This window comes from Papilio machaon, chromosome 25 (assembly GCF_912999745.1).
Source record: "Papilio machaon chromosome 25, ilPapMach1.1, whole genome shotgun sequence".
In the NCBI taxonomy this organism is placed as follows: domain Eukaryota; kingdom Metazoa; phylum Arthropoda; class Insecta; order Lepidoptera; family Papilionidae; genus Papilio; species Papilio machaon.
Genome location: NC_060010.1, coordinates 5,486,682 through 5,608,813, shown reverse-complemented (window position 1 = coordinate 5,608,813; position 122,132 = coordinate 5,486,682). Strand labels below are relative to the sequence as shown.

The window sequence follows — 122,132 nt, the reverse complement described above, 5'->3', positions numbered from 1 at the left end:
TGAATAGACATCTATATATATAAAAGAAAGTCGTGTTAGTTACACTATTTATAACTCAAGATCGGTCGAACTGATTTAGTTGAAAATTGATGAAAAGATGGCTTAGAACTAGGAGACGGACATAGGAACTTTTTTATTTTGTGTGCATTTTTTTTATTCCGCGCGGACGGAGTCGCGGGTAAAAGCTAGTTTCAAATAGATCTCAATGTTATGTAGGGAACTATTACCTCATGCAGATGGTTGCTTATTATCGAATTTATAAAAGAAACGTATCTGAAAATCTAATTTTTAAATATTTTATTACCTTAAAAAAGCTTTCAAAGTTCAAACCGCCGCCCTAAAAGCTCGCTGTCAAAATATTACCGGTAACATCAAAGTGGGTGACTGAACAAATTTTAAATTACAACCACGCCATCTGGGAGAGGGGGCGGAAAGCTTTTAGCCACTTAATATCTTGAGCTTTTACAACAAAATCGATGTTCCGATGGTCTGATGAAATAGGGAAAATTATAACGAAAAATACAATAGTTTTTTTTAATCCAATATAAAAACAAAAGGAAATAATAAAAAGTTATAATATAACAGTAGACTGAGACCCAAGGCTACTTATGTCGTCGGTACTAATATTGTATGGTTGCGTTACGAGTATCGTGTTACAAGCTTCGTACACACAAGGCATACATAGTACAGGCATAGCGACGACATTTCAACTGTATAGATTTGTTCCGCCATCTTGAAAATTTCAGCGACTTTTGTCACAACGATTACCATAGACAAGTAGCCAGCGACTGATGATGACGACAAAAGAAATAAAATGTTGGCGTCTATACCTATCTATGACTTGTTGCGAAAGATGTCTCTTGTTTTAATTAAACAATAAAGATACCAATAAGTTTATATTTTAGTGTATATTTAAAATAACTATTACCTTAAACGACATATCTACAACAGTCTTATCAAATGATGAACAAGGAAATCTTACCTCAGAACTCCACTGCACTTACCCTTGTATTAATACATATTGTCATCCCTTACATTGTCTTTGAAACAAACAGAGACATCATTATGTGTTGACACAAATGTCACTGCAGTGGAAAACCACAATTAAAGGACATCTGTCGTAAAACAATCAATAAAATTTTTACTTTACGACCAACCTTAATATTTAAGATTTCAAAAATAAGATATTAAATCCAACGATGGACAGTCCAATAAAAAAATAACCTATAAATGTAGTCGCAAGGTCTAAAGCTAAAATATTTTGACACACCTTTGTTCCATAAAAAGATATGGAACAAAAAAAACGTTATCCGTGTCTTAAATCCGCCCACTTAAGCCGAGAGGCGGTGCAGTCGTTCATTGGCTGATGGGATCGGCGCGCGCGCAACAAAAATAAGACCAACAAACAGGTTCGGTTGTAAACATTTTGTTTTCAGTATGCTAATGCGAACTGTGCTTACTCATCGACCGCGAATTTGTAATACAAACCTGATCGGCAATTTGTCAAACTAATCACTGTTTGTTTCTAAAAACTATATTCGACTTATGAATCATTTCAGTCGACATTAAACACAGTTGAATATGACAGATAAGAGTTCTACTTATGGAGCATCGGTGGCTCAGGGGTTAAGCATTTGACTTGTAATCAGCAAGTCCTGGGTTCGAATCCCGCCATATACCAATATGATTTTTTATTTCCAAATTACATATGTACACACAAATCCGACACATTTACCCGACGTTTACATAAGTATAATTCTATAATGCAGTGGGCCAGCCTGGTTGACTATGGCGTTGTCAACCCTACCTCGGAGTAGGCTCGCAGATCAAAGCTAGTATTGCATATGTTTGTATTGTATATAGTAATAATAAACAATAATAATCAGTCATATCTGAATTCACTCCCTTCTATAATCTTTGTACATAAATCAAAGAATAAACATTCAACAAAATAAAGGAAGTAACTTTATTAACAAACCGGAAAGCGTTTAACAAATAATATTTTCCCATAGATATTTATATAAAAAGCTATACTCGAGCGGTAGCTAAAAATACTCGTAAGTTTGTACAGCACTCAGATGCCGCTAAGTGCCGTTCTTATCTCCGTTAGAGGAACTCTGAAAAAACATGGCGCCGGGCGGCGTACTTTGATGTCTGTGAGTAGGCGCCGACTCAGCGACTGCATGGTCTCAAGATCGATATCCCAAGGTGAGAATTGGTACTTTTAGTTTTCCATCTAATTAACGAAATAACGTTAATTGGATAATTGTTTAAAATGGAGCACTTTGAAGTATATTACTCATTTATATTGTTTAATTAATTTTAAGGTTTTCGTTTAAGAGAAAAAAAGACAAACGCATTTAACAATGGTCATAAGACAAACTCAAAGTTCAAAAGAATTTAAAACTAGTTCAGTAGTTACGAGTCCCTTAAGACTTACAGAATTGATTTAACATTCTAATCTTTTATTTATAACTAACAGTTGCCCGCGACTTCGTCTGCGTGGAAAAAAAATGTAGTAATAAAGTTACCCGGGCATAGTGTAGCTTGTCAACAGTGAAAGAAGTTTTCAAATCAGTTCAGTTATTTCATAACCTATTCAATACAAAACAAACGAACAATCAAATCATTCCTCTTTATAATCTACTAATATTATAAATGCGAATGTTAAGATAGATGGATTTTTGTTTGAAGGTATCTCCGGAACGGTTCAACGGTTCTTGATGAAATTTGGCACAGATATAGAACATAGTGTGGAAAAAAAACATAGGCTACTTATTATTTTTTTTTTAATTCCGCGCGGACAGAGTCGCAGGCGACAGCTAGTATTAGTATAGATAAATTTTTGTTTAAAATGTACAGAATTTCATAGCAATTATAAGTATCGTTGTTTTATAATCTCACTGGCTACTAAATAGTTAATTCATAAGACTTTTCCTCAGTTAAAATGTAATTATAAAAGTTATTACTTATTGTACCATATATCCTATATTTTTATAAAGTATCTATCACTCTTCTCACGGCTATTCAAATTTACTTTACCTCTATGAACTGAAAACATTGAACCGATATTGTTTCCGTGATGCAAATGTGAGTCCCCGTAGCGTGGAGTAGCGACTTCCGGCGCTCACCGGATATGAAGCCTGATTTCAATATTATTGCAACTTCAAGTACCACTCCACGTATATTGCCTCCGCGACAACAGACGCCACGGTAAGCCTAGCACACTGCCGCGAAAGCGAAGCGGTAGCGAAGCGAATACAATTTTAATATGAAGCTTTGAGCTAAGCTTACAGTGTGAATGGAGTCTAATTTGGATCAAATTCTGCGTTACATTTTCGTTATATTTTCATGTCTTGTGTCACGTTATTTTCTTTACGGTTCGCTTTCTTGTCAGTGTACTAAAGGCTTCAAATGACTTAGGTAAAAATCAAATTTTGAAGTTGAGTTGTTACAATGTACTGTAGATATTTGAATACTAAAGTTGCTTTTTAAAGTATAAATTATTTTTCTAAATAAAAGATTTCTTATTGCCCTGAGAACTACAACCCTTAAGTAGTATATGAGACTATATATTATTCGTACATAATTACTTATGTGTGTACCACGCCGCATATAGATCTAAACGGTTTGTTTATACCAGAATGTCATAGTCATAGAATTTTTAGTTAGTTTTATTATATTTTAACTAACTACTAGCTAGCTACCGCCTAGTTATCGTAAAAAGCATACAAAAAAACTTAGTTTTCCCAAAAAAAACAATAACAAAGAAATCTCACCAAAACTTTTGTCGCCTTGCCTTCGTAGACGTGACCCCTTCTCTGTCCCACCCCATTTCCATTAAGCAGATTAAAAGTAAGGCATTGAACTTTCCCTTAGTGTTATTTTATTGTTGCGGTGTACAATCTGGGATACTTTGAGAATTTAATAGATGAAAAAAAACCTTCATGTATTGATTTGGAATTTACGACATTTAGCTTGTCTATATATAGATGGCTCCTAAGAATATGGGCGAATGTGCAAATTGACAACTTTTCAGGAAAAGCTCTCAAACTTTCAACCATATAGGAAAATAGGCCGCGTAGGCTTTTTTCCTTCAGCAAAAAAATAACACTTAAACCTTAAAATGTGTATTTTCTTAGTGCATTTTGTTAACAACACTAAGAGGTAGCTTTTAACACCAAAAAGTAAAAATCATTAAATTATTACTTTGGCCCTTATACACAGGACCTATCAATATATCAAAAATATCCCGTGATAGTCATTTTTAGATAATCTAATAAATAAAATTCTCGTGTCGCGGTGTTTGTGGTTAAACTCCTTCGAAACGGCTTGACCAATTCTCATGAAATTTTGTGAGCATATTTAGTAGGACTGAGAATCGGCCAACATCTATTTTTCATACCCCTATTAATTTTTTTTTAACTGCCCGCAGACGGAGTCGCGGGCGACAGCTAGTATTTATATATATTCAAAACTATCTGCGTTACATTCAATAAAAACGATGTCTAATTAACTCGGTAATAAAAAAAAGCATAACATGTTAAATGAGGGATGAGCAACAGTTGCGGCGCGTGCGCACGCGATCCTACCAGAACATATGTATGATTATATCTGACATTACACATGACTTCTGGACAAAATTTTTATAAAAAATGCTATATAGAACCAATCAAAATATTTTATACAGTTTTGCTTTTAAACTTATTTAGGTCGACAACGACAAATAGTCAAACTGATAGAGAGATAGAAATTGAAACCAGAAACGGAATGTCTTTATAATTTGGATTGCCAATTACTTTCATACTTTGTTATACTGTTACTATTATTTTAGATGACTAACCGTGGATTTCTGAGATTATAATTTATAACATATTGTTATGTCTGTTTTGTTAAAGATAATGACAGAGATGACGATATGTTTTATACAGAGATTTTCGTCTTAGAAACCGATGGTAAATACTCGTATATATCAGGAACATCATATAATAAAAGTTTTACTACGAGTATACAGTAGCTATGTACGTCATACCATAATGTCTCAAACATTCATAATTTCTCGAATTCAAATTCCGAAAAAAAAAAAACTTTAAATGTAAAATTGCAATAGAATCCTCAATGTTATCGTCATTTGAAAGTAGGTCGTCTAATTGATATTAAAAACAGGGAGCCCAAATCAATCTTGAAGCCCACGGCAGCTTTCTGCATCACCGAGCCACCGCGACTAAAGCAGGGTCCCACGCATCACTGCCCACCCCCCGCCAGTCTTGCGTGATGGTGTCAATATACGGAATATTGATGAGATAGTCAATGAAAACCTTAATGACAGTGATTAAACTTCAAGAATTCACTGTTGATATTTTACTTTTAGGATGACAATCTGCAGTTCTAATAGTTATGTGAAAGTCCAAGCTCAACGGATCAATTACTATAAAGTGATCCACTTCTTCTTACGGTGAAGGAAAACATCGTGATGCAACCTGCACATATCTGAGAAGAAATTTAAATGATATGTGTGAAGTCAACCAACCCGCACTTGGCCAGCGTGGTTGACTATGGCCTAGTCACCCCTAACTTGGGGTAGGATCCGAGCCCCTCGGTGGGGACGTATAGTGAGCTGATGATGATCCACTTCTTGTTTAAAAAAACTAAGAAAGAAGTATTCTGAGATTTAATTGATAAAATAGGAAATTCATAATAACTTGAATAATAGAATAGTTACAGGAAAGAACAATCATGGATTAAATTAGATTGTCATAAAAACTCGAATTATCACAAAGTTTAGCTTCAAAAATAAAATACCCAGACAAATAATCGTAGAAATTTTAATCGCACAAATTGAGAGATTACTATTTCAAAATATTGCGAGCAATCGCAAAATGAGTGTGTCGTTGTCTATTGTCTGTACAGCAATCAGGGGTTGTCAACTGCTGGGTCGCTGAATACTTCACAATGCGGGCAGCGCCTCGGAAACCAATCGAAATGATTCGCTGCGACAGATTAGAGTGGCCCAGGTAGCTATGGGGCTACCGGTTTTATATTTCTGTTAAATTTAAAAATATGTTCACATATTACATACGCATTGGTGACTTTGTCTAATTGAAAGGTGAATTTTTAATAATAAAATAATCTCATTGATCATTTATTGAAAAAAAATGTTGTGCAATTTTAGAGTTAAAGTAAGTGTACCGCTGGCGATACGCTGTAGAGCTGGACCTGCGGAAGCTACAAGCGATGGACTAGCAGGGGACGATGTAGCGTAGGCGATTTCGGCGATTGTAGCGAAGGACAAGACCCACTTTTGGTCGCTGCGCCAGCGGACTAAGTTAAAATAAAAATTATTACTCTATACTTTCAACTACAATTTAGAACTTGAAGAGACGAATTCTATATAAATCTCTTCTTAGTTCTCGCTTACGTAGTACAGAAATATCTACACAAAATTATAAATCTATAGATCCAGTAGTTTGAATTGTGTGTTGATAAATCAATCTGTCAACTTATTAATAAATAAAATTAACAAGATAGCCTTTTTGCTTAGTTGTGCTTACAAGTTACAATAAAAATAACGAATAAAATATAAAGTTTGCTAATGTAAAGGTTTAAAGATTGAAAATTATAAGTTAAATTTAAAGTTACACGTTAGATATTACTCTTCTAGTATATGTCAGTCTGTTACTTCTTTTAAACACAATACCTATAGTTTTAGATTTGTTACTGTAGAATTCAATTGCAAGGGAATATTTGCCCAGAAGAATCTTAGTATCAGGAAACTGCAGTATAATTTGGCATTCATATATTATAACAAGGGAACTTCCACTACCATTAAGTAGGTTATATCAAACAATGTCACTCATTAATGACATAATGACATGACTGATGACACCACTGACAAATTGTTCCTCCATAAACTAATGGCTCTTGATCCCATTATAAATTATGGTTAAGTTACAATTTTACTAATATTATAAATACGAATGTATTGATGGATGGATGGACGTTTGTTTGAAGATATCTCCAGAACTGCTGCATAGATCTAGATGAAATTTGGTATAAATGTAGAACATAGTCTCGAAAAACACATTGGGTTATAATAAAGTTTTTCTTTAATTTCGGGCAGACAGAATCTCGGGTGACAGCCGGTAAAAATGATAATTACCTAATTCTTACTTTATTATACCTATAAATTAGTTTTTGTTGTTATAAGTTTGTAAATACTCTATATCTCTATATACTAGCTTTATATAATAGTAAATAAACACAACAAAGGTAAGCTCCTTTCGGATTACATGGCAATTAGTTGATTGCTTCAACCCTTCCGACCTCAGTCGCTTTGATGCCTTTATATTAGTTATGTGTTAAATGGAAACGCAAATGTTGATCAACATTTCTATTATATGTTAAACAAAAGACTTTAAGAAATCATTGATATAAGCTTCTGTTTTCTCTTATGTAGTAAATATACTAGATATATAGTGTGATCTGACGTCTGTACCATTAACCTAGACTATTTGGTTTTTTTTTTTATAGGAGAAGGGGGCAAACGAGCAACGGACCGAAAGTTATTTGATCGGACGCCCATGGACATCCGCAACACCAGAGGAATCTCAGATGCATTGCCGGCCTTTAAGGAAGGTATACGCTCTTTTCTTGAAGGTCCCTAAGTCGTAACTGTTTGGAAATACCGCCGAGGACAGAGTATTCCACAACGCGACTGTGCGAGGTAGAAAGTTTCGTGAAAACCTCGTCGTTGTGGAATGCCACCCATCGAGATGGTAACGATGAAATTGGGCGCTCTGTCGACTCGTGCTATGACGGAACTCAGCGGCTAATTAACTTTATAAATAACTAGCTTTTACCCGTGACTCCGTCTGCGCGGAATAAAAAATAGAAAACGGGGTAAAAATTATCCTATGTCCGTTTCCTGGTTCTAAGCTACCTGCCCACCAATTTTCAGTCAAATCGATTCAGCCGTTCTTGAGTTATAAATAGTGTAACTAACACGACTTTCTTTTATATATATAGATATTTCTTGTAGTTAAAAATAAAGTTTATTTCCATCATGAAACTATAATATTCATTTTCTGACAACTGTACTATTTAAAATGATATTGTCCGAGGAGTATATTATGAACTTGAAACATTTAAAATCTGTCCTATAGTTACTTAAATGTTAATGTAGGTGTATGAGTCTGTTACCTCCCACCCCCCACCCCCTCAGTCGCAGGGCGCCGCGTAATGTCTCCTACAAAATCTGCGAGTGCTCGGTGCGTTAAGTGTGTAACGTGCCGACTTGCAATGCCGAATTTATGCATTTTATTATTGTAACTAATCTAAATATACGAAAACCGATTTTGCTACTTTTAGTTTTTATTTATTTTTAATTTACTTAATTATATTTGAATAAGTCAGTCAATTAAAGACGTACAAATTTGTTTTTTAATCATTAAATTTTGCGTACTGTAGTGCATTTAACATTTTCAATTTAGACGTAACGCTTAACTATGTCTAGTTTTACTTTAAGTATAAAATTTGAAAAGAAAATAGCTATTGGATTTCCATATTCTATTTAATAGGTCGTTCGGAAAGTCATTTCGTTTCTTCTCGACTTAGATTTCGTGTATATTCTAAGAAGATGCACTGGAAGGTAGGTTGGAGCTGATAAAAGCATTATTAAACATAGAAATAAACATAGAAAATAGACACAAAAATAGAAACAAACATAGAAAATAGAAATAAAAACGAAACGACTTTCCAAACTACCCAATATATCGCCTACATTACAAACGAAAATATTTCTTCATTATGAAACTGTGTTCGTCACAGCGAGACCGCACCGTCTCAAACGAAGGGGAAGCCATCATCGTCAATCAGAAACTAACATAAATATGCTTTTACCATCCCCTCCTCACCCCTGCACCCCGTTCATCCCTTAAGTGAGGGGTGCAAATGTACCTAAATGTACACGTAGCGCCAAGCTGGGGACATGTGTGCGCATGAAATTTTTAGACTCCGCGGACATTATTGAAATGTCCCGGATTAGTACAGTACTGCAACATGAATAATTTAAACGTAACGAGACTAATTCCTAAGGGAAAAGATCTCTTAATTTGCGAGGAACTGCGTCCTTTTGGAAAATGATCCGATGAACACTACAAAGTTGCAAGTATGTAATTAGTATACCTTTTTAAGACTGATGACATTAAAAAGAAAATCTAAAGAATTTTGGCCAAATTAATTACGCATTAGTTTGAAAAAAGTTGAATTACGCACAGAAACAGTAATTATAAGAAAGAATTCTAAGAAAGTTCTACGAAAATGAAGATTATTTAACATAAATACGATAAATAACACTTTAAATCTAAAGTAATTACTAGGTCATTTTTGTAAGTTAACTGGCAGTTGACCGCGACTTCGTCTGCTCGGAGTTAAAAAAATCTAGTTATAAATATAGTCTACTAGCTGTCGCCCACGAGTTAGTCCGCGCTGAATTAAAAATAAACTTTGTAAATAGCCTATCTCTTCCTTCAGACTATGTTCTATATCTGTGGCAAATTTCATAAAGATCCGTTGAGCCGTTCCAGAGATACCTTCTAACAAACATACATCGCATTTATGATATTAGTAAGATGTCACCCTGGGATAGTGTAGCATTCCAACAATGAAATAATTTCACAAATCGGTTCAGTAGTTTCGTAGCCTATTAAATACAAACAATTAATAAAATCTTTCCTATTTATAACTTAAGTATAGAAGAATCATTTTAAAAGAGACCCCTAATAATTCAATCGTATTAAATAGAGTGTAAAAAATACTGACAAAACATTAAACAAAATTAATGTGTTGTTGCAAATATCTGTTTGACGCAGTTGATGTTACAAATAATTTAAAATTCATATTCCTGTATACACGATATCATCACCTATAACGATTACTCATAACTGACCCCCTGTCTCTCCCCTGTCCGTTCATTCCCCTGGCCACACCTCGGAGTCACGCGTTCAAAAGTTAATCTGAATGTAATTGTGGACGGGGTTGGACAACCAGGTGTCGTCTTCTGTTAACTACGCTGTGACACACAGCCGTAAAGAATAGTAAACAATTTTTTCATTAAAATTTATTACAAAGACATCTGGATATATTAACTTACTCTGTTTACATATAAATAACCACAAATAAGGACAAAATTATTACCCCAACAGTGAAATCACTTTTTGTCGTCCGTTGTACGTACAGACTATATTGAAGTTATTTCTAAATTTACTTTATAATTGTGTTACAAAAGTTAACGATTAATATAAGTATTTTTTATGTTAAACTAGCTTTTACCCGCGACTCCGTCCGCGCGGAATAAAAAAAAAGAAAACGGGGTAAAAATTATCCTATGTCCGTTTTCTGGTTCTAAGCTACCTGCCCACCAATTTTCAGTCAAATCGATTCAGCCGTTCTTGAGTTATAAATAGTGTAACTAACACAACTTTCTTTTATATATATATAGACTAGCTTTTACCCGCGACTCCGTTCGCGTGGAATAAAAAACAGAAAATGGGGTAAAAATTATCCTATGTCCGTTTCCTGGTTCTAAGCTACCTGCCCACCAATTTTCAGTCAAATCGATTCAGCCGTTCTTTAGTTATAAATAGTGTAACTAACACGACTTTCTTTTATATATATAGATATTTTGTTATTTAACATAATGGCTAACCGGTCAATATTACATTAAGTTTATCAAAATTAAAACAGTCAGCTCGTTCTTAGCATCTCTATGTCACACGTATGATCAGCCGGGTCAAACGAAACTACCGGTGTTCCATATTGACAGAGCGACACGCGATACAGCAGCGGTGTCTTGTTACGTGAGCTGAGGATATTTGCCTATACTGTATAGTCCGGTCGCGGAGCAGGAAGAATTTCGTACATTGAACTCGCATTACCTGTCTCTGTCGCTCCCGCGTAAATACAATGAGTCTCGCTCGCACAGAAACAAAGGCCGCCGTCCTCAGGGATTCTAAACCTTTAGTTTGTTTGTTTGCATAATAAAAATTTTATGGGCTCCGTTAGAAGGATTACCGAAAAGGTTAATTATTGGTTAGTTCGAAATGAACAATCGAAACGAATATTTGAAAGACGGAAGTGCAGGCATTCATCTATTTTATTGCCGGCTTTCCGATAATTAATTTTTGGTTTTAAAATATTATGCAAATGAATTCTTCACTTCTCGAAATTGAACAATAGAGCAAAGTAACAGTTACTCCGAAACAGAGGAATCAGATTCTGTTTTTTGATTTTTTATTATTAGATACTTGTCTAGATTTTTATTTTTACTTGTATTATTAAATCTAAATAAATGATTTATATAGTAATAACTATATTTTATAAGTTGGTAAATTTTCTTTCACTTTCAAATAATTCATGTAAACCGCACTTAATACAAAAACGTTTGGAACCTCTGTCAGTAGATAAAGAGGTCATTGTACGAAATTCTTCCTGCTCCGCGACCGGACTATAGCAAAGGGGAACTAGCTAACTAGTTACCGGACAAAATAAAGTACAAATCTGCAAAAATCTTACTGATATAAATGTGAATGTTCGGATGAATGGATATTTGTTACAAGGTATCTCTAGAACTGATAAACGAATCTTACTGAAATATTGCATAGATTTAAACGGAGTCGCAGGCGATTGCTAGTACAAAAATATATTGTTGTAATAAAGATGGGTAGTGTACACGTCCCCTGTATAAAATCGATGCGTACATCTGGTTAATTACTGAGGGGTTTGTGGCCGAGTGGAACACGCGATGTCTAGTTGACTTTTAAATATATTAGATCCGTAATGCATTTGTCATTATTGAGGTTAGTTTGATATTTATTTGTTTCATTTTTATGTTAGGTACAGTGAGTTTTCACTGTTCAAATACTTGTACAAAAACATACAGATTTATCTACTTAAATGCCAAAAAGAAAATGGAATGAGTAATAACAATCTTATATATAAAATTCTCGTGTCACGGGGTTCGAACTTAAACTCCTCCGAAACGGCTTGACCGATTCTCATGAAATTTTGTGAGTATATTCAGTAGGTCTGAGAATCGGCCAACATCTATTTTTCATACCCCTATTAAGTTTATATTTGCCCATGATAGTTGTATATACGACAATTTTTCTAGTAAATAAATACAATCTTACTAATATTCTAAATGATAATGTTTAATGAATGGATGGATGGATGGATGGATGGATGTTTGTTTGAAGGTATCTACTATGGCTCAACAGATCTCGATGAAATTTGGCACAGATGTAGAACATAGCCTGGAAGAACACATAGGCTAATAATTTAGTTTATTTTTTTATTTTTAGCGCTTTCGGAGTGGCGGCCGACAGCTAGTAATCTAATATGTGAGAGATAATAACACTAGTCCAAGTTAGGCTCAGGAAGTCGCAAGCTTTTTCATTAACAAGAACTTTTGCGAAATACAACCTTGATCCCTGTTACCATACAAATATTTCTCAATAACAGCTCTACATATCTGGTCGTATTGACCAGTATAATTTGAACCATGATACCATATAAAAGTGTTAGCGGTCTAGGTCATTTATTTGGTCTATCTAATCTACCCCAGCATCAGGACATATGTGCGATAGGAATCTCTGTTCCACTGTAATTAGATGATACAGTAATAAAATCATTGCCGCGTCATTGTGGGGGCGTTTATCTGACATCTTTAAAATGGAAGACCAATTATGTTTGTTCTAATACGTAAGGGACTGGCTTTTTTGTGTTGGGGTAAGTTTTGACATGAGTTAAGTCGCATATTGTTTGTAATTTTGTGTATTTTTAACTCAATAGTCGCTGAGTCCACAGCATTACGCTGTTCTGCTGCTCGTCTGGTGCAGGACCACGACAAAAGAAAAAGGCGACAGTGCAGTCTTTTCTGACGACGATATATGCCGGAGACCACTATCTAGTCCTCTTCTTGAAGTAACTTTAATGATGAAAAGATTGTGTAGGAAAGAGAACTACACTTTTTTCTGTAAATCCCCTCCTCCATCATAAAGGTAGTCCATCATCTGGAATCCTTCAACTCATACTATATCTACGGATAACCTTGCTTATTGGATATCCACTTGCTTTGTCAACTTCTGGTATAAAAAAGACTTCTAAGTTAGTGATCATTGTGGATTACTGTTTGCTTCGTGATCTCTATTGATATATCGACGCTGGAAAGCATAAACGCTGTAACCCTTGAAATCGCGAATATGTTTTTCACACGTTAATAATTTCAACCATTATCAAACGATAATGATTTTATTATAGGTTAGCACAAACTATACAACATTGCTAAATACCGCATGCTTGTAGACGTATCAGCTCACGAGTTATCATTTTTTTGCTCTCCTGTAAAGTTCATACTTTCGTGGTTACAGCGTTTACGCTTTCCAGCGTCTTTGTTAATCTTACTAATATTATAAATGCCAAATATTTGGATGTATGGATGTTTGTTAGAAGGCATCTGTAGAACCGCTCAAAGAATATCAATGATATTTGGAACAATAGTATAACATAGTCTTGAATAACATATAGGCTACTTATTACTTTTTATTCTGCACGCAAAGAGTCGCGGTCGACAGCTAGTACAGGATACGTATATGATTAAGCTTTGCTCACTGCAGAATAGCTGTGTTTTAGTCGTATGTTGATATATATGTGTATGTATTATGTGCGCGTGCAGGCGGGCAGGCGTGCAGGCGGGCAGGCGGGCAGGCGGCTGCGGCGCCCGGGTACCAAAATAAACTAAAACAAAATGCGCGGCGTTTCACAGGAAAAGCTTTTAAGCTCGCACGCTCCGGATTATGTATGCGAAAGGTCGACAAGAAATATGTCTAAAATTAACCAAGAAATTCCACTGCACAACAGTTAAAATAATTGTAAAATTTTAATGGGAAAAACACTTATATTTAAAAATAGTGCATCTCTTTTTAAAATATAAAATGATGATGATAATATGTTTTTCATATGACTAACAACAAGGTAATCTATTTCGCTCGTATGTAAGTTTGTTTTTATGTATGTTGGTTTGTATGTATGTAAATTTATATGTGAAGTGTCATTCGAATCGTCTTCTCACCGGAGTGTCATAGACACCTATTGGCATCGGTAGAAAACACAACCAGTGAAAACAAATTCTAGATACAAACGCCATACGTATTTTTACATCTAAGTATGATTATTTTTTGGATCTTTTAAGAGTATATAGTAAAATAAGAATGTATGTTGTTTAAAATCTAAGTTATTTAGTTTAAATAAAACATCTTTGTTTTAAAATGCAGCCAATAGATGGCGCTATCTATTAGAATCTTAGTCAGATTATTAATTAAAGTTAATTTATTATACAAGTTTTTTGACAGTGAAAAACTACAGTAAGACAGCTTTAAATTATAAATAGAGTGACAAATATTATATTTGTAGATCACATATAGCATAACGCCATCCGCAACGCACAAGGTCGCGCGTCACTCCAGCCGAGAACATGACATGAAAGCTGTGGAGTAGGTATTCAAATAAAATTTTAAATTGTGATGGAATAATAATAGAAATAGTCTTACAAGTTAAAATATTTTTTTCCGTAATAATATCGCAAATTGGAATAATTTAATTTTTTTCTGCAACTTAAAAATAAACGTTTTATACGTGCATATAACTTAAAACTTTAGATTCACATAATATCAAGTGACTATAGCTATAGATAAATATCTATTAATTTTCTAAAATTCAGGTCTTTTTCTATGAGTTTGACTACTTATTTTAAATTAATTAACATTAAAATATTAATAAAATTACCATAAACATCTACTCCACGGCACTGTTGTTCTCCATTAGGCAGGCGGCGCGATGCTTTTTGTTGTGCGCTATCAGCGGTTAGGGCACTACACGGTTCTGATAAGAGCTCAGACAACCGACCTGCCCAGCGGCAATGCACATGGTAACTTACAAACCCATCTCTAAACACCTCAGTAATATCAAGTAAAATCAAAATGCAGCTTAGGATTTTTTTTCCTTTAAATCATTTTCCACTTAGGAATTAGACACATCCATATAACATGTGCAGCCGCTAGTGCAAAAGGTAAGAAGTCTCGCGACCAGCCTAAGAGACTTCAAAACATACCCTATTTTTCCCTACATAAGAATTCAAAGTAGAAATTGTAACAATCGCTTAGAAAATTTCTTTATTTTAATTCCGCAGTTCTTTTAGTATTGTGGACATTCATAAGCACTGAGATTATTAGTCATAGATTGTTGTTTTAACAAAAATAACACTTCACTCATCTCCCTAACGTGGGAAACACAAGGTTTTATAAATCTTAAAGTTCTGGCTAAAGCTTTTAGATTCACTTCACTAAACATCAAAATAACCAAAAACAACTTCTATTAAATCTCAAATCTGTTAGTAAATACTCGTATTATAATCAAGTAGATAAAAATGTATTCAAAGGCGTTAAAATTACACGAAAAAAAAATCTTCAACGATTACAGAATTACGTATACATCATTAGACAAGAAAGCAACTGTTTGAGCGGATAATCGCACGCGATCGAATGGAAAAGCACTTCCGATGTCCCCCTACAGATAAGAGGGCGTGATGATGCACAAATGTAAAATAAAATATGAATTTCAACTGATCCTTAACTGTTTTACTCTCAATCTAACTTCTTACTAATATTATAAATGCGAATGTTTAGATGGATGGATGGATGGTTGTTTGAAGGTATCTCCAGATTGGCTCTACGGATCTCGATGAAATTTGGCATAGATATAGATCGTAGTCTGGAAGAACACATAGACTACTTGTTATGTTTTTAATCCGCACAGACGGAGTCGCAGACGACAGCTAGTTATTAAATGACGAAAGACAAATAAAAAAATATAAAATATTGCCATATTTGATTTGTTCCAAATATGCTTAATATTATAGATGTTAGACCAATTTTAAACTTTGTATAATATTTATGGGAATGCATAAATAGATACATTAGACTGGGAGTGTGTCAGAAAGTGGCATTGGGTGTCATGAACATTAAGTTCCGACAGTTTATAGAATTAACTTCCGTATTCCGTTGTATACAGGACGATTGTTATTTCAAACTAGCCTAAAATTAAATAACTGATTTTCTTTAAATATTTTTTAACTAGCTTTCGCCCACGATTAAAGAAAAATAAGTATCCTATATGTTCTATGTCAAATTTTATCAAGATCCGTTTAGCCGTTACTGAGATAACTTCAAACAAACATCCAAACATTCGCATTTATAAAATTAGTAAGATTAGCAGTGAAATGTGGAATTACTATTAAAATATAAATATGCACATTAATTTTAACTAATATGGTATATTTAAAATTGCATTGTATTGTTAACCTACTTGTAGTTTTTGAGTACAAATAGTAATCTATTTATTAAAATTGAATAAAATTGTTTTGGTTTTCTAATATAAAAAAGTTAAGTAATAGGTTAAAATAAACACTTACTAAACCACAAAATTGATTACATTCCTATAACCAAAAACACTTTCACACCTCTAATAAAATAGCAACTGTAAATCACGTAATGTAAAACGATATAATAAAATATGAATATCAAATCACTAGAAAAACGTAAGCAAAACATAAATCTATCATCGAGGAACACTTACAAACCATTACAACTTCAACACAAAATATAGTGCGTTTATTTTTACAACACGCTGTATAAATGCACTTAAGAGATGGGACGTAAATTTGTCTGATCAAAGAGTTTCGGTTCGATTCCCGTCGTTACTTCTGAGGACTTAATTGACGCGGTCTAAGTGGGATGAACAGAGATGGGACATTTTTCAATTTTACAACTCGCCTTCTTAATGGTATTTTATTGGACGAGAAGATTTTGAACTGAGCTGTGACGTATTTCAACATTCATTTAGGGCTTTTATTATATTTCCAGTATTGGAATTAGAGCACTTCTAGATCCTTTCAACCTAATCTTTTCACAGAGTATAGTCGGATGCCAAGACCCACTTTGCATAAAATTTAACTAACTAAATAAGCCTTCACTGCATTATGTTTTACCTCAAAAGGCTTAAAATCATAGTGTTTATAGGATGACCCATTTTTAGGCCTAATAAAAAGGGTATATATTTAAAAACTTCGTTCACGCAACAATTATATGTAGACTAGTAATGTCCAACATTTTACATCACTACAAACATACCAAAAATGACTTCTACAATATTTTAAAAAGTTTAGTAGAAATGCCCCTTAATTATATTAAAACATCTTACTAATATTATAAATGCGAATGTTTAGATGGATGGATGGATGTTTGTTTGAAGGTATCTCAAGAACGGCTGAACAGATCTTAATAAAATTTGGCATAGATCTAGATCTTCTAGATAAGTCTGGAACACGTAGGCTACATATTACGTTTTTTTTTAATTCCACGCGGACGGAGACGCCGGCAACAGCTAGTTAGAAATAAATTGCACTATTAAATATTATTTTTATTGCTTACATTTCATTAGTTTAGATCACATTTATTTGAGCATTAAATAAAAAAATATCAAATTGTTATTGAATTTATATCAATTAATTGGTAGTATTTTTGATGAAATATTTTAATAAATTAAATATTTATATTCAAATTTATTTTATTGCCAATTTATTGAAGGAATAGATGAGCATTCAAATTTTTTACATTATAATAAATTACATTTCAATCTATCTATATAGTCAGAAAGTCGTGTTAGTTACACTATTTATAACTCAAGAACGGCTGAATCGATTTGACTGAAAATTGGTGGGCAGGTAGCTTAGAACCAGGAAACGGACATAGGATAATTTTTACCCCGTTTTCTATTTTTTATTCCGCGCGGACGGAGTCGCGGGTAAAAGCTAGTTTAATATAAATATTGTTTATCCGATGGATTGTTTAATGAGCATGTACCTTAACTTCAATTAGGGATCAAAAGAAATTTTCGGATGATATATTTTTATCGCACATCCCACTTTTATCATTCAAATAATGCATGTCGTTTTTTATATTTGAAAAATTGTTTACCGCCGACGCCATTTTGAAATGTTTTCGTTTGAATGAACACAGAAGACAGACGTTAAGTGGAAATTATTCCGCGTTTCGTCTGATAAGTGTGCGTCCGAAAAACCTAGTTTTGTCTCCTTCCCTTCCAACCTTTTTCTTATATGGAACAGATGGGAAAGTAAAGTGAATTTAGAGGAGGAGACGCACAGGAAGGGGAAATATTTTCTTTCTATGCGTCAGTTTGTCAATCAACGCATTTGCAATTGCGGATGACCATGTGCTGCGATGGATTCTCTTTTTTTGCGTATTCAGGTGGCCGCATGCTCGTTTGCCAATTTTTTATTATATAAATATATATACTAGCTGTCGGTCGCGGCTCGCGAATTAAAAAAACGTAATAAATAGCCTATGTGTTCTTCTAGACTATGTTCTACATCTATGCTGAATTTCATCTAGATCCGTTTAGTCGCTCCATAGATACCTTCAAACAAACATCCATTCGTCCATCCATCTAAACAGTCGCATTTATAATATTAGTAAGATATGTTTTATCTTAATCGTTAAGAAAATATATTTTGTTACGAAATTTATTTCAATTGAATGAAAAAATCTATATTTTAATTGATTTTTAACATTTAGCATTTTCATACAATTTCTGTGTGCTTGTTTGTTTGTGTGTGGGTACAAATAAAAACACATTTTAATGTTACACAATTATTTATTTTCTGTTTACACAAAAATACACATTGAAAATTACACGCCAAAGTTAATAAACGCTAAACGAAAGAAATCACAGTTGAAATACTCTCAGCGAAGTCGCCATTTTGCGAATAACTTAATAAAACATTTAAACATAATATGTGGCAGTTAAACTAATAAATAATAATCACAGTTTTAGTAAATAATGGAAATTAGTCAATAAACGAAACGACCGCGTACGTAATTTAAACAGATTCTGTGGACCTAGTACGTACATTTGTGACAATCGCCATCGTATCGTTATCAATAAAAATTGTGTTAAAATTTGTGCAGAGCGTTTGTGTAAAATTTGTGGTGTAAAATACACCGAAAACACTAATTTTGACGAAGGCAATTGTCATAAATTTTCGTACTATTCCCACTGAAAGAAGTGTTCGACAACTTCTTACTTTTATTTATAAAAAAAAAACTTTTTCACTTTTCCAAATGTTCACATTTTCCAAATTTATCACAGCATACCTAATTAGTACTTAGATAACATTAAACCCCTCTTCTGTGTATTTTAAAACGGTGTTCCAAAAGGCACGCCGTCAGACCAACTTTCCAATATATATATTACATTACGACGGTATAACAAAAAAAAAAAAAAAAACTAAAAATCCACAAATTAATTTCACCAATCATTCAAATCGAATCAAAATAAAAACACAGTCGCACATGAAAAAAGCATTTGACATTAAAATATCTCAACTCGCACAACTTATAACAAAATCATGTCTCAATCAATCACAGAGTTTTCAAATTCCATATATATCAGTCGTAATTCCAGTTGTTCAAGTTGAAATATATATTAATATTAGTAATAGTTAAAAGGGTCCACTAATATATGACAAACTACGACCATAGAAAAATATGTATAGCCACATCAAAAAGATTACACGGTACAAGTTTAAACGACTACCTACCAATAAAACATACACGACTACAACAGTGAAGATATCAATAGACACGTGTAAATCAGCTCTGAACCGATTCAAAACTTCAGCTCATATAAACTTGAACCGTTGAGCTGTGACTCAACAACTGGCAGATAAAAGCTCATCGTGATGTACATCCTTTGTACACAAGGCAACCGTAGAAACCAATATCGCGTTGCGTGAGATCCGTACACAAAACGTTGAATCGTCGACGCGAGTTGCCTATACGACTAGTACAGGCATAGTGACTTTATGTCAACTATATCCTGTAGCCATCTTGAAAATTGCTACGACTTTTCTCGCGACGATCTAGATCAGGGATCCCCAAACTATTTTGTACAAGTGACCCCCTTTTCCAAAATGAACCGTTACCACAGACGGGAGGTCTGTGGTAACTGGCAAAACTGGTGGTAATGGCCAAATTACCTATTTTTAAGATCTATTATTGTTATTATTAATATTTTTCATTCTGACTTAGGTCAATAGAAAAAGGCAGAGTAAGAATTAGGAATGATTTAAGTTCAATATCGACCCCAGGGGGTCGATATCGACCCATTTGGGGAACCCTGATCTAGACAAACAGGTCTTTGGTGATGACAGCTAGAAATGTAAGACGCATAGCGACTTAAATCGCCGAATATCGAAGTCTTACGTTGTCTTGTGTACAAAGTGCCTAAGTGTGAGATCTGAGCCGTAAGTTGCCTTGATACGCAAATCAATAACTCTATGCAGGTACAAATTGAACTGAGCTGAGAATCGGTTCACTAATCTGCTTCACACATGTGAACAGTGAGGTGATCTGCAGGTCATATATTTCAGTTGAATTACCCATGTCTATTCAAAGACCAACAATCACCCAACATTTGGACAGATGGAGGATCAGGGCATTCTACACACTAAGAACCTTTCAGTCTCGAAGATTTGGTAAAAAAAATCAATAAGAAATCTAATAGTTTTATTTTAATTATAAATTAAGTTACCAATAGTTATCCAAAAATAAATATCATAAATTCTTTAGTACGAGAGATAAAAATAATTTGCGTTGTTGATATAAAAGTAAGAGATAAAATTAGAAAGATGACAGAGTTTCCTAAAGGCGGGGAACATAGACTTATATCTGATGAAACTAATAACATTTACACAACATTCACTTGAATATATCGTTTTGTTAATAGTCTGGAGAAAGTTATTTTAACTTTAAAAAAAAGAAACTTTTCAAAAATAAGCTTTTATTATGTTTTTGTTTGTGAAACAATTCTTCAAAACGATTCAAAAGAGTTGTGTTATTTCATTGCAAAGTTCCTATCAATTATATCAGAGTATTTAACGTTTTCAATGGCACAGAATTTTACTACGTATAAATCGCTGTAGCATTGAATGTGTTAACTTTATGTTAATACTGGATTATTTAACAGAATTCAAATAGAAATCAAGACTCAAATCTCAAAGCTAAAAAGGTCGATATTCAAAAGAGGACATAAAACTGTGTAAATCCAGCTTATATTCCTCAAAATTTCCTTAACATCGTCAACATTAAATTGCAAAATCCCGAATAGCCCTTTCTTTAAATAAATACAAGACTATTAATAAAACGATAGTACATGTTTAAACTACAATTTATCACTAAACTAACGACGAGACACGACCGCTAATATATAGCCAGGTATAGTGCTATCCAAACTTAATGGCTGCTCGGAGACAATCGAATTTATTTTCTATATCTTGGCAGCCCTAGGTCATGAGCGTTGCGCAGTGCTTTCCCCTCGCACCACTAACACTACCCCACACACCTAACATTGTGTTGCGCAAAGAGTCACGCGAAGTTAGTAACCGTCAAAGGAACTGAAAAAGGACTATACCTTTGTCAAAATATTACGCTAACTATTCAATTAGGTTGAAAATTTCTCACAGCACATGTGTGCTAAATTATATTTTTTACAGTGACAGTTCAGTGCGCGAGATATTAATCCAAAATGAGAAGCGAATTCGTTGTACTACATTTTAGGTATCTGGGGATTGTTAAAGACACAAAGGCGGGACATCACTACGCACTTTCCTACACCTTCATTAGACTGGTACATACCAGTACATGCACTCCAAGCTAACCACGAGCGGTCATAAAGTTTGAATATTGTTATACTTTTGTAAGTATATCGGCAAGCAATACGCACAAAACTAAACACATGTGTTGAGTTTCCACTGTCAAAACACTTACAAAAACATGCCTCTCAATATTGTTGAAGAAATCAAGGTAACATTGTACAAGTGTCATACAAACAGATGGTTTTGAATGAACCATAGAGCAATAAATATAGACACGTCCAATTAAATTGATAATATGTTTTTGCAATTGCGTTGTTTATTTTAACATATGTTTGTTTAATTCCGAATAATTTTACATTATTCAAGCTTTCGTTATTAATGATTTGTATCGTTATTCCTGTTACGTGCGTCTTTTATAATTTGTATTAATTTCAATTTCTGAGCGTCTTCACTCTCCATAAACGTGGTGAGCATCTGTGAAAGCCATTTTATAACTATTGTAAAAAATTTAATTTAATTAATTTTCTATTAACAGTAAGGATTAAGACAGGCAGCAATCGAAAATAGAAAATTAAAAATTGAATACTTTTTAAAACGTACTAACTTTATATCCCTTCCATCTCTTAGAAAAAGTCTAGCAATCTACTCTAATTCTAATTTTTGATACATTCTAGATCAGGGATCCTCAAACTATTTTGGACAAGTGACCCCCTATTCAAAGATGAACTATTACCACAGACCCCCCAATGGCCAAATTACCTACTTTTAAGTGTAATTATTATTATTCATTCAGACTTAGGTGAATAGAAGAAGACAGAGTGAGAATTAATAATGCTTTAAATTCAATATCGACCCCCTGGGGGGACCACTTTGGGAATCCCTGTTTTAGAACAACGAAAATTCAAAAGAAATAACAGAAGACAGAGAACAAAGCAGAAACTGCACTAAATATTAATAAAATTATCACAGTAGTGAGATTGTGCGGTGATCTAGTTATGTATGTATATACTCACATCCAAGCTGAACTCAGCCGCGATCGCGTTTGCTGTGGCCGGTCTCTCGGCCAGCGCCAGCAATGTCGGCAGCAGCGCGTGGCTGTGCAGCCGAGACACCAGCCAGTTGGCGGGCAATGTACACAAAGTGCGGATCACGCTCCAACCCTCGCAGATCGTGTCCTGAGTACCACAAATATATACTGTATTCATAAACATCGCCATAGGGGTAGGCAGGGACAGTTGCCTTCCCCGCCCCCCCCCCCCCCCCGCTAATTCCTAGAGTATTGAAAAATCTTACTAATGTTATAAATGCGAAAATTTATAAATATATATATATATATATATATATATATATAACTAGCTGTCGCCCGCGACTCCGTCCGCGCGCAGTTAAAAAATGGGGGGGGGGTTATGAAAAATAGATGTTGGCCGATTCTCAGACCTACTCAATCATCATCTCCCTGACCTTATCCCACTTACGTAGGGTCGGCACACAAGGTTTTATGAACCTTAAAGTTTTGGCTTAAGTTTTTACGGCCGGCCGCCTGCCTGTCGCCAACCCTACTTGGGAGACCTACTCAATATGCTCACAAAATTTCATGAGAATCGGTCAAGCCGTTTCGGAGGAGTTTAACCACAAACACCGCGATACGAGAATTTTATATATTAGATATAATAGATGGATGTTTGTTTGAAGGTATTTCCGGAACGGATCTTGATGAAATTCGTCACAGATGTAGAACATAGTCTAAAAGAACACATAGGCTACATATTAATTCTGCACGGACGGAGTCGTGGGCGATAACTAGTTGAAAAATAAATAAATTATGTGAAAAGTCAGATAAAATTGAACGTAAAATAACCTACAAAATATAAAGAAACAAATTTATTTTCGTTGTACCGTCTTAAGAGGTTCCCACGTGCGCAGCTGTGCTGTGTCTAAGGAAATGTTTTAGGGCCTACAACTTGTTTGACCATTACTATGAATAATTTATAATGTTTCCACTTCTTAATCAATTACTACAAGGTAACAGATGCGCCCGTAATATAAAACGGTAATAACGCCATGTTTCTGAATTTTTAAAATGTAAAAATTAGTTTTAAAATTGCATTAAGACTTTTTAGAAGAAGAAGAAGACTTTTTAGATTCATCAAGTAAAATTAACAACAATAAAAAACTTATTCAAATAATAAATTTGAAGCTGTAATAAATGTCGTTTGAAAAATTCTTATCGCACTATTATTATAAAATTATAAATAGACGATTTATAGCTTCGATTTAATTCAATTGCAATAACAAAGCAATCTTACCAATATTATAAATGCGGATGTTTGGAAAGATAGATGTTTGTTGCAACGTATCTCCAGAACTACTCAACGGATCTCGCTGAAATTTGGTACAGATGTAGAACATAGTATGTAAGAACACATAGGCTACTCATCATCATCATCTCCCTGGCCTATTCCGACTCAAGTGAGGTCTTCACACAAGGTTTTATAAACCTTTATGGCCCGCTACGAATTATTTTTTAAGTTCCGAGCAAACAGAGTCGCGGGTGACGAATAGTTTCCTCATAATTAAGAAACATTTTCACACGCATGATCACATTTAGTACACTTTACGCTAAGGAATAACAAACAAGACATAAATACATGTAACGCAGGTGTCGCCCGCATGAGAACCGACCCTAACTGCGGATGTCCAACGGAAATTAGACTTTTTTTTAAACAGTTTAGGTGACCGGTGTCCCATGCGAATGTTTCAATAGAAAAAAATGTATCTACATATTGCAGACTAGCAACTGCCCTCGAATTCGTCTACGCGGAATTAGAAAAAAAACCTAGTATAAATATGACAGTCTACTATGACAGTCGGGTATAATGTAGCTTCCCAATAGTGAAAGAATTTTTCGAATTGCGTCAGAGGTTTCAAAATCTATTTAATGCGAACACACCAACAATCACATTTTTTCCTTTATAACATCATTATAGATAAAATATAAAATACAATAAACGTCACTTTCCATTGCTAAAAAAAGAGCCCAAACTTAAAAAAAAGCATAGACAACAATGTTTTTATACAGGAGTATCAGTAATAGAACCGTGAAGTAACAACTTGATCTATTATTTCAGAGACATCGTCTTTTATAACAAGTGAAACATCCAGCATAGAAATATTCAAGTTCAAGTTCAAGTGAATTCAATATAAATAAGTACTGACCTGTAATTGAGGATTATTGACTACCACAAAGCCGACGAGCACGATCAGATCCAGCACCATTGTCTCTGAGAGCGACTGGTCCAAGCGCTGACCTGTACCACGTAACATAAAGTATTTTACACGACGCTAGAAGTTACACTACATTCAGAGTTAAGAATCATTAGAGTTGTCTTTCAGTGTTGTAAAATTTACACAACAGTCCTTTAGTAAATATTAAAGTGTAAATCAATTCGAAATACCGCTAAAGATTGACTTCCAAAGAAGTTTTGCAGAGCTGGATATTACGAGAACACCGCTCAGTGTTATAACAAAATGCTAACTGTCAAGGTGTTATATATAAAAATTGTGACGTGAAGAATATTAGAAACAAAAATTGATTAATTCTTGGTTAGAAAGGGGGTGAGGTTGGGAGCGAAAGGAGGAGGGAGACCTATTGGAGGGGATTGAATACCTCTTCTATTATTCTGCGCTCGCGGCGCCTCCTTGTCGCTGGGCGCGTGCTGAGACAGCAGCCGGGCGACGGCAGCGCGGAACTCTAGCGGCCAACCACCTTCTCCGAATGCTTCCTACATACAAACACAAATATGATTAATATTATAAATGCGAATGTTTGGATGTATGGATGTTCGTTAGAAGGTATTAGTACCCGAGAAGAACTAATTGTTTCTTTACCGATTTCAAACCAAAAAAGAAGATTTTTACTAAAGCAAAGCTACTGAAATCAGAACAACAAGGAAAATCAGAGATAATGTCAGTCACACACGAATGGCAAGAGTCAAAACAATCAGGGCAGTACAGATCGCGTGAGAGCACGCCGTATTGAATACACAACGAGATTTGTGAGCGGACCCTCGCGGTAAACCGACCATCAAGTTACGTGCACCGCTGTACTACCACATTTCACTAATGGCTTCAGATTCAACGACGATGCACACTGGGGTTGATAGACTACTAGATAAAGACTATTAAGAGTACAGGCAAAGGACAAGAATTCATTTGTAAATTATATTTAACTAGCTTTTACCCGCGACTCCGTCCGCGCGGAATAAAAAAATAGAAAACGGGGTAAAAATTTTCCTATGTCCGTTTCCTAGTTCTAAGCTACCTCCCCATCAATTTTCAACTAAATCAGTTCGACCGATCTTGAGTTATAAATAATGTAACTAACACGACTTTCTTTTATATACATGTAGATGAAAGGTGAAAAGTATTTGAATAAATATTTTACAAAAACCAACCATAAACCTACCATATAAAAAATATATAGTGTTTCAGTTCAGTTAGGGTTCAGTTTTAAGCTTAAACATATGACCTCACGCTAATATTAGACATTGAATGAAAAAAAAATATGGAAATATGATCATGGGTAACTTCCGAAATGCTATCTTAATAAATATTAACAAAGTAACCAGGCACAGTTTTGGTGATACAAATTTAAGGGTAAAACACTCTAATATAACCACGTTAACGTCCATAACATCAATCACTGGCAGTCAAAGGGTTAAAAGGTGTTTAACTAAACATAATCTAACAGTATTTTGGAGTATATTTTTGGAGCTACCCACATAAATAATCATAGAGGTAGGCAGAGACTAAGTTTTACACTTTAACACGTAAAGTCGCTTGTTCTCCAAAACAAGCATAAACTCACAAGCTTATTATCAAGCCTTATGCATAAAAACAAAATAGACCGTACATTACACATCAATCATGGTGCAACCGCATAACCCTGGGGTATGGGTAGGCGCATCTGCGGTCTCAGCTAATAAACTTATAATTGTGTTTATTATCTATTACTAGGGCTGCAAACACGGGCCCCATGGGTCCGCCATTATTCATGCCATAAACCCGAATACAGACATCAAAGTATATCCAGGGAGAAACCTCTTGGGGTTTTGTAAAGTTACGCTGTTTTGTGTTCTATTGTTTTGTTTTGTTTGTTATTATAGTTAAGAATATTCTCTTTTAAGTTATTAAGTACTAGCTGACGCCCGCGAAATGTCCACGCGGAATAGAACAAAAAAACATAATTAATAGCCTATGAGTTCTTCCACATCTATGCTTTTCGGATATACCTTCAAACAAACATCCATTCCTCCATCTATACATTCGCATTAATAACATTAGTAAGAATGAAAAATATGATTAAAAAGCTCTGCCGTAATATAGCTTCTAAGCTACAATAAAAACTATAAACAAATATTTTTTCATGAGCGTAAACCACAAATAAACGAAACTTCTTGTGGGTAAGAGATATAAATTTTTAAAGAAGGCAATCACAAACTTCAGTAACAATGAAATTCCACCGGCGTAACACATTTATTGTTACTCTCTGTTTTGTCTAAGATAATTAAAGGGACAATAATATATAGGTACTAATACAAGCCTTTCGACAGTCGAAAGTGAGATTATCAAAGCTACGTTTCTATTGCAGTTGGAATTTACACTGTTATAATAATTGTAAATGATCTCTCAAGCAGAGGGTGGCTCCAAACACGTGTCTCCGCATTTCTCTGGCAGATAACTAGTTATTTGCAGGCGGCTGTCGGCTCTATTTGCACAGTATTACTCTGTGTTTGTCAGTACGTTTGCCAACTCTTGCGCAGTTTACTCTGACGTTCGAGTGTCTGGGGATATCTTGCGTTCGACCCTCTATTTGTACTTTAATGTTTGTGTAGAAATTTTACGCGCATTGCAAGTTTTGCTTTTTAAATTGATTATTGTTTATTTGGGTTTAATTTCACGGTCGCGTGACTTCATTTTGAAGCATCTATATTTCGAACCAACACTGCATATATACAATTTTAGTTCTACAATAAACAGTCATCATAGTGACTAGTTCTTTAATACTTTCAATGCCACTAAGTATTCCATGTTATACTAAACTCGTACGGTTATTCGGTAGCGGGTAACGTGTTAACATATTTAAACAGTCACGAATGAGGTGGTCAGAATATGAATTGATAGTTTTACTACATCCCTAGACACTGGATCTTAAAAGACATACTACCGAACACAGAATCTTCATACCTAGTTACTAAAACCATCTCTCAGTCTTAGTGGAGATTTTTCATACTACACCAAGGGACTTTAACTCCGGATGAATAACACTGAAGTGTAACAATTAAGCATTTTCATAGAGCTTGTATTATTATGTGATATTATTGAGTGTAGCATATTGTTACCAAAATGCTTGCATTAGAACATCCTATCTAACATTATCTAATCAATAACTTGGACGAGTAGTATAAATGTGCAGACCGTATCCAAAACGTACAGAAGCCCGGCGATGTCAGTCCGACAGCCGGGTAAACAGACCTCGTAATATATTTGCGGAGAGAGCAAACACTGTGTGCGGTGGTAGTGGTGGGACATGTTTGCGGTAATCTATCGATACTTTTCGGAGAAATATTCTTTAGTAAACTAACAAAGCTTATCTTAGGTACCTTTTTAAATTAATCTACATATTGTTAGAGACAAAAATCAACACTGTGGCGGTGTATCGGCGCAGCACTAGACATGTCAAATATCTAACAGACTGTTGAGGGTAGTCTCACAAAAGGTTTTATAAGGAAGCGTGCGCTGCTGCTCGAGGCAGTCTCTCTCCATCCGTCATTGCGGAACGTCTGACATTCTTGTTACATTTTTGTTTACTTACGTTCGGTTTGAATTTATACTATTGCGAGGATTATTTAGAAGTAGAGTTAAATTCACTATTTCGCTGTTAGTTTATTTCTTTTAAAATACTTTTTCATCAAATATCTAACATCAGAAGTGGGATAGGATCCGCGTGATTCTATCCACTTTGCTCACTCTGTGTTTGTGTTTGTATTTTTGTGAAAATAAAGGCTAAGAGAAAAATGTCAGAACGTTACCGTGATAATCGTTGTAGTCGCAGTAAGTTGAGTCGACATCAGAATCATACCAGTGTTCGCGAATCAAGGACACATGATCGATAAAAGAAAATCAAAGATTGCCTATGGGGCGTATGATTGGTAATAATAATAAAACTTTTATTTCAGACACATGATCGATAAAAGAAAATCAAAGATTGCCTATGGGGCGTATGTTTAGCCTCCGGGCGTATATGTTGCCTCCGGGCGTATGTTTAGCCTCCGGGCGTATATGTTGCCTCCGGGCGTATGTTTAGCCTCCGGGCGTATATGTTGCCTCCGGGCGTATATGTTGCCTCCGGGCGTATGTTTAGCCTCCGGGCGTATGTTTAGCCTCCGGGCGTATATGTTGCCTCCGGGCGTATGTTTAGCCTCCGGGCGTATATGTTGCCTCCGGGCGTATATGTTGCCTCCGGGCGTATGTTTTGCCTATGGGGCGTATGATTAATAAAACTTTTATTTCAGACACATGATTGATAAAAGAAAATCAAAGATTGCCTCCGGGCGTATGTTTAGCCTCCGGGCGTATATGTTGCCTCCGGGCGTATGTTTAGCCTCCGGGCGTATATGTTGCCTCCGGGCGTATGTTTAGCCTCCGGGCGTATATGTTGCCTCCGGGCGTATGTTTAGCCTCCGGGCGTGTATGTTGCCTCCGGGCGAATGTTTAGCCTCCGGGCGTATGTTTTGCCTACGGGGCGTATGTTTAATAACAATTATTATTAGTTTTATTTCAGATACATGGTTGATACAAAATGTGCTATAAGTTGTGCCTACGGGGCTATATGTTTGCCTACGGGGCTGTGTTTTGCCTACGGGGCTATATGTTTTGCCTACGGGGCTAAGTTGTGCCTACAGGGCTATATGTTTTGCCTACGGGGCTGATTTGCTTTTAGGTCCTTTTTCTTGGAGGTGTTCTGGCTCTTCATGGCGCTTGGGACAGCGTGTAAAACGATGCAGCAAGGATCAATACTCCTTCGAGGACGAAGGAAATGCAGGATGGCCGAACTGTTAGAGACAAAAATCAACACTGTGGCGGTGTATCGGCGCAGCACTAGACATGTCAAATATCTAACAGACTGTTGAGGGTAGTCTCACAAAAGGTTTTATAAGGAAGCGTGCGCTGCTGCTCGAGGCAGTCTCTCTCCATCCGTCATTGCGGAACGTCTGACATTCTTGTTACATTTTTGTTTACTTACGTTCGGTTTGAATTTATACTATTGCGAGGATTATTTAGAAGTAGAGTTAAATTCACTATTTCGCTGTTAGTTTATTTCTTTTAAAATACTTTTTCATCAAATATCTAACAATATAAAAATTATTTTTTATTATCGTTTGTTAATTATTATCACAGAAACGAATAAATGTTTTGTAAACAATATTATCAGGTCCATTAAAAATAAAAAAATGAGATGGCGATATTTGGACACAAAGACAGAAGCAGGAATGTCTCTTTTTTGTATTAAATAACATGAATTCTTTTAGATATTTCAGGACATATTAAGACTAAAAACTATAAACTTGCTTACACAGTAGTAGACTGTGGTAAGCTAAAGCATCAAGTATAAACTCCATTTATCGACAAGAAATTATCGATACTTCCTGAAACGCGTCCATCACTAATTCGGGCTGTAATAAATTGACTATAGTCTACGGTGGCGATTTAAAACTGGAAGTAGCTTTGTCAGTACCGTGTCCTGACCGACGAACTTCAAACGGGCAAATGATCGGACCAAATGTTGGTACAAGATTAAAAAAGTAAAGTGAATATAGAGGGGACAAGTTAATTTTGGTTATTGACTTATTAGCTAGCTATAAAACAGCTGCTGCTATTTCCCATAGCTTCACAAGAGCTTCATAAAAAGGAAAAGCATCGAGGGAATTAAAAAAAAGATAGCATTTAACATTAGAGAGAGATTTTCTTCTTCCACATGACTTACATTCAAGACAAACATGTTGGTGACAACTGTCAAAAGAAATTCTATAGAAAATTGTTGAATTCAAAATGTCCATACAAACTTTATTTGTAGTTACGATTCTCGGCGTCTGTCTGTTTGTCTAGTTTGTAAGCGAATAAATATTGATTTACCTCAGACATCGGACACTGGCGCCCTTTGTGCACCTATGTAAGAGAAACCTGGAGAGCCTGGTACAGGGTAATGTACAATCAGACATATCAACTCCAAAAAAAGAGTATAAAAAACGAGCCAGTCAGTTTAGTAAAGTAAAAATGCAATTGCTGATTAGCACCTCCTGTCAATGTCAAAAAAGAATGACAAGGACCGACTATTTTCTGACAGATCTACACTGAATAGCAGCGTATCCAGGCGAAACATGTTGCTAGTTTAAAAAAATTCAATTCATTTAAAAACTGTTGATTTCCATCCAAACATTCCCATATTGATAGTAGTTTAAAATATTTCTCGACAAGTACCAGTGGCCAGACAAAGCGCCCTCACTATACACAATGCTAACATCATTACGAGGCCAGTAGCGACAGACAAACATCTCTGGAGACGACATTATATGATACATCACTAATGAAGAAATGTATGTGGTAATTTTTTAAATTTCTATCAGTGGGCCTAGTCTAGAGTATTTGTGACAAACGCCTTTGTATCGTCATAGTGATCAATTATGTCCAAAATTACTATGAGATTTATGGTATAATTTAGGATGCACAAATTTTAATATTTGATTTGTGACAAATATTCGTACTAGGCCCTCTGATCTGCATGGATTCATGTTATTTTCTACTACTACCGCACTCAAAGTAAACTCTCAAAAAACTTAATAATAAATTAATGACTATGATTGTGTGAATTTGTTATTAGTTGATTTTTGATTTGTTTAAATTATGAAGGTGCATTTAACTTCACTTATACCATCGGCCATTATTAACAAATATGAATGATAAAATGTTCGATTAATTACAATCAAAATTCTTTTACATCCATCTTTAAAAAAATATCACAACACCAAAATTAATGTATCAAGTCCATTCCTGTTACGGATGCTGTCATTCGTCTCCATGTTTACCCCGCACAAACAGGGCGCAATGATACTCCAGTTAATTAAGAGGGCGGAGCAAACAGAGAGATGCGCCTCGAATATACTATGAAATGGTACCAGGGAAAATTGTACACATACGCGAATGAAGAAGAAGATAGCATAAAGAAGTATACGTACTTGCATGATGAATGAACCAAAGAGGTAGAGATTTTAAAGGACATAGTTCTGTTACTAGTTTTTTGTTATTAAAACCAATTAAAAAGCATGTAAGCCTCAAAAATTTCATTACCAAATATAGTATAACAAGACATATCTATTTCTAGCAGTTATTTGAAGTGTTAGTTATAGTAGTATCTGATGTAATCAACTCAACTGGATCTATATTTGTAGCGTAGTTCTAATAGTTACGTCTCCGACACTCACCTGTACAATAGTATAATCCAGCTCGGCGATGGCTCTCAGCAGGTGTGCAGTCCTCGCAGCACGCACAAAAATACTACAATGCCCTAGATCTGCACCCTCCGCGAACAGCATGCAGAATTCTGCGCGGGAGCCGCACAAGCCCGTACCTAACGCCTGACGGAGGGATTGCTTCGCCATCGCGCGCTCGCATCCCTAAAGACAAAGATATTGTGAACCCTAACAACCTCTTCAGCTGATTCAAATAGTAGCCAACTAACTCTTGGTATTGCTTGTAGTGGTTATAATTTTTAATTTGCCACTAAAGGACAGTCATTTGAAGAACCTGAGTAGGATTAAATAGTTTTTGGTATAATAGCCTCTATCTTTTTCACCCTTACGTAAGGTAGGTTCACATTTACTCGCAAAGACTTTAATAACTCAAGTGAAATCATTACTTAATACTTACAATGTCGGTGACAGAAGGTTGGCAGAGATCAGCACAGATGGTAAGTAATGTCTGCACGCTCTGTCGCGCCTCGCCGGCCACCTCGGCGCGGGCGAAACACCCGCTCATGCATAAGTAACTGTAACAACACATATCATAAGCTGTTGCTTTAAACTTCGCCAGCGTGTAATTAAAAATAACCTAAGTTACTCCTGAATACAAAAGCTACTTTCCATAAAAAGTCTCGTCAAAATCGGTCCACGCATTTAGAAGTTTATCCGTAACAAATAAAAACTTGCGAACTGACAGACGAAAATTAAAAATGGTTTTGCGTTAGTAACAACGCAAATATTTTACGTTAATACTATCCTTTTCTTTTTAGATTGCTATAAAGTGTATCGTTGTAAAGTTAACGAGTTAAAATTTAAAACTGGCCGGCGGTGGTCGACAAATCCGAATGGAAAACAAACAACAACAAAAGCTTGTTATTTCTATATTACCGCGACTGGGGATGAGAGGGGACTTGGCATCAACAATATTTTTATATCTAAGTGGACATTAAAGTTTTAAAATTGTAACCGTAAGATGACACTATGGGTAAATATACTTGTGTTCTTTAAAGACATTCACCGTAATGAACAACATCGCGGACACCACGACCTGAACAGTAATCCATTGATTTATTATAATTAGCTCAAGTTGAAGTACATTACCTACATTTTATTAGGTACTAAATCCGCATAGATTTCCACGTCAGCATCTTTGCAGATGCTCCCATCCCCCTCGCAACCTCTGCCGCCCTCTCTACAGCAGATCCAATTACGACTAGTATAAATATTTGATAGTATACTTCGGCGTACACAGAGCAATGAAACTATAGAGACTACACGATAAGGTAATTGAATTTATTGTACTATTTCTTTCTTCAATGTGTGTGAATTAAGAGTAAAATGCAAACTGGATTATTATCGTCAGTCGAAAATAAGTTCTCTGGCGTCCAAAAAAAATCACGTTATTTTCCGGAAAAATACCAGCTTTTTCGCGTTACCCATTTTTTTAAGCAATTTATTCTTTATATTTCTGCATTCCACCATTATCAGAACAAGTCCAAACATGTCTTAAATATTAAAATATATTCAACATAAAACAACCTAACCTGTGGAAAATACTCTATGTTTATTTATAAAGCGGAATTATTACAAAAATCCAGCCATAGCTAACGTTTTCCTTCAAAGTCTGTTCTTGGGTAAAGATTTAAAATTTAATTAAAACAAAATTCGAACATCAATAATCTGCATCCTTATTAATATACTAAATACTAACTGACACCCGCGACACTGTCTGTGCGGAATTAAAATAAAACGTAGTAGTCTATGTGTTCTTCCAGACTATGTTCTACATCTGTGCCAAATCTATATATATAAAAGAAAGTCGTGTTAGTTACACTATTTATAACTCAAGAACGGCTGAATCGATTTGACTGAAAATTGGTGGGCAGGTAGCTTAGAACCAGGAAACGGACATAGGATAATTTTTACCCCGTTTTCTATTTTTTATTCCGCGCGGACGGAGTCGCGGGTAAAAGCTAGTTTTATATAATGATAGTAAGATTACTAATCTGTACTCCTGTAATAATGCAGCTATCGCTGGATAACTATATAACATCAACATAGGTGGGCACAGTTAATCAAAAAGTTAACTTCGTTAATCGTTAATTCGTTAAATAAAAATTTAACTTCGTTAATCGTTAAAGCGTTTAATTTAAGAAAATTTAACGCAAGTTAAAGTTAACAGTTAAAGTTAATTTTGGTTTATATTACGAATATAGGGCGCAAGCGGGAAATGGCCATACGAATAATCTCCGAATCATATGGACTGATTTTGTCAAGACTTTCTATAGAACTTAGGCTATTTTTTTACTGCGCTTACGAAATCTCGGGCGAGCGCTAATCCTATCTATAGTTTAGTTATATAATATACTCAAATAAAATTTTGACGATTGGGGTGATGTACTACTGCCTGTACGATATTAATGACATAGCATGCACTAGTTACACACACTTATATACTTCACTGACAATGATGGACACTTGACCTTTTCAGTCATTTTTTTATCGACCATCCAACTTCACGGAATTAGAGAGCTAACTAAATTTAGACAACACAAGTTTTCTATTAAACAGTGAGACATACTCGTATTATGGTAATATTCAAAAGAATATCAATCTCAAATCTCAAACAAAATGCAGTAAGAAGGGACATAAACGTAAGTATGTTTAATACATCTCAAATATAAAATGTCACCTATTTACTTCGGCCGACACCGACTGCGAAATAACAATAATTATACAATATAGACATGTTACAAGAAAGAAGAGAACTTTCTTTAGAGTTTAGAGGGTTTTCATGACATTATTTTGTTACTTTTCAGTGCTTTTTGTTTGAGATTGTTTTTTATGTTATTGTAAAGGTCACTTGTGCCGACGACATTTCATATATTAATTTTAGTATAACACAATTTAACATTATTTCACTAACATAATTATTTTATCTTTTTCCTCATTCTTTCTCGTTTTATCGTATACTTTTTTTTTGTAAACAAACAAATTATCTTCGCTATTGTCTTTGCGCAGCGCACGTGCATCCCCGACCATTAGAAGGGTTGGGGCCATAAATCCATCGAGTTCGTTATCGCATTCTGTGTGCGGGCTGTCCACTTAATCCTTTGTTCATATTTAAAATGCAAAATTATTTTTCGTTGACTATGAAGAAGCCCCAAAAAAAACAAACGACGGTAATAAACACCTAAATCCCTTTTGTTTTTGAGGAACGTTTATTGCGTGCACATTTCGTCTTTCGTGTTTTTAAATTTATTTTTCATTGTTTGTTTCTTATCTACGCAATGACAAAAAAATCCTATTTGTACGCTTTTTCAAATGAACCATAAACGATTTTTTTTTATATTTTTTGCTGTCTTTAAACTTCAATATTAAAATAAACATATTCGTCGCCAACAAAGTTTAGTTGTAATTTAGTTACGACGTTGAAGAGTTATGCACACTTGATTATTTTGATTGCAATTCAACGCAGTGTTTATCTATATATATAAGTGCACAATTATTGTATTTAGAATAAAGTACTTTCGTACCTTATGTTGGTTTTATAACAAAATCATGTTCTAAAAAAAAGTGATGTTAAATAAATGAAAACCAGTTTTAATGTGAATAAAATGTAATATAGACTTTTCGAGATATTTGTGTAAATGTGAAATAATTAAAAAACTTTGAAGGTGTCTAGCGCCTAAACTTCGCAATATTTGATAGAGGTAAGTTTGGTTAAATCGTAACTATTTTCTAACAAGGATTCTGCGGTACTCTTTTGATCACGTCTTTCCCGGCCGCTTGGTGTATTGTATAACATGCATCACACTCGCTCGTTCTCGTTCTCTCTCGTTCTCGGTCACCATTCGACTCGCCGACGGTCCCCGAACATAGCCGAACTTACGAATGTAGCTTGATGCATAATTTAAATAAAATGACAACACGTCAATAAGTGTCTATTGTTACAATTAACGGACTAAATTAACGGAAGTGAAATTTAACGGAAGTTAACAAGAGCGTTAACACTTTTTGAATTTAACTTAAAAGTTAATCCGTTAAGGAAAATGTTAACTTCGTTAATTAACGATTAACGGATTAACGAGTTAATGCCCAGCTCTGAACATCAAGACGTAATAAATAATTGTGTAATCTATTATAGACCGGCAAAGTTTTCTGACCCGGTGGGCAAAACTCAAACTAAACTATGACAGCTCACTATCGTCATCCTGTTAATTATACAAAAAGCAGTCATGTTTTTTTTTCTTTTATGAAATTGTCTACAAACCGCGATAGCAGCGCCTCCCATCGGGTCAGATATCCTTGTTTGAATATAAACGCTATCAAAAGTAATGCTAGTACGTCATGTTTAAAATAAGTTGAGAATCCAAATCCGTGACATTTGCTATGACCAAATGAGTCATACCTAAATTCCTTCGTACATCCTACGGGAACTCTAAAACCCCTACCAGACATATAACCTTTTCGCTGCTATATCGCAAAGCGATTAGAGAAGAATCCAGGCCTCGCAGGCAACAAATATTTAAGATAACCTTATCATAACCCGTCCAGCGCAAGGAGGTCTCTTTATCACACGTTTTATATTCTCACCAAATTATAAATGTAACTTCAAGTTCTTTATTTCAATGGAGTAAAGTTCAAAATGCTATGTTTTGATTGTAGAGTACCGACATTTTGTGGTTCAATGCTTGAGTGACCATTCGGACGTCGCATATTCTGAATTCTCTTGTATGGCGCCTTGCTTTTTTTGTTTATTTTTACTAAAATTTATATGATCATAATAATAAACAGTCTACTCTTAATGCCATAGCATAAAATTAATATACCTATAGACATTATCCATAGATATAAGAGTAGATTAAGAAATGCCAATAAATTTTAACGTCATAAAATTAAATCACACCAAACTATACAGAACTTCAAGTATGGAATAATTCCGCTCATAAAAACCCTTCAAAGATGGTATATATTGCGAAACATACGAATAAAGGTACATCTCTGTTCGTAACTCTGATGTAACTCTTTTCACCCGGTACATATTTGTCGGCAATATACCGCGGTGCAACCAATATCGGTAGTGGTGTGAAATCACGCTGTGTCGGCTCCAATGATTTATGTCGTACACAGACAGACTCCGACGCACACGAAACGTCTACGTTAATGGAAGCTTACGTGTGGCGCCTACGCATCTTGATGGGGGTTACCAGTCGGGAAATTTTCCTTACAATTTTGGGAAAATTGTAGTTATTATTTTTAATTTACTATAACATTCTTAAAATGTAATGCGCAATTTTTAATGTCATATTTAATCTGTACAATATTTTTTTTAAATGTAAAATTAAATAACATTTCTGTTATTGATACAAGACTGTTTTAGAGTTATCAATTTATGAGTCCAGGTCTAGATCTAGGTAAGTCTAGTCCAGGATTATTCAATTTTATTGCAGCTTAATTCATATTTAGGAAAATTAAAATAATAGTCAAGCGTGCAACACTGATTCTCGCTAGCCGATAGAAATTTATAGCGCGTTTAAAATGTTTTCGTTCTTAATTTCTGTAAGATAAACGATCCACAATTTCGGCGCCTTTAACTAGTTGAAATATGCATACCCATTACTGGGCCGATGTCGCTCACTGCATTTCAAGGCTAAAACGTCCAGATTACCTTGAACTCTAAGCTTTTCATATAGCTACGCGTTCTGTTTTAATGGGGAGGATCGGCTTAAATTGGTCATGCATTAAAATTGTTGTGGCATTTAAAGTGTGTGAGGTATGTTAATTTTAGATTTTATTTTAATACATTTGGAAAGCGGACATGTCCTTTACTTAGACCAAATATTACTATCATTTATTTTACATAAAAGTAGTGTAAATTAATATTTTTTATTATAAAATCTATCTAAGCTATAAAAAACTGAATGGTAATTAAGTTATCTTTACAAACTACAGATCTAAGTATTAAATACGTAATCAAATATTCAAGGAACTTAAAAATTCAATAATACAAATACACCCCAGTGGCATGTGTTAGGGGGCGCGTTGAATTTGTTTTGACTACATTTGCATTAGGATTTGCGTGCATTAAAGCGAAATAAATTTGATGTCTTCATGCGTACGACATTCATGAATATTAGTAGTTTAATTTTAGAGCGATTTTATTGCCGTTTATGCGTGCAAAATTATTAGTACAGATGTCTATATTTGCGAGTGAACTAAATGTTTAATGACTGTTAATATTAACAGGGTTATTTTTAACATAAAAATCCTTCTAAATTACGATTTACGTTTTCACTAGTTAGATTAACTAAATAAACAGTAGGTATGTCTAGAAAATAAAATAATATTTCCATAGGATAAAATCTAGTTTTATGACTTTAACATGATCTTATATTTTGCTTTTGAAACTTAACTAAATATAGATGTCTTATAAAATGTATTTAACTATCAATTAACATTTTGGAGTCTATTATAGTTTGTGTTATATATTATATGCTTAATATGTTATCTATATATATAAAAGAAAGTCGTGTTAGTTACACTATTTATAACTCAAGAACGGCTGAATCGATTTGACTGAAAATTGGTGGGCAGGTAGCTTAGAACCAGGAAACGGATATTTTTTACCCCGTTTTCTATTTTTTATTCCGCGCGGACGGAGTCGCGGGTAAAAGCTAGTTTAATTTAAGAAGTATTCAAAAACTTATGTAAACGAAAGTATAAAATTACAAATGCACGGTTGATTTAAATATAAAAATGCTACAAGGGGAGGTCGGGGAAAGCCGAGTAATCCTGGTAAGTAATTCTCTTGCAGTAAGTAATGCGCTGATAAATGAAATTAAATCGGACAAACAAGTGCTGCCATTCGCCCCGCGGCTCCCCTTTTATGTCGCCTCTTGTACGAAACTGTAGTGATGTACGAAATTTATGTCGATATTTTTTTCATATCTTATTCGATATTTACACCTCATGTAAATTTTATTATAAACAATAATAAAATTTACATGAGCAGAGCAATTTGTGTTAATATAAAATTTATTTTAAGTAAATAACATACAAAAATAAGCAAACACAAATCGAAGGATTTTCTCTTTATATATAACTACATCCTAATAAAATTAATCTATATTTAAATTTTCATTGGTAATGGTTACTTTACGTTTTTCCTTCAACAAAATCTGTTTTTAAATTTTTATTTTCTTAAATGTCATTGTGTAATTACATTTTAGTATTGTGTGGATAATTTATCGATACTTTTGACATTTCAGTTCCGTACATCACTAGTATAAAGTTAGCAAAAAGCGCATCGCATCTCGACATGTGCGCGCCAATCTGTCGTTGCTGCCGTACTCGAGTACTGTTTATATCCTGCTCTAACAGATTCCAACTTGTATATAGTTGTTTCTATCGCACGCCCCTTGTCGACACTACTTAACGACGGGCCGATTATCGCCCGATACGATGTATTGGATTGTTTTCCGTTGTCCGATTCGATTATTCCGCTAAAAAAACAGTATCGCAATATTAAATTACGTAACAGTGAAAATTCATCTGCAAGATTCAAGTGAAATGGTTTATTTTTATTCAGACACTGGCAACGTCCGCGCGAAATTAAAAAAAAATTAATTAGTAGCCTATGTTTTTTTCCAGACTATGTTCTACATATGAACCAAATTTAATCAAGATGCGTTGAGCAGTTCCGGAGATACATTCAAATAAACATCCATACATCTAAATATTCGCATTTATAATATTAAGTAAGATGTCTATGGTAAAGATTGTATTACTATTAAACTTTGTTACCAATAGATGAAGAGTTTTATATGGATGAGGATATTAGAAAAAGGAGAAGAGAACTAGAATTTGTCTCCAACACACGCTCTTTAAACCAAAGGCGGAATTACTTCGCACAGCCTACCTGTTACCACATCTTTGTGGTCTTGGTATTACACTGAGCATGCAAAAGCTAACGCTGAGAAGACTACAGTATCAAAAATTCTTATACATCTCCGCTGCCAATTCCCTTTCCTACCCTACATTGAATCTTTAAGTTGAAGCACGTTATTTATATAAGCATACGTCAATCAGACTTGGACGTGGTAAGTGTCGTGGGAGACGTCAGGTGATAGTCGCGCCTCCGTGCGACCCGACCCACTTGCCCGACAAATCGGGGGTTAAATATCACCCGTGGGGATGATTGCTCTCTACATAGCCTAAGGGTACTTCTGTGTTGTTCATATAAATGTTACCATATTAGTGAAGTAAAAATTAATAGCTAAATCAAGTGCTATATTGATCTTTTTATCCATTTTTATTAAATCTTTTTTATAACATAATCTACATATAAACAACTCTAGATTCATTTAAACCTGAAATCATATTTTTTTGTTTAGTTTTTCTAATTTTCCCACATATAATTTGTATGAAGCCACAATAGAGCGATTTGATAAATCAAAGTATCAAGCCCGATTATATTCATTTAAGAAATTCCGTGTATGTGTTGTATGTATAGTAGATAATGCATACAAGATCTGAAATAAAATTAATTAACGACTCTATTAGGTTCATACACTTAACAATTAATCATAAAGACACGCCCTTCAAATCACAAATTATCCTCAAACAAACCAACAAAATCGAATCTGACGCGTCTCTAAAAAAAAAACAAATAAATATTCAATCATGATTACTACCCTAGTCACCCCCTTGAGATACACCGCCGTGATAATACGCCACTCGGTGGCACAACATCTCTGCGGGACGCCAATTCAAATGTAAGGGCGGGATTCTGACATCTATATATGGCATAATAAATGCAAAGAAAGGAATAAAAATATATCAACAGAAAACAGAATTTACAATAAAAAACATTATTTTTTTTATATCAACGATAACTTTAGTTTCCACTAGCTGTCGCCCGCGGCTCCGTCCATGAGGATTCAAAAAAACTTAAGCTATGTTCTACATCTATGCCACATTTCAGCGAGATCCATGAAGCCGTTCTGAAGATACGTTCCAACAACATCCATCAATCCATCCATTTAAACATTCGTATTTATAATATCAGTAAGTTGTAGGATTGCCGAAATACTTATCCATTTAATTCACTAAGAAAAAACTCGGAGCAATAACAACCATTTCTTCATTTAAAAAAAATCCGACTGATTGTACATAACACTCGGGGGAGTACGAATCAAGATGAAGTTATCTTTACTTGCCCTGATCGACTTAAATCACTCGATTGCTAATATTTAGCCAGACTAGCGAAGCCCCGCGGCGCCGCCCGCTGCGCTCGCCACGACCACTGTTATAAAGCGTCAAGCCGGACAATAATTACGATTTATTTTGCATTCAACACAACGGGGAATCATTTACTCCCACATTTTATTATGCACGATTATAATTTTTACGTTATGATTTGATTAAATGCTATAAAAATTATTATCAAAAGAGTTTATAATAGGAAATAATTTGACTCAGTCATGAAAGCAGGCCTTTAATATAGATTTCTAATATTATAAATGCGAATGTTTAGATGGATGGATGTTTGAAGGTATCTGAATCTTGATGAAATTTGGCAGAGATGTAGAAAATAGTCTGGAAGAACACAAAGGCTACTAATAAAGTTTTTTTTTTTATTCCGTGCAGACTAAGTCGCGGTCATAAGCTAGTCTGTCATAAACACCAACCCTAAAATTACTGCACGGCCACAATACATATCTATGTCTACAAACTGACAGACGTGACATGAATGCAACGGGTAATCGAACCCGCTCTCTAGAGAATACAACGAAAGCGCATTTGTGTCACATGGTATAACTTTTAAAGTATTATTAAATAACACTTACAGATGTCATAATTAAAGTTTATAATATTAATTATTAAATAGAAGTTTCTAAGTTTTTTTAAGTTTCAATCACTAAAAAATATTTACAAAAAAATTTGTGCGCCCAACGTGGGGCTCGAACCCACGACCCTGAGATTAAGAGTCTCATGCTCTACCGACTGAGCTAGCCGGGCTGTAGGAAACACTACGAAAATGTTATCTTTATTTAAAAGACGATTTAAAAATCAACATAGAATTCAACCAACAAAATAATTGTTGAGAGTTACCTATTTTTAAACCCAATACAGATCTAGTTCGAATGAAAACATTTTTATTGATAAAAAAAAATAGACCAGATCTTAATAAAATTAGACTAACATAAATAATTACAGTAATTATTGGCCACGCGCCAAGACCATTGCGAGAATTACGATTCAATCTACTCACACATTTATAACAATGAAAACTCAACCTTATTTCTTAAAAAATAAAAACCATAATCACAAAATTGAACAAAAAATAATCCGCAGAGAAATAAATAACAATAAACAATTTTCAACTCTATCGCAATACTATAAAGTTCATAATACTATATCTATTATAAATGTGACAGCTATTAAAGGGCACGTGCGTATCATAGAACGGACTATAGATGTGTCCGGGGAATCGAACCGAGTACTCTGGGGTATAGATGGTAACCGCGGCACGCGACTGTACTGTCATCTGTCACGGTTATGTCACTATTCGACTGATAACTGATGGAAATAACTCTCACAGTTATAAAAAATAAAGGGCAGGTAACAGACTAATACTAATACCAGCATGCATCAGCTACCTTCCCGTTTAGGGTTGCCAGGTCGCCAAACCTACTAGCCGGACAGACCAGCCAGTTTGGCCGGACATTTGGGTAGAAAGTTCGGACTCCCTATATTATTTAGGATTTTGTCTCAGTATAAATAGGTACACTCTCGTTTGGGAAATGTAAAAAGCCTAACACAAACCGGAAAACAGTTTATTTTGGCCGGACACGCAATCAAAAAGCCTACCTATGTCCGGCTTTATCCGGACAATCCGGCAGTCCCGTCAAAATTGGTCCAGCCGTGCCGGATATAACTCGGTACAAATGTGGCTGTACGGACAGACATACAGAAAAAAAAGTCATAAATTTATTTTTTGTGTGACATTTTTTAAAATATTACATAAAGACACTCCAATTTTATTAATATGTATACGTTGCGGATGTCCATGGATGTCGGATCAAATAATTTTAAGCGGTCCGTTGCTTGTTTGCCCCCTACTACTATAAAAAAAAAATTTAGAGATTAAATGCAATATTTCATGTAAAGCGCTTCTTAAATTCTGAAAAATTAATATCGCTGTAAAACATTATTTTAAGACGATAAGGAGTTGTATAATATCCAAAAATCTTGACGGCCCTTAACTTCGCGAGAATCGCTGCACAGAAAACAACTTTACGTATAACGGGACGTAGCGGGATACGAGTGAAAGTCACTACACAGCGTACCGATCACCTTGAGCCGACAACATATTTGAAACGATTTATAACTAACGCTATCGTAACTAAAACCTTTTTCAAAAACTGCATCAGCAGTGATATTTCAGGGTTAAAAATGAAAAAATATTTGTCTCCTTAAAGGCAACAACGAGTACTCTTGGTCCAAAATACCCTTCTGTTCTACCAATTTTAATACGAACGAACAAACAAAATAACCTACAACACATTTACCAAAACCTGCCATATGCAAGTGCGTCTGCCGTGAAAATGTAATCAAAACATGGACAATGCGACAAAAAGACGGGACTTAAATATACACGGTACATTGCACAACACCCCTAACTTGACAATAAATGTATGTCCAATCAATAAAAAAAAAACTCTTCTAATTTAACAATATTTTTGGAAGCATACAAACGAGTTATTTTTAATTTAATGGCGAGGAGTTTAACTAACTTTACTAAAGTTAAAAATTTACCAAAAAAATATAACACCTTCAGAGTCACCGGCTCGCAATGCGACATCATTACAATAAACGTGTTAGTATAATTAATTAAAACAATATTAAAAAAAAAAACTTTTATAAAGACAAACATAGAAAAAAGATGAAATTCAACGAACAATGTTTATTTGCGTTACTTAAAGTTAAAATTCAATTTTTGTCTGTCCGTCTGTCCGCAAATCAATGTTTGTTCCGGGTAATCTCTGAAACGACTGGATCGAATTTGACGTGGTTTTTACTATAAGGTAGCTTAAGTATGATGAAATAACAGGCTTTTTTCTGCGTTGATGAAGTCACGGGCAACAGCTAGTTAACTGTAGTTTTAAAATCCATGTAATTCTCGTGCAATATTCATATACATGTTTCAAGTATTAACAAAAAAAAAACAACAAGTGTCCATCTTATTCAATCATAAAACAATATTTATTCAATGGGGGGCGAGAGTTTAGAGGGGTATAACGCGCTATAGAGGGATCGTGTTCAATTTGTGTTGTGTCAATGATGCGCGCTCGATTTAATGGCAGGTGACGTTTATGGCTGCTGCTCACCCCCGCGCAATGTGACAAGGATTGAATGTATTAGATTAGTCGCTTTGTTTATGTACCAATTCAATGGCTTCGTAATTAAATGATTGTACAATCACTGAATCTGACTAGTGAAATAATTGAAATTGAATATGATATGTCCCCTACTTTTCTAGTATTACATTATTCTTCGACACTATCGTTTTTATTGTGTCTAAACTCTGTTTCTTCTTCGTACGATTTTCGGAATTTTTTCAAAAAAAATCATTATATTATATAAAAAACTAGCTGTCGCCCGCGACTCCGTCCGCGCGCAGTTAAAAAAAACAAAATGGGGGGGGGGTTATGAAAAAAAGATGTTGGCCGATTCTCAGACCTACTGAATATGCTCACAAAATTTCATGAGAATCGGTCAAGCCGTTTCGGAATACGGTGACGAAAACTGTGACACGAGAATTTTATATATAAGATACATATGCGAATGACCAATAGGAGTTCTATAGTCATCTATTTCGATTGTCACTTGATTATTTAAATAAAGTCTGCCATACGCAGACAGTGTATCAGTTAAAAGAAAAAACACTACAAAACTGTATAAAGGCTAAAATAAACAGAACATCCCTCGCGGACGCGACGCTAATAAAAATAAATATTGGTCCATCAAATAATCATTGAGCCCGGGGCGCTTTTAATAAATTAAAAATATCGTCGGCAAATTAACGACGCGTAAAGTTGTGGCCCGAGTTAACGCGATTCATAGTCTAGTCGTTTCCAATATTTTGGCAGTGTTTAAAAAAATTCTGTCACTCTTTCTTTGAATAGAACAGAGATAACATTATATACAGTAAAGGTAGCGATAAAAGCAAAATAACAAATGGTTTAGGTATGTAAAGTTAGCCTGTTAGTGATGATTTTAGCAAGGCACACAAGGCCACTCATCATTATTTTACTGGCCTTATCCCACTCACGTAAGGTTGTCGCACAAGGTTTTATAACCTTAGAATTTTGACTTAAAATTGACTGTGCAAGACACTAAAAAGTGAAATGTTAAGTAAAATTACATTTCACATGATAGAATTAATTTTTTTAAATATATAATTTAATTAGTTCATTAATTCCTTACAGTATGAGATTTAACAATCCTCACAAAGTAAGTTATCTTCAAAAAACACACTCACATATTAAAAAAAATGTATTGCAAATCGCTCAGCTCAAGAATCCGCTCATACTATTACCTCACCCCACTTGGTGACACACGGCGCGCGTTTTTATTCAAACGATGGGCGTGGTAGGCGACATGCTGACTAATTACAAGGTACTGCCTACCCCCAATCTGCGAGCACAATACTACTCCGGAAATTACTACGATGATCTGCGATACACTATGAAAATATATGTACATTAGGCTTTATTAAAAATAAATAAATATGTGACGTCAACAAACAAGTCACCACAAAATTACTAGCAAAAACAATAGCCTTATATACTATGTAAACAATTTGGATGAAATTGATTTACTAATCGTTAACTTTATTATAAAGATGACAAAAAACAACAGGAATTATAAAAATAAATGAAGTTTAATAATATTTATTAGAATTTTTAAATTAAAATCGTCCAAATTTTGATATTTAGCACTAATCAGAAAGCGTTACGTCACGCCGTAGTTTGGAATTCAGTAACACAACAACATACAAAGATACAATTCTACTCTACAACACGGCGTGACGTCACAGATGACGCCATGACAGGTTGTGTTTGAAGGAATCTCTGGAACGGCTCAACGGATCTTGATGATTTTTGGCACAGTCTTTTTTGACATAGTCTGGAAGAACACATAGTTACTTAATAAGTTTTTTTTATTCCGAGTCGCAGGCGGCAGCTAGTGAGTAATAAACAGGGACAGACCAACAAAAGCTATTCTATTAAAAAACACTGCTAGAAAGAGACCTCACGATGTCTCAGAATATTAAACAAGTAGATCTGCTTAAATGCAGTGATACAGTTGTGGAAGAGTCTAGAAAATCTTGCCAGAAGCGTACAAATTAGTACTTTTACCTCCACTAGGTTAATAGCAATTTATCATTGCAAATTATATCTTGTCAGATATTTCAGAGAGCACTTAAACAAGAATAAATATAAAGAAACAAATCAACAAAATGTCGACATCGTGACTGAATGTTAGTGATTTCGAAATATATCCTAAATGGACCGCAATGTAGTCAATAAATCACTTTTAAAAGCGCAGTCGTGTGTGTCAATAAAAAAATAATAACATCTCAGCAGCCATTGGTTTGTGAAAAAAAAAAAAGATTAATTCCAACCGTATTCAAATAACCAGAAATATCACTTGCTAGCACTAGATACCTTTCACCACATTACCTAGATTTTGTATTGTAGATTCAAAGAGTTTTCAAAGAATTGTTACAATGTGCAGAAAATTAACTGTTAGTTTACTAATTAGATATTGTATTTGTATGTAGTAGTACATTCAACAAAATAACACTCTTAATAGTGCACCAAACCCACAATTTAATATACTCATAATAAGCATGAGTAACGTTGCCAGGCGTCCGGATAAAGCCGGACATATGCAGGCCTTTTGATTGCGTGTCCGGCCAAAATAAACGGTTTTCCGGGTTTTGTTAGGCTTTTTACATTTCCCAACCGAGAGTGTACCTATTAATACTGAGACAAAATCCTAAATAATATAGGGTGTCCGACCTTTCTACCCAAATGTCCGGCCAAACTGGCTGGTCTGTCAGGCTAGTAGGTTTGGCGACCTGGCAACCCTAAGCATGAGTGTTACCGAGGAGATGTGGAGAACTGCTTCGTCCTCAAGAATCAAAAGAAATGAAATAGATGAAAAATTATTTAAAATAATAGTGTGCTGAAATTTCTTAAAAAAAGAATTTTTACTTCTAGCCCTCCTCCCCTTGATCATGAACTAGCAATGTATTTAGTTGTAGGTGTAGGCACCTACAACTAAATACATGAATACAAAAATCGTCCAACGCAATTTTCCAATCAAACTGGAAGAAAGAATACCGATGAAGCACGTAATAGCATTATTGAAACCCAAGTGGCAATCGTATTGAGTGTATAACTAGATCCGCGGGTTCGAATCCTTTGTTAATTCAGTTTCGAGTAGTTCCCGATACTTTTAAAACATAAAATAATCGATGTTAAAGTGTTATAACCTCATACATAAAGTGGCAAAGCACTTTATGAAAAAAAAAACTGTTTTTCGTAACCGTATAATAAAACTAGCTGTAGCCCACGTCTCTGTCCGCGCAGTTAAAAAAAAAGTAATAAGTAACCTATGTTTTCTTCCAAACTATGATCTACATCTGTGACAAATTTCATCAAGATCCGTTGAGCCGTTCTGGACATATCTTCAAACAAACATGCATCTAAACATTCGCATTTATAATATAAGATTTTTATAATGAAAAATCTGACAGAACTATTTATGAATGTCGCTCTCCTGCTCCATTTTTAAGAACTCTAGTCTACATAGTAATCAATATTACGAAAATTTATTGCAAGTAAACGTAAATAATTGAAAATTGCGGAGACCCTACAAGTAATACGACATCCATACTCAGAGACATTGTATAATAATGAAAAATCTTCGTTATATTAAAATACAACTGTTTGGTTGTATGGATAGATGTATTGCTACATGGATTGCGCTGAAGGCATAGATGCAGAACATAGTTTGAAAGAAAAAAGTCTACTAATTATTTTTTAATTCCGCGCGAACGGAGTCACGTGCTACAGCTAGTATTTAATAACTTGATTTTTAAATATAGGCAATAGAATAGAACACTTGCAATTCTAACATATGTATACGTTATCATAGGGCAATAAAACAAACACAGTGTTAAGCTACCGTAGCGTATCGTTTAGTGTCAGCTTTGCAATCTACTGATTATTTCCTATTAAATCGATAATCACTTGTAATGCTATTCTGTAATGTCGATTATCAACCCCCTTGTTAGTATTGCCACAGAGTATGGAAACAGTAGAACCACTCTAGTAAAACTACATTAACAGTAAACTGACAATTTTGTCTGTAATCGTCTATCTAAATGTAACATCAAATGGGATCGTAATTAAGAGCAAGTTTTTTTAAAAAAAGTATTAAAATATTATTTTCTACCCTTGCAATGAATAACATTTAAAATAAGAGATATTACCCAATAACCTACGAGTTCGGTTTCAAATTTCGAAAAAAATGTCTAAATATAAAAGTACAAATAGAATTACTAAATATACCAAAAGTTCTAGTATCACGCAACAAAATGTCTAATTGTCCTACTGCATTACACTGTGGCAATAGGGTTGTCAAGTTTGGCGGCGGGTCGTGTACTCCATATGGCAACAATAGGACTCAATGACGCCGAATTGGCACATGGCACTCTGTTCACAACACATTGGGAACCAGTGAACTGGACATATAGTATATTCATAAAATTACTCATGTTAAAGTGACCGTCCGTGACTCCGTCCGCGCGGAGTAAAAAACTTAGATTAGCCTATGTGTTCTTTCAGACTATGTTCTACGTCTGTGACGAATAAACAACCCTTATCACTTCGGCGTATGAAAAATAGATTGTTGCCGATTCTCAGACCTACTGAGTATGCATATAAAATGTCATAAAAATCGATCGAGTCGTTTCGGAGGAGTATGGTAACTAACATTGTGACACGAAAATCTATATAAAATAAAGTCGTGTTAGTTACACTATTTATAACTCAAGATCGGTCGAACTGATTTAGCTGAAAATTGATGGGGAGGTAGCTTAGAACTAGGAGACGGACATAGGAACTTTTTGTGTGCTGAACTTTTTCATGTTGTGTGGATTTTTTTTATTCCGCTCGGACGGAGTCGCGGGTAAAAGCTAGTTTTATATAAGATGTTAGACTCAATAGCATTGAATTTGTTTTATATTCGCTTTTCTACTGTTTTCTTTAAAAACAATAAGATTAAAATATTTTTTATTCATATCTGTTTCGAATATAGAAAACTAAGGGAAGCATTAAAAATGTGAAGGCAATTTGAACACTTTGTACGAGTCAAATAGTGCATCTAAGAAGTAACATAAAAAACAATCTCAAACAAAATGCACTAAAAAGTAACAAAATAATGTCATGAAAACTCTCTAAACTCTAAAGAAAGTTCTCTTCTTTCTTGTAACATGTCTATATTGTATAATTATTGTTATTTCGCAGTCAATATCAGCCGAAGTAAATAGGTGACATTTTATATTTGAGATGTATTAACCTTTATAAATAAGAGACTGTATTCAAAATTTCGACATATAAAAAAATATAAAGTGATTATAATTAAACGTGACGCCATATTATAAATTCGAATGTTTATTAGAAGGTATCTCCAGAACTGTATGGATCTTGCTGAAATTTGGCATAGATGTAGAACATAGTCTGGAAAAACTAGTTTTCTTTTTTAATTTCCTGAGAACGGAATTCGCGACTTACATACGAAAATGTTCAACTATAAAATGGAATTCTAATAGCCCTCTAACTACACCATACGCCATGTTTATTTAGTGACAACAAAACAGGTCTAATCAAATTTCACTTGGCACTAAAATGCAATGTCATGAAACACAATGCGTTTACACTGCGAACATTTGCGACAGGGGGAAAGACTATTGTTAAATAGCTGTTTTAATTAAAATAAAGCACTTCACTGATTGTGAAATACGTATTGACGTTTGTTTTGTTTTGCTGTGACATAACATTTGGCTATTCATGAAATCGAAGGACCAAAAATATTACTAATATTAATAAATGCGAATGTTTAAATGGATGGATGATTGTTTGAAGGTATCTCCAGAAATTTGGCAATGATTTAGAACATAGTCTGGAAGAACAAACGGGCTATAAAATAAAGTTTTTTTTTTTAATTCGCGAGGACGGAGTCGCGGGCGACAGCTAGTCAAGCAATAAATAACTAATTTGGAAGTAAATTATCGGTAAATATGACTCAAATCAAATTAATTGCCGTCATTTATTAAATAACAGAGTGTATGAACATAATTTGAAAAATATTTTTGTGGCTAGATTCCAGTAGCCACCATTGTTGATACCAACATATCTATATGAATATCAAATTGCTTTTGTTCCTACCAATTAATCAATTATACCAAATTGTACACTTCAATAGACCCTTGCAATTTTTTGCCACCATGACAGTATCAAAAGCAATCTTCAATTTAATTAACCAAATTAAATTCACGGCATCAAAGGGTTAGTCATAACTTGAATACTCCTAGACATTACAAACCGGTACAATCTTGATCCATAAGGATATTACAAAAGCAACCTTAATGCAACAGAATAAGATATAAATCACTTTGAAAGTTAACCCTTGCATTACCCCTGGTATTATAGAGGGGCGTCGTGTGAGTGCATTAGACAAATTAGATCATAATGCCTAAAGGTTGGTCACACCTTCTAAGACGTGACAAAGTAAAATATACTTTATCATCTTTAAATTTAAATAAAAAATCCCGAAATTATTATAGTAATGTTTTAAATAATTTAAATGACACGTGTAACCATAGAATATGTATGATAATTGTATAACGAATACTGAAGATATCAAACCTCCTTGTTAGTACAGCAGAGGTTGTACACTGTCAAGGAGGTGATACTGGCAGATAAAGCGAAGCCGTGTAAATTGTACAAAAAACATATATATTTTTTCGTTTAATATTTTTATATTTTTATGTGTGACTAGTTGTCGCCCGTGAATCCGTCCGCGTGGAATTAAAAAACACTTTATAAGTAGTCTATGTGTTCTTCCGGACTGTGTGATCTATGCCAAATTTCATCAAGATGTGTGAGCTTTTCTTGAGATACATTCAAACAAACATCCATCCATCCATACATACATTCGCATTTATAATATTAGTAAGATTTTCAATGATATAATCCTCTGTGAGAAATATCCAAAGGGTGTTTATAAGTTTGTTCGTTCGTTAAAAAGTTTTTAATTGTTACTTTCAGACTTAGTTAAATATACTACTGCATTAACCGTGGGTTTCCGAGACCAAAATCTCTCTAAAACATGTTATCTCTGTTTTGTCAAAGATAACAAGGATGACGATATGTTTCATACAGAGATTATTGTCTCAGAAACCAACGGTAAGTCCCGGAATTCAATTATCATTATAATCTTGACATAGTAACACTTCTTACTATCTTACTAATATTAGTAATATATGAAAGTTCAAATGGATGGATGTTTGTTTGAAGGTATCTTCAAAACGGCTCATCGTATCTTGATGAAATATGTCACAGATGTAGAACATAGTCTGAAAGAAGAAGAAGAACTTACTAAGTTTATTTCAATTCCGCATGAAAAAACGTAGGCGAGAGCTAATTAAAAACTAAATTAAAAAGCTAGTTTAACATCACAACATTAATACAAACAGCTAGTTACATCACTAACCTGATGATCAAATGCGCTCTATTCCTCAGCGCACCGATCACTTTGGCATCTTCATTGCTGGTGCCGTCTTCATACAGCCGAGTGGCACAAAGCACAGAGTCCAGAGCTACACTCACGCAGTCACTCAAGTAACGTGCCAGTTCTGTCTCTTTGTTATCATCTTGAAGATTCTTTTCCTGTACCAAAAATTACACCATTAACAGTGGGTTTCTGACAGCAAAAGCAACATCTGTTGTATGAATTAGTGTAATACCACAACCACACAGAAGACAGGCGTCAAGTGGAAGCAATTCCGCGTACAATCTGATGAATGTGGTGCCGGAGGACTAATTTTAGTCCTCTTCCCCTTCCCACCATTTTCTTATATATATATTTTTTTTTTATTTAATAATTTAAGAGGCTTTGTCGCAATGCGACCATATCGCCCCATAAGCCTTCCAACAAATACACCTTACATCTAATTATTTACATTGTTTCTTAAACACATGTCGGTCAACTTAAACATCATCCTGGCCTCGTCAGAAGACGGGTCAGCCAGGATAGTGTTTATCTGACCGACATTATACCCGAACACCTTAAAATAATTACGTCTAAGCCGTTCGTTCCGAGCACACTCCAAAACAACATGGTGGATGTCTTCCATTTTCTTATAAATGGAAGGATAAGAAGGGGATGGGATTATCTATCTATCTAAGTTCTAAAATACTTCTTTAGTGTCTAATGAAAAATAAATGTCGCGGAAATCAATTTCAAAGTAAAAAAAATAACGATAATTTTTTTACGAACTTATTTATAGTTTTGTACGTATTGTAAGGTTGAAAATAGCGTACAAATATAGAAAACACTTACAGGCGAAAAGTGGCGTGCGTTATATCAAGACTAGACGAAACGTGCGGGGGAGCGTTTAAGTCGATAACCCGTACTTGTACAAGTACTAAATAGAACGAAATATTTACTTTATATAATAGTAGTTACATGCTTTATACAAACATTGAAGGATATATAGAAGAAAAACGGGATTTTAAGTTAAGGATTGATCTAATCTGAACATATGACAGAGACGAAAAAAACTGTGCGTTAAAAAAGTCATAATTACTGTCTACCCCACTGTGCCACGAGTGTAAATTCTTTTCCCTAATTCGATATTTCAAAAGGTATCGATATAACCACATTCTGGCAACTTTCATTATCAAAAAGTACGAATTTACCAACAGCGCAATAAAAAAATGTAATACAATTTGTTGGGCAATATTAACCGAAATAAAAATTCCTAAAGATCCGTTATTTTCACATCGATAATTATAAAGACGCTGTTTGTTTACATTTAATTATCAAATAATAAGAATTTAAAGAACATTAAGACCGAAGACCTAATTATTATGTGCATACTTGAGAGTTTTATTAAAAAAATAAAAAAAAATTGTTTTTTTTTGCGTATCTATCTGCAAGAAATGCGCAATACTACAGAAAAATACATGAACAATTAATAAAGGACGTTATTTTGCGAGTGTTTTTTTTAATTGTAACACGTTCGTAATTAAAAAGGTTCCAAGATGTCGAGATAAAGATAATAATCGATTTTTATCGGCGTCGAAATCTTGTTTTTATTTTTTATTTTTCTTACGTCCAACATAAATCTATTTGTTTACGAGACAAAAGCGCGATATGTGATTAAGTCAGTTATAGTCTCGTTCACCTTAAAAAATAACGGTATTTTTAATTCATTGGTTTCAGACAAGGGATATTTCGGGAACAATTATTTGTAAGAAATCATAAAAAAAACTGAATGTTTTGTACATTTTTTTTTATTTAATATCAAATTAATTTTCAGTTTTTAAGGAATAGTGGTGCTAGTTTTGACCCATGTTTCATTTAACACTTCAACATAAATACTTTGAAATAAAAGTGTTAAACATGTCTGTCTACCTCACTAATTTAAGAATGTTAAACGATATTTTTTATATCATTATTAAATTTTTTAAATAATCCGCAAAGCTATAGAATATATCAGGTAGCAATTTAACAGCCGGGTCAATAACACAATAATAAAAAAATCCAGTTATTCCGCGTATTACCATATTTACGATAAGACCTAATTTTTTAAGTCCAAAATAAACAAATAAAAACAATTTTGAATACAGTTTAACAAATCCATTCATAATAATACATTTTTTAAATTTAACCATTTACGCTATAATAAATACTGTTCTGATTCAGTTCAAGTGAAACTTATTTAGAACTAGAGCAAGTAGAGTGGAAGAATTAAATGCTCCTCAATGCATTAGGCGACGCTTTTAAAGACGCCCTTCTGTTGACGACAACGATGCCAGGGTTGGCACTTTTATATTTTATTATTTGTACTAAGTTATTAATATATTGTACGAGAATGCCTTTAAAATAAACTATCTAAACAGTTTTCACTGATATTTTTTTATACTTATTGTCACAGAAACTTTATTTTAAAATCTTATTTTTGAGTAAATATTTTGAGTTATATTTTCCGTCTTACCCAAAATTTAAAACATTTTAAAAAATCTAAAAATATATATTTTTTTAAATCGCAAAAAGACATTTTTAATCCAGACAAATACTTTGATTATTTGAATTTAAAATCGATTTTAATAAATTAAAATCTATTTATCTAAAAGTATCAACCCTATTGCAAGCTGTACACACCCTCAACAAGATATACGCGAGGCTATACATCTGAAGTACATTGGATGGAAGTACACAGTGGTCATAAATGTAAGATATTAAATTGGAGACACTCAAATATTTCTAGATGCAATATAATAATTTCTAGATTATTCTAGATTAGGTGCCGGAGTCCTAATTTCAGTTTACTTTAAGTTCCCATCCTTATAAAGGATGGGTAGGGGAAATGGTAATGCATAGGAAAGGGAAATATACTCTTTCTATGTGTCTGTCCTTCGACAGCGGTCTCTTATGATTTGTTACTATTATTTCTATGTATTGAAGTGAACTCAGGGAACTGAATTCTTGAAAATATTTTACTTTAAATAATAGGATTGTTTTATAAGTCTAAAGGATTGTATTAATCGAAATACATGAAAAATTGTTAGAAACAATAAAGAAATAAAGAAAGTTATCTTATGAAATGTGATTGAAGGAAAGTCGTGAAAATTTAGCGATCGGAAAATTACAAAGAACCCTTTTTCTACGAAACAAAAACAAGTTTTAACAAATATTGTAAAAGTCGTAAAACTTTATGATGCATTCTCATACATATTACATTACTTCCTTGAATAATATTTTTATCTAAGCTAGTTTAGAACTTTTTCTATAATGGAAAATATGCGAATAATATAATCTTACTAATATTATAAATGCGAAAGTTTGGACGAATGGATATCAAGGTTAGAAATAAAAACGTATTTCCAGAACGGTTTAACGGATCTTGATGAAATTTGTCAAAGAGCACATAGACTACTTATTATTTAAGGTCATGCGGATGGAGTCGCGGGTGATAGCTAGTCGTAAGTATTTTAACCGTCAAGATGCTGTAAAAGGAAACTGATCTATTAACTAACTAATATTGTTTATTCTATTATTTAATGAATATTAATCCATTGATTTCAAATCTAACCTATTTAGAAACCGCAATCAATTAATTTTTATTTTTTTTAATAGCAAAGCGACCTCTGTTCATAGACATCCGCAATTACAGATGCTTTACCTACTTTTAATCAAAGGAAAAGGGGACGCACAGAAAGAGAATACAAGAAAAGGGTAGGAAGAGAAATGGTAAGAAGAAGAAGGGTAGGAAGAGAAAGGGCAGTACAAGTCCTTTGACACACAGTTATCAGACTATAGGCGGGATTGTTCCCACTTGTATGTGCTGTGTGTGTGATGTATGAGATGTGTGATGTATGAGATGTGTTGTACGAGTGCAAACAGACCAGTGTGACGTGCAGCAGCGTGGCGAGATGTACTGCGACTGAGGAACGCAACAAGTGCGCCGCCAGCGAGCCGCACGCGCCCGCACACCGCGACACCAGCGCTACGCTCGTACACAACGACCTACACACGGTCGTACACACGTGTCACACGGGTACACAACAGTACACGCGTGTAAAGGTTCATCTTACTAATATTCTAAATGCGAATGTTTGGACTGATGGATTTAGAAGACTGGTCTTCTAAATCCATCCGTCCAAATATAAATAAATAAAAACATAATAAATAGTTCTGAAACTACCAGAGAGATTTTGATGAAATTTGGCACAGATGTAAAAAATAATCTGAAAGAACACATAGGCTACTTATTAAGTTTTTTTCTTTAATTCACTCAATCGAGACATAATCAATTGAATTTTAAATGAAAACCTTTAAGAAATTCTCAAAACTGCTAACCTTGAATAATTCTAAAATAAAGATTTCATGTTTTAATTCATACCATTTTTAATTATTGACCAATTTATCCACATTTAGATGAATTTAAATCAATTAGGACCATCAACGATTTAGAGTTAAGCACTTGACTTGTAATCTGCAGGTCCTGAGTTCGAATCCCGCTATGTACCAATGTGCTTTTCAAAGTTAGATTTATATATGTACATTTATCCGACGTTCTTACTGTGAAGGAAAACATCGTGACGCTGCACATATCTGAGAAGAAATCCAAAGATATGTGTGAAGTGAACCCATACTGGATCAGGGCTCTTAGGGTACTCTCAAAGCCCCTCATTGTTGACGTACAGTGAGCTGATGATGATGAAAAGGTGAATGTTCTGTACGGGATGCTGTAAGACACTCACTTGGGTGTGAACTGTGCGGCCAAGTCCTCCCTCTGCGAGGCGAGTGCCAACATCTGACCTATAGCTCTCAGCCCGTACATCTTCTGAGCACTGACGCTGGGAGACACACTCAGCTCGGGATACAACTGGTATAACAACATGTTGCTACAGAGTTCACATTCCACTTAAATGTCTCTGAGAGGTCTTTAACTATCAATTACTTATTACTTCAAAGTCTTACTAATATTATAAATGCGAATGTTTAAATGGATGTTTGTTAAGATGCATCTTTAGAACAATTTAATGAATTTTGATAAAATTTGCCAAAAAAATTAAGTTTTTTTTAATTCCGCGCAGACAAATTCGCGTTAAAAACGCAAAAAAAGGCTAGATATATGTTGGTAATTAAAGCTATATTTAATTTTTTTTTTTTTAATTCCGCGCAGACAAAATCGCGAGCAAAAGCTAGATAAAAAACTAAAGTAAACCAAAAAGTATGGAAAAGAAAATCTTACCTTATCAATTTTTTCTATCATCCTGTATAATTCATTAAGATTCCTCTCAAGAAGGACCTGATCAAATGTGACGCAGACTTTCGTCTCCTTCTTACTACTTCTAGAAGTATCACTTTGAGAACTGCACACTGAAGGAGCGTTGTTCTTCGCATTCTCTTTCCCGCTGTCTACTTCTTTATTCTTCTTCTTCTTCTTTTTCGTCTCTACTTTCTCTTCGATTATTTTCATATCTGTATTATTATTATTTTCTATACCGTTCTGTTTGTCTGTTTGTTTATCATGTATATCTCCGTTTAATAATTTGTTTTTTTTACATTTATCTTCGGTGTCGCCATTTTGTTTTATCGTATCTTGTTCATTAGATAAAGGTGTGATAATATTACATATTTGTTGTATGACTTTAAACATTTTGTTACCAAATGGTACACCAATGTGATCGTATGTTGGTATCTGATCATCGTTGTGACTCCTAGAAATTATCATATTATAAGATATTTGATGCAAAAGTATTTTAAAAGAAATAAACTAACAGCGAAATAATGAATTTAACTCTACTTCTAAATAATCCTGGCAATAGTATAAACTCAAACCGAACGTAAATAAACAAAAATGTCAGACATTCCGCAATGACAGATGGAAAGAGACTGCCTCGAGCAGCAGCGCATACTTCCTTATAAAACCTTTTGTGTGGCTACCCTCAACAGTCCTAACAATATATATATAAAATACTAGTTGTCGCACGCGACTCTGTCGCTCACGTCTCTCACTCACGTGGCATTGAAAAAAAACTTAAAGTAGTCTATGTGTTCTCATCATCTGTGACAAATTTCATCAAGATCTATTGAGCCGTTTTGGAGATAACTTCTTACATACATCTAAATATTCGCATTTAATATAAGTAAGATTAATTAAATTTAAGTATCACATCTTACTATTATTATAAATGTGAATGTTTGGATGTATGGATGTTTGTTGGAAGATATCTCCAGAAAGGGTGCATTGATCAGTATAAAATTTGGCATAGATGGCATAACTAAGTTTTTTTAAATCCGCGCAGACAGAGTCGCATGCGACAGCTAGTACTATATAATCAAAATAGTATATTTTAAATGTCTCATATATACATGAGTCAAAATAAGAAATTATTTACTTAAAGTGGCTAATAACTAGTCAAAAACCTAACAAAGAAAGACAATATTCAAGAAAAATGAACAATTCTACATTTATAAGGTTATATACATAGACCAGTGTTTCCCAAAGTGGGCGATAACGCCCCCTTGGGGGCGCTTGAGACCTAGAAGGGCGCGTTAAGGGGCCTAAAAAATGGGGGGCGTTAAAACTAATTAAAGTAATGAAATTGTGGTTTTTAAATTTTAGGGCTGAATAAAAAAATGAAATGAATGAATAAAAATTAGGGGGCTCTGAAATATATTTGATTTTCAAAGGGGACGGTGAAATAAATAAGTTTGATAATCACTGACGTAGACTTTTAAAAAAAAGATATTTTATCATCAAATTATAAACTTTCCAAAATAAAAAACTATAGATATTAATAAAATTTAAATGTCATACTGTTTCAATATATTCTTGTCTCTGTTTTATCAAAGAGAAGGAAAGAGACAGCAAGATGTTACAAAAGTTAAATTCTAATGTTACAAAGAAAGTTCAACTTACATATTAAGCAACCTAAGTCTCAACTTTCTCGCTTTCTTCTTGATATTCTTCTGTCTCTCCCTCTCTCTTCTCTCCTGCTCGTAGCGCTTTGCCTCCTCTTCTTCGTTCTGTTCGTGACTTTCTGACGTCGTCTGGGAAACAATAATTTGTATTAGGGATATCTAAAAAAATTAATAATAAAAAAAGTATTTCAACTGATTATCAAAACGATTGCCATAATGATATAAAATTCCAAACAAATTTAAATTCATATACGAAAAAATCATTACCCTGTCAGTGGCATAAAAAAAGCCTAATTTTAGTACCTCTTTCCCTTCCCACCCTTTTCTTATAAGGAAAAGATGGGAAGGGGAAGTGAATTTGATGATTGAGGAGATGCATAAGGAGGTTAAATATATCTTTTTTTGTGCGTCTCCTTCTTCGTCGATTGAGGGTAAGCAACACATCTGCATTTGTGAATGTCTATGGGCAGCGGTCGCTTCGCCATTTCGGCGAATTCATGTGGCCACTTTCTCGTTTGCCACCTTGTTATATAAAAAAAATAGAATTTTCAACTTTAAAGCTGAAATTATTTATCTATTCAAAAAACATATTCAAACATAAGGACATCCAGAAAATAGTAAATTTCAACCCTAAATATAGAAAAACAAGCATTTAATTTAATTAAGACATTGTTGTATTTATAAAAAGATATTATATGTTAAGATATGAACACATACAAACATTATTTGAAAAAATCTTATATACATAGTCAGGAAGTCGTGTTAGTTACACCATTTATAACTCAAGAACGGCTGAATCGATTTGACTGAAAATTTATGGGCAGGTAACTTAGAACCAGGAAACGGACATAGGATAAGTTTTACCCCGTTTTCTATTTTTTATTCCGAGCGGACGGAGTCGCGGGTAAAAGGTAGTAGTATATATAAGATAAGCAGAACTCACATATAACTTACCGATATTTTCACGACTGTCACCTTTACCCTCACACCCTGTTAATGTTCCAACATACATACTATATACACTATCACTATATATAATCATACTAATATACTAATATTATAAATGAGGAAGTTTGGATGGATGGATGTTTATTGGAATATATCTCCAGAAAAGATCAACATATTTGATGTAATTTGTCACAGATATAGAACAGAGATCCCAAAACTATTTTGTACAAGTGACCCCCTGTTCCAAAATGAACTATTACCTCAGAAAAATGGGTAAATTATCTATTTTTAAGATCAATTATTATTATTAATTCTGATTTAGGTCAATAGAAGACAAAGTGAGAATTAGTAACGCTTTAAGAAACCCAGATATAGAAGAATACTACTTATTAAGCTTTTTCCTAATTCTATGCGGACGGAGTCACTGGCAAAAGCTAGTATAATAAAAATTACAAAAATACATATATAATTTATTATAATATAGTAATGCAATATTAAATATAATTAACAATAAAAGAAATACTATATTTTTTTTATATCTAAATTCAATTACAAAAGAAAAAATCAGGAAGATATTTTAGGGTAAAATATATATACGTAACATATATATGTAGAGTTTGTATGTCTGTCTGCGTGTCACTCACCGGTTGTCTAGGTCCAGTGGCCTTCTCTCTGACAGCCTGCAGGTGCTGTTCCAGTCTCTGCTGACTGGCATCTTGCTTGTCTCGTATGCGAGAGCGCAGCGCGTCTGCTTCTTGTTCCGCCGCCGCCGCTAGCGCTGATAGACGGGATTTTACACCTTCCGCCTACGAGTTAAGGTGGAAAATGCAATATCTCATGATGATTTCAGATGATATTATATACATTGTTGATATAATACAGTTTAGTATCACTTATAGTAGACATAAAAAGCTAGCTTTCATATATAAGATCAACCACATCTCGACTGGGCTCTATTCAATGTCCTATGGCAACCCTACACATGGTACCAATCCTCCCACAGCTACCCTACACACAGTATTATATGTTCTTTATCTACCCAACATATGCTACCTTATCTCTCGTAGTTACTCTACACACGGTATCAACTCTCCCATGTCTACTCTTACACATACTACTACCATATATCCCGCATCTACCCAACACACGGTACCATATCTCCCGTATCTACCCAACACACGGTACCTTATCTCCCGCATCTACCCAACACACGGTACCTTATCTCCCGCATCTACCCAACACACGGTACCATATCTCCCGCATCTACCCAACACACGGTATCATATCTCCCGTATCTACCCAACACACGGTACCTTATCTCCCGCATCTACCCAACACACGGTACCATATCTCCCGCATCTACCCAACACACGGTACCATATCTCCCGCATCTACCCAACACACGGTACCATATCTCCCGTATCTACCCAACACACGGTACCATATATCCCGTATCTACCCAACACACGGTACCATATATCCCGTATCTACTCAACACACGGTACCATATATCCCGTATCTACCCAACACACGGTACCATATATCCCGTATCTACTCAACACACGGTACCATATATCCCGTATCTACTCAACACACGGTACCATATATCCCGTATCTACTCAACACACGGTACCATATATCCCGTATCTACCCAACACACGGTACCATATATCCCGTATCTACTCAACACACGGTACCATATATCCCGTATCTACTCAACACACGGTACCATATATCCCGTATCTACTCAACACACGGTACCATATATCCCGTATCTACTCAACACACGGTACCATATATCCCGTATCTACTCAACACACGGTACCATATATCCCGTATCTACTCAACACACGGTACCATATATCCCGTATCTACTCAACACACGGTACCATATATCCCGTATCTACCCAACACACGGTACCATATATCCCGTATCTACTCAACACACGGTACCATATATCCCGTATCTACTCAACACACGGTACCATATATCCCGTATCTACTCAACACACGGTACCATATATCCCGTATCTACCCAACACACGGTACCATATATCCCGTATCTACTCAACACACGGTACCATATATCCCGTATCTACCCAACACACGGTACCATATATCCCGTATCTACTCAACACACGGTACCATATATCCCGTATCTACTCAACACACGGTACCATATATCCCGTATCTACTCAACACACGGTACCATATATCCCGTATCTACTCAACACACGGTACCATATCTCCCGCATCTACCCAACACACGGTGCCATATATCCCGTATCTACCCTGCATCAGCAGTGTCTGACCTTCTCCCTGGCGGCGTCGTCTCTCTCCTGCTTGCGCAGGTCGCGCATCCCCTGCGCGCGCTCGTGCAGCAGCCGGCGACGCTCCACGATGCTCTCTACGCGGTTGAGTCGCGCAGCCTCCAGCGCACGTCGCCTGTCCCACACCGCCGCCTCGCGCGCTGACTTCTCCTCCTGCACCACACACACACACTCACCTCTATAAATGGACTGGCTATAACACGTAGTATTTTGTGCCTATTTGTGGCTGTGATGTGGATTCGAACTTATATACTTATATAAATGTCACGTAACATTAACAGGGGAGTTTAAATCGGACCGAAGCATGAGGTGTCATTTCAAAGCAATTACATGTTAATTTATAGAGATCAGTGTTTACACCTTTACTACACCTCCGCCGCGAAATACAAGTAGCAGTAGATAAAGTAATAAAAAAATTCCAATGTATTGAATAAACACTGAAATTACTGAACCGAATTGAAAAAATTCTTTCATCGCTGAGAAACTACACTTTTTATATTAAATTATATTTATTACTACATTTTTTGTAATTAGAAACGGACAATGTCGCGGGCAAGTGCTACTCAATATTAAATTGATTAATTACTAAAAAAAATGATTACTTATTTATTTAATCAAAAAATAATTAATTATTTAATTAATCAAAGGATTAATTAATTAATCAAAACATTAATTAATTGTTTAATTAATCACTTAATTAATATATAAATTTGTATATACAGACCAGTTTCTCCAGGCGCTCCCTGCGCATGGTGCGCAGCCGCGAGGTGTGTGCGCGGCACTGCGCGAGGAACTCCAGCCGCCGGTTCTCCGCCTCCAGCTGCTTTATGAACGCGATCTCACGCAGCTTCTCCTCCTCGTCGTGAGCCTTCCTCACTATACCCTGGAAAGTTAGCACATTTATTTAACACAAGGAGTACAAACAATGTTTATTTTTATATAATAAGATGGTAAACAAGCGGCCACCTGATTCGCCGAAATAGAGAAGAGACCGTTGCAAATTTACAATTACAGATGCGTTACCTAAATGTAATCTACGGAATTGGGGATGCACAGAAAGAAAATATTTTCCCTTCCCATCCCTTCCGTGTAGGAAACGAGATGTAATCATGGCTGACATGCCGCCGCAACACAAGATAAACTGCTGATTCGAGCCTTTGAAGAAGAAGTACCTTCGCTTCTTGAAGTATCCTAAGTTGTTACGTTTTAAAAATATAACCAGACGACAGACCATTTTTTACAAATATAAATCCAAAATTATCCTAATTCCGTAAAATTACCTTTAAATGTTGATCCCGATTTTCAGCAGCTTTCGCCAGGCGACGGTTGATCCTCAATTTCTTGTCATCAATCAGTTGATCCTTGGCCACCTGCAATTATACTATTTACCAGACAAAGATATCCATCAATCAGACTGGGAAATTAAAGTAAAATGGAGAAAGTATTTGGAAGGAATTATCCTTCCACTTATATTTTAATCTGAACTGAAATGATTAGCGTTTCATATTTGTCTTATTTTATAGCAAAATGCTATACCAAAATATTACCTTTACTTCTTCGACTCTTGCCAACAACTGCTGTAACTTCTTAGATCTCTCCATCTGCAACTCTCTTCTCTTTTGTTCAGCTCTTGCTTGTTTGGCTTGAATACTAGAAACATAACATTTGTATTAACGAAAATTCAGTCACATCGCTGAGATTAAAAAATATTATTATATTAAGCATACCTTCGCAGGGCGTCTTGAAGACTTCCACGCCGCTTGATACCTTGAGAAAGTTTTGCATGCAGCTGTTGGGCTCGTCCTAGAAAATATTAATTAATCAATTAATCAACCAATTAATTAATCAATTAATTAATCCATTAATTAATTAAACAAATAATAAATTATTCATAAAATTAATTAATTAATCTGTACCTGGATCTCTAGCCACGAGCGCTTCCAGCACACCTAATGTATCAACCCTCTCTGCCCAGCTCATCCCCGCGAGCGCGGTCTCGTACTGGTCCTCCAGACTGGCCGCCAACGAGCCCAGACTTTCTGATGGTGCTATAGTGTTACCTACATCTTCGCACACTATCTCCGCGTCGGTCTGGAAAATAATACAAGTAATCATCATCATCAGCTCACTATACGTCCCCATTGAGGGGCGACTAGGCCATAGTCAACCACACTGACCCAGTGCGGGTTGACTTCACACATATCTTTGAATTTCTTCTCAGATATGTGCAGGTTGAATCACTATGTTTTCCTTTCATCGTAAGAACGTTCCGTCGTTCTTAAATATACATATGTTAATCGAAAATCGAAAAATGACGGGATTCGAACCCAGAACCTGCAAATTGCAAGTCAAGTGACTTTAAAACCAACTGTCTTTACCTATATGACATTGACATTCAAAGAAAGAATGTGATTCTAATGACAACTCATTCTTTAAAAATTTGTGAAGATGTTTAGCGAACATTACGACTGGCACACCCACGAAAATCATTACTCCTAAGAATGAGGAAAAACAATATTTCGAGCTGTGGTTTATTTTCGACAGTTTTTAAAACTTACCTCTGTGTCGTCTGTCTCCGTATCTACATCAATGTCTGAAACTTGCTGCAATTCCAATATCTGCCTGTTCAGAAGATCTTCTTCTTCGCAGAGCTTCTTCTGATCTGCCTCTGATTGGAGATCCAAAGCCCAGTCCATTTTCTTTTCGTTCTCTTCTATCTGTGACGTCATTTCCGCGATCTCCGACATTTCAGATGGATCAGCCGTCTTTAATATTTCAGTATCGTTCGAAGTTTGATCGTCTTCGTCTAAATATTTAAATGTTGATTTAAATTCAGCTTTCCACTTATCGAAATCGAATGTCTCTTCGGTACTCTCTTGTGATCTAGCTAGACCAGTTGTAAGACTTTCTAAAGATGAATGTAGTCTATTCTTAGTCAATTCAGATTGTTCTTCGTCGTTAGTCGCGTCTTTAATTTTCCCGGCCCTTCTAGTCAGTCTGGTCCTAGACGGTTTTGTTTTAAGGCCGGTTACATCTGACTTCTGACGTATCATCGCTGGGTCTTTTGCTTTATTTTCTGCTTTTGGTGTAGTAAGTACTTTAACGACTTTCTCAACTTTCCGCTCCACTTTAGCAGTCTCCGGTTGTTCTGATTTTGCACGATCTATTTTAGTGGTTTTAGCTGATTCTATTATAGCGATGTTTTCTTCTTTAGGTGATTCCAACATGTTTAACGTCGGCAAACTAGTTGTGGCTGAAGGTTGGTTGAATCGGTTCGCCCAGTGAGATTTTAGCTGCTTCTTGGATTCCCGACTCAAGCGCTTAGATTTCACAGTTAACCATCCTTCATTGTCATTTTTTTCGTCGACGTTTAGCACTTCTATTGAATTTGCTATATCATGCAATTGTGTGTCATCCGGTACTAATGTCTTCAAGCTCTCGCTTGATTCAATTCTGGACATGTCTATTTGAGTTACAATTGTATCACAACTACTGTATTCAACGGAATCTTTTATCTTATTTAATGTAGAGTTCGCGCTTTCTTTCTTGTCTCCCTTTCCATTGATTTTCAAAGAGGTCGGTCTCGGAGGCCTCTTATTAATGTTTCCTCTATTAGAAATCGCTTTAGTGTCACCAGAAGCTAAATGATTGATTTTATTTATTGGACGTTTAGGTAATGTTACCTTATTCACAGTATTAGTAGCTGGTGGGGTTTGAAACAGACTAGTTCGGCTAGTTGTCAAGTTGAAAGGATAGCTGCATTTATTCATTTGATTCCTTTTTTGGAATGGTCGTTGGGTTCTCGGCGCAGTGGTGGGTCGCATTTCTACAACAGTCGAACTTCTGATCAATGCAGTCCTAGTAGGTGTCTTAATTTCAGTTTTGGCAACATTTGCTGATTTAGGTTTTGCTGCTGCTTGAGAATAAGCAGGTTTTATATTTGTTTTTGAATCTACGATAGGTTTACATTCTGATTTTTTTGAATCGTGCTCCTTTTTCGATTCTTCTTTGGTTTCTGTGTTAGTTTTCTTTATATTTTCAGACTGTTTATCCGGACATTTAGATTCATTAATAGTTTTCGTTTTATTTGTGCTACAAACAGAAGTAGTTTTATTAGTGACTTCTGACTGCTCTTTATTTAATTTGCCTTTGTGATCTAAATTTTCCTCATGAATAACACCATTTTCAATAATTTCTTTTTTGTTTTTGTCCATATTATTCATATCATTAACCACCGTTTCATTATGATCTTGATTCTCATTTATAGATATTTTGGTTAATTCCGAACTTCTCGGACCATTTTTTTCGGCCTCATCTGTATTATTTATCTCAGATGTAACAGATATAATTGACTCTGTCACGTGACAGATATCATCGTGTACTCCGTTTTCATTTTTATATATCATATTTGTTTTGTTTGTGACAAGAGAATTTGCGTCTTTCATAATGTCACTCTCAATATTTTGTCCATTTCTTTCAGAAATGGCAACAATATTAGTTTCATCGTTTTTGATGATTTGATTCGATATTTTTTCTTCTTTGCCCATAAAAGTTTTTGGCGAACTTTCATTGGATATGTCAGCAAAATTTTCTTCGGATTTTGTTGGTGATACATTAGATTCTAAACGTGTTGTATCTATTTCGTCTGACTGTATAACACTTTTGCCATCAATAGAAGTCATTTCATTGACTGAATTTTCTGGAATCATTTCTTCTCTTTGAATTTCCTTTTGTTCATTTAAGAAATTATCATTTTTTACTTTGACCTGCATTAACTGCGTTGTCAAGAGCTCATTCTCCATTGCTTCTAACACAGAAATGGTCGCTTTAGCTTGATTGGATAATTCAACATCAGACTTTTTAATTTTTTCAGAATTGGGTTTAGATTTTGAAGACTTTATAACGACTTGTTTTGGAGCCATTGTCGGTAGTTCTTTGGCTTTGCCAATTTCAACTGTGATTGTTGACTTTACATCTTTATGAATATCCTTTTCCGTCTTGGTGTTATCAAGCGGTCGTAGGTCGTTTTTTAATTTTTTCTCTTTAGGGTTTTCCATTTTCTCGTCTGTTTCTTTAACATCTCTTTCCTTAATATCTGAAAGTCTTGTCGTTTCCTTGGCGGACTTAGGTTCGGGTTTTGCAGTGATTTTCGATACAACTTTGTTGGTAAAGAATTCTATATTCGCTTTTGGACTAGTACTGGAATGGCATGTCGAAATTCTAGGGCTGATTTTGCCGCTACCAGGGCTTGCCTTTCCCGTTAAATTCGGACTATTTTTACCGCTGGGTGTATTATGTCCGGAGAGACAAGGACTGTTTTTACCTGACACTGACGGCGAACTTTTTACGGAATGTGTACGTCGAGACTCTGGTCTCACGAAGTCAGTCTTTCTTATCTCCCATGCTAAGCTCTGCGGCCGCTGAGGCGGAGGAGTATTATCGTATTCCCATTTCAGTCGGAACCACTCACCCAAAGCTTTAAAGTCTCGAGTGTAATTTTCTAGGACTAATATTACTTCTTGGCACTCGTTTAAGTTCTCATGAGCTTCTACTGTATTGTAAATTTCACCGACCTGGAAAATTATGTATTAATCATTATGTGAATTGATATTCATATTATATTAAATAATATTAAGCTAGAAATGTTTGACGGCGTATATGTTTATGCATAGCATACCGTAGTATGTTTGATTTCGTTTAAAATTTAAACCATCTACCAGAATCTATCATAGAGCGAAGTTGATGAATAATTTAACGACCTTGCACCTTCTATACGGCTCAGGGACGACTGATCGATAGCGTCACGGTAACTACTATAATGTACTAGATGCTTCCTTCAATTATACGTACCACTATCTCGTTTATACTGACTTTATGTTCGAATACAGGGATAATCAAATGATCTTGTGTAAATCTGTTTTTCTGACGCATGGCTTTGCGACTAACTTTTCATTAACTATCTAGTAATATTAGATCCAAGAACAACATTTATTGCCTATGACCACGACGACCTGACAGAAGACTGGGAGTGAAGTATATGGATGGATGGATGTATGTTTGTTTAAAGATATCTCCGGAACGGCTGAACGGATATTGATATAAATTGGCACAGATATAGAATCTAGTCTGAAAGAACATATAGTCTACTTAATAAGTTTTATTTTAATTCCGCACAGACGAAGTCGCGGGCTAAAGCTTGAATAATGTTAATCCTTAATATCTAAGAATACTGCGAACTTTTTAAAGATTCTAATTTGGAGAAATCTATTTATATTTCTAATCGATAACAATCCACGTTAAATGTTAAATGTTTTTACAAGTTATCGGCAGTCGTAACTCTTGATAATAACATATTTAAAGTGACAAAGATAAAATTAGCGACCAAATTTCAAAAACAACTAAATTAAAAACAAAACAGATCAATCTAATATGAATTTCTCTTTGTCATTAAGCATAGTTCTAAGTATATAACTTGGCACATGGTTAACAAGCGTACTCTTATATGCGACGTGCCAATTGAATCCTAGAGTATTCTATAGTGCTTTAAGTGCAACTTGCATTTCGGTAAGCAACAGTTGGCACGAGTGCGCAGGACGCGATATATCGACTCAGTGCCTCCCCCCATATCTACCTTCCCCCTCATCACCCCCTACCAACCCTCTAACTAAGTAATTGCAATGTGCAATATCATTTGATGTACCTTCAGATATTAAACTACGCATATCTACTTATTTAAGTTTGAATCTGTTAATCTTTATAGCTGACCTAGAATTATAATAGGTTACGTAACTATAAATCTTTTCACCTATAATTGCTATTTTAAATCATACTAATATTATAAACTAGCTTTTACCCGCGACTCCGTCCGAATAAAAAAAATGCACACAAGATAAAAAAAGTTCCTATGTCCGTCTCCTAGTTCTAAGCTACCTCAATCAATTTTTAGCTAAATCAGTTCGACCGATCTTGAGTTATAAATAGTGTAACTAATACGACTTTCTTTTATATATATAGATGCAAATATTTGGATGTATGGATGAATGTTTGTTTGAAGGTATCTCCAGAACCGCCCAACGAATCTCTATGAAATTTGCAATAGATGTAGATCATAGTCTGGAAGAACACATAGGCTACTTATTATGGGGTTTTTTAATTGCGAGCGGACAGAGTCGCGGGCGACAGCTAGTCTCAAATATAGGAGCAAAGTTTATAATTCGCTATTAGATTTTCGCAATGCAAAAAGTGATTCATCAAATTTGTAGTCCAGGAATCGAATCGCGGTCTCACAATGTTACAACCCAGTGTTGAAGCATCTGTACTTAGGTTTTTCACTGTAATGTCATCTTTGCTTTTTACAAGACGAGAGGCATGACTTAAAATAAAAGTCAAGTAGTTATTTTTTCTATTCTTCAATTCAATTCACTTGATGTACAATAACTGAAATCGCAATACGACAATGTTTAGTCAGCAAACTCAAAGTATACTCACAGCTCGCTGGAGATCACCAAAAAGCAACGCCCAGTACCTCGCCCTGAGCTCGGAGCGTTTGTCTCGTCCCGCGGAGGCCGAGCGCAAGCGAGCGGCGCGAGGCGGAGCCCTGCGCGGAGGCGGCGCGGCGCGGGGCGGCTTGCGGGACACACGGCCTGACAATAGCACACAACTTGAAAATAATCCAATTATGTATTTAACATTTTGTAAGGAAGTTGACAAAAAATATTAAGAGACTGGAATTTATCAAAGGAAGTACTCCTTCCTAAAATATAAGTATTTAAACTGAAAATAAGATGATCATGGGGAAAAAATTCTTAGCTTCCTAAATTTGGGAAGGAAAATAGGTTTCAAAACGATGGAAAAAATAAACCTAACTCCACAAAGCTTATTCTTACCAATCTTACTAATATTATAAATGCGAATGTTTAGATGGATGGATGGATGTTTGTTCGAAAGTATCTCCGGAATGGCTCAACGGATCTTGATTAAATTTAGCACAAATGTAGAACATAGTCTGGAAGAACACATAGGCACAGACGGATTTGCGGGCGACAACTAGTCTTTAATACAACGCAACAATAAATGAAATAAAAAATTAATAAACCAAAAAGTATAACTTAAGAACTTTCAAGTTTGAAATGAATATCAAAGATATCGCCCAGACTACATAGACTAAGAAAAGAAAGGCTATACTGGCGAATAAATCGATACGTTTTAATAAATAAACTACAACACGCTATTTACGACACATACGAATTAAATGTTAAAGTTCAAACGACTATAAACTAAACAAGACGGAACCTATAATGTATGGGCCAACAATCAATATTCAATACAAAAATGATGACAAATACTTTATATTAAATAGAGAAGGTCACCTCGCCACTGTGGCGAATCCAAGTGGCCGTTTGCTCGTTTGCCAACTTATGATATAAAAAAAAAAAAAAAAAAATATTCTCGCTTTCTAAACAATATATTACGTTTTTCAATTACTATTGCGAAATTAATCCATCTAGGATTAATTTTGAACTGAATGGATTAAAAAAACTGCAGATAAATAAAAATAAGGCCGGAAACATATCTGCGTTTTCTCTAGTATTACAGATGTCCATGGGCAACAATGACCACCTTGGTGTTCCCACTGCTCGTATGCCCCCTTCTCTTTTTTTAAAAAATGGATCGGAGAATGAATATTAATTTCGGTTATTAAATAATAATGACATAGGCGGAGATAGTTTGTATACCGTAACCTGGTAACATCACATTATTTATTCAGCAGGGGACATCCCTGAATATCAGTGGGAAGCTAACATCTGGATTCAAGAATGCAGTCTAAACTGGGTTACTTCAAACAAATAGTTATCAAGGTCAATTAAATAAAATGCCTCGATATTTATTTTGTGACACTATCAAATCAAACCTTGACTACTTAAATTCAAGAAGTCATGTTAACTGCCTATTTCCACTAAGGGAATTAAAGTGCGCGGCCAGTGGCACAGTACTGAGTGACAGCTACATTAATAATAATCAGTAAAAAAAAAGTTTCTTTCTATTATATTAAATTCTATTTCTAGAATTAAGGAAAAGCTGCTTAAGGCTATATATTAAACAATATTGACTTCTGTATTGTAATATGCAGCTTTTTCCATTACTTTGTCGATGTAAAATTAAAAAAAAAAAGGTTGAAAGTGTCTCATATATTATTGGACTAACTGGGGTGACGCAGTGACCCGAAGTGGGCCTTGGCCTCCGACAACAAAAATCTCCACTATCTCTGATCCCGCGCCGTCCCAACCCAGTCTCGGATCTGCAGGTTCCGAAGATCCCTATCCACCTCATCCATCCAGCGATACCTGGGACGGTAAACTGGGCGCCGACCACTTGGTCGTCCTATGTATGCGCGTTTGACACCACAAACATCATCCATACTTTCTAAGTGGCCAAGCCAGCAGAGTCGTTGCGCTTTTATCTCGCTAATGATGTTGGGCTCGGCCACCAGTTTCTCAATCACAGTATTTTTCCTTATGCGACACGTTCCATCCTCTTTTTGCACTGACCCTAAAAATTATCTTACAATTTTTCGTTCGACTAGGTTCTATAAGTGTCAAACGTCAATAAGCTGTATTGAACCATTATGTAATTATCTATTTGAATGAAAAGTACTGGAACATACACATTTACATCTACAGGTATCCGTTTGTGTTCTTCCAGAATGTGTTCTACATCTATACCAAATATCATCCAGGAGATTTGTTCCAACAAAAATCCAAACATTTTCATTAATAATTTTTGCCTGTATTATAAATATTAAGATTTCTAATAACAAAATGACTAATAATGAGTCACTGTTCTATTATTAACTAGCTTTAACCCGTGACTCCGTTCGCGCGGAATACAAAAAATGCACAAAAGATAAAATAAAAGCTCCTCCGTCTCCTAGTTCTAAGCTACCTCCCCATCAATTTTCAGTGAAATCAGTTTGACTGATCTTGAGTTATAAATAGTGTAACTAACACGACTTTATTTTATATATATAGATTAACAACTGTAATATTAAGAAACAATAGTTTGGGATTTTCTGTCTTAAAAGTATTGATTTATAATTATTAATAGATCTAACAAGCTGTCATATAGTAACTGTTATGATCATCATCAATTACACCTCTATTTATCAGCTTATATATTTGAATCAACTTTATTATCATCTTCCTGGCCTTATCCTACTATCATGGTGTCGGTGCACAAGGTTTTATAAACCTCAATGTTTTGATTTTTTACAGCGAGCCTTTCAGTTGCCAATCCTACTTGATGGGATTAAATTTAAAATTATATAAATCTGAATTAACTACCATCTTAGCATTTTAATTTGTACTAGGGGCGAGAGGGTCACCTTAATAGGTAAGTAATAGGTAAGTAATAGGTAGGTTGCCTAATGTCAAGATTTTAGAATAATTCATCATTAAATAGTATTTTTAATATAAATAGCTTTATACATTTCTTTTACACATTAACTCTAACTGAATTTAATTTCAAATTCATTCATTTAAACAATTTTTCAGCTTCAATTATTAATTTAATAATTATGAAAATTATCCTCATAACTATTAAGTTAAAATACAACATTTTATGCACAGGACCGATCATCCTGGCAATCTTTGGGAGAGGCCAATGCCCAACAGATGGTATAACGAGGCTGAATGAATGGATGGATGGACAACATTTTATTTGAAGAAAAACCTTACACTTGACTACAAACCAATGGAATATTCAGTTGTTCAAGGTACTGATTTTTCTGCATTTTAATTTTCAAATCTTACTAATATTATAAATGTGAAAGTTAAGATAGATGGATGAATATTAGATAGATATCTCCAAAACAGCTCAATGGATCTTAATGAAGTTTAACACAGATGTAGAACATAGTCTGGAAGGACACATAGACTACTTATAAAGTCTTTTTTTTATTCTGGTTGGAAGGAGTTAGGCACAGTTAGTTAATATGTAAAAGAACTATCATAAAAAGCAAGAATAAGTAACAGTCCATGTTTCTTCATTCTTCATTTTTAGATGATTACTGATTCAAACAAAACATGAATCATCACATTCTCGTAACAGATAAATAAGGGAGATACCAGGACAATTTATTTTTTTAATCATTATAAAATTTAATGCATCAAAAAATCATTAGTAAATAACAAATGTGGCCAAACTACATATATAAATTGAATTTAAAAGTGTACTTTCTGCAAAGAACTGACCAGTCAAATTATATTGATTCTAAAATTCGCTGCGCAATACTTATTTGTTCAATAATCTAACAAGATTCAATCACCATATGTTGAACTGTAACAAATTTATGTGACAGTGAAAATGCTAAATACGTAAAAGAGATATCCTTCAAGATCCTAATTGCGATGCTATACCGTTAAATACGGAATTATCTCACAAAAATTCTTTCACGCCCACGAGTAAAAACCGTTTTCCTAATAGATCATTACAAAATAAAAATCCAATTTACTTGGTGTATCGACCGCCACATGAAATGCAACCAGGTTCCTCGCCTCCCTGCCTTCTTCCTGTACCAGCTGCCTCACTTCTTCCATTCCGAATCAAACAAAATTACTCGAAATTGAATAAAAATAAAAATAAATAGTAAGTAGTCATCACTTTAGTATATTATAAGCAATACACTAAACCATTATTTTTTACAAACAAATTACAGCTTAAGTTGTAAAAAGTTTAGAAAACGGAGTAACACTAGAAAAATTTAGTGGAAAAGAGGAAAATATGAATTTGTTATATATTTTCATAACAATTCGCGTTTTGACAATGTTGAATGTTTACTTTTTTTCTCGCACATCTTGTTTCATGTTCGGATCCTTCAACTGATAAAATAAGTATAAAACTAGAATTATAAAAAAATTTTAAAACTTCTTTTAAATTAGTTCGATGTTCACGAATAGTTTATAGAAGTAATTTAAAATGCTTTAGTGATAAAAATCAATAGTATATTTTTAAGTTACTGGGAAATATAATAATTTTGTAAAAGTCGTAAGTCCAATATTTTCAAAATACAATTTAAAAAGAGCAAAGGTCGCGTTTATAATAGAAAATACGCTTGTGTTATTATTGTTCAATAGTAGTTTTTAAATGCAATATATCAATAAATATTCGATATGAATTATGCCATTTGAATTATTTACAGTCTGTTGGTCTTTGAGTTATCTATGCGCACCCGACCGCCGTTGTGTTTTATCTTTGACATTTCTTTTCCTTGTCAAGCAAAATGGCGGATCAGGTACGTGCCGATATTCTTCATAAAATTATGAATTTCGGCGTTAAGAAATCTTATAATTTATATTTCTTTCATTACATTTTTTTGTGGAATGCGTAAAATTATTATATCAAGTGAAAAAGAAGACTATTGTAGTGAAAATGTGTTTGTTGTCGCTTTCCACGTGGGGAGCAAAATATTCCAATTATCTGCGTTTTTTCGTAAAATAATTAACATACAGTAACAATAGCAGGTTCATTTAATTTTACTCAAAAAGTGCGATTCTCGTAATGTGGTAATGATACAAATTTATTCTTTCATTCACAGTCAAAGTCATAACCTATGAAAACTATTTTGTGATTTTTTTCAATTCTGTTAACACCGTTTGTTTGCAGATATTATCATTATAAAAAAAAATCATCTTCAAGTCAGCCTCATAATATTATAGATCTTTATGTAGTTTCATATAGCTGTAAAGTTTATAATATGAATTTGAGCAAATTCGAATAGAGCTTCGTAATCTTTTTAATACTCAAAAGAAGAAGCCTGTCTCCATACAGTACACCTAATTAATTCACTAATCAAAAATAACTTGAAATCTAATCTGTACACCCTTTTTCTAAAATAAGGAATTGTTAAACAGTCACAGACCAAATACATCAGTTGAAATGGACCAAATTATTTTTAGATTATATATAGTAGTTAATTTGGTATTCAAAACTTGGTAGTTTTGGATACAATAATTAAAAATAATTTTGCTAAATTACTTTTAGACAATTATGAATAGTAGCATGTTAAGGTTTGTTAAATTTGTCTTTTTCAAATTTGTCAAAAACTTAGAAATCTCAGTCAGAATTCTTAAAAACTCCCATTTCTTGGTGTCTAAATGTCCAAAATATGTTATTTTGTTTTTAACTTAGTCAACCTTCTATTGGACAATTCCCTCGGTTAGTTCAAAATGTCCAACCATAATTATTTTTAATTGTTTATGTTCTAATCTTTAACAACAATTGCAGACTGAGCGTTCATTCCAAAAGCAACCGACGGTGTTTTTGAACCGTAAGAAAGGCATTGGTGTGAAACGTAGCCGCAAACCGCTAAGATACCACAAAGACGTGGGGCTCGGTTTCAAAACGCCGCGTGAGGTAACGCATGATGTGTGGTTCTAATGTGTGTTTTTATTTTTTTTTTGTAGACAGAGAAAGCGTTTCAGAAACAGGCAACGGTGTTCCTCAACCGTAAAGGAGGGTTGAAGAGGAAGGATATGAGACATCATAAGAATGTCGGTCTAGGTTTCAAGACGCCGCGTGAGGTCTGAATACCAGTATTTGGGTTCGGTGCTGGGCTTCAGCTACGTTGATATTGGTCTTGTCAAATGCAAGAATGAATATCTGTGCATACAATATAAAAATCCGTGTAATCACGATTTTTAAGTATTAAAGTGATTAGTTTTGTAGCAGGCTTGCCAGGCGAGTTGGTAGCATTGAATGTGTTAAAAAAAACCTTACTAGCAATTGGTACCAATCAGTTGACATTTTTGAGAAACACAAAAAAATTATTCAGTATTTCAAGATGTTTGTGTTGTGATCCATTTTAATGGAACAGACAAACTAACACTTGTAGTCTCTTGAGTTACCATTGGTTTCTGAGACCAAAACCTTTGTATAAAACATATCCCTGTCATTATCTTTAACAAAACAGAGATAGAAATTTGTTTTACAACGGGGATTTAAGTTTTAGAAACCTACTTACTTAATAAGTCAATTTAACATGTCCAATGCTGCTATGAGTTAAACTTGTCAGGCGAGTGGCACTAAACGGATGACTATAAAAGATAGATATTCATTCTTTCTATGTTGGTGGTGGTCCTTCGTAATGGATTCAAATGCTTAATTAAGTGCTTAAGGTTGCATGATATTGTGCATGTTATATATAAAAAATAGTAGGACTTTGTCCTTATAAGATATAACAGGAAAGGGTGTCTATTAATATTGCATACTTCAGATTAACAAAGCATTGGTGAAATGTAAATAAAATTAATTACAGTAAGACAGAGAATTGTTATCTTTTAATCTATATATATAAAAATGAATTGCTGTTCGTTAGTCTCACTAAAACTCGAGAACGGCTGAACGGATTTATCTTATCTTAGTCTTGAAATGGTCGTGGAGGTCTAGGGAAGGTTTAAAAGGCGAAAAAAAATTCTTACCGCTATTAAGTTTTTTTTAACTGCGCGCGGACGGAGTCGCGGGCGACAGCTAATTTAAAATATAAAATTATTCACAGTTCATTTTTGGAAGTAAATAAAACTTCTTTTCGGATTCTAATTTTTAAATACTGCTGCATTCAGAGTTTAATAATTATGTTAAGTAGTCATTTAGTGTTGATTTAAAATTTAAATCTACAATAAGGGGCTTCCTTAACTGAGTGCTGTTGAATATTCGGAGTACAATTTAAAGTTTTTTTTTTATTCAAACAATTCTCTGTGTTGCATTAAATCAGGCATAAAAATTCATCTGGAAGCTTTAAATGTGGAAGGGGGTTGTTTATGTACATGATGATAATCACACGACGGTCTTCTGAATACTATATGAAGAAGATTGTGTTACAAACCCAAAATCTGACTTTATTATATGTTGAAAATGTTGTGTAGAAAATTTTACTGTAACATTTTAAATTAATCTGCTCTAGTGTAAATTTGCTTGACTATTGCTACAAATAAAAGCTAAATGCTTTAATAATTCCATCTACTGTATAGGTAAATAGATAGAACTATATGCTACAAGAAATAAGCTAAAATGAATATAAAGCTTGTACAATCAATACAAATTAATGTTTTAAGCTTGCTTTCTTTTAGAACGATATTAGTTGATATATAGAAATATTTAAGAGAAAAAAAAAACAATTTTAAACACAACATTTTCAACAATAAACATTAAATATAATATACATTTTTGGTATCGCAATTATGTTTATAAAATAACAAAGCATTATCTACAGGCAATTGAAGGCACATACATTGACAAGAAGTGCCCCTTCACTGGCAATGTATCCATCCGAGGCCGTATCCTCACCGGAGTCGTGCAGAAGATGAAGATGCAGCGCACCATCGTCATCCGCCGCGACTACCTTCACTATGTCAAGAAGTACAACAGATTTGAGAAGAGACACAAAAACATGTCTGTGCATCTCTCACCTTGCTTCAGGTATGTATATCGTGTTAGACAATGCAAACTTATTTCATCCTTTTAGGCCTTGCATTTACTTGATTTAAATCAATGATTCCTTAAGAAATAAGTAAACCTCATGGGATCCACAGAAGAAAGTACAGTTGAGAGTTCACAACTTAACGAAATATAATAGAGAGCGGTTTAACGGAAACCAGTAAATCTTTTTTGTAAAAGTTATCTTAAATTGTCAACCTGCAGATGAGTGAACCGGATCTCAGCTCAGACATCAGAGCCATGAAGCTGAAAAAGTAGTTGTGGTTCAACATAACATTAACTTTAGAGCCGGTTCAAAGTTGATTAACATACCTCTAGTAGGGAATATATAATTTGAGTTTTCTAAATGATGATACCCACACGACGGTCTTCTGACCACTACATGACGACAAAAGTGTTTTAACCCAAATTCTGATCAATTTGTAACTTATTCTAGAGACAATAATTACATAAAATTATCTCTATTAAATGTATAATTTTAACTTTCCAGGGACGTTGAACTCGGAGACATTGTGACCATCGGTGAATGCAGACCCCTCTCCAAAACTGTCAGATTCAATGTCCTAAAGGTGTCCAAAGGCAAGGGCTCCAAGAAGTCATTCAAAAAATTCTAATGTAATAAAGTTACTTTATAAGTAAAATTGCTTTTATTCAATACCCTGTGTAAATTGTAAAATTTCATAAGTTGGCACTATGTCAGCTAAATTGGCTAAGGTCTAGTTACACCTAACTCAGGGCTTAGGGTAGAATCGAGACCCTCAATCAGGACTTAGACATGTAGGTTGTATATGTGTGTGAAGACATGAGCTGATGAAGTAGGTACCTAATTATTAAAAGTATAAGCTAAAATCTCTAAATTGGTTATGTAAAGTTTATTATTGCCCCAGCCAATTGGGTCACATATTTGGCTTTTATACGGTGCTAATGCAAGCTAAGCAAGTGGTTTATATGCCTGATGTTTTAAATGATATTTTTAAAAGAAATTCAAAATGATTTTTAAAAAAATTAATTATTAAAACACTGAATTTCATTTAAAGATTCTGTTTGTTGGCGTGCTGGCAGTGATGATTTGACCTAATCTGTGGTATTGGTTGTTATTTTCTGTAACTTTAATTATCTACACTACACTTTGCAAAGGTCATAGTGATGCATATTCCGATGCTGATATCGATATCAGCCTTGAAATATTCGTCTTTTTGATCGAATAAATCAAAAAGAGCAGATTCTTAGTATCAAACTGAAAATCAAAAGAAAACTCTAAAGGAATATATAAATTTTTTTGATTTAAAATCACGATTTAATCATTCACAATCTCTTGATGTGCCAGCGGAACGAAGTAAAAATGAGACCATAGCATACGACAAATTGAAATTTTAATTGAAGGTCCATATTGAGATTAATTTTAATCATTAAAAAAAAGATGAATCATTAAAAAAAGTTGGTGGAATCGAAACAAACTTGAAAAATCGATATGAAATTGACAAGTAACATCTCTAAAACAATAAATGAACAAACATGTCCTCTGGCTTTGTGAACTGAACAGAGTTACAAAACAATCTCATAGTTATTATTAAACGATATGTTATCATTCTTCTCTAAATTGTCATTAAACAACGCTCAGAATTCTCCCGTGGAGTTAGCCAAGCCTGCTTATATGGACAAAAGTGCAACTTTGCAAGAGCTCGGCTACAAAGACGACGATGAGCTGAGAGAGACGATTTATGGTCAGTTTATTATTTTGTGTGGTTTTTAATACATTTACTGTGATTTCTAACGAGTGTTGTGGTGTTTTAGACTTTTTGAGGACAATACGAGACCCGGAGAAACCTAGTACATTGGAGGACTTGAAAGTTGTTTACGAGGAAGGTATCTTCGTCAAGGAGCCTACAGCAGATAAAGTACCTGTTCTTCGTGTGGAATATAATCCTACCGTGCCCCACTGTTCGCTGGCAACGCTGATCGGACTTTGCATAAGGATCAAAATACTCCGTTCTTTACATCACCCAGTTAAACTTGATGTTTTCATCAAAAAAGGAGCTCATACTACTGAAGATGAGAGTAAGTAAAACTTCATTTTCTTTCCAGTTCGCTCCATCTACTTATAAAGTACCATCAAGTAGTTTTTAAAAGACCTTGGTAACAAGAGAAACATACAATTACTTTAATAACAAAGGTCACTTTTATTTTATCAGATTAGGAATCATTCTATATTTATATAAACTTTTCAAAATGTAGACATTTCAGATATAATAATGCATAATTTAAATTACAATTTGAGTACTAAAGCTGTTATAGAATATATTTAGAAAAATTTTCTATTTCGTCCAAGATTTCTACCTAAACAGTAAATACCAAAAATTATCAGAAAATATCCGAATTATAGATATATATGTAGGATAAGTAAGAGGAATGTGTTAGGATCAAGCCAAATGAAGGTATGTGGTCTCTGCCTACACCTCTAGGTAACGGTTTTGACTTATAATGATGTTACTAGGTTTGGTATACAAGTTAAATTATTTTGAAAGTAAAAAACTTTCTTATTATAACACCATATTATGAATAGTGTTTATAAATTCATTATAGTTGTAGACATAGTGAATTTTACGTAAAAACAGAGAAACACATTTCATTTTATCTATGCTGTGTTTATTGTTACATATATTTGTAAATATTGAGGTCATAATTGCTTAGATCATATATCTACAATAGCAAGTCTTGGAACTAACAATAACATTGTTGCATAACATCGTATCGAGGAGTGAAAGGCTACTTGTTTTAAGCAACATTTTTTGTGATATTATTGACTTATATGTATATATATTCAGAATTAGAAAATTTTTCTTTTTCTATACTCAATTTTTTTTTTTAATTCGCAGTGGACACTTGTTATTAATACCTTAGTCCCTAAAATATTTTTTGTGACCCAAGTTTAAAACTTTAAATTATTATTTTTTAGTACTTTATGTAATTTAACTAGATTTTACCCTCAACTTTATCTGCATAGGATTAAAGAAGTTTAGTAAGTTGCCTATGAATTCTTCTAGACTAAATGCAGCTGGTTTTGAAATATGTACAAACATTCATCCATCCATCTAAACATTTGTATTTATAATATTAGTAGGATTGCATAATAACATACTTATAAGCGAGTTGAATAAAATTATAATGTTTATATTATTAAAGTAATAATTTATTACAATATAGCTTCTGTAAACAAACTTACAATTCAATTAGACGAACGTAATATGCAAATTTGTTCATATCTTAATTGTTAATTAAATTACATATAAATAAAAAGGATATTCACATGTTGATAATATTAATAGGAAACATAATATGTGTTTATTTTATTGCTGGACTTTTTACCTCAAGACATATAACGTAATTTTTTATTTGTTTTTGACATTATAATTTAAGCGTTTGTATGTAATGATGATGTTACAAAGCTATTATAAAAATCAATTATAACAAAAGCTTTTAGAATTTTTGTCTGTCTATCCATCTGCAAAACTTCTTTTGTATCAGTTAATCTGAAACAGCTGAATCAATTTAAATGAAACTTTTACTGTAACTTGGTAATTTTTATTTAATACCACACTGATAAAGTCGCGAGGTGACTGCTAGTTGATGTTATCTATATATATAAAAGAAAGTCGTGTTAGTTACACTATTTATAACTCAAGATCGGTCGAACTGATTTAGCTGAAAATTGATGGGGAGGTAGCTTAGAACTAGGAGACGGACTTTTTTTTATCTTGTGTGCATTTTTTTTTATTCCGCGCGGACGGAGTCGCGGGTAAAAGCTAGTAATTTATAAAACTATGTAAATTTTAAACACAAATTTCCACTGGCTGAACAACTGTTCCAGAAATGTCGCTATATCTTCTTTTTTAAGTAATTGAGAGTGATAACAATATGTTTTTACATGTGTTTTGGTGGAAACATGCCAATATCAGTCGTATCTGTTATACTGAACTTTACTATCTACTTTAGATAAATAAGTAATATTATGAAATCACATGACTACAAGAGAGCAATTTCGAATGATATGTCATCAAAAATAAATATGCCCCAAATACAAAGATGATGAGCTAAAAAGCTAAAATTAAATGCTTGTTAGTCTATAATTTTTATTACATTTTAATATCATTACTCAACAAAAAAGTTATTGAACAACTATTCAGATGTTGTTTTTTTTTGTTAAATGCATAGAAATTGCTTCAGTTCTCTAACTTTTTTTATATAAGTGGCCACTTAAATTCGCAGAAATAGCGTAGCGACCGCTGCCCATAGACATTCACAATTGCAGACGTGTTGCCTACCTTTAATTAATTGAAGGTGGGACATTCAGAAAGGTTGCTGCCTATGCATCCACTCCTCTGTCAAATTCACTTTCCCTTCTCATTCTTTCCTTATAAGAAAAGGGTGGGAAGAGAAAGGGTATTAAAATAAGGCTTCTTTCCTGTAACATAATGTTTCTGGCACAATATTTAATTACCCCATAACTTCTTATGTGTCTTAAGTATGAAATAATCTGATTGAATGGTCTCTTCTTGTTTCAGTCAACAAGCAAATCAATGACAAAGAGAGGATTGCTGCCGCTATGGAGAATCCCAATCTAAGAAACCTCGTAGAAAACTGTATCGCTGAAGAGGAATAGAATTGCGTAGACAGTACAACGTAGATAGAAATAACATTAGTATAGCCATGGCGCCTGACGCGGCCTTTTCAAATATAAGCGATAAGAATGAATTCACAAAGTTTGCCAAGTTCCTTGCATACAAAGGTGTACAAGTTATAGTGGAATCAAGAAAAGGTGTCAAAATAGAAGCCAACAGTAAACCGAGAACAACAGACTCCGATTGGTTCAATTTACAAATACCGGATTCACCTGAAGTGAATCAGGCTACAAAGAATGCGTTGCCATCAGATAAGATATTAGAAACTATAAGGTCACAACTCCATGTTGAAATATCAGTACAAACGGAAGATGGCGATGAAATGGTTTTAGAGTTGTGGACATTGGAGTTAGATGAAGCTCAATTTGACACATCCTTAAAGGCAATGAATACGGTTTATTTTAGAATGGGTATTCTACTAAAGTCGGTTATAACGATTAGTAGAATAACACCAGCGTACCACTTATCAAGGAAACAACGTACCGAATCTTTTACAATATTCTACAGAGTTTACAACGGTGAACCAAAACTCAAAGCATTGGGGGACTCTGTCAAGAAAATACAAGCGGGAATGCTAAAGACACCTTTAGGCGGATTATGCTTTACTGTATCTTATCGTACGAATTTCTCCATATCACCTAATACATCTGAAAAGAGTAAAACATTACTTTTAAAGAGTGACCATTTTGAATTGAGTCCAAAACATGTTATATTTGAATCTAAAAAGACTAAAATAATAAAGGAGAAAGAAGTAAAACCAACTAGACCGGTGGATTTGAACAAACCATTACGTTTAGCTGCATTTGCCGACGAAATAATTATACAGAAAGCGATCAATGAGTTTTTTGAAAAAATTCCAATACCAAAGTTCAAAAAATATCCAAGACCTAAAACACCGATCAAAGACAAAGCGATGGAATCCAAGAGTACTCAAGATTTGGATCTCACGATTATGTCAAAGAGTCCAACATCATTGGAGTTACCACCGAAGAAGTTTTCTGGATTTCGTGGTGAAAATGAACCTCCATTGAAATTACTTCACTTTCCTTTTGCTGATAACCATCCGATACGTGAATTGGCAGAATTTTACAAAGATTTTTTCAATGCACCACATTTGAAATTAACCGAGGAGCAACATCAAGTCAGCAAAGATATAGATTTAAAGGAACTTGAAATGGGGAGTGAGGATTTATCTAAGGACTTGGAGTTATACGAGAGTTCAGTTCTTGAGTTTGATGAACTTCTAGCTGATATGTGCAGGTCAGCCGAGTGGAGTGGCAATTAGTGGGAACATTTGGTAATGGGCGAAGACTGAAATGTATAGGTTTTTGAATAAATGTATTTCTTTGTTAAATGAAATGTGGTAGGTCTTTGACTGAACATTGCGGGGTGTGATTTTTGAATTTGTCTATAGTCCAGTCGCGGAGCACGAAGAATTTCGTACATTCAACTATCATTACCTGTCTCTGTTACTCCCGCGTAAAAACAATGAGTCTCGCTCGCACAGATACAATGGCCGTCGTTCTCAGGAATTGTAAACCTTTTACTGGAGACTAAAGTTTGTTCTTGTTTGCATAATGTGGTTTTGGTTGGCCTTGAGGCACGACAAAAAGTCCTTGGTTTGCTTGACTCTACTTGTAATATAAAATCTAAATAAATAATTTATATAATAACTATATTTCATAAGTTGGTGAATTTTCTTTCTCCTTCAAATAATTCATGTAAGGCGCACTAAATACAAAAATGTTAGTGACCACTGTCAGCAAGTAAAGAGGTCATTGTACGAAATTCTTCGTGCTCCGCGACTGGACCATAGTTGAGTTTGTAGTTTGTACACTAGTGATTAATGTTTCTTTTAAATAGTTATTTAGATATATATATATATATACCCTTATGTCAAAAATAACATCCCTAATTTGAATTCCTAAACATTCCTTATGACATGAATTATCGTTTAAATGTTCTATATTGGTTCCTATATAATCTTGCAAACATTAATTTTAAATTTGTACAAATTACAATATAAGGAATAAAAACATATCCATTATTTTTTTGCATAGACAATAATGTATTTTGTTTTCTTTTGTTTTTTAAACATTAAAAAAATCCTGCAAACAATTTTCGTTAGAATATCGTATTATTTTAATTTAAATGTAAATTTTACATATCTTTTATGAAGTACTATTTACTTTTTTTTATTTATTCCTATTTCTGAGGTGGAAATAAGGAACGGTTTTATTACACATTTATATATAATAGTGATTCTTGTGACCTGTCAATATTATAGTCATTCCCTTTAAACCATCCCCTATTTGAAAAAAAACCAAGGATATGAATAGTTTTAACGTATTTCCTAGGAGAGTTGAGATACACGGTAAATGATTTAAAAATTCAAGTTCGTAGTAATATATGAAATGTTTGCTGTTCTCTCAAATTCGTAGATATTTATGGTCTACAATACTTACTGTAGGTTTCTGAAACCATAATTCCCGTTTAAAACATATGTGATGATGGTATGTTTTATTCAGAGGTTTTGGTCTCAGAAACCAACGGTTAGTGTAATTTTAATGAAAGTAATATTTAATTTAATAATTTTATCAACTTAAAAAAAAGTTATTTGAAATGTTTGCAATGTATCTTAAAATAAATCACTTTGATTTCAAGAGTTTTATTAAAATGTTGTAAATGTTGAATCATAGTAAATTTCATTTTTTATTTACAAAATAAAGTATTTTTAACTGCGATGTTTTGCATTATTTTTTGATCTAACCTTATGGTCTTTCATTCAAGATTAACCTACTTTATATAATGACGAAGTGTAGGTCGAACAGAACATCCTGGCTTAAGAACCTAAGCCAGTGGTTTGGAAAGAGTACCAGTTCGCTTTTCAGAGCCGCGGTGCCAAGGGTACCGGTTACAATGATCGCCGACCTTCGAAAGAAGATGGCACTATAATATATATTTTATGTTTGTATTAGCTTTTGCCCACGACTACGTTCGTGCAGAATAAAAAACTTTGTTTTCCCAGATAATGTTCTACATCTGTGCCAAATATCACCGAGATTCGTTAAGTCGTTCTAGAGATTCCTTCTACAAACTCATGCATCTAAACATTTGCATTTATAATGTTAGTAAGATTATACATAGTAATAATAAATAAGTAATAAATCTGTGAATATGTTATGAATAAAACGTACGTATTGGAAAGAGCGTCGGTGGCTCAGGGGCTAAGCACTTGACTTGCAATCTGCGGATTCGATTTTCGATTTACATATGTACCTATATGTAACCAACTTTCGTACGGTGAAGGAAAATATCATGATGCAACCGCACATATGTGCGAATTCTCGGGAAAAAGACGGCGATGCGTCTCGTCACGTTCCGTCTCCCGAAATGGCGAAAAGTGGATTGCGGAGGTTTATTTGGCCATACCAAATGGTAGGTCCGTGATCTCTGCCTACCCCTTTGAGTTACAGGCATGAGTTGTGTGTGAGAGTCGGTGGATTAATAAGTACATGAAGTTGTAAAAAAGTTTATTGGTCGATGTGAAAACCAGTGGATGCAACGGATACTGTAAGAAGTTTATGGATCAATTTATGAGAATGAATTAGTTCTAAATGTTGGTATTAAATATATTACAACTTATGTTATTATGATTTTGAAGCTATCTCAACGTTAGTTGCAGAAATTCGCTCGTTAGAATTTTTATTTCATCTCATATATTCTTTTTTATATTCGACCTTTTTTCATTTCATTTTGTACACGGCCGGGTAAAAATTAAATTGGCAACACTGCCACGCACCATTTGTCACTTTTTAAATGTCATATATTTTTGTATTGCCAAACAGAAGTTGTAAAAAGAATTTAAAAGTTTAATAATTTTTTTCCAAAATTTCTATGAAACATACAACAAAAGCCTTACTGTAACAAATGAGTTGCGTTGCTATGTTATTTCTTTCTAGAGAAGTTAATATTTTGTTCGTATAAAGCAACTTGGTGGTTTAACCTAAAAAAGCTTGTTGTTGTTTTGGTACGTAAAAATGTTTTCGATTTGTCGGCAAACTCATCCTGCTACGGGTATTGAACATGCAATTAGCTGCTGCTTCTTCAACAACGAAGAAAGCTGTTTGGTTACCGCCGGTGCTAATATTATCAAAGTCTTTCGGCTGATGCCCGAAGGACATACGAAAGAAGTTAATGCGGGTAAGTACCTGTCCCAATAAGTTCTAGAATATAGTAGTTCTTATCTTCATCCATCAAAAAACATTATTTGATTTATTTTTAGCTGGTCAGCCGATACCACCAAAGATGAAATTGGAATGTCTTGCAACATACACATTGTGGGGAAACGTAATGTCCATTGCTTCAGTAAAATGTGCAAGTGCAGGCCGGGATCTACTACTATTATCATTCAAGGAGGCCAAGCTATCAATAGTGCAGTATGATCCACAGATAAATAATTTAGTTACACTCAGTATGCATTACTTTGAAGAGGATGATATGAAGGTAATTTCTGTTCTATTTCTATCTTATATATCAAATTCTCGTGTCACGGGGTTCGAACTTGAACTCCTCCGAAACGGCTTGACCGATTCTCATGAAATTTTGTGAGCATATTCAGTAGGTCTGAGAATCGGCAAACATCTATTTTTCATAAACCCCCCCCCCCATTTAGTTTTTTTTAAATGCGCGCGGAAGGAGTCGCGGGCGACAGCTAGTAATGATCTAAAGCCGCGTTCACATTTGTCTGACGTGTTGTGTCGTGATGCTTTCTGTCGTGATGGCTACTGTTCACATCTATGTGACGCGTTATGACGCATTTTTAATCAGTTCCGTTATAGCTCTCACAGACTTTACACATTCGCAATGTTTTTTCATGAATCATACAATTCAGATTCAGATTATGAAGAAGATATGCAGTTATTGGCACTGGCAACACTTCTAATAAAACAAAGAAAGAGAAGAAGATATTGGATACATCCAGTAAATACAAAAAGAGAGACTAAAGGCGAGTTTCATTGTCTCGTTAAAGAGCTTGAGAGTGATGCTGAAAAATTTCATCAGTATTTTAGAATGTCTAACTTCTGGCGCGTCACAACACAACACGTGCGCGTGCACACTAGTCCGACCCGCTGTGTCGTGTCGCTGCGCCGTCCCCCGCACCTCACCCAACTGACGCGGACCGGGATCGCTTCTGACGCGACACAACACAAGCCATCACAACACACTGCGTCAGAGAAGTGTGCACGCAACCATATTAATTGTATGAGACCGATACCTTTCTGACGCATCACGACACAACACGTCAGACAAATGTGAATGCGGCTTAAGACTGTTGGGTTGTATGACTGAGAGGAGTTTAGTTATTTAAGTTCAGAGAGATTGAGTTTAGGCTTATTCTGCAAAAGCTGTTATTGTGAGCTCTATAATTGTTAAATTATTTAATTATTGCATTAGTGGATGACAGAAAACTATTTTAATATGAATGTTTATAAAAAAACACATTTAACATGTATATTATGTTTCAATATAATCTCAATTAAATTTCAGGGTGGATGGACAACTCATCCACATATTCCATGGATACGAGTAGACCCTGAATTCCGATGTGCTGTGATGCTATTGTATGGCAAGAAGTTAGCTGTGTTGCCATTTAGAAAAGATATAACATCAGAAGAGGGTGATCCACTGGAAGCCAAACCTTTGGTTGATAGTAAGAAGAATGTAAGTAGTTACTGTTTGGTAGACATAGATTTACAACCTTTTTTGTACTATAATTTTTTTAAAAATATAAATAACTATCTGTTATTAGCGACTCTATCCGCATGGAATAAAAAAAGTAGCCTAGGTTTTCTCAAAGACTATGTTGCTCGTAGACATCTGCAAATGCAGATGCATTGCCTACCTGTAATGAATGGAGAAGACAGAAGAGGATATTTGCCCTTTCTATGCGTCCCCTCTTCCACCAAATCCACTTCCCCTTTCCATCCTTTCCTAATAAGATAAGGTTGGGAAGGGAAAGAGGAATAACATTAGGTCTCTGACACCACACTCATCAGACTGTACATGGAATTGCTTCCACTTCTCGCCTGTCTTCCCTTGCCCTATTTATGCACCCAACAAATATTGTTGTTGTGGGATTTACTATTGTTAAAATCTAATACAGTCAAAATCTGTTATAACGACATCGAAGGGACTACTCATATTGAGTCGTAAAAACCGATAGTTGTAACAACCGGTGACAGGTATTAATAGGAAAGATATGTATATAACATTCAGCCAGGACCTTTGATTTTGGTCAATTTAACCGGTATGTTGTTCTAAACGATGTCGCCATAAACGGTTTTGACTGTATATAAAATTCTCGTGTTGCGGTGTTTGTGGTTAAACTCCTCCGAAACGGCTTGACCGATTCTCATGAAATTTTGTGAGCATATTCAGTAGGTCTGAGAATCGGCCAACATCTATTTTTCATACCCCCTATTAATTTTTTTTTAACTACGCGCGGACGGAGTCGCGGGTGACAGCTAGTATTTTATAAAATATTTTAATCAGATGTTTGAATTTAATTATTTGTTATTAATAAGTTTTACATACTATTGTTTTGTTCCAGCAACCAAATCAACAAATAACAAAGTCACCGACACTAGCTTCATACGTTATAGTGCTTAAAGATCTAGATGAAAAGATAGACAATATTCTAGATATTCAGTTTTTGTATGGATATTATGAACCTACATTATTGTTATTGTATGAGCCGGTGAGGACATTTCCAGGGTGAGTTGAATTGGATTTCTTAATGCCTCCAACATATTTAACTTAATATTTACTAAGAGTCAAACAAACTGACCTCTATTGAATGGAAAGGCTATAAGCTGTGATATTTTGTGCCTATTTGATTGTATTTATACTTATCTGAGCTTATATTTCTTATCAAAACCAATATAAAATGTGATAAGTTGATTGAAAAGTACATAAAGATATTTTTAATAGGAAAAAAAACTTTAATTATGAATTATTGGTTGAATTTTGACTAATAGACAATCTATAGTATTATGAATGTTGGCACATATTTGTAGTCGTACAGCAGTGCGCAGTGACACATGCTGCATGGCCGGTGTCAGTCTGAACATGTCTGCTCGTGTTCATCCTGTCATCTGGGCAACTGCTGGACTGCCCTTTGATTGTATACAAGCTATTCCAGTACAGAAACCACTCGGTAAGAGCAATTTTTTTTTTATATTTTATTACTAGCTGATGCTTGCGACTCTGTCTGTGTGGCATTAAAAAAATGTAATAAGTGTCTATGTGTTCACGTGTTATATTTCATCAAGATCCGTTGAGCTGTTCCGGAGATACCTTCAAATAAATATCCATCCATCCATCTAAACATTCTCATCTTATATATATAAAAGAAAGTCGTGTTAGTTACACTACTCAAGATCGGTCGAACTGATTTATCTGAAAATTGATGGGGAGGTAGCTTAGAACTAGGAGACGGACATAGGAACTTTTTTATCTTGTGTGCATTTTTTTTTATTCCGCGCGGACGGAGTCGCGGCTAAAAGCTAGTTTATAATACTAGTAAGATTAAAGATGTAGTTTTGAAGACTGTAAAATTTTAGATGAAGATTTTGAACATAAATTGAAGTTGATGAAAACTAATAATTAAAGCTTCCTTTACTAAAATATAATAACTTCGCCATTTCTCTCGGAATAGAAAAATATGTTTTTTACAGGTGGTTGTTTGATATTGGCTGTGAATTCATTGATATATTTGAATCAATCGGTGCCACCTTACGGTGTATCTCTGAACAGTATTGCAACTCATACAACTAACTTTCCTCTAAGTAAGTATTCATGTGATTAAGTTATGAGACTTGTATGAGAATATAAAATAAGTATAAAAAGTTAAGTGGATTGAATTTAAAAAATCTGACTCGAAGGACCAGAAGTTTTTATATCAAAAGGTGGCAAATAAGCAAACGGCCACCTGAATTCGCCGAAATAGTGAGCCGACCGTTGCCCATAGACATCCGCAAATTCAGATGCGTTGCTTACCTTTAATCAACGGAGAATGGGACGCACAGAAAGAGGATATTTGCTCTTCCTATGCGTACCCTCTTCCGCCAAATCCACTTCCTCTTCCCATCCTTTCCTAATAAGAAAAGGGTGGGAAGGGAACGTGGAGTAAAATTAAGCCTCCAGTACCACACTCATCAGACTGTACGCGGAATTGCTTCCACTTGACGCCTGTCTTCTGTGAGGTCGTGGTATTTCACCGGTCAAGGTCCATTCCTGCACCCAACAAATGTTGTTGCGGGATCTACCACTGTTAAAGAAATGATAAGTCCAATGTGGCTTATCATTTCTATAAGTCCAATATGACTAATCATTTCTATAAGTCCAATATGACTTATCATTTCTATAAGTCCAATATGACATCATTTCTATAAGTCCAATATGACTTATCATTTCTATAAGTCCAATATGACTTATCATTTCTATAAGTCCAATATGACATCATTTCTATTTAAGCTATTTCTATTCACACACAAAGATGTAATTTAGAATGAACTTGACGTAGGAATACAAGAAGGCGTGTGTATAACACTGGACGGTGCGAGGGTGGCTGCGCTGGGGGAGTCGCGGCTGGCGCTGGCGCTGCGCGGAGGTCAGCTGTACGTACTGACGCTGCTCTCGGACTCAGTGCGCAGCGTCAGGAGCTTCCATCTCGACAGGGCTGCAGCATCCGTGCTCACCTCATGTGTAACTACCTCCTTGTGCTGGTCGCACTCATAATAATAAGCCTTTATTTAGCATGATGTTACAACAGTAATTGTTACAAAACTATTTTTTATGTGAATAAAAAACTGGTCATGTCTCTTACTGGGTATAGTCCTCCTCCATGTTTCTCCACTTGTCTCTGTCTACAGCTGTTCTCATCTAAGCTTTTCCTGCTATTTTTACTATAAACATACCTCTTGCCTCTTTTTGGACCAGTTCATAACATCACTCGGTCGCACTCATAGATACTTAGTATGCCACAGTTTATTCTACATTCTGGTATTCATTTTTGTATAATGATTTTTGAATAACTTTTTTTTAATTTCACAGATGTGCGTTATAGAGGAAGACTTTCTCTTTCTCGGTTCTCGATTGGGTAACTCTTTGCTGTTGCGTGTGACAGAGAGGGAGAATAGAATGCTGTTCTCTGTCGACAAACCTTTGGAGGCCACTGTTGATCTCACTATGACTGAAAATGGTATACTCTACATTTATCTGATATCTTTTTCAGTGATGAAAATTACTATTAAAAATTAATACTAGAGCTTTTTATCATTATCCTGCTTGAAGGACCATATTATTTACAGATAAAGAAACTCCAACAACAATAACAAATACAACAACAACAAATAAAGAACCAAATCAAAAAGAAGTCCAAGATCCAGCGGCTAAAAAGCGACGTTTAGATACAATTAGTGACTGCCTACCCACTAATGTTATAGAGATTAGTGATAAAGATGAATTAGAAGTGTACGGCTCAGATATACGAACGTCAACACAACTCACCAGTTATGTGTTTGAGGTGATGTTATATTTGTTAAAGCAATTTTATAGATATTTAATGTGATGTAAAAACTATTTTTTTTTTCAATTTAGACTCCATATTTGTCTGTACTTAGATACACTTTAGAAATATACTGTGATAAATGCGAATGTTTAGATGTATGTTTGTTTGAAGTTATCTCAGGAACAACTTAACAGCTCGTAATGAAATTTTGTCACAGATATAGAACATAGTCTAGAAGAACACATAGGCTACTTAATACGTTTTTTTCATTCTGCACAGACGGAGACGCGGGCGATAGCTAGTAATGAATAATTACATTTAGACTTTATAAGAAAAAAAAAGGATCGGAATAATAGTAAATTTAATTTTTTATACCTAGAGATACTTGCTGTTGGCCGCGACTTTGTCCGCGAGGAATTAAAAAAACATTTGTCTGTCTTTTCAGATAGTATTCATCGATACAAAAATTTCATCCAGATCCATGCAGTCGTTATAAAGATATCTTCTTGCAAACATTTATTCAAAGTTTTGCATTTATAAGATTTGATAAACACCACTATCTGTTGGTTTCTGAGACTAAAATCCCTTATTTAAAACATTGTTATGTCTGTTTTGTCAAAGATAATGACAGGGATGATGATATGTTTTATACAGAGATGTAGGTAGTGGCTTGTATTAAAACTAGTGATGCAACGGAAGTGTCTTACCGGAACCAGAAACGGAAACAGATGTCAAAAATAAATTTTAACAGAAACAGAAACGGAAACGGATGCGGAAACAGAAGTGTAAATAATAAAAAAAAAACATATTTACAAAAAATTTTTTTTTTGGAAAATCAGTTTGTATTCGTTTTTAATTTATTAAGATATCGGTGTCCTTTAGCCTTCAATGTATGTATTTTTTACTGTGCTTCAATAAGTTAAAATAAGTGTTTTTTTTAATTTATTTCCAGGAAACAAAATTACACTATTTAAAAATTAATGTTCGCCAAACCACTCGTGTTGACAAACAACAAATATATTTTTTTATTAATACATTCACTGCTGACCACTGTTAAATACCTCCTGAAACCCATTTTGCTCTCCCTTCATTGCCGCCTTCAGAGCTACGTTAGGGATGCGATCCATACCCGGCGCCTTCTTATTCTTTATTGCGTTGTATGCGCCTACGAATTTTGCCAGTTGTCAAATTTTATATGGACAACAACTAGACAGTCAACTCCAGCAAGAGAAGATAATTGTCTCAAACAGCAGCAGAAAATATTACGCGCTTAAATTCAAGAAAAAGTACGTAAACAAACAAATGCGACAAGTGCCGAAAGGCCGCGCGCGGACTGCGCGTCTCGCGCCGCGCATTTGGATCTCTCAGGTGTCGTAAAGTTCCGTTTTATCTCCGTTATAAAAGTTGCGGAAACAGAAACAGAAACGGATGTTGAAAAGGGTGCGGAACTTCCGCACTTGCGGAAACGGAAACAGACATCCGTTGCATCACTAATTAAAACGTTCGTTTTATCATCGTTAATTTTCATTATTTATACTTGTTTCCTACCACATTATATCGTCGTTCGTCTTCAATTCATCCCGTACTCTGTCAAACTATATCTTTTCTAATCTTATTTATTAATAACGGCAAAACAATAAATAAAGAAAAATAAATATAAAATAGTTATCCTACAGAGGTTTTCATCTCAGAAATCCACGGTATCGAAGTCCCCAGTACTCAGGTGTTGTTTCTGATGTGTTGATTCATATTGACTTATCTTACAGGTATGCGACTCTCTGTTGAACATCTGTCCTATCGGTGACATATCAATGGGCGAGCCCCAGCTGGTGGGGGAGGAGGAGAGACGCGAGGGTGCGGAGCTGGAGCTGGTGGCGTGCAGCGGCCGCGGTAAGAACGGCGCGCTCTCCGTACTGCAGCGCTCCGTCAGGCCGCAGCTGGTCACCGCCTTCCATCTGCCTGGTCAGTTGTACACGGTACAAGATACGATAAGTCACTATAAACAATATACATGTCACTATGTAAGGCTCTGTATAAGGCTCTGTATAAACCACTATAAGCCATCATACTATGTTAGCTTATTATCCAGTAGTGTAAGCCACCGTAAACTCGCTATAAGTCACCAAGCCAACATACAAAAGAACATAACCAACCATATAAATCTGTATAATCCACCCATTTAAGTCCATGTCTATAAGTCATCATATAAGTCCATATCAACTTACAAGTCACCATATAAGTCCTTGTCAACTTATAAATTTCTATATAAGTCCATATCAACTTACAAGTCACCACACAAGTACATGTCATGATTAAATGGCACAATATAAATATACATAAGTCACTGACTTGCCAGGCGAGTTCACTGTCATAAAAAAAAACTATATGTTGTATGTGTCTTCTCTCAGGATGTATAGATATGTGGACAGTGATAGGTGAGAGTGAAGGTCGTGAGTCAAGAGATGCTGAAGGTTCACATGCTTATTTGATTCTCACACAAGAAGACTCTAGTATGGTGAGTACGAATTGTGAAGTTTTTTTTTAGATTTTTTTATTTTATTTTATAACCAAATGTCATTTATAGCTAGCGTCTGTTCGTTGTAATTGGGTCTTATGTATGAAGGTTAAAATAATAAATTGATGTTTTTTTTATACTTTTTTATGTTAAAAGCTACGTCTTAGTTTAGTTAACAACATGAACTAAACATAAATAGATATTAAAAGGTTTAAATGTTATTTTTTGTGCTGAAGTAAAATGGCCTATGTGAACTATTTTCCTATGGTTGAAACTTTGAGAGCCTCTCTTGAAAATTTTGTCAATTTACACATTGTCCCTTATTGGGTATTAAGACATTAGGGTCCATACAGACAGACCGATACGGAGAGTAGAGCAGATTTTTTTTATATCAAAATTGAGCTTAATACCATTGAAAGAAGGTTTAATTTTACTTTACGCATCTTATTTATCAAGAAAAAGTGTAAAAATACGTGCAAATTAAAATTAAACCTTGTTTCAATGGTATAAAATTGAATTTTATTTGCGGCTAGTTCTCGTCCGCGACTTCTTTACAGCAGAATTTAAAAAATAGCCTATAATATATCCACGTGCATCAGAGCTACCTTCCCGTCAAAGTCAAAATAGCTCCAGACGTTTCGGACATACAGACAGACAAATATTTTAAAAATCATCTAAGCAAATGCATCATAAGTACGAAATGTTAACTGGTTTTACTCAGTATTATATACAAACATACAATCCCATTTTATTTGCTCTCAACTCCGATCTGTGTGACCGGACCCTTAGTTTTTCTTTGTCTACAATAAACTCCATACAATAGATTCTGCAAACTGGTCAAGAGATCAACGAGGTGGACAACTCTGGGTTCATGACGGGCTCGCCCACTGTGTTCGCTGGAAACCTCGGCAACAACAAGTACATGGTGCAAGTCACCACCACCGCTATACGACTTATTAGAAGTAAACACTTTATATATAATAATTTGAATTAAATTATTACATTTATTTAAAAAAAAACCTTCTGAACCTTTCTGACACTCAGGGGAAAATAAAGACTTAAATGACACCTTACTCTGAAATAGGTACAGTTGTTTAAGTTACAGCTGATCACAATGGACCCAACTTAAATGTTAGGGGTAAAGATAAGCCTCCTATATTAATTTAAAGGTTAAGAAATTAGTTTTTTTATATTATAAGGTGGTAAACGAACAAGCGGCTACCTGTCCTTTTTCTTGTCAAATCTACTTCCCCTTCCCGTCTTTTCCTTATAAGAAAAAGGGTGGGAAGGGAAAGACTTCTCAAAGCTTTTGATTTGTAAGAATCATCTTGTGTGTTACATTGCTTTAATGACCAAGTCCCTACCACAAAACAATATTGTATTAGCTGTTGCCCGCGACTTCCTCCGCCCGGTTAAAAAAAAAAACTTAATAAGTTGTCTATGTGCTTTTCTAGACTATGTTCTACATCTGTGCCAAATTTCATCAAGATCCGTTGAGCCTTTCTAGAGATACCTTCAAACAAACAAACATCCATCTAAACATTCGCATTTATATTAGTAAGATAGTCTATCGACCAGTATAACATGACCTGTGTACACTAGACGGTGTGCAGCTGCAGTCGATCCAGTTAGAGTGGGCGGCTGTGAGCGCGGCCGCCGCTGACCCCTACGTATGTGTTCAGTCAGCCTGCGGCCGAGCCACAGTACTCGCGCTCAGGGAGCTTCGCCCCAGAGACCCAATGGTACTACGATCTGGTACATTCTACTTGAAAACTAAAAGAAAATTGTATTAAACTAGCTTTTACCCGTGACTCCGTCCGCGCGGAATAAAAAATAGAAAACTGGGTAAAAATTATGCTATGTCCGTTTCCTGGTTCTAAGCTACCTGCCCACCAATTTTCAGTCAAATCGATTCAGCCGTTCTTGAGTTATAAATAGTGTAACTAACACGACTTTCTTTTATATAGATAGATTATGACAGATGAAAAAAAAGGTTATATACAATGAAACCAACAGAAATTGCAATAATTTATATATGTATTCCAGTCAGCACGCCTCGCCCCGACCCGGCAAGGAGTGCCGGTCCGCCCGGCGCTGGTCCGCGCTGTGCCCTACAGAGACCTCAGCGGTCTCTTCACCTCCACTGATACCTTAGATAATGTACAAGTAAGTCAAATTATACACAAAAAAACTTAACGAATTAATACAGCATTTAGTGAACTAAATATTACTTTGTTCTAGGTAAAAGGTGAATTCTCAGGTAAAGTGAAAACAGGTAAGAATGTCAAAGCGGAAGGATTCAAACCTGGTGCAGTTTACGAACTCAATGATGATGACGAGCTGCTCTATGGTGGAGATCAGACGCCCGCGTCTATGGCCAGCGTGAGTATAAGTTACTTAATATGTCAATATATAAGTTAGACATTAAACAACTGTATAATCTACCTTATAAGCCAAATAATAGTTCATAACCAGGGATTCTCAAAGTGGTCGATATCCCAAGGGGTTAAAGCCGTACTAATTCTCACTCTGTCTTCTTCTATTGACCTAAGGCAGAATGAAAAATAATAATAATAATTGATCTTAAAAGTAAGTAATTTATCCATATGGGGCCTGAGGTAATAGTTCATTTTGAAAAAAGGAGGTAACTTATACAAAATAGTTTGGGAATCCCTGCCATAAATCATCTAGTGTATAAACTATTTAAAAACTCACTTATTAAGTCACTTCATAAGCCAGACAAACTAAGCTAAGCCAACGTAATAAATGAATTTGCAAACTATCACATAAGTCACTTATAAGTAAATCAATAAGTCAGATAAGCCTAGAATGACAGCCTACTATTAGCCTAATACTAGCCTGACAACAAACTAACGTACAATTTTCTTTATAAGTCACCATATAAGTAAGCTAAAGTCAAATACTTGATACAATGAAATGATTGATTGAGACGCCATTTTGTCAGTTTATTTATTTTACAATTTATTTATTTAGGATTGTCAACAAAATATGTTACATAAAGTTATACATCATCTAAAATTTAAGTTTCATCTGAGCGTAATCTTAAATATATTTCAATGACAGACAAACACAATATATATTAAATCAAAGAAAGTACTACACAAAACTATAAATAACATTGTATATAAATACATATGTGTATATATGTATATAAATAATTTAACTGTGGTAGATCCAGCCACAACAATATTTGTTGGGTGCACGAATTGTCCTCGCTCAGTGCAATACCACGACCACACAGAAGACAGGCGTCAAGTGGAAGTCATTCCAAGTACAGTCTGATGAGTGTGTGACGGAGGACTCATTTTAGTCCTCTTTCTTAATAAGAAAAGGATGGGAAGGGGAAGTGGATTTGGCGGAAGAGGAGTCGCATAGGAAGGAGAAATATCTTCTTTCTGTGCGTCCCCTTTTTTATTGATTAAAGGTAGGCAACGCATCTGCATTTGCTGATGTCTATAGACAACGGTCGCCGCGCTATTGCGGCGAATCCAGGTGGCCGTTTGCTCGTTTGCCATCTCATGATATATTAAAAAAATGTATACTTATATACATTACACACGTGTATACATTTACATAATATAACAATAGGAAATGTTTTGATAGATAATGTTAGCTGAACAAAGTAAGAACCCCGGTGTGCCACGTCGTATCTCGCGCTGGTGGAAACGTCACCTGGCTGAGGTGAAACCCACCTTCTGGCTCTTTGTGGTCAGAGACAACGGCAACTTGGAGATTTACTCACTGCCGGAGATGAGACTTAGCTTTCTCGTCAGAGATGTCTGCGCTGGACACAGGGTGAGGGAACACTTCACATTTTAACACTACCTTTTACCCATAACTTTCTTTTTTGCAGAATTTTAAAAGATATGAAAAGTATCTCTTGTGTTATTTGAGATTTTGGTCTATATCTGTGTCTAATTTCAATAAAATATGTTCAGCCCTTGCTGAGTTATCGAGTAAATATATAAATCAAATTTATCTCAAAGGAACCGGACATTTCCGGGATCATAAGTAGCATATGTGTTCTTTCAGACTATGTTCTACATCTGTACCAAATTTAATCAAGATCCATTGAGCCAATCTGGAGATAACTTCTAACATACTTTTAACCATCCATACATCCAAACATTCGCATCTTACTAATATTATAAACTGGCTATCAACAGCTATTACGTCTTCCTTGAATTTAAAAAAATAAATTAAAAGTAGCCTATGTGGTATTCCAAGCTTATTATTTGTGGAGATACTTTGTAACATCCATCCATTAGTAAGATGTGAATGTTTAGATGGATGGATGTTTGTTAGAAGTTCCAGAACTACTCAACAGATCTTAATGAAATTTGTCACATATGTAGTTCAGTCTGGAAGAACACATATGCTATTTATTCAGTTTCTTTTAAAAGCCTCGCCGATGAAGTCGCGGGCGATATCTAGTTTTAGTTTCACCCTTTTTTATAAGGAAAGTATGGGAAGAGGAAGTGGATTTGACAGAGGAGGAAACTCACAGAAAGAGGATATATCCTCTTCCTATGCGTCCCCTCCTCTGTCGTATCTGTTATTACGAATGTCTATGGGCAACGGTAGCTTCGCTGTTTAGGCGGATTCAGATGACCGCTTGCTCGTTTGCCACCTTATGATATTAAAAAAAAGTTATTTATAAATATTACAAATATTAACATTGTAATCGTTCTAGAAAAATCTATCTGTTTAGCCGACTTCAAAAAGAAGGAGGTTATCAATTCGACTGTATTTTTTTAATGTGTGTTACCGCGAAGCTCCGCCTCTGGTGATCCGATTTTGATAAAAAATATTTTAATCGAAAGGAAGTGCTTGCAGATGGGTCCCATTTTTTGTTTTTTTTTAATTTCCAGATTTTAGCTGATAGTTTAGAATCAGTTCCAATTGCGACTAGTTCTGTTGACGAGGATGAGTTCTCAACAGGCAATAAGAACGCTGAAGTTGACAAGTTGAAGGAGATGTTGATTGTTGGTCTGGGACACAAGGCAACCAGGGTACTGTTGTTACTGCGCATGGAAGGGGAACCTCTCATGATATACCAGGTAATGACATTTGCACAGGATTTCGTCTGCGCGGAATAAAAAAAAAACTTAAAAAGACTATATTCTACATCTGTGATAAATTTCATCAAGATCTGTTGAATCTTTCCTGAGATAACTTCATACAAACATTCATCCATTTAAATTTTAGCATTTATAATAATAATACTAGCTGTCGCCCGCGACTTCGTCCGCGCGCAGGAAAAAAACACTTAATAGCGGTATGAATTTTTCTTGCCTTTTAAACCTTCCCTAGACCTCCACGAACATTTCAAGACTAAGATCCGAAAATCCGTTCAGCCGTTCTCGAGTTTTAGTGAGACTAACGGACAGCAATTCATTTTTATATATATAGAAGATAACTTTAAATTGTACTATAATTTCCCTTTTTTAAGTCAGATAAAGTGTAATACTTCTGTCTTCATCAAAAAAGGTAAAAAAGAAAAAAAACACTATTAAATTTAACAAGGATTTTGTGACAAATTCGTTTGCTCTATCAAAAAAAAAAAAAGATAAAAAAAAAAATCTATGCAAACTTTAAATTTTACTATCTATTTTAAAGTCATCACGGTGTCATAACATAAATAATGTATTCCAGGCATATAAATATCCACGTGGCAATTTGAAGATGCGTTTCTCTCGTATGAGTGTGTCATTCCCGTTTGGTTACGAGAGTGGTGTCGTGTCATGTCCTGATGATGGCTATGAGGCGGCCATGTTGCGGGACAATGTACGTCAGCTGCGGTACTTTGGTGAGTTATTACAATAGGAACAACTTCAGGTTTTAGGGTTCCGTATTTCAAAAGAAGAAACCTTTATAGGATTATTTTAGAGTCTATCTGTCTGTCTATCAAGATACATTTTCTTAGGAACACTAGAATTTATATCAAATACTGAAGTCTACTGTCTTTTGGAGTTATAAAATCAAATTACAAAAACCAACACCGGTCGTTGGTGGTTCAAGGGTTCATTTGACTTGCAATCTGCAGGTCCTGGGTTCGAATCCCGACTGTACCAATGTGTTTTTCGATTTATATAATGTACATTTATCTGACGTTCTTACTGTGAAGGAATAAATCAGTGATGTTGTACATATCTGAGAATTCAATGATATGTGTGAAGTCAACCCGCACTTGGCTATGGTTTGACTATGATCTAGTCACCCCTAAATTAGGGTAGGTTCTGGAGACATATAGTGAGCTGATGATAAACATCTTATAACACAGATAAAGGAATAATTTCGAAATCCGTAATTTTTTTACCTATAGTTTTGTACGGAACACTAGATACACGAATTTGACTCGCACTTGACTAGTTTTTTTTAACTTTTTCCTAAGTAGGCGATTTTTGTGTGTAGGTAATGTGGGAGGATACAATGGTGTATTCCTTTGTGGTCGTACTCCATACTTCTTACTACTGACTGGTCGCGGAGAGCTGCGCCTACATCCACTCGCAGCCTCTGAAGGCTCAGTGCCTACATTTGCGCCATTCAATAACACTAATTGTCCACATGGATTCTTGTATTTCAATTCTAAGGTATATGTTAAAGATTACTGATAGAAGGACCAACTTTTGTTTAGATGGATGGATGGATGTATCTCCAGAACAGCTCACTCAATAGATCTTGTTGAAATTTGACAGATGTAGAACATAATCTGGAAGAACATAGGTTACTAAGTTATTTTTTTATTCTACGTGAACAAAGATGAGGGTGACTTCTTGTGTGTTGTATTTCAAATGTCCATAATATACTATTTATCTCGTATTTCTTTATTTTAATGAAAGAACGCCTCCTATAGCAAATACTTTATTAAATTAAAAGCTGTCGCCAGCGAGGAATTAAAAAAAACTTAATTTGTAGCTGATGTGTTCTTTTAGACTAAGTTTTACATCTGTGACAAAGTTCTAATAAACATCCATCCATTTGTCTAAACCAAGGATTCCCAAATTAATCGATATTGAACTTAAAGCATTGCTAATTCTCACTCTATCTCAGTGTTTCCCAAAGTGGGCGGCGCCCCCTTGAGGGCGTTTGAAACCTAGGAGGGGGTGATAAGGGGCCCAAAAAATGGGGGGCATTGAAATTATTAAAGTAATAAAATTGTGGTTTTTAAGTTTTAGGGCTGAATAAAAATTAGGGGGCTCTGAAATATAATTGATTTTAAAAGGGGGCGGTGAAAGAAAATAAGTTTGACAATCACTGCTCTATCTTCTATTGACTTAAGTCAGAATGAAAAAAAAGTTGATCTTAAAAATAGGTAATTTAGCCATAGGGGGTCTGAGGTAACAGTTCATTTTGGAATAGGGGGTCACTTGTACAAAATAGTTTAGGGATCCTTGTTCTAAACTTTCTTATTTATAATATTAAAGTCCAATTGCGGAGGAGGAAGAATTTCGTACATTGAACTGTCATTACCTGTCTCTGTTACTCCCGCGTAAATACAATGAGTCTCGCTCGCACAGATACAATGGCCGTCGTCCTCAGGGATTGTAAACCTTTTATTGGAGACTATAAAGTTTGTTCTTGTTTGCATAATGTAGTTTTGGTTGGCCTTGAGGCACGACAAAGTCCTTGGTTTGCTTGACCTTGACTTTACTTGTAATACAAAATCTAAATAAATAATTTATACAATAATAATAACTATATTTCATAAGTTGGTAAATTTTCTTTTTCCTTCAAATAATTCATGTAAACCGCACTAAATACAAAAATGTTTGTGACCACTGTCAGTAGGTAAAAAGGTTATAGTACGAAATTCTTCGTGCTCCGCGACTGGACTTTTTTTAGTAATTTTTTTAATAAAATTCTTATTTAAATATGAATGATGAGGATGTATGGATGGATTGCAGGGTTCATTACGCATTTGTCTATTGCCAACACATCTGTCGTACGACGCTCCGTGGGCAGTACGCAAAGTGCCGCTGAGAGCCACACCCCACGCTGTCACCTTCCACGCGGAGTCCCGCACATACTGCCTCGTCTGCTCCACCTCCTCACCGCAGACATCATACTACAGGTTCAATGGAGAAGATAAGGAGAAGGCAAATGAGAATAAAGGAGATAGGTACGGTTTTTTAACCAAAAAGGTAGTAAACGAACAACTGAATTCGCCGAAATAGCGAAATAATCGTTGTACAGACATCCGCAAATGCATATACGTTGTCGTTTAATGAATGGAGAAGGGGACGCACAGAAAGAGGACATTTCTCCTTCCTATGCGTCCCCTCTTCCGCTAAATCCACTTCCCCTTCCAATCCTTGCCTAATAGAAAAAGGGTAAAAAAGGTTTTAATGACTAAAATTAGTATTTTTTAATTTTCCTCCCCACTCTCTTGTACAATGTCAGGGGGCGTGGTAACTTTAAGCCACGCCCCAATTCACGTGGATCTTACAGGAAATGTTTTTTTTTCGTTACTCTAGATTAAAATCTATTTCCGTGTTCTAGATAAATGTGTCAAATTTCTTTTTTTTAGTTACTTTTTTTTATTTCTAATATTCCAGGTTCCCTTATCCAATGCAGGAACGTTTCTCTGTGATGCTGTTCTCTCCTGTATCTTGGGAGGTGATACCTAACACAAAGATAGAGCTGGAAGACTGGGAACATGTCACATGTCTGAAGAATGTCGCACTGTCATATGAGGGTACCAGGTAAAGAGATTGTTTGTCTATTTATAAGGCTAGGTTTTGTCTATGCCAAAAGGGATTAAAGTTTTTTAGTTCTTTGAGCGAGATTTCTTTGACGCTAGATTTTTTTTTTACCCTACTTTCAGGGGTTATTTGTTACTGTGTCTCGTAGACCTGTATAGATATACATTTTTTTTTTAAATAAAAAAAAAATATTGCTTTGACACTAATTTTTAAGTTATATTTTCCAGGTCCGGTCTAAGAGGTTATATAGCTATAGGTACTAATTACAATTACGGTGAAGATATCACATCCAGAGGCAGGGTAAGTAAGAAGGGAAAGAGAAGTCAATTTCTTGTATATGTAGTTTTGTATGTTTGTATGGAATAATATCAAAAATTACTGAAATGATTTTGACTCAAAAACTACTGAAGTCACACCTAATTTCCACAAATAACAAATTCTCATAAGAAATTTCCAAAGATAATTAAAAAAAACTTGAGAGGTGTGTTGGGACACCCGGATGGAACGAAGTTCCTTTCTATTAATTAGTGAAGGAACCAATGTTTATTCTATGAATAAAAAACTTAAGTCTTCACAAGAAGTACATTTTATTTCTATGAATTTTCGTTATATATTGTCACGTCGTTGCCATGGTGAAGTAGCGCTCATTCGTCGTTAACATACTTACTATAGCAAAAAGTGTCGTGACAACTTTTCGTAAGAATTTTTTCCGTCTAGCCCCCTTTCACAACGCGCGATAAGGAACTTCGTTCCAAAAAGTCACAACTAATTTCCACAGATAACAAATTCTAACAAGAAATTTCCATAGATAATAATAAAAAGTCTCAACTAATTTCCATAGACAATCATAACAACTTTTTTCGCAGATAATAATCTACGATATAATAGACGTAGTCCCGGAGCCAGGTCAGCCGCTGACCAAGAACAGGTTCAAGGAGATATATGCCAAGGAGCAGAAAGGTCCTGTGACTGCGCTCGCGCAAGTTTTAGGATATCTGATATCTGCTGTAGGACAGAAGGTAAGGCTAGACAGATTTAGACCCTGTTTCCACTAGACATGTGACTGCTATTTGTATGCTAGAAGTCGTAAATATAAGGTTTTAGTGCGAAATTTATTTAATGAGGTAGTTTTCTAGCATTTACATTAGATCTGAAAATGAATTAAAACATTTATTTGTTAACTAAATAAACATAAGTAATAACTTGTGAGCCGTCATGAGACGCCTGGCAGATGTGAAACATCGTGTGTGTACAAGTAATGTGCATAAAATATTAAATATTATAATTAAATAAATAATAATGATTATGATGATGATGATGATTAGTAAAATAATAAAAAAATATAAAATAATGATAAAATAATGATAATAATGATAATAATAATGATGTATACCTCAGTATAGCGTGGCGACCCGTCGCCACACCGTACACTCTACTACACATAAAATATATATATGTATACCTCAGTATAGCTTGGCGACCCGTCGCCACACCGTACACTATACTACACATAAAATATATATATGTATACCTCAGTATAGCTTGGCGACCCGTCGCCATGGCAAGCGTCGCCACGCAAACGATTCGGTTACAAGTGATCCTATAGATGTTTCACATCAAAAGTGTCATAAGATCCGTTTTGCACTGTAGATATCATCATCATCATCATCAGCTCACTATACGTCCCCCACCGAGGGGCTCGGAGCCTACCCCAAGTTAGGGGTGACTAGGCCATAGTCAACCACGCTGGCCCAGTACGGGTTGACTTCACACATATCATTGAATTTCTTCTCAGATATGTGCAGCATCACGATGTTTTCCTTCATCGTAAGAACGTCGGATAAATGTACATATGTAAATCGGAAATCGAAAAACACATTGGTACATGGCGGGATTCGAACCCAGGACCTGCAGATTGCAAGTCAAGTGCTTAACCCCTGAGCCACCGACGTTCTTACTACTGTAGATATCGCGTCATGTTTTTTTTATTATGCTATTTTCTATGTCTATGTAGGTTTTCAATATTTTCTTACAGAACTAAATTAGATATCCTTTTTTAGGTAGTGGCAACACATGATTAAATAACTTATTTCCCACAGATCTACATCTGGCAATTGAAAGACAACGACTTAGTGGGTGTGGCGTTCATAGACACTCAGATCTATGTGCACCGCCTGCTCGCAGTCAAGAATCTCATCCTGGTGGCAGACGTGTACAAGTCGGTGTCGCTACTGCGCTACCAGGATAAGCACCGCACGCTCTCACTCGTCTCCAGAGATCTGAGGAGCGCCCAGGTACTGCCAGTAGTCCCTGTAGTAAACTGTGAAGTGGACCGTGAAGTAGACTACAAAGTAAAATCTGTATTAGCATGTAAAAAGGACCGGGAAAGTGATTTCAAATTATTCTGTGTAGTAGACTGTAAGCTACACATTGTGGTACATTGTAAAGTAGACTGTGAAGAGGACTGTGCAGTAGAATGAATTCTTATTCATTCTACTGTGCAGTATACTATGAAGCAGAGCTTGAAGTAGAGTATAAAGTAGACTATATAGTATTATAGCATCAATTTAGAAAAATAAAAAATAAGTAATAAATGTAGTCGACTGACTGTGGCCCGCGTCCTTGTTTAATTGCGGAATTAAAAAAAAACTTGTTGCCTATTGATCTTCTTGTGCAGTATACCGTAAAGTAAAATCTAAATTATACCGTGAAGTTTAATGTTAAGTATGCCGTGAAGTAAAGTCTAAAGTATATCGTGTAGTATTATGCAAAGTATATCGTGTAATTGATTGTTAAGTATACCGTGAAGTATACTCTAAAGCAGGAATTACCAAAGGGGTCGATAGTGAACTTAAAGCATTGCTAATTCTCACTCTGTGTTCTATTGACCTAAGTCAGAATTAATAATAATAATAATTGATCTTAAAAGTAGGTAATTTGGTCATGGGGGGGTCTGTGGTAACGGTTTATGTTGGAAAAGGGGGTCACTTGTCTAAAAAAGTTTGGGGATCCCTGCTCTAAAATATATCGTGTAGTATATTGTAAAGTTAATCGTGTAGTAGAGTGTAAAGTTAACCGTGTAGTAGAGTGTAAAGTTAACCGTGTAGTAGAGTGTAGAGTGTAGAGGGTAGTGTGAAGTGTAGTGTATATGGTATGCAGATCTACGAGATGCAGTTCATGGTGGACAACACGACGCTGGCGTTCCTCGTGAGTGAGGCGGACGGCAACCTCGCCCTCTTCATGTACCAGCCTCAGGCCAGGGAGAGCTACGGCGGTCAGTACATACACATTTAGACTGCTGTTCCACCAGTGCGACTAATCGCATTGTGATAATCGACATCGTAGCGCCATTTAACTCTACAATACCACGACCACAAGAAGACAAGCGTCAAGTGGAAGTAAGACTTGCAGCTGACCCCCTTTTAGTATATAGAAACTTCAAGTAAGATACCACAACCTTCCACTTTTCTGATCATCAGCTGTGTTTGTATGTTTGTATGTATGTATGTATGTACGTAGGTCAACGTCTGATCCGCAAAGGGGACTACCATTTGGGTCAGCAGGTGCACGCCATGTTCCGTATAGCAGCTCGTGTACTGCCTGAGACCACACACAGGAGACATGTCACAATGTTTAGTGAGTTATATGTTTGTTATATGTTTACATTGTATGAAAACATTTGTCTTTGGAATCTCTAGGTTAAAGGAGCTACCGATAGATGTCAGCACTGTCTATGGGATTTATAATGAAAATTAATTACAGCGCCATCTATTGCAATTTACTGTAATCTATGTGTTATGTCAATCAATAGGGAAAAACACTTATCGTTGATTTTTGAAACCAAAATCCCTTTACCTAAACATATCGCGTACCCCACATGAATGGATGGATGGACCATAGGCTGGAAGAACACATAGGCTACTTTTTTTTTACTCTGTTTGAACGGAGTCACGGGCAAAAGTTAATCTATATATATAAAAGAAAGTCGTGTTAGTTACACTATTTATAACTCAAGAACGGCTGAATCGATTTGACTGAAAATTGGTGGGCAGGTAGCTTAGAACCAGGAAAGGGACATAGGATAATTTTTACCCCGTTTTCTATTTCTTATTCCGCGCGGACGGAGTCGCGGGTAAAAGTTAATTTATAATAAAACAGAGAAAACAATTATTTTATATAGTGATTTGTTTCAGAAATCAACGATTAATTACAGCGCCATCTATCGTAATACTAAAGTAGTTTGTTATGTATTTGCAGCGACGCTAGATGGCGGTTTAGGTTACGTGTTGCCAGTGTCGGAGAAGGCGTACCGACGTTTGTTGATGTTGCAAAACGTCATGAATAATTACTGCTGTCACATCGCCGGTCTCAATCCTAGAGCCTTTAGGTATGTTACCTGTTTTTTAGACTAGTTTTTGTAGGGGGAGGGATCTACAAAAGGTACTCTGCTTTCTGGGAAAATACAGAACCTGTCTCCTTCTGAGGTTAATGAAACCTCCCACAGTGTACTTGAGTGCATATTAAAAAGTTCTCAGCATCTTCTAAAGAACTTACTTGGGATTAGGCTAAGTGTTTGATTCTAAATGAGGAAAATATGAAAAAAATTTAAGCTACTAGCGCCATCTATAGAAAAACAAAGTTATTATATTTTTTTCTAATATTAACCTTGTATAGTACATAAATACTTTATTTATTGTATATAGAACAAAAACTTGTTTGTTGTTTCGACATTACACTCTTTGTGGCGCCATTGCACGCACATATCTTAAGTAAAGAGAAAAAACTATAAACAAAATGTTGCCACTGCCACTTTTTAGACTTTTTATAAATAATAAAAAAAAGCCAGCAAACAACATCTGTTGTATGAATTGTCCTCGCTCAGTAAAATACCACAACCTTACAGAAGACGGACTTCAAGTGGAAGTAATTCCAAGTACAGTCTGATGAGTGTGGTGCTGGAGGACTGAGTCTAGTCTTCTTCCCCTTCCCACCCTTTTCTTATAAGGAAAGGGGAAGTGAATTTGATGATGGAGGAGATGCTAAATAAGGTTAAATATTCTCTTTTTGTGCGTCTCCTTCGTCGATTCGCAGGCAACGCATCTGCAATTGTGAATGTTTATAGGCAGCGATCGCTTCGCCATTTTGGCGAATTCATGTGCTCGCTTGTTCGTTTGCCACCTTGTTATATAAAAATGTTTCTGTTCATGAATAAAGGTGTACCTATTCAGGTATATAGTACTAGAGTCTTTATAGATATATAGACCTAGAGATATATAGATCTATAAAGGTTAATATTTTCATATATTAATTATTTAGGACGTATAAGAGTTCACGTCGTGCTGTTGGTGGAGGTCCAGCTCGTGGTATATTAGATGGAGACCTCATCACCTTGTTCACATCAATGCCAAGCGCGGAGAGACATGATGTAAGTAAATAACATAATCTTAAGAAAATAGGACCAAAAAATTGATTTACTGTGGCTTTATTGGATAGCGCCATCTATCGGTTACATTTTGAAACCCAAAATTTTGTAATAGTTAATATGAAATAAACTAGTGTTATACCTTTTTTAGCAACGTAAAAAAAGTAATGTGAAAATTCTCCTTTGAACAGATAATAGATGATAAATGGCAAAAATGTAAGACTAAGGGAACAATTCTAAGGCCTAAGGCTTTTGTTGTTGAGGTTTGGGGACAGTTTTTAAATATTTTTGAAAATATTTGTTGCAGATTGCAAAGAAGATCGGTACAAAAGTGGATGAAGTTATGTCTGATCTGTACGAGATAGACAGACTGACTGCGCATTTCTAGATTATAAGACTTCATTTGTACATACATTATTATTTTAATAAATACTTAAGGAGCTTTTGTGGGCATTTTATTTTAAATATCTGGTTAATATTACACATATTGATCATACTTTCCATTTCTTAAATTTATTAAAAAATGCTACAATATAGGGAAGTTTTGTTAGTTTTTGTGATGCTCGCCATCTAGCGACAAACTAAGAAACACTTTCGTTTAAAACGATAACCGATGCATCTATTTGCCGCTAGATGACGTTAAAGTGCAGAAAAAAATAGACACCGGTGACCCTATTTGCCGCTAGATGGCACTCAAATGCAAAAAATAACAATGTCAAAGGGAACCGAACATTTAAGCAATTTTCATATCCTATTAAAATAACATCAAACTTTGTGGAGTTACTTGTATTGAGGCAGTGTTGCGATGTAATTCTAAGATTACAATCAATAATAAGTAGTGTCGAAATCAAAACACTGTGTTTCGTAACCATGTCCTTTTACCAAACCGTAATTTAGAAGTCGTAATTTAGCTTTCAAATAATTTATGTTGTAAATATTTAAAATAGCATTTGATGAATTTCAGTGTGCATTAAAAAACCTACCCAATTGCAACAATCCCCCATGAGACTTCGCTCGAACATGCGATGAAATATTGTAAAAAAAAGAGCATAACATACCTACCTATATGGAGATATATTTCTACATTATTAAACATTAATAATACAATAAACGAATGTTAAAAAATATCCTAAATACCACGATTTAGCAAAAGAAAACAGGGTAACTTAAAGTCTCTATTTGTCGTGTTTTATCCTGCAGATTTAGATCTTTAGTACGCGTTTTAAATAAGAATGTACTGGATAATGACCTAAATATATCAAATGGCTACAAAAGTACAGACGTGTACAAAATACTATTTTAAAAATATCCCTTTTCAATGTCCCTTAATTTTTCATTTGAGTGTTATGACGTCACAACAGTCCTATTTGAAACATTTGGTATGACGTCACGAATATTCCGCAAACATTTGCAAAAAGTTGATTGCAATATAATCGCAGACGAAATCACTTTTACCGGAAAATACAAAGCAACTTGTCTAGGTTTTAATGATAGAGCATTGTCCATACAATATTGTTCTGATTACTGTATGAGGAATTGTTATGGAAAATTGTTTATTTCCGTCTTATTTCGCCCGCTTTTGTTTTGTACATTATTTGACTTATATCATTAAGGTTATATATTACATTTTATAATGATACTAGCTGTCGCCCGCGACTCCGTCCGCGCGCAGTTAAAAAAAAATGAAAAATAGATGTTAGCCGATTCTCAGACCTACTGAATATGCTCACAAAATTTCATGAGAATCGGTCAAGCCGTTTCGGAGGAGTACGGGAACGAAAACTGTGACACGAGAATTTTATATATTAGATAATATGTTCGGTCATCCACTTATTTATAGTTATTTATTTTAACGAATTACTAACCTAAAGTCTGTATTTTTAAATTTGCAATTGTACCAACTGTGAAAACTCAGGTTTGTGCCTGCCGGAGGCTTAACTTTAGTCCATTTTTCCTTCCCAATCTTTTCTTATAAGGGTAGAATAGGAGCTGGAAGCCACATGTAAGTGGATTTGACATAGGAAACAAAGGAAGGAGAAATATACTTCTGTGCGTACGTCAATTAAAGGTAGGCACAGTATCTACAATTGTGGATGTCTATGGGCAGCGGTCGCTTCGTTATTCGCTGCGAATTCAGGTGGCTGCATGTTCGCTTTATGGAATGAAGAAATCAATAGAGTTTAAAGTTTAAAATAAAACATGGTTATAAGATTTTTAGACGAGACGACGAACCCAAATTTGAATATGCCTGAGGCGCAATACACATTGAGCCCGTCGGGCCGCCGACATATGTCGGCAACTTTTTGTCGGCGGTCTAATTGGCGGCTTCACTTATTACAAGTCGGAAAATTCGGTCGGCGGTTTGAGATGAAAAATGTAAATGTCGTAAAAATACTACAGGTCGAGCATCGCCGGGCAACTAAGCGCAGGCGTACCCAAGCCGCCAACATGTCGGCGGGTAACACGCACGGGCGAATGTTGCCGACATGATTCTTTTCATACAGGCCGCCGGGTTGTGTCGCCGGGCTTTGTCGGCGGCCCGGCGGGCTCAATGTGTATTGCGCTTAATAATTACAACTCGCGACGCGAAAGCGGATCTTGTTAATTATCAAAATGGCGCAGCAAATGTAAAAAGTTAAATTGCCTTCACTAAGGAATTAGATAATGGTGTACGCTTCATTATATTATGTTGTAATTTCTGAAGATCGTATCAATACAATTACTAAAGCTATTGATACACTAAGACCTAGAGCAAAGTCTAAGCTTACATCGATTGCATGCAGTCCTGCCTAGTCACACCTAACTTTGGGTAGGCTCCGGCTCATTGGTGACGTATGAGCTAATGATGATAAATCTCCTTGCCGTTTTCATTACCCAAGTTCATTCAAATATGTTCTGCTTTTCCATAATAGTAACTTAACATATAAGTAATCTTTTAAAAGATATTTAAGTTAGTTATAAGTTTGTCATATAAATGTAGTACACATTAAATTAGAAGAAGGTATTCTTCGTTTACTTTATATACTAACTAGCTGTCGCCAGCGACTCCGACCGTGTGGTGTTAAAAAAAACTTTAAAATGCCTTTGCTCTTCCACGCTACGTTCTACATCTGTGCCAAATTTCATCAAGATCCGTTGAGTCGTTTCGGAGATACCTTCAAACAAACATCCATTTAAACATTCGCATTTATAATATTAGTAAAATCAATTACTTAATAAGGTTTAAACAACAAAAAGTAAGTCTGTTTCCTTATGTATCCTTTAAATTCTAAAATCGTTACTTAGTATAAATTTATAATACTAGTGTGTCGATAGCCTTATGTTCGAATTATATAACAAAGTTATGTAATAATAGACCTAGGTAACATGGTCGATAATTATTGTTTCAGAAATTATATTGTGGATTTTTTTCAGTATAAAGAGGCAAACGAGCAAGCGGTTACTTAAATTCGCCAAATTAGCGAAGCGAACATTGTCTATCTTTAATTGATAGATGAGGCACGGAAAGAGAATGTTTGCTCTTCCTATGTGTACCCCTTTCAGCCCAAATCCCTTCCCTTCCTTACATTGAATTGAACTCATGGGAAAATTGCAACGGCAAGTTAGTATACATATTAAATTGTATACATTTTACACTTAGTTGTTCGAATAAACTTACTTTTATGTTAGATTATAAACTTAAACTAAACAATTGTAGAAAAATAAACCAACAATAAATAAAAACAAATAAAAATCAAAAAACATTTGACGCACAAAAATATTAAATATTGACTTTATTGGTGGAAATAAACTTGCGAGCGTTCACTCTCTTAGTGAAAAAGGGGTCTAACAGGAACTAATAATCGGATATCGGATGTGTTTTTTGTTCGCACTACATTACTCTTCCAATACATAACAACAAAAAGAAAACAAAATAAAACACGTAATGTATGCGTCTAATGATACTGAGGGAATGTGTTGCATTAAAAACGGTAATGACATAACAACCAATAATAAAGACCTAACAACACCTTATTAGTACAACCAAATGAAAGTTCACAATATACTGGACATTACAACGACCAAACAAATGAAATCCAATTGACAAGATCTATCTTCAGTAACTCATGTAAGGAACAGATAGGTCTTGGTAACTGGTTCTTGGAGTAAGGAAAAGAAAAGAGCGCGAATATTCGTATAGTAACTGTCACTTTTGTATAAAATGGCGGAGTTTGCTGTTGTGACATCATAAGTATCTCGAAATTCATTCGTCCAACATTGAAAATGTACACAACAAGGATATACGTGAGTTTTGTGACATTATTAAACATATTTATTTATTTAATTAGTGAATAATGTGAAAAGTGAGGTTATGTTAGTGAGGTTATGATTTGCAAATTTTTTTAAATTATCCAGATAAATTAATACATTGATATTTTTAATTATCTATATATATAAAAGAAAGTTGTGTTAGTTACACTATTTATAACTCAAGAACGGCTGAATCGATTTGACTGAAAATTGGTGGGCAGGTAGTTTAGAACCAGGAATAGGACATGGGATAATTTTTACCCCGTTTTCTATTTTTTATTCCGCGCGGACGGAGTCGCGGGTAAAAGCTAGTTTTTAATAAAACATTTCCAAATAATTTAGGAATAAAATAATTTTTTTATGAACATATGTTTATCCAAATGCGTTAAATGTGGTAACATAAATTCACAATCATTGAAAGAAGAAAAAAATCTTTTGCCAATAATCACTAGTAAATATTTTATAAAAGTTATATTATTGTTTCGCATTTACCTTTCACTAAAAAAAGGTAACAAAGATTCAATAGTCTAACATTCGGTTGCGGTTTGCATTACTTACATTATTTCGAAACGACTGAACGCTTTCTAACATTTTTAAACTTGACTTTTTGTTAAACCAAACTCTTTTTTGCTGTAAAATTTTAAACAAATAGTAAAATTGATAGTCAATATATCCAAAAATGTTTTCCAACAGCTGATTTCAGTTAAAAAAATTAATAAATAATTACGTTTTTGGTCAAAATAAAACTATTTATTATCTTTTTCTTAATATATATAAATCTCGTGTCACAGTGTTTGTCCTCAATGGACTCCTAAACCACTTAACCGATTATAATAAAATTCGCACACCATGTGCAGTTCGATCCAACTTGAGAGATAGGATAGTTTAAATCTCAAATTATAGTCGCAATTTTAATTTATTGCTAATTATTTGTCTGTTATTATTTGACAGTCACAATTATCTGTTAACTCCAAATGATTCTAACAGATGTCGATACCTTTCGACTGGGTTGAGTAAGTAATCAATAGATGGCGCTGCTATGGTAAATCTACGAACGTGTCATATAAGCTTATTAACTACGCGCGGACGGAGTCGCGGGCGACAGCTAGTGTAACTATAAATATTTTAAAACGATAACATTCAAAACATAGAGCTTTTAAGTTTTGTCCCGAATGTAATAAATAATATTGTCTATGCCTTGACTTATGTTAGCTAAAAAATGACACAGTTGAAAAGGTAACACAAAGTCCTTTTATCAAAAGCTTTTAGACAAAGCGCCATAAATTCTATGTCTTTCTAAGCTTGGAACACGAAATAGGAGCGAAAAAATATCTTCCAGTAACCGCGAAAGATATAGCTAAGATATACGAGCGCAAAATTGGCCGAGTAAAGCGCTGGAGCGCTTAATAACGCAATAAATAAGGGTGAGTTTACACAGCGCGATGTATCAACAATATACAACGACGTTAGTCGACTGTAAAAAGCTTAAGAGATAGGGAGGAGAACATACGGCACGAAACTTTTACAAGCAAACGTATAGGATATTTTTGTCTCATCATGTGTTTACTGAGCGCCAAACCATAGTAATAGTTACATAGTAAATTCGCTAAGGGATACTTAACTAAGAGTCACTGAGACTCTGAGTACAAGAGCTAGTTTACTTATGTTTGTTTTGTAGTCCATAAGTGACTCGCTAAATCTTAGTTAATTTGTCATTACATCTTCTAGACAAGAGATATGGCGATGAAATGGAACTTGGATAGGCGCAAGTTAAGTACATATAATATTAATAAGTTGCAAGCATGCTCGACGCGTTATTAATTCGTATGTTCTTTGCATGCAGTCCAGCGAGAAGTTAAGCTTGTACCACACTTCTTCCCGCTTTGTATGCGTTGTGCGTTCTGCACTTTACGCTTATTTACACTTTACACTTTGATGAATTGTCCCTTTGTTTTGTCTTGAATACGACTAAATGATCTAGCTTGTACATGTGGAAAAAATTAAAGTACACGGTTTCAAACATTTTGAAGACCTCATAACTTGCTACGCTTTCTTTTTAAGGATTTGGTATTAATTAGATTGAGTTTTCTTTCTATTAAGACTACAAATTTTATTATTTTATTTTGTATTTAACTTTTCACTGTCACTAAAAACATTTTAACTATTAACCTTTTGAAAATACATTGATTTTTTTACAAATTCGTGTATTGACAAATTTAATTTGAACTTTTTCAGCAACATTTTTTCGAATCATATTCGGATTTTTTCCATCTTATTTCGGTCGTTATATTTTAAAATATCAATCTTAATGATTAAAACTTAATAATTAAAATTAATTTGAAATTTAAAATTACTTAAAATCTAGAATCGTGGCCATCCACCTGAATTACTAGCGTGAATTTACTTGTTTACAGTTGCTAGCCATAGTGGCGCTAGCGTCGGCTGACCAGATGCAGTGGGTACCGTACGGGAACCTTCAAGCATACAACTTACAAGAGGATCAGCAGGTAAGATGTTTTAAATAGTCTTTCCAATGAAGTTAACTTCGTTGTGACATGGTTAAAAAGGGTTGTCAAAATTCCATTTTTTTCATAGGTGACAAATATGTTTTTTTATATGTCATAAGGTGGCAAACGAGCAAGCGGCTACCTAGATTTGCCGAAATAACGAAGCAACCGCTGCCCATAAATATCCGTAAATGCAGACCTTTAATAGACAGAGGAAGACGCACAGAAAATATTCCCCCTTTTTCTGCGTCTTTCGTCAAATATAACTCCTTCCATACTTTTATTGTAAGAGAAGAGTTGGAAGGGAACGAGGACTAAAATTAGTCCTCCGACATGCATACAAATCAGAATGTACGTGTATGTAGTAGAATTCTACTCGACGCCTGTCTTTTGTGGTCGTAGTTTTGCACCGGGCGAGCAGGAAAATATGTGCAACAGCTGTTTTTGCTGACGTCTGCCACTGTTCTGATGTTTATGGAAATCCACTCTCGAAATCTATAGATCCCGCAACAACAATATTTGTTGGGTGCACAAATTGGCCGGTTCGACCGGTGCAATACCGCGACCACACAGAAAACAGGCGTGAAGTGGAAGCAATTCCGCGTTTCGTCTGATGAGTGTGGTACCGGAGGCCTTAATTTTGTCCTCTTTCCCTTCCCATCCTATTCTTTATAGGAAAGGATGGGAAGGGGAAGTGTATTTGGCGGAAGAGGGGACGCATAGGAAGGAGAAATATCCTCTTTCTGTGCGTCCCCTTCTCCGTTAATTAAAGGTAGGCAACGCATCTGCATTTGCGGATGTCTATGGGCAACGGCCGCCTCCGTATTGCGGCGAATCCAGGTAGCCGTTTGCTAGTGTCACCTAATATTTTTTTTAAATTTAATTCCAGATTATAAATTTCTTGTAGTTTTGCTTCATAAAGACATTTGATCTAGTAATTCATAAATCACAATAACCTTCTCCTTTTGGTAGTCGATTAATAAACTGCGTAAAACGTAAGAAGGTAGAATTTTTTATTTTTTTTCTCTTGAAATTATATTTTAATGTTTCCCTTTCAACGAAATATATAAGATGTTCAGTATTAGTTTGTTTTCAGTAAAGAAAATTGTTTGGAACATGTAAAATATATTTCTGAACGTTTGATGTTCGCTCGTAAAAGTAAGATTTATATCCGAGCCTGTTAAAAATTCAAGAGTTTTGGGTTACCTCGGCGCGTGTGGAACACATTTCTGTCATAAAAGTACAGCAATTCCGTACAACGATAATAGTTTTTTTTTCGTTATAATTTGATAACGTAAATTTGTAGTTATAATAGGAAATCGTAAAATAGTTAAACACTGCTTCTACTTCAGTATAGTTCAATAAGGAGGCAGGCGGAAAATATGTGAACTAATCATCTTAACAGCGGCATATTTGGACCAATGAGGTAGCGGCATCTGCACGGTTTAGTGTTGCCATTTTTATAATTCCAAAATTCCATAAAAAAAGCACGATGATAAGAGATGTAGGTTAATTTGCTAATGTGCTTGAAATTACTGTGAGAACTCAGGTCAGAAATTGCAAATCAACTACTTAGAGTTTAAGTTAAGAAATTTTTGCTCCTGTAAAACTTGTAGGCGCCCTGTCAATGTCAAAAAACTGTAATAAGATCCTTGTGGGACTACAGCACAGTTTTAGCAGATTTTTCATTATTACCTAAGGATCTCTAATCTTAAGAAATCGTAATGTTTTTTTCGCTAACAGAAAATAATAAAAGAGCGTAAAGTTAAGGTTACGGCGCCGCACATATTTTTATTTTTTATTATTAAGCATCCAGGTGGGTTTCGAGCCTTAATCTTTACCCCGGCATTACCCTGCCATGGAAATATTGCTGACAGCAGCTATAAAATATATTTGATATTAAGCAAACGTAGGTAAATAATTTCATTACTTGAAATGTTTAGGTTGAAAATATAAAATACTAATAACTATAAGTAAATTGTGTTTTTCCGTAGCTATTTTTGAAAGTGAACGTGAAATTTTTTTTAAGAGCACAATTTCATTATAAATAGACAAAACTACAAACAGTGGTATTGCTGGAATTTCCCTCTTTACCAAACTCCTTGAAAAAAGCTTTAAATAACTATGAAAACATTGTTTACCTAAATAATCTGATGTTATTTTTTTTTCTTGTATGTGGATTTGTACGTAAATTATTTTGTGACGGTCTAGACTCTAGACTAGAGCCTAAATGTCTGGATCGATTTTGACTAGTGAACTGCAATTTGGTCCATCTTCTTCCTTTGACTGTCATGGGTATATTATATGGGCACAAAACTTATATAGTGTATGTAAGAAATAATATTCTAAACTGTCGCCCACGATTCCGTAAGCGCTTCATTAAAAAAATTAATAAATAGCCTATGTGTTCTTCCAGACTATGTTCTACACTATGCCAAATTTCATCAAGATCCATGCAGCCGTTCCGGAGATACCTTTTAACAAACTTCCATACATCCATCCATCTAAACATTCGCATTTATAATATTAGTAAGAAGTAAGATTTTTTTAGTTTAAATTTAAAAAATGCAACCGATAGATGGCGCTATTTCATCCATTAGAGTATTAGTCGGGTTTTGTTTAAGTAGCTTCAATTGTCTATTCTATGTTGGTTTTGCGCGCAGGGTAAGTAATCACTGTTGAAACTTTGTCATTTAATTGTTATAATTACGATTCGATACGTAGAAAAAAAAAATACAACAAATAACTTTAACATCGGAATGTTATTATTTAAGTTTGCCAGTTCGTGAGAACATTCACCGTAAAACAGTTACTGTTATGCAAGCCATTGAATAACAGTTAAAAAATAAACGGTCCAGTAAAAGAGAGTAAAAGCTAACTGCAGTTCGGTTAACTGCTCGTCGGTGCGATGGTTTTTTTTTTTTACTTTTTAACTGTGTCGTACAAACGGATCTTGGGTACTAAGCAAAGAGCGATAGCGGTATTTAGAAAACTCTATAGAAATGATAGAGCATTAAAAAAAAAATAGTAACATTGATATACTAGTGTAAAATAATATTTTTTTATAAATTCTGTTTAATTAACGCATCTTACTAATATTATAAATGTGAATGTTTAGATGGATGGATGAATGGATGGATTGTTCTCTATCTCCGGAACGGTTCAACGGATCTTGATGAAATTTTACACAAATGTAGGACATAGTCTGGAAGAAAATACACGTTACTTATTAAGTTTTTTTACCTTATTTAGCGGGCGAAGTCGCGGGCGACAGCTATATAATAAATGTGCTTTTGTTTAATTAATTAGAAAAGAGGTTCTCAGTTCGTTTGCATTTTAATGTATTATCCACTTATCATTGGTTTCTGAGACCAAAATGTCTATATAAAACAAGTATAACAATATGTTTTGGTCTCAGAATCCCATTGTTATTCATTCAAAAAGACATTTGGTAATTATTTTCTCAATGAATATAGTTTTGCCTTATTTATTTCTGTGGAGATGAAATTTTATTGGAATTATAATCAATAATAATTTTTTATTTCTTATATTTATTTTAAAGTAGTATCCGCTATCTCTTATGCCTTACTCCCGTATCCTAATTCGGGAGGCGAAAACGTTAAAAGCATCGAATTGTACAAATTGAAATTTTACAGCGCTAATAATTTTAGAGTTTGCACCGAAGAACATTAGTTTGGTTAAATTTAAATATCAAAGTGAACTTTTAAAAAATATTTGTGTTGGATTTTTTTATGATTTTCCAGCAGCATTTTTATTTTATAGTCAGTCAGTGCCTTAGTCACTTAGTGTTTGGTACAAACAGTCACAATCATCAAACACGTGCCAAACACCAAACATAAACAGACATCCACACGTTTGTCGAACATCCTTTGATTTGTGTAGAAAAACCACAGAGATTTCGATCACTGGCACAAACAGCGAACACCAAACAAAAACAGGCAAACACCCATCCTCACGTTCATGTTTGGTGTTTGCTGTTCGCCGTTGTTTGCCAAGCGTGCGTAACAGGCTTTAAATATTTAATAAACGCCATCAGAACCATTTAATGGTTGCTTAATGTTGATTTATCAAAATAAATAAAATATATTAAACTGAATCTATACTAAGGGACTTCCTTAGTTGTGACTTAACGACTCAGTGTGCATCAGGAAGACAGGAAAATATAAAGGATATTACGTAATCTTCTGTAAAAATGATTTTTTAAGTTAAAACTAGCTTTCGCCCGCAACTCCGTCCACGCGGAATAAAAAAAATAGCAGCCTACGTGTGCTATATATCTAGCCTATATATCTTCCAGGCAATGCCACATTTTAGCGACATCCATGGAGACGTTCTGGCTATACCTTGTTACAAACATCTATCCATCCATCCATCTAAAGATTCGCATTTATATTATTTAGATTGTCAAGCTTTGCCAAAGGCACACAAGACTTATGTAACGATCGGGTCAGTAGATGATTAGGTTATAATGAGTCGTAAAACATCAATTTTTCTTTTCCAGGTTCAACCAAGTGAATTCTCAGGGGGCTATAACTTCGGTGATGAAGGCAGTTCCTTAGGTGATCACGGTAGTTCAGGCCACGATTTCGGGGGTCAAAGTTTTGGCGGTCATGATTTTGGCGGTCATGATCTCAAAGCACATTCGTATCCAGTACATCAACACGTTGAAGAAGAGAATCCTGAACCGGTAAAGCATTACAAAGAGATAGTTGTACCGGTTCATAAGAATGTGGAGTTTAAAATTAACCAGCCTGTCTTGATCCCTGTACCTCATCCGGTTCCCATACAAGTGCCGGTTCCTAAAGCAGTGGTTATACCGATTATCAAAGAAGTTTCTATTCCTGTTGAAAAGTCGGTTCCTTACCCAGTTGAGAAGACGGTGCATGTTCCAAAGTTCAAGGATGTTCCGTTTGAGGTTGTGAAACATATCCTTGTTCCGGTCGAAAAACCAATACCTTTCAAAGTACCTGTGTATGAAACAATCATACATACAAAGAAGGGATCACATAAGTTTTAATTTTTAACATTATTGTGTGTGTGATTGTTGCATGTTGTTATTGTTATTAGTGTGACTGTTTGTGTTGTGATTGTTGTTATTTAAATTGTTGTTAATAAATTTGTTGTTACGAAATGAAGTGTTTTATGTCCCAATTTTATTATAGTTTACAATATTCCGTTTATTTAAGGAAGTAAACTTTGAATGTCTTCGCAGAAAAACAACAACCAAACGAACCTTGCATAAAATTCTTATAAAAAGAAATGTAACCATGGATTTTACTAACATATTTTTGTTTATCGTTACAGTTACGTATTACACAAGTAATAAGTTTTTTATTTGTTTTTTTTTTTAAAGTAAAAAAAAAAACATTGTAAAGAGGGTCATGATTTACTAACGCTTACTATCTACTCTATTGCATATTCAATAGTTCTGAGTACCACATTAAGGCATATGTCGATGAGTCCTATGTATAAGGGCCAAAGTAACAAATTGATTACTTACTTTTTTATGTTAAAAACTACGTCTTAGTCTAGTTAACTAACTAGTCACTAAACACAAATACACATTTACAGGTATAAACGTGTTGCTAAAGTAAAAGGACCTATATCTTCATATATGGTTGAAACTTTGAGAGCCTCACCTGTAAAGTTTACAATTTCCACATTGGTCATTATTTGTAGGAGCTATCGATGTACAGATACAAAGCAATGCTGTGTTTGCAATTCTTTAAGGTCTACGGCAAAGTTTCTCAGACTATTAGCTCCACGAAGCCCTGTTAGAGTTTCCAGAAGACAGCGGAACCCTAATCGATTAATTACATTACACCAATAAGAATATAATAAAATTGCTGCGCCTGCTAATCAGCTAGCTGCAATTATGCAAATCTTGTCTCGAACCACCTACCGTCGAATGGCGAACCTTTAGAGGTCTGGGTACCTTAATTTGAGATACCCTGGTCTAAGGTCTGATGTATAGGATTGTCATTTCCATATTTGGATAGGAACACCGGTTCAAGAACACATTTAAATTATTCAAACTTTCGTGAGACATTATCACTAACTTATATAGAAACGGCTAAAACACTCACGTCTATATATCCGGTGTCGTCACCGACTAGTTTCGAGCCCTTCGGGGGCCCTTCATCAGGGTGAGTGGGACTGGTATTATTTCGCGGACGCGGCCCGTCGCTCACTGAAGCCCGAAGCCCGAAGGGCTCGAAACTAGTCGGTGATGACACCGGATATATAGACGTGAGTGTTTTAGCCGTTTCTATATACATAAGTTAAAGAACACATTTGTATGATAATTTAGTTTATTCCAATGATTTCCTAAAAGTGCTGGGTAAAAAGTTGAAAAAACCATTAACTTTAAAAAACAACATTATTGTCTTAGGTATCATTAATATATACTAATACTAACTGTCGTCCGCGACTACGTCTGCGCAGAATTAAAAAAAAGTAATA

General features: G+C 34.9%; 6 protein-coding genes and 1 non-coding gene across 9 annotated transcripts; 5 read left to right on the top strand and 2 right to left on the bottom strand.

Annotated features, from left to right (window-relative positions):
• Positions 1-20,790: 20,790 nt before the first annotated feature.
• LOC106721717 (S phase cyclin A-associated protein in the endoplasmic reticulum) lies at positions 20,791-74,200 on the bottom strand. Its single transcript, XM_045684145.1, has 22 exons — positions 73,957-74,200; positions 69,936-70,090; positions 65,006-68,020; positions 64,364-64,538; positions 64,175-64,250; positions 63,995-64,097; positions 63,728-63,817; positions 63,172-63,330; positions 62,430-62,600; positions 60,762-60,923; positions 59,168-59,298; positions 57,748-57,962; positions 57,494-57,705; positions 57,000-57,124; positions 56,142-56,262; positions 52,222-52,397; positions 32,774-32,891; positions 32,329-32,520; positions 25,455-25,569; positions 25,004-25,095; positions 22,801-22,962; positions 20,791-22,261 (listed from the first exon to the last, which is right to left on the bottom strand). The coding sequence occupies exons 1-22, from the start codon at positions 74,039-74,041 to the stop codon at positions 22,163-22,165; spliced, it is 5,949 nt and encodes a 1,982-aa protein (XP_045540101.1). The 5' UTR covers positions 74,042-74,200; the 3' UTR covers positions 20,791-22,162.
• Positions 42,315-42,387, bottom strand: Trnak-cuu. Its single transcript has one exon. It is a non-coding gene; the product is annotated as a tRNA-Lys (tRNA).
• Positions 74,201-74,656: 456 nt separating the features above from the next.
• Positions 74,657-78,577, top strand: LOC106721722 (40S ribosomal protein S11). 2 transcript variants are annotated; one of them, XM_045684166.1, is made up of 4 exons: positions 74,657-74,736; positions 75,908-76,024; positions 77,713-77,918; positions 78,427-78,577. In XM_045684166.1, exons 1-4 carry the CDS (start codon positions 74,725-74,727, stop codon positions 78,548-78,550), a joined length of 459 nt encoding a protein of 152 aa, XP_045540122.1. In that variant the 5' UTR covers positions 74,657-74,724; the 3' UTR covers positions 78,551-78,577. The 2 variants fall into 2 exon arrangements, with proteins under 2 accessions (XP_045540122.1, XP_045540120.1); XM_045684164.1 differs by lacking the exon at positions 75,908-76,024 and adding an exon at positions 75,729-75,857.
• An 866-nt stretch (positions 78,578-79,443) lies between these two features.
• LOC106721721 (MIP18 family protein galla-1) lies at positions 79,444-82,596 on the top strand. The gene is made up of 3 exons (XM_014516759.2): positions 79,444-79,660; positions 79,731-79,994; positions 82,499-82,596. Exons 1-3 carry the CDS (start codon positions 79,516-79,518, stop codon positions 82,594-82,596), a joined length of 507 nt encoding a protein of 168 aa, XP_014372245.1. The 5' UTR covers positions 79,444-79,515.
• Positions 82,597-82,643: 47 nt separating this feature from the next.
• LOC106721720 (autophagy-related protein 13 homolog) lies at positions 82,644-84,150 on the top strand. The gene has a single exon (XM_014516758.2). The coding sequence runs from the start codon at positions 82,644-82,646 to the stop codon at positions 83,898-83,900; it is 1,257 nt and encodes a 418-aa protein (XP_014372244.1). The 3' UTR covers positions 83,901-84,150.
• Positions 84,151-86,471: 2,321 nt separating this feature from the next.
• On the top strand, positions 86,472-109,288 carry LOC106721714 (cleavage and polyadenylation specificity factor subunit 1). Of its 2 annotated transcripts, XM_045684323.1 has the most exons (29): positions 86,472-86,818; positions 86,901-87,121; positions 88,166-88,339; positions 89,229-89,392; positions 89,695-89,834; positions 90,355-90,465; positions 91,203-91,384; positions 91,733-91,880; positions 91,990-92,204; positions 93,956-94,151; positions 94,598-94,704; positions 95,528-95,666; positions 96,307-96,446; positions 96,751-96,870; positions 96,946-97,086; positions 98,329-98,520; positions 99,597-99,785; positions 100,381-100,534; positions 101,140-101,318; positions 102,633-102,847; positions 103,284-103,430; positions 103,658-103,730; positions 104,297-104,449; positions 105,530-105,724; positions 106,590-106,704; positions 106,950-107,066; positions 107,688-107,817; positions 108,747-108,855; positions 109,160-109,288. In XM_045684323.1, exons 1-29 carry the CDS (start codon positions 86,656-86,658, stop codon positions 109,238-109,240), a joined length of 4,410 nt encoding a protein of 1,469 aa, XP_045540279.1. In that variant the 5' UTR covers positions 86,472-86,655; the 3' UTR covers positions 109,241-109,288. The 2 variants fall into 2 exon arrangements, with proteins under 2 accessions (XP_045540279.1, XP_045540280.1); XM_045684324.1 differs by lacking the exon at positions 108,747-108,855.
• Positions 109,289-113,067: 3,779 nt separating this feature from the next.
• Positions 113,068-120,707, top strand: LOC106721731. Its single transcript, XM_045684297.1, has 3 exons — positions 113,068-113,136; positions 115,557-115,649; positions 120,172-120,707. Exons 1-3 carry the CDS (start codon positions 113,116-113,118, stop codon positions 120,685-120,687), a joined length of 630 nt encoding a protein of 209 aa, XP_045540253.1. The 5' UTR covers positions 113,068-113,115; the 3' UTR covers positions 120,688-120,707.
• Positions 120,708-122,132: the final 1,425 nt, after the last annotated feature.

Excerpts from the sequence above, each read along its gene's own strand:
- LOC106721721 (XM_014516759.2), top strand. The coding sequence starts at position 79,516 with ATGTTATCATTCTTCTCTAAATTGTCATTAAACAACGCTCAGAATTCT. Across the intron at positions 79,661-79,730 it reads GCTGAGAGAGACGATTTATG|ACTTTTTGAGGACAATACGA; the intron begins GTCAGTTTATTA and ends GTGGTGTTTTAG. Across the intron at positions 79,995-82,498 it reads TCATACTACTGAAGATGAGA|TCAACAAGCAAATCAATGAC; the intron begins GTAAGTAAAACT and ends TTCTTGTTTCAG.
- LOC106721722 (XM_045684164.1), top strand. Across the intron at positions 75,858-77,712 it reads GTTTCAAAACGCCGCGTGAG|GCAATTGAAGGCACATACAT; the intron begins GTAACGCATGAT and ends CATTATCTACAG. Across the intron at positions 77,919-78,426 it reads CATCTCTCACCTTGCTTCAG|GGACGTTGAACTCGGAGACA; the intron begins GTATGTATATCG and ends TTAACTTTCCAG.
- LOC106721717 (XM_045684145.1), bottom strand. The coding sequence starts at position 74,041 with ATGGAAGAAGTGAGGCAGCTGGTACAGGAAGAAGGCAGGGAGGCGAGG. Across the intron at positions 70,091-73,956 it reads TGTGGCGGTCGATACACCAA|GCCGTGTGTCCCGCAAGCCG; the intron begins GTAAATTGGATT and ends TGCTATTGTCAG. Across the intron at positions 64,098-64,174 it reads CTTCAAGACGCCCTGCGAAG|TATTCAAGCCAAACAAGCAA; the intron begins GTATGCTTAATA and ends TTATGTTTCTAG.
- LOC106721720 (XM_014516758.2), top strand. The coding sequence starts at position 82,644 with ATGGCGCCTGACGCGGCCTTTTCAAATATAAGCGATAAGAATGAATTC.
- LOC106721731 (XM_045684297.1), top strand. The coding sequence starts at position 113,116 with ATGTACACAACAAGGATATAC. Across the intron at positions 113,137-115,556 it reads TGTACACAACAAGGATATAC|TTGCTAGCCATAGTGGCGCT; the intron begins GTGAGTTTTGTG and ends ACTTGTTTACAG. Across the intron at positions 115,650-120,171 it reads ACTTACAAGAGGATCAGCAG|GTTCAACCAAGTGAATTCTC; the intron begins GTAAGATGTTTT and ends TTTCTTTTCCAG.
- LOC106721714 (XM_045684323.1), top strand. The coding sequence starts at position 86,656 with ATGTTTTCGATTTGTCGGCAAACTCATCCTGCTACGGGTATTGAACAT. Across the intron at positions 88,340-89,228 it reads TGGTTGATAGTAAGAAGAAT|CAACCAAATCAACAAATAAC; the intron begins GTAAGTAGTTAC and ends GTTTTGTTCCAG. Across the intron at positions 107,067-107,687 it reads GAGACATGTCACAATGTTTA|CGACGCTAGATGGCGGTTTA; the intron begins GTGAGTTATATG and ends ATGTATTTGCAG.